The sequence below is a fragment of the Symsagittifera roscoffensis genome, chromosome 9 (assembly GCF_963678635.1).
Source record: "Symsagittifera roscoffensis chromosome 9, txSymRosc1.1, whole genome shotgun sequence".
In the NCBI taxonomy this organism is placed as follows: domain Eukaryota; kingdom Metazoa; phylum Xenacoelomorpha; order Acoela; family Convolutidae; genus Symsagittifera; species Symsagittifera roscoffensis.
Window position 1 is genome coordinate 24,809,590 of NC_087070.1, and position 144,179 is coordinate 24,953,768.

Below are 144,179 nucleotides of genomic sequence, written 5' to 3' on the forward strand. Positions count from 1 at the left end.
TTCTCTCAGTGTCGAAAAAAGCTGATCTGAATATTATCCATTTCGAGAATTACTTTTAGCGGGGGAGTTTATTGTTTTAATTTAATCCTTGTCTGATATACTACTCTAAGCTATCAATAAGTTTTCTCAAATCTTAAGTGTCAAACACTTTTCCAATCAAGCCTACTGCATGCCTCGTTTTTTTTTAAAAAAAAAAAACAATTTGTAAGTGTAAAAATTAATTCATAAAAATCCATTTTGTTTTCCGATGAATTCTGTGGTCGAACATTCTATACCCCTTGCACCGAAACTGACTTCTCTTTTTTGTTGTAAAATATTGAAAACAGCAGTCATTTTTGTTGCAAACTAATTAAAAGAGCTGTTAAATTATTTTTCTTTGAGATGAAGTTAAGACACCGCATATTTCAAATTTTACCTGATTTCAAAGAGTATTAGCTGTATTTGAAGACCTGCTCTTTTGGTTCTCGTTTATAACAAATTTGTTTCGAGTATTTTTCTAACTCTCATAAAAAGCATCAGTATTTGGAGAACTTGAGACTCATATCAACATGACAACAACTGAGTTGCCATTTGGTTGTTAATCATTTTTTGAGATTTTTCTCGGATATCTGTTAGGCGCTTGTCACGTGTCTGTTAACATGTTATGTTTGAGTTTCCGTATCAACTACTTAACAATGATTAATTTTTGGTTGACAGTTAGTCTGTTGTTTTTTCAACACTCGCCAAGTGTTTTAACAGAGTTTATTCGAGTTATTTAGTTTATTCGGGAATAAATGACTTGGACTTGTAATCGTGAACTAGAATTGTTCCCATAAACAACTTTTCCTACAGGCGACAGGTATCTGATGCGAATCCATGCCTGACGTTGTTTGCACATAAGGTCTGGGGTTCGATCCCCGGTGGAACAGTTTTTCTAATGTCTGTTTGAAGTTGAGCTTGCTGTATTCTGGAACCCCAATACTTTTCAGGTCCCTATCACTTGATCTAGAGGTAAAGCACGCGCCTTTGGAACGCAAAGTTTAGGGTTTGTGTCCCGACCGGACCTTGGTTTTTTCGATGTGTGGAAATTATATATATATTTTTGGAAAGCGTCGGACAATCGTTTATGCTCTATCGTCGGACTATCGTTTATGCTCTATCGTCGGACTATCGTTTATGCTCTATCGTCGGACTATCGTTTATGCTCTATCGTCGGACTATCGTTTATGCTCTATCGTCGGACTATCGTTTATGCTCTATCGTCGGACTATCGTTTATGCTCTATCGTCGGACTATCGTTTATGCTCTTTCGTCGGACTATCGTTTATGCTCTATCGTCGGACTATCGTTTATGCTCTATCGTCGGACTATCGTTTATGCTCTATCGTCGGACTATCGTTTATGCTCTATCGTCGGACTATCGTTTATGCTCTATCGTCGGACTATCGTTTATGCTCTATCGTCGGACTATCGTTTATGCTCTATCGTCGGACTATCGTTTATGCTCTATCGTCGGACTATCGTTTATGCTCTATCGTCGGACTATCGTTTATGCTCTATCGTCGGACTATCGTTTATGCTCTATCATCGGACTATCGTTTATGCTCTATCGTCGGACTATCGTTTATGCTCTATCGTCGGACTATCGTTTATGCTCTATCGTCGGACTATCGTTTATGCTCTATCGTCGGACTATCGTTTATGCTCTATCGTCGGACTATCGTTTATGCTCTATCGTCGGACTATCGTTTATGCTCTATCGTCGGACTATCGTTTATGCTCTATCGTCGGACTATCGTTTATGCTCTATCGTCGGGCTATCGTTTATGCTCTATCGTCGGACTATCGTTTATGCTCTATCGTCGGACTATCGTTTATGCTCTATCGTCGGACTATCGTTTATGCTCTATCGTCGGACTATCGTTTATGCTCTATCGTCGGACTATCGTTTATGCTCTATCGTCGGACTATCGTTTATGCTCTATCGTCGGACTATCGTTTATGCTCTATCGTCGGACTATCGTTTATGCTCTATCGTCGGACTATCGTTTATGCTCTATCGTCGGACTATCGTTTATGCTCTATCGTCGGACTATCGTTTATGCTCTATCGTCGGACTATCGTTTATGCTCTATCGTCGGACTATCGTTTATGCTCTATCGTCGGACTATCGTTTATGCTCTATCGTCGGACTATCGTTTATGCTCTATCGTCGGACTATCGCTTATGCTCTATCGTCGGACTATCGTTTTTGCTCTATCTTCGGACTATCGTTTATTCTCTATCGTCGGACTATCGTTTATGCTCTATCGTCGGACTATCGTTTATGCTCTATCGTCGGACTATCGTTTATGCTCTGTCGTCGAACTATCGTTTATGCTCTATCGTCGGACTATCGTTTATGCTCTATCGTCGGACTATCGTTTATGCTCTATCGTCGGAATATCGTTTATGCTCTATCGTCGGACTATCGTTTATGCTCTATCGTCGGACTATCGTTTATGCTCTATCGTCGGACTATCGTTTATGCTCTATCGTCGGACTATCGTTTATGCTCTATCGTCGGACTATCGTTTATGCTCTATCGTCGGACTATCGTTTATGCTCTTTCGTCGGACTATCGTTTATGCTCTATCGTCGGACTATCGTTTATGCTCTATCGTCGGACTATCGTTTATGCTCTATCGTCGGACTATCGTTTATGCTCTATCGTCGGACTATCGTTTATGCTCTATCGTCGGACTATCCTTTATGCTCTATCGTCGGACCATCGTTCATGCTCTATCGTCGGACTATCGTTCATGCTCTATCGTCCGACTATCGCTCATGCTCTATCGTCGGACTATCGTTTATGCTCTATCGTCGGACTATCGTTTATGCTCTTTCGTCGGACTATCGTTTATGCTCTATCGTCGGACTATCGTTTATGCTCTATCGTCGGACTATCGTTTATGCTCTATCGTCGGACTATCGTTTATGCTCTATCGTCGGACTATCGTTTATGCTCTGTCGTCGGACTATCGTTTATGCTCTATCGTCGGACTATCGTTTATGCTCTATCGTCGGACTATCGTTTATGCTCTATCGTCGGACTATCGTTTATGCTCTATCGTCGGACTATCGTTTATGCTCTATCGTCGGACTATCGTTTATGCTCTATCGTCGGACTATCGTTTATGCTCTATCGTCGGACTATCGTTTATGCTCTATCGTCGGACTATCGTTTATGCTCTATCGTCGGACTATCGTTTATGCTCTATCGTCGGACTATCGTTTATGCTCTATCGTCGGACTATCGTTTATGCTCTATCGTCGGACTTTCGTTTATGCTCTATCGTCGGACTATCGTTTATGCTCTATCGTTGGACTATCGTTTATGCTCTATCGTCGGACTATCGTTTATGCTCTATCGTCGGACTATCGTTTATGCTCTATCGCCGGACTATCGTTTATGCTCTATCGCCGGACTATCGTTTGGGCTCTATCGTCGGACTATCGTTCATGCTCTATCGTCGGACTATCGTTTATGCTCTATCGTCGGACTATCGTTTATGCTCTATCGTCGGACTATCGTTTATGCTCTATCGTCGGACTATCGTTTATGCTCTATCGTCGGACTATCGTTTATGCTCTATCGTCGGACTATCGTTTATGCTCTATCGTCGGACTATCGTTTATGCTCTATCGTCGGACTATCGTTTATGCTCTATCGTCGGACTATCGTTTATGCTCTATCGTCGGACTTTCGTTTATGCTCTATCGTCGGACTATCGTTTATGCTCTATCATTGGACTATCGTTTATGCTCTATCGTCGGACTATCGTTTATGCTCTATCGTCGGACTATCGTTTATGCTCTATCGCCGGACTATCGTTTATGCTCTATCGCCGGACTATCGTTTATGCTCTATCGTCGGACTATCGTTCATGCTCTATCGTCGGACTATCGCTCATGCGCTATCGTCGGACTATCGTTTATGCTCTATCGTCGGACTATCGTTTATGCTCTATCGTCGGGTTATCGTTTATGCTCTATCGTCGGACTATCGTTTATGCTCTATCGTCGGACTATCGTTTATGCTCTCTCGTCGGACTATCGTTTATGCTCTATCGTCGGACTATCGTTTATGCTCTATCGTCGGACTATCGTTTATGCTCTATCGTCGGACTATCGTTTATGCTCTATCGTCGGACTATCGTTTATGCTCTATCGTCGGACTATCGTTTATGCTCTATCGTCGGACTATCGTTTATGCTCTATCGTCGGACTATCGTTTATGCTCTATCGACATTGTACCTCATTTTGCGTTGTTTAAAATGCAACAAAATTTAATCGAAATGCAACGAAATTTTCTATGAAATCATTTTGTTTTTGGATCAACTGGCGTCTGCCCAAGTTGCATCCGTGTCATTTTCTGTCTGCTAATTTACAATGCTCTCTTTGTGTTGTAGCGCAAGTGTTGCGCAGCTCCGCTTCGCCTCTGTGTCAAAACTGAAAACGTCATCATTCGTTTGTAAAATTAGAGTTTAAACAATCATTTTGCTGAAAATGGTTACCTGTTAAAAATGCCTGGAGCTGGTGTATATATCCAAATCGATTTGTCAAATTTGCTGAAACTTACGACTCTTCGCTCATCGCGTATGCGCGACGAATAAAAAACGTGCAAAATTGAAGGTTCATGGGTGGAACCCGGGCTGATGGCGTTAACATGTGCTGTTAACATTTAAAGAACCCGAAGAAGAGAATTTACACCATATCTCAAATAGAACTACAAGAGAAAAGTAGCATAGAACCGTATATGGTTGGCACTAGATTCAAGGACAGTGCATGTCTATTTTTAACGAGAGGGAGCGGTACTAAAGGAGGCAATGTGTCAGATTCCTTTAATAATCTACGAGCTGTCACTCGTACCTTTTCTTTTAATTTCATAGCTTGTCTTTTAAAATGATTGATACTTGTATAAACAGAATAAATTTGAAACCAATTTTCAGTCAAAGATTGAATCATTAAAATGCATTTTCTGAAATAATGCATTGAACAGAAGAGGCAAACATAAAAATTTTTGTCACATTGATGATGCACCATGCCCATGATCAATACTTTATTCAACAGTTTGGTCATTCCGATGTCAGATAATTTGAAATCAATTGCATCGTATGAGAGTCAAGATACAATTAATTAACAACTTTTGAACTTAAATAAACCTTCGAGAGATGTATATTATTTTTTTGAGGAAATTCGGTCCCATTTATAAAATTCAAGATTTTTTTTGAAAAATGACTATCATTTGAGTCCATTTCTTTAATCGATTTCAATCTGAAGTTAGAGAAGTCTGCGTTCAGCAATACTCCAGCAATGATTGAGTTCGATCACAGCAGTGTTCCACCTAATAAGTTGTTTTTGTGTGTTTTAGACCAGACGTGTTGAGCAACGTAATCTCATTTCAACATTTTGGCCACTCTTTCCTCCCCAATGCCCTCAGGACTCTTTTCCGCAAAATTGAAGCCCCCACAATAAGGGGTGACTTTTTAGAGACATTGCTCAACTGCTTCGCCCACAGATTCACAGAGTGCAACCCGGACCAACACCTCTCGTCTGGTCAGTAGTTGTTTTCTTTGAACAAATGTATTGTCAAGTAGGCATCACAAAGAAACAAAATGAGTTTATCAATATCAAAAATATTCTCTCTATTCAAGTATCAATAGATTGATGCACCGTCTTGTAAAGTTCGAAGATGAATAGCACAAAAAATGTGTGATAGAAGAATTCCTTCCTTTACACTACATTTTTTTGCGATTCAAGCAATAAAATTTTGGGATCAAGTCAACATATCCTCCCTTCAATAGTCCTAGTTAGCTTCCTCCTCCTTCCTCCTCGCCAATAGACCAAGTTCGGGGGGGGGGGGGGGGGGTGTTACTTGGTTCAAATTACAAATTTGGAATTGCGTAAAGGAAGGAAGTAGTTTCAAACTTCGTAAAAGAAGTTTTAAATAGGAATCTCTACGACAGCATCTTTCAAATTATGGTTGTAGTTCAATCGAGTGTGCAGTAACGATCATTTGTGTGTGTGTATTTGTAGATGAGGTGTACGTGTTGTGTTTTTCTCTCATCCTCCTCTCAGTGGACATGCACAGTCCGCATGTGAAGACGAAAATGTCCAAGAGAGAGTTCATTCGCAATGTCAGAGGCGCCATCACTGCCATGCACACCAACCCCGATCAACAGGCCAGTGTAGTCAAGTGCAGCGATATTAAAATTAAAAAAGCATAGATAGAATCAAATTAACATCCATCGCTCCCCTAAATAGACCAGGGCAAGAACTTCCGCCTGCCGTTTAATTTGGATTATCAAGAGTAATGAGCGTAGTAAAACTTCTTATATAGGTCTTGCTGATTTTTTTAAATTTTTTTATAGGAAAAAGTCTTAAAATATTGATGGACTTAGGTATAATGCACTTTTTGAGCTCATTTGAAATCCATCTGCTGAAAGTGAGGTGAATAGCACTCTCCAAATACAAACTTCGAAATGGCGCAAAAAAAACCTGAACAATTTCTAGTTTCGAAAATGAAATTTTATTTATAGATTTCAAGCGGAATAAAAACTTTACCTGTTGATCCAGTTTTCTCAAGTTGGGTTAATGTTATCAAAAAAGCGCCAATCATAATATATTCTAGAAACTCAAAAAGCTGAAAGGGCATCTATTTTTTTCTTTGAAATTCGAAATTTGAGATTTTTTCAACAGTCAGTTTTTTTTCTGTTTACTTGGGTTCATCACGCTATGTTGTTCTTTTTTGCGCTCAATTGAAATTCATCTGCTGAAAGTGACGTGAAAAGCACTCTCCAAATCCAAATCATAAATTATTCTAAAAACTCAAAGAGCTGAAAGGGCATTTATTTTTTTTTCTTTGAAATTCGAAAGTTGAGATTTTTTCAACAAAGTCAGAGTTTTTTTTCTGTTTACTTGGGTTCATCACGCTATGTTGTTCTTTTTTGCGCTCAATTGAAATTCATCTGCTGAAAGTGACGTGAAAAGCACTCTCCAAATCCAAATCATAAATTATTCTAGAAACTCAAAGAGCTGAAAGGGCATTTATTTTTTTTTCTTTGAAATTCGAAAGTTGAGATTTTTTCAACAAAGTCAGAGTTTTTTTTTCTGTTTACTTGGGTTCATCACGCTATGTTGTTCTTTTTTGCGTGCGTTTACAATACTAGATTCTGATTGTTGGAAACTTTCAAGTTACAAATTTTAGCTGAGATCCGCCTCTATAAACCGCCAATGGGGAAAGGGAGGAGAATTTAAGCTGTTAATCGATCCCATTTGTTTTCAGTTTATACAAACGTATGCATAAAACTGGGAATTGTAAATCACTTACCGTGGATGAGCCTGTAAAAAAAATTGACCATCAATTTCGATTGTAATATTCTTTTTAAGAGTCGGTGAACGTGGTGATGATTTTGAGTGAAAGGCCGTGATGTTTTTCACGCTCAAATTTAATTTTTTTTTTTCGGTTTGTTGTTTGATTTTGTTCCATGCGTTCCATGATAGCTCGGAACGGAAATCTGAACTTTTTCATGTTATTTGTGTTTTTTAGGCCAACACACAGCAGCTGTATGACTACGACGAGATGGTGGGACACATGTACGACAACATATACCTCATAGGTCACGTGGCCAATGCCGCCGCATCCACCTCTTCTTCTACATCTGCAGGCAGACATAATAACACCAACAGTTACAGCACAAGAGACGCAGGTAGAAATGCCACGAGAGCTACTAACCACAATAGGCGCAATCACATACTCAACAACAACAATACTAATAGAGCTCCTCTGTTCGTCAGATGAAACTAGATGTGACTGCTCTCTTTGGAAAAACGCAAAATACCAATCATACTTGATACTTATTTGAAGCAAACAATCGATTCAAACTTATTTTATCTGATTTCAACTCAAACACAGAAGCGGCCCTATTGACTTGAGTACTACAATCTTGCGACCAAAAGAGTTAATCGCACTTTCACTTCGGTCGAACTGTTAGTATTGAAACCGACTGAAACTAGTGACACTTCAGCAGCAACTTCAAATTTCCCCTTCTACCTACCAACTCAGCTAATAAATGGCCTTCTCTTCATTTTATTACATTAGTTAGCATACACATCTCAAAAACTCTAATCTGTACATAATTATAACTTATAGAAAGCTATGACCTTACTCAAAATTTAATATACCAATCCAGAATTGAATTCTATTGAATTAAGTTTTCATTTTTTTTACAAAGCCGAGATTATAGAGGCTAGGTTATTCATTAAAATCTTAAAATGTTTTTTTTTTCATGTTCTGACCTCAACAAACATGACAACATTTACTCTTAAATAGAACACGAGTAAATAAATTAGCTCGTTTCAATCTTACTCACATAATTCATTGCTCAAATCGCACTTTTTCTGCAAATTAATATCTGAAGTTTTTTGGTAAAATTTTTTTTGTTACATTTTGAATCTCACGTTTGCTATTGCTTGCGAAGTGCAGCTTCTTTTTTGTTCAATTTAGTTCAATATTGAATGAAGCGGTTACGATCGATGTGAACGTTTTAATTACGGAGTGGAGTTTCTTTTTTACAAGCAAAACTGGCGTATTTTGTGGAAAAAACGTGTTTTTTATTTCGTTATTCACGAAAAAGTCGAATTATTTACATTCAAGCTCGATTTTTGCGGTTTGACTTTTTAAAGTTCATTTCAATTAATTTGCAAAAAGTAAGGCAAACTACACTCCAGTGACAAGAGTGCAAAAAAGCGTATCACTTAAGTTTCGAAAGAAGATTTTGATTTTTTCCATGCGGAATAAAGGAATTATAGTATATTCGCTAATAGTCAATGAACGCAGTGAAGAACTTTATATTGGTCCTGATAATTGTTTCTCGGGGATGCTCTACTATCTGCTGAATTTCATTCATACATATTAATGCATTTACCAATGCACTTAGGTATTACTAATGCATTTAGGTATATAATCCACTTTTTGAAATCAATTCAAGTTCATTTGCTCCGAACGGTAGTCAAATTGCGCTTCCAATTACGAAAGCGGAAAGGTCACGAAAAACGTGAAAGAATGCTACCTTTGAGATCCCCAGCGGAATAAAAGTTTCAAGTATTGGCCCATTTTTGTTTTCAAATTGAGTTAATTTAATCAAAAATTTGTCAATAAGAATTTGTTCTTGAAGTTTAGAAATCTTAAAGGTTATATAATTCCTAGTTTGAAATTCGAAAGTTGAAGCGTTTTCAACAAACAAGTATTTTTTTTGTTTCCTTGCGTTTATTGAACCCTTCAAATGTCTGTTGGCTATGTTTTCTAATTGCGTTAGTTTAGTGAGAAAAGTGTCAATCGTGATATTTTTTGAAAAAAAAGTGTTTTTTTTGTGATGATTTTTCGGTTACATGACAAAAGATCCCTTACCTTAAGATCCCAAACGAGAAGATCCCAGTCAATAAGATACCATTCCAAAAGATACCTCGTTCTAAAATCGCCCACGACATAAGATACCATAATAAAATAACAAAGAACCTGAGAATTGAAAATAAAGCGGTTAATCGATCAAAGCAAAAACAAAGCGTCGGTTAAAATCAAAGCAACGGCAAAAATTTTGCTGCACAAATTTCGAACATGAATGACCTTGCTAATCACTTGGCCTTTAAAATGAAACTCAAACTTCAAAACAGCTTAGACTATAATTGAACTTGAAAAGGATTTCCAATTAATCAAAACCAACTTTGCTAAAAATGGCCTGATTTTCCAGACAATTCAAGTCGGTACAAAATTGAAATTGAGTTTTTGCAAAATTCTAAAGCTTTCAAATCATTTTCATTGCGAATCACTTGCCGTTCTATTTGATAAAAAATATCAATTCTCAATTTTGATCAACTTTTTTTAGCTAGGTGCAATACTCAAAGGGCCGTCAGGCCCCTACCCCCAACCTAGCCTCCCGTCAATAAGAGCAATTGCTCTGGGATCAAATTGCTAGAGACAGCATTTTTGAATGCGAGTCGTAGTATTGCGTTTCGGCGTTCTCCGGGAGGGTGCAAGGAGACGTCTATAAAAAAGTTGATCAAACAATTTTAAATTTAGGAAAAATTAGGCAAAAACTATAACAAAATTTAATAGGTTAAATGGGCAAGTGAACGGATATAAGACAATAAGTTAGAGTCTGTGTATGAACTTGTTATCTGTTGAACTTATAAGCCTCAATAAATTGAAAACAAATATGAAGTGAATCCATTCTTTTAAGAATGCAGTTCGACAAAACAGCCACCATAATAGTTTGATTTTTTTGTAAAATAGTTCAATCACTTTTGTGGGTTTCCTTGCTTTGGTTGACACTTTTCCAACTGTCTGTTGACTATGTTCATTGATTTGTTAAACAGTTTTTTTTTGCAGAGAAAAGAAGGTATTCTGTGTGTTCCAAAACAGAGCCTTGTTTCTGATGTTTTTGGTTGGCAAATTTATAGTTTGATATCTTCATCATCAAACAATTTCTAAATCGATTTTTAAAATTTAAATCCGATTTTTTCAAAAACTGCCGAGTATCTTAGAAAAATCAAAACAAGAGGTAGAAAATGTATTGAATCGATGGGTTTTATGGAAACAGTTGATCAACTTTAAGTTTTGGTTTAGAACTTTCATACAGAAGACCAGTTCTTCAAAATTGGTGGGAAAAACTTGGCGTATAATTGGCGGGAAAACACGCCACTAACCGAGAAAATTTGGTTTTTACCACCTTTAATTTAAATCGAACAAAACCTCGGAATAAAATCAAGATTTAAATCAATGATTTAAATCAGTTGAATTAAATCAACCAACCCTGCTTGCAGCAGAACGTTCATTGTAAATCAGCATAACTAAAGCAAATTCAGACACATTCAAGTCCCACTCAGTTCTACGAGTCTTAAAAGCGAAACGCAATTGCCGAAAAAACGGCAAAAAAAAAAACGTTTTTTTTTTTTCAAAAACATTTTTATTATTTGATGTATTGAAGGGATTCTACAATTTCCAATTGAAAGTTTAAACTTTCATCAGAGAATTGATCCGAGGCCTAAATGCGAAACTAGTCTGAAATGCAGAACTGTCTTCAACTAGTCATCAACCGAAAGCAGGGGCGGATCTAGGATTTTTGAGGGGGTTGTTTTAAAAAAAAGTTTTGTCGACCTTTTTTAGGTCGAGCAAATTGTTTTTCTGAGCTCTCCCAAATCACAATAAAGATCTTATTTTGATTAGTTTTTTCCGCGGCGATTGCTAATTTTCGAAAAAAAAATTCTTAAATTTGTATCGAAGGGGAGATAGGCAGATACGTCCTAATTTTTGTAATAGTTAGGAATTAGAAAAGGTCCATTTTTTGAAGTTCCTGAGGAGGAGAGCGTCGCCTTCACCTCTAACTCCACTACTGACCGAAACTATTCAAATCGAGATAAGTTTATGAAAGTAAGCTGCCTTCAATTTTCCAAGGAGTAATAAAATCGTACTTTTTTTCAACGTTGAAAAAAATTTCCACTTACTTGCCTGTCTATTTATTAGGCTGTCTGATCACAGCTGTGTAAATTATGTGCATATTTCAATTGTGTCAGCTAAGCAAGGAATCGGAACATAGAATTAATGCAAGACTGCGTGATGTAGTCATACTTTGGAAACCTTTGTGCGAACGCCTCTTATTGGCTTGCTTTTTCCTTGCATTGCCTTTCTGTTTTATTCTCCACGCTCAGCAAGCCAGTTTTTACCTTTTCAGCGTGCATAAAGGATTCTCTTTAAGTTGTAAACTCAAACTCTCTTAATTGGAATAGAAACTTTATGCAAAAAATGGATAATAATTGTTTCCAAATAAACGTTGATCGACAATTTTGTTGAAAATTATTTGCAAAAATGTTCTAGTAAGAGCATTTTTATGGTTACAAAAATAATTCGAAAATCATTAATTGAAAAAATTATCAATTGAAATGAAATTAATGCCGACTCTGGGATATTGGCTCAAGCCAAGGCACAGCATAAGGTAATTTTTTCTGCATAACTGGCTACGTCTCAATTTTTTGAAAAGAAAATACTTCTGGACTTGAGAAGAAAATATTGACCGTTTCTTGGAACGTTATGATTTTTTTTGAAAATTACCCTGCCAAATCGGACTCTAAGAGTTCAATCGGGGGCGTTCAACAGTGCCGAAGTACAACAGTGCCGAAAAAGGTGGGAAAATTTCAGAATAATTTACACGCATTTTCTAAAGAGCGGGAAATTACTGGCGCTAATTATCAAAGAAAATCACTCCAATTTTGGCGCCAATATGTCTGCAACTGCAAAGTAAACAATTATTTTGGCGCCAAAACGTTTAAGCTGCAATTTTTCTTGCTCAAAATCTTAAAGTTTTACTTAAGATTGTTAATGATCGCTGTTTAATTTTTGATTGCCGCACTTAATATGTTGAAATTTGTTCAAATTTTCGGCACTGTTGAACAAAGTTTTCATTTTCGGCACTGTTGAACAAAGTTTTCATTTTGGGCACTGTTGTACTTCGGCGTTGTTGTACTGCCCCGTTAAATCGAAAGAACAAATTATTTAAATTTTTGCTGACAGGCGGTTTTGTCATTATCTTTGAAGAAAAATGTTTTGGTCTTGTAAAATGTCAAAATTTTGAAGTTTCGCTCGTTTTTTGGGAACTAGGTCTTTTTTCGAAAATCACCTTGCGAAATTTGAGATAAACGGTTCAATCAAAAGAGCCAGTGGTAACAATTTTCTCTGCATAAGCGGTTTTGCCCTAATTTTTTTTGGAAAAGCAATTTTGAATCAGAAAAGCCCTCTGTTGAAATAATCCTGTTTTTTCGGAAACTTTTTGGATTATCTCGAAAACTACGAACCAAATTTGAGGTAAACGACTCAATCGAAAGACCAATTTGCAGGCGTATCACCTTTTGATTTATGAAATCCGCTATGTACTTCGGGAAACATCCATTATTTGGTAATTTGACCCTTTGTTTGGACTTCATTCAATTTCCTATAAACAGCCATGCCAATTCTGAAAATACGAAATTAGTTCAGAAATCAAATGAGATATGATAAGGATCTCTCTTGCAAAAGCGTTTATTACGTAGGGATGCAAATTTTTAAAAATATTGCATCAAGTTATGAGATTTTTTTGAAAATTGCGCACTACCTTTTGCATCAGTACAAGATTATTTCTAGTTTGAGCATTGCACTGATGCAAAAGGTAATGCACAATTGTCAAAAAAATATCAAACTTGTAACTCCAGCTTTATATTGAGACCCTTGTTAGTTTTTTTGCAATTGCAGCAAATCTGAACTTCTTGTTGCATAAAAATCAAAATAATCTTTTTTTCTTAAAATCGATTGATTATCAAAAATTAAGCGCCTCCTACAAAAAGCAGAAAATTAAAGATGCAAACAATTTTCAAAAGTTAGCAGTGTACAAATCTTTTTTGTTCTGACCAGGGTGACCACTTGGTCATTATTTTAGTGACCAGTCACTATTGGTCACTATTTTTTCAATGGTCACTAAAAGTCACTATTTACAACGGTTTTTGGTGACAGACCCTCGAATTTTTCTAAAGGAGCCTTGGGCACCAATATATACTAACGTTGAGGGGAAGCGCGCACCGAAAAAACGCAATATTTTTCAAAATTTTTCAAAAAGTGCCTAAAAAATTTTCAGCCTGTTTATTCAAAATTATGCCTGAAAATTTTGGCCAAAACAGGGACTTTTTAGTCCTTTGGCAGAGCTTGAAAAATTAATTTGGCCGACCTAAAAAAAAGGTCGACAAAAACTTCGAAAATTGTCATTGTGACTATTTTTCTCTCAAAAAAGTGGTCACCCTGGTTCTGACCATTTGAAAAATGGGGAGGAAATTTGAATCCGTGTTTGTTTTAAATTGTTTCGAAAAATCAGGTGCCAAAATAACCATCGAAGTGAGTTGAGTGGTGTAGCATATTAAAGCAATTTCAGTCGTGATTCGAATTTTCAAAAAAACTCCCCAGTGTCCAGAAAAACAGGTTCGAATTTTTTAATTTTTCGTCTAATTTCGAGCGATTAGAGCGGGCGAACAGGCTTTTAATAGCTTAAAAGCTTACAATAGCTTAATTTAGACGATAAAAATTTAGTTTACTTGAGTAAAATTAGTTTGTTTTTGAGATTTTTAGCGACTTTTTGGAATCAAAAGTTAAAAAAAACTGGAAACAAATTTTTTGCTTGTTTATTTTTGTTTCTGTAGTCGTTTTTCAAAATTATTTTCCAATTTGCTTATTTTACTATGGCTTTCGAATATGCCCAAGCGCTATTTTTTGGTTCAGATCTTTTTATCGCACTAATCAGAAAAAAAAACGACACTAATTTGGAAAAAAATTTTGTTGTATTCTTTAAGACCATCGTCGGAACATTCTGTGCTACTTGCACAGTATGCGACTATCCTTGTTGAATATTGTTGGCAATTTAAATTTTTTGAAGACAGCGGGCATAATCAGGGAGTATGTTGACGTGATAGCCGAAAGTATCCAAGAAAAATGCAAATTTTTATCCTTTTTTTTGGAAAATTCTTTAATGAACTGTTTTTCTGAGAAATTGTAATGAAATATGATCGTTTTGCGACACAAACGTACTGCTACTGAAACATTTCTCATTATAAGTTATAAATCACCAAAGTTATTTCAGAGTTTTTTGATAATTGAGTTGTTATATGTAGACTACTATGCTGACTCAATTGTTCACAGAAGAATATTTGATTATGTCAACTGGATGAACTTCTGTTTGCGGCTTTATTCTGACTGAGACTTCATCAAATTGATTAAACCTGCTGAAAATCTTGATTGTTTGCTTACAAATGCAATAATACCAAACGAAACTTTCTCGTCAAGAGAACAAGCTTGTACTGAACGACTTGCATAGAAGTGAAATCTCAGCTTGGATCGGATTTCTGAACTACTGGTGAGACTTAATTTAGACCTTATATTTCATTTGTGAATCGTTTCTGCAATATTCAGCCTGAATTATCTCGACACCGAGGAAATTATTCAAAAATGATCAAAATGTTATATTTCTGCCCAAAGATTTTGAGGCTGAACCTTGTATTGGGTTGTTTCATTTCATCGCAAATGAACGTACCATAAATAAACTTCAATTTTGGCAGGGCGATATAACGCATCATCTCATTTCAGTCCTTTTCATCCAGTATCAATGAAACACTCCGAAAATTTTCATTGGTGTCGAAAAAATCAATATGCATTTTTTTTACATTGTTTGGTCTCGTTGCTAAAGTGACTAAAATGTTATTGTTTTGCTTCATTTTAAAGTTAAAATCAATTTGAAAAAAATTAACTGCTACTTAAACCTACTCAAATAGGAAAAAAATGTTTTGACAAAGGTAACTGGTCGGAACCTTCTGTACTTCTTGAAAGGCAACCGTCTGTTCTCGATTTCATGAAATCTTAGCTTGAGATATTTATAAAGGCAGCTTATCGTTGCGGTCGGGTGTGATGAATGAGCGTACTGGAAGTGGCGGGAGAGATGTCTCCTCCGAGTCCATTCTGGACAGGATGCGATCGGCTGTGTCGGTGGAGCTATACATGATTCTCATGTGCCTTGCCTCCAACATGAACTACCCGTCACAGCAAGTAACTATTCTTTTTAAATATATGAAACAACGTGGAGTGAGAGAGAGAGAGAATGATAGTAAAGTGGCAAAACATGCACCGGTACTCGTGTAGAAGTAAGTGTGCTCCCGTCGCTTTTGATGAGTCCCATTCAAAAGCTCATCTAGAAGTGTGGTCCCGCCAGACAACTTAAAATTTACTTGAAGTACTTCAAGTGGATGAAAACAAAAGGAAATCTGGAAAACGTTTCTTCATTAGATTTGCTCCGAAATTTTCTTTTAAACGGAATTATCAAAAATATCAAGAAATGAAAAACTTAGAAAATACGAGGTTTTTAACGGGAACATTCTTTGAAACGATTACCCATACACCAAATCGAAACCTTAAGCAAAAATTAGTTGCCAAAATAAGTTATACCAGGTTTTTGAGTGTAAATTATCAAGAGCAAACGTTTTTTTTCTCGAAAATATTACGAAGCACGTCTTGAAGACGCTCACGGCCTGTTTAGAAACACCCCCACCCACCACGTGCAAAAAAGCCAGAAAACTTCTACTTTTTCAGGGTCTCATCTACGAGCGAGTGTGTCGAGACCAATACCCTTGGGTGTACAATATTTCGCACAAGTGTGATAACCTCACCTCTCACCAGGACTCGGAAGTGAAGAAAATGGTGTCCTACTGGAACCTCATCCTCAATGTGCTCTTCTACTCGCCCCAGTTGGTCACCCTTGTTCTCTGTGGCAACCTAGGCTGGTCTTTTCTGTTAGAAGCTCTTGAGAGACTTCAAAAAGGCTCCTACAAAAACTTAGGATGAATACAAAATTGATGCAAATCACTGATTTTTTGGGCGGCTAAGGCTTCGATTTACTGAGGGTTTCATCCAGATACTGCTCATGATTATAATTAAAAATGACAGTTTTTTTTTCAAATTTAGCAATTAGTGCAAGTTTCCAGTGGTACTGTTAAACCCAGTTGCAATACAGTCTTCATCTAACTCGCAAAAAAATGCATTAAAATTAAAAATGCATTAAAAAAATGCATTAAAATGGGAAATTTCTTTGTAGCATTGAAAATTGCATGGCATCTGTTCTCTGATTTACTTGTAGTTTGTGTTTGATGCCTATTTGGTGTCCGTGGCTGAGTGGTTAGTTTGTGAGATTCTCAATCTCTAGGTCGCAGGTTTGAGGCTTATTTCTTATTTTCCTTTTTGTACTTTATAGAGCTGCTTTTTGTCGTGTTCTCACAAGTGTTTACGAAGCGAAGCTTGGCCTCTGTGTATAAAGTTATTACGAAAAAAAATTCAAGGAAAAAAGCAACCATAATGAATTGAACTGAACAATTTTTTGAACGAATCATTTTCAATTTGAGAGATAGCGGTGCATTCAAGAGGAAACAAAATGTTTTTTTTTTTCAGTCTCAATAACTTCATTTTACGATTGTACAAAGTTGTAAAAGTTCATTTTAGTAATTGATCAATTATGCACAGGAATCAAGATAATATATCAATGATGCAAATTGATTGAATGTACATTGCAAACAACTTATTGTTACGATTTTGAAGAAATAAGGAATATATATGCTCGGGGTTTTTTTTCCAGACCAAATTCACAAAACTCTGTGCTCCTTTGGGGGAGCGATCCCTTGATCCGCATGGGCCCAGCCGGGTGTGCACACCACTACACGCGGAGAATTGTCCCGCACTACAAAATCGTTCCAAATTGAATTGAGGCAATAAGCTAATTGGTTTTTTTAATTTAAGGATGTGCCTCGATACGAGCACTCTTGTTATATTATCATTGATGATTTTTTTCTACAAAATTTTATGTTTGCTTAAATTTTGCGTTAAGTTACGATGTCCCTTTTGACTCCGAAACTGCTTATTTCATTACATAGTTTTATGGAAAGTTTATTCTGCATTTGCATGAACTCTGTCGAGTTAATTAATGCGCATCCGTTGCTGCCTCCTACTTTTCAATTAAGCAAAAGAAAATGTCTAATTGTATGATCAGCATTGTTGTTATGGTAAACTGTGGGCATACAATGCAGCAGATGGGGGTTCGAATCATGAAGTTACTCTCACGCAGAAGTCTTGCAGCATGTCGATGTTTTTTTTACACAAACAAAGCTTGAATTATAGTAACAGATCTGAGCGAAGCATTTTCAATTTGAGAGATAGCGGTGCATTCAGATCTGAACGAAGCATTTTCAATTTGAGAGATACCGGTGCATTCAAGAGGAAACAAAATGTTTTTTTTTTCAGTCTCAATATTGTTTAAAACTTCTAAACAGCTTTTGTGCTATGAATTCAAAGCGGCTTTGAATATCAAATTCAAGTTCCAAGTTGCAAGTTTGTTAACTTCATTTTACGATTGTACAAAGTTGTAAAAGTTCATTTTAGTAATTGATCAATTATGCGCAGGAATCAAGATAATATATCAATGATGCAAATTGATTGAATGTACATTGAAAACAACTTATTGTTACGATTTTGAAGAAATAAGGAATATATATGCTCGGGGTTTTTTTTCCAGACCAAATTCACAAAACTCTGTGCTCCTTTGGGAGAGCAATCTCTTGATCCGCATGGGCCCAGCCGGGTGTGCACACTACTACACGCGGAGAATTGTCCCGCACTACAAAATCGTTCCAAATTGAATTGAGGCAATAAGCTAATTGGTTTTTTTAATTTAAGGATGTGCCTCGATACGAGCACTCTTGTTATATTATCATTGATGATTTTTTTCTACAAAATTTTATGTTTGCTTAAATTTTGCGTTAAGTTACGATATCCCTTTTGACTCCGAAACTGCTTATTTCATTACATAGTTTTATGGAACGTTTATGCTGCATTTGCATGAACTCTGTCGAGTTAATTAATGCGCATCCGTTGCTGCCTCCTACTTTTCAATTAAGCAAAAGAAAATGTCTAATTGTATGATCAGCATTGTTGTTATGGTAAACTGTGGGCATACAATGCAGCAGATGGGGGTTCGAATCATGAAGTTACTCTCACGCAGAAGTCTTGCAGCATGTCGATGTTTTTTTTTACACAAACAAAGCTTGAATTATAGTAACAGATCTGAGCGAAGCATTTTCAATTTGAGAGATAGCGGTGCATTCAGATCTGAACGCAGCATTTTCAATTTGAGAGATAGCGGTGCATTCAAGAGGAAACAAAATGTTTTTTTTTTCAGTCTCAATATTCTTTAAAAATTCTAAACAGCTTTTGTGCTATGAATTCAAAGCGGCTTTGAATATCAAATTCAAGTTCCAAGTTGCAAGTTTGTTAACTTCATTTTACGATTGTACAAACTTGTTAAAGTTCATTTTAGTAATTGATCAATTATGCGCAGGAATCAAGATAATATATCAATGATGCAAATTGATTGAATGTACATTGCAAACAACTTATTGTTACGATTTTGAAGAAATAAAGAATATATATACTCGGGGTTTTTTTTCCAGACCAAATTCACAAAACTCTGTGCTCCTTTGGGGGAGCAATCCCTTGATCCGCATGGGCCCAGCCGGGTGTGCACACCACTACACGCGGAGAATTGTCCCGCACTACAAAATCGTTCCAAATTGAATTGAGGCAATAAGCTAATTGGTTTTTTTAATTTAAGGATGTGCCTCGATACGAGCACTCTTGTTATATTATCATTGATGATTTTTTTCTACAAAATTTTATGTTTGCTTAAATTTTGCATTAAGTTACGATGTCCCTTTTGACTCCGAAACTGCTTATTTCATTACATAATTTTATGGAAAGTTTATGCTGCATTTGCATGAACTCTGTCGAGTTAATTAATGCGCATCCGTTGCTGCCTCCTACTTTTCAATTAAGCAAAAGAAAATGTCTAATTGTATGATCAGCATTGTTGTTATGGTAAACTGTGGGCATACAATGCAGCAGATGGGGGTTCGAATCATGAAGTTACTCTCACGCAGAAGTCTTGCAGCATGTCGATGTTTTTTTTACACAAACAAAGCTTGAATTATAGTAACAGATCTGAGCGAAGCATTTTCAATTTGAGAGATAGCGGTGCATTCAGATCTGAACGAAGCATTTTCAATTTGAGAGATAGCGGTGCATGCAAGAGGAAACAAAATGTTTTTTTTTCAGTCTCAATATTGTTTAAAACTTCTAAACAGCTTTTGTGCTATGAATTCAAAGCGGCTTTGAATATCAAATTCAAGTTCCAAGTTGCAAGTTTGTTAACTTCATTTTACGATTGTACAAAGTTGTAAAATTTCATTTTAGTAATTGATCAATTATGCGCAGGAATCAAGATAATATATCAATGATGCAAATTGATTGAATGTACATTGCAAACAACTTATTGTTACGATTTTGAAGAAATAAGGAATATATATGCTCGGGGTTTTTTTCCAGACCAAATTCACAAAACTCTGTGCTCCTTTGGGGGAGCGATCCCTTGATCCGCATGGGCCCAGCCAGGTGTGCACACCACTACACGCGGAGAATTGTCCCGCACTACAAAATCGTTCCAAATTGAATTGAGGCAATAAGCTAATTGGTTTTTTTAATTTAAGGATGTGCCTCGATACGAGCACTCTTGTTATATTATCATTGATGATTTTTTTCTACAAAATTTTATGTTTGCTTAAATTTTGCATTAAGTTACGATGTCCCTTTTGACTCCGAAACTGCTTATTTCATTACATAGTTTTATGGAAAGTTTATGCTGCATTTGCATGAACTCTGTCGAGTTAATTAATGCGCATCCGTTGCTGCCTCCTACTTTTCAATTAAGCAAAAGAAAATGTCTAATTGTATGATCAGCATTGTTGTTATGGTAAACTGTGGGCATACAATGCAGCAGATGGGGGTTCGAATCATGAAGTTACTCTCACGCAGAAGTCTTGCAGCATGTCGATGTTTTTTTTACACAAACAAAGCTTGAATTATAGTAACAGATCTGTTTTCATTTTTAGTCACATATTTTGTCGCAGATTTTTGTTCAAAATTGTTTTTGCGTTATTCAAACAACTTAGGATATTCACTCAACTGTACGGAGTTCGATCCCCCGCTTTCCCGACTTCTTCAGCAGCTGATTTTTGTTGACTAATTTTTGTGGCTTAGAGCTCCATTTGCCGTGCTTTTGCTAGTGTTTGCAAATTGCAGCGTCGCTTTTTATTAAATCTTTTTGTGCACCAACTTTGAAGCGTATGACAGAAAAGATCACTTGGTAATCTAGGCAGTCGTCTCAATCTCAAAGGCCTCCTGCCTATCCCTCCTCTGTTCTGTCTGCTCGCTACGATTGTCTATCTCCTCTTTGCTCTGTTCGACACTTGGCCTATTTGGCCCCTCATGATTGGCAATCTACTACAGGCTAGTTTATAGTTTACGTTTTACATATATAAAGCATGAATGTTTAACTGCAAAAATGTCTATGAGCCGCAAAAAGATGAAAAGTATTCAAACACAAATGAGAGGATTCAGAAACTTTGATTCATTATTCATAGAAACCGAGAGGACTGCAATCTCAGGTAACGATGGTGAATGAATTCAAATTTTAGTTCCTGTTGCTGACGATGATCATAGGATAATCTGATGTTCATAATCTCAGCTCATTCAGTTTTATATATTTATGATGATGATCATGGTTAAATAATTCATCTTTTTGCTTTCAGGGCATGGGCGGAGGTTACTTGTGCAGTTTCGCCCTCGGGTACAGTTACTTGGCCCTCAAGTCTTCACAGGCTGGAAGAACAGCCAACATCTCTAAAGGAGAAGCATGCGGCAGTTTGGGCTTGCTCCTCGGACTTGTAGGCTGTGGACCGATAATCGATAATTTCGGTTTCTCCTATGTCTGGATTATCAACGCAGCCTTATACTTTTTCTGTATAATTTATGCAATCGTATGGGTACCATCGTTGACAAATGTGACTCTTCTGAGGGAATCTGCAACGTACACCAGGCTTCAAGAGAGTCCAGAACTTGCAACGTGTTGCAGCGGAACTTGTAATCTCAATTCAAACTGTAGAAGTCTGCAGCTGTGTTTTGGGCCTACAAGAGACCCGACCAAAGCCATCATTGTCGTGCTTCTCGGTTTGATCGTCGTTCTGTGCGACCTCTCGGGAGTAGCTGAGGCTTCTGTATCCTACCTGTACACGAAGAGTGACCCGATTAACCTGAGCCAATCAGATTACAGTTACTTCATGGGAGCCAAGACACTGGCGGGGTGTGTCGGCTCTTTGATCATTCTGCCTCTAAGCTCATCGTACCTACCCTTTTCTGATTTGTTTTACGCTATAGTTGGAATGTGTTTGCGCGCAGCCATGGAACTGTACACAGGTTGGTGAACATTTACAATGGTATAATACGTAATTTTTCTATATTAGGATAGTTATATGTGCAGAACTGCGGTTTTGCAAGATTATCTTTGTTTCAAAACCTAATTGTCTCCATATAACTTTTTTACACTTTGATTTTAATGCAATTTGTGGCATTGGATGAAATATACATTTCATATCTAAACAAAACAGAATTACCAAACGCCATGAACTATCTCTAAATATTGAGCTATCCAGAAATAAATTTGATAATGATTTAAGAAGAAGTTTGTAGTCTGAATATCTGCTTTCGGAGAGTTTCAAATATCGGTTAACGAAACAAGACTGCTCGTATATCAAATATGCAAATATATGTGACCTATAAACATGAACATATGATAACTAATTACGGTTACTTAACATTAAGTAGACAGCCGCGTAATTATACTCGTCAATGGGTAGTCAAATTCTATTTTAACCAATCAGAATCGAGACCAGAAAGCAAAGGACCAAAAAAAAATAATAATTGACGATTGTTTGTTTTCGATTTTTGCTTGCTCTTCTTTATTCTGATTGGTTAATATAGAATTTTTCTACTTACCGACGAGTATGAATACGCAGTTGTCTACTTACAGACCGCACTCTAAATATACTTTTTGTTATAACATCTCATACCAACAGGTTTCTGCCGCACTCAGTTCATGCTGTTCTTCGTACCCTTGTTCGCTCTATTGGCCAGTATGGTGGCACCCAGCTGTCGATCAGTAATTAGTAAGACTGTGGCCCCCCACCAAGTCAGCTCCGTCTTCTCTCTCCTCGCACTCGCTGAGTGCATCATAAATATAGGACAGTGATGGGCATTTAAAAAGCAGAAGTTCAAAATACTAAGTAATGAATTATAAAGCGAATGGGGAACTAATCAAATTGAAATTCTTTTTGATGGATAACGTTTGAAGAGCTTTAAAAAAAACCTCAGATTTTGAATTGAATATCACCAATTTTGGATATTAAGAATATTGGTTAAAATAACTTCTCTCTTTTTTCCAACTATTTTAGATTTTTTTTATTACAATGTTGAAAAATTGCTTAATACGTGATTTAAACTGCACGCTGCCATATTTCATATGCTCATTGAACTTGTTTCTTAGCCAGATTGTTTTTTACACTTGCCATAAGCAAGGGTATTGCAATCAGGTACTAGAATTTTTTCCCGTGAATAATTTTGATCACAGAATTGTATAAATTTAAAATGGTAAATGGTAGGTTCAATTCGTAATGAATTCAAAATTATTTGCGTGTTCTGCACACTGACTCCGGAGGTAACGAATACGCTTAAGACAGCAAAGGTCTTGGGTTCAAATCTGACATAAACTGTTTTTTTTTCAAACGGGAAATATTCTTTCATTGTCCTTTTCATTATTTTCGCGCAAAATTTTTGCGCAAAATCTTTATTCTGTCCAATTGGTTTCGGCTTTATTTTTCATCTGTTCTTTACATGATTTTGTGTCGTTTTGACGGAAAAAAAATTATCAAGCTTTTTTCTGAATTGCACAAAATGCAAAACATCTTAAAATCGAAATTATAGTTCAAAGTTTTTCATGGTAACCATTTGGTTTTCGGTTCTACGGGTATTTACCTAAGTTTTGTCTGTCCTCTTGCCGCTCGATAAAAGATCTTGGATTTTTATTAAACGCCGTCAGTTAAGTTTCTGGACGAGTGTTCCGCGAATAGAGCATCATTCCCGACAAAATCGTGTAGTTTTAGTTGTGGTTTTTTCTTTTGTTGTGGCTATCCTTTTCTCTTCTGCCTGCAATAAAATTAAAATTCTTTCCGCTATCCAGAGCATCTGACGTAGATGTAGAAACCCTGCTCGAGATGCGAAAAGCTTGTAGTTCGAACCTGGCTCGGTTGGGACCTGTTTTTTTGCAAACTTGATTTTTTCTACTTTTTCGGTCTATTGTCTTTGTTTTTTGTCTCCATAGTTCTCGTGGTCCCATACTCTTTTTGAAGGATCAGCTTTCTTTGAAAATTCTAATGCCATTTCTAAATCCCCATTGGCAGGGGTAATTGAGTTATACGTTTTTTTTGTGGATTTTTTGTTTTATTTTGAAAATTTTTAATGAATAATCTGCATAGTCCCATCATATTGCATCGCGAGAAGAGCGAAACAAGTTTCCTATGAGTTTGAGCTTTTTGAGAGGGTAATTTGATATTCAGTGAAATTTTGAAAACAATTTTTTAAAATTCGATGGATGTCTTCTAATAAGTTATCGTCTTTGTTACCGCTTCGTAAGTTTTGTTTGTTTGTAAGTTTTGTATGCTTGTGCTGTATCGCAAGTGGTGCGAAGCTCTGCTTCGCCTCTGTGACCAAGTTAGGTTATAAAGAATTTAATTGCAAAATAATAAGTAATCTTCGATTGAAATCAATGTAATGCCCATCTCTGCAACCAGTAGGAGGTGGTTCTTTCTTCAGTGCAATCTACCCCAGCACTATCGAGTGGTTCAGTGGCTTCTCTTACATCATACTAGCCGCACTGCTCCTCATTGGCTTGCTTGTCCTCATCGGACTAAAACTGAAGTTCACAACTCACCAATTCGGATCAGACTCTTCTGGCGATTGGTCGCTTGACTCTTCGTCCCTTGAAATTGATGATGTACATGCACATGATATTATAACTTGAATTCATATATTAATTCGCAGTTTTTTCAATTCGGAAGCTTGGTTTTTGGTGGTACGTCGAGTTTGACTTAGCAAATCGGCTGAATTGAAATTTTCCGAAAACAGTTCAAGATAGTGGAAAAATATTTAATACTCCTATTATAAGTTATGCCTGAACGTCTACCAAACTGTTAGAATAATAAAATTTGTTCTAATGTGTAAACTGAGGCGCAAATTTAAGACTTCGGGCAATTTTTTAAAACTTTTAAGATGGTTGACCGACAAAATATCGCATAGCCGTCAAAATGTTTACTTCCATTTTTCTAAGGGAAGCCTAATTACGCTTTCAATGAAGAAAATTGGAAATTTCGAGAAAAATACAGCTGAGGATATTGGGTGAAAATTTATTCCCAGTAAAAGAGGAGGATCTAGGATTATTTCATGTCTGTCCTACCCATCACTGTCTCGTTTACTTGGTAGTTCGTTTTCATTTTATTCTGGCACGCCACATTTTCATCTAACCATCAATAATTTATCTTTTGTTCAAAGAAACATTCGGCTACGTGAAACTACAGTTTCAAAAAAAAATTGCCTATGAAAAAGTCTAATCAACAATTTCATCAAATTCTTCAAACGCTTTTTACACTTACACAATCAGAGTGTAGTGTGATAGTACGACGCAACTTTTTTGGCTTTTTTCACCCCTCCCTCCACATTTTAAGTTTTCTATTTTTTTTCATGTCGTTTTACGCGTTATAACGGCTAAATGCGTGATATTGCGATGTAATGTATGAAGAGCAAATTTGTTCACAATTGTTGATTTGTTCTTTATGCAAAATTTTCTTGCCTTATGACAACGGTAATTTAGTTTTAAAAATTTGAAATTCGAATGTGAGAGAAGTGGAAAAGAGCTCTTTTTTTCAACCTATGTCACGGATAAAAGTGCTTCATTAAATTGGTTTTAGGAAACGGTTACTTTTAGGCTACTTTTGTTGCCTTGGTCTCAGTAGGCAGCATTAGCAGTATAGTGCCGCGTGCTTTGACATTCGATTTTTAATGTGTTAACACAGTTGATGATTTTTAAATTCATGAATTGAAAAGAAAAAGAAGATATTTGCTTCACACTACAGTACAAAAATAAAATCTTCTTTTCAGATATTATACAACACAGTATATTTCGCGAGTTTTTTGAAATGCATAATTGATACAAATTTTGGCTTAGCACACCGATTTATTGCATCCAAAGTATTGTGTTTTTTGTTGTTCCGACTTTCGTAACAATAGTAACAGAATATTTGTGCTCGGGTGGGTTTATTTTTTCTTCAGACAAATTTCGACTTTTTAATTAGCCATTTTTGACGGAATTTTTTTCTTATCATTTAGAAGCTATTGTCCTGAGCTTAAGTTTGAAAATAAATTTCACCTGTGATCATTTTTTGTAAAGTTATGGGGCTTAAAGATTGCCATTTTGGCCAGTTTGGGACAATTAACGCGCGATATGTTTCGCGCTATTAACGCGTAAGCAGATATTTAATCCATCATAGATATCGTTCCAAATTGGTTCAACGAAGCTTATATGCCCTAATTGATTTGTTAAAAGGAGCAAAATCTATCACCTTGTTCTTAATATGGCGTGTGGGGGATGATTTTCACAAAAAAAATCTCAATTTGAAAAAATAAATTAGTTTTATTTAATTACATTTAATTTTTTCATGTTACTACTGCTCCATAGACCTTAAAAGGCAGTCGGAACTGTCAGGGCTGCGCCCAAATTCGAGCAGTCATGTTTAATTAAATTCCAATGTTAACCTGAAAAAATTGTGTTTTTATGCATTTCATAGCTGCAAGATCTCTTACCGCTTTCACGTTTGTGGTTGCAAAGCTACAGCTTCGTCCTTGTGTTTACAATTGTTGAATTCATTGCAAACTAAACGTATCGATGTCAGCCACAAATGTTAGAATGTGTATGGAAAGAGCGCATAAAAAAAGTTTTGCTAGTAGTATGTGAAAATGGTTCTTTATTGATAGCATCATCCGGGTGCTGCATTCTAAAAGCACGCACAAAATAGATTCACATAATGATTCAAGCACGATTAAGAATTACAATGACAAAACATTCTGAATAGCGGTCAACTCTGGTTCAAGTTAAAAGAACTATTAGTCCTACCTGAATGTGAGAGAAGCGGAGCGCAATTGAGCTAGCTTTCGCTTCTTACCAATGCCGTTGGAGCTAATAGAGTTAACCCACATTACTACTTTCAAAAGTTTAGCCAATATTCATTTTAACTTCCAGTTAGCTGACTGTTCGCTATTTCAAAATTGGGTTGCTCGAAGAGCCCTGCTTTCTCGACTTGCTGCTCAAAGTAACGTTTTGTTGGATTTTTTAAAGCCTTCACTCTACGATATCCGTCAAAAATGTCAATCATTCATTTTTAACATTCTAGAGAAAATCAGACCAAAAATTGCCTATGATGTTTTGGGAAAGCTTTAGAGTAAAAAAATCAAAACAGTTTTACTTGGCTTCTCTATTCAAAAATCATCATGAGGCAATTATTTTGAGATTTTGTAAATTTCAACGATTGAATGTGAGGCAACTATTGAATATGAGGCAACTATCGAGTATGAGGCAACTATTGAGTATGAGGCCATTATTTTGGTGCTCATGAAAGTTTCGATGATTGGTCTTGTTCATTTCCATATCAATGTTTTCAGCCTCAAAATCAACAGATTGATTAGTTTTGAACAAATTTTGTACTTGTAAAAAATGGAAAAAAAATTTGGAAAGAGTTATTTTTTAGTTTAACATTTAACTATAAATTGATCATAATAATATACTAAGCAATTAAGTTTAAAAAATTTGTTGGCTTTGATTCAGCTTTGTTTTGTTTTGTGATAAAAATTAGAAGTTCAATCTTTTAGGGTGTATAACTGGGTAAAAAACCTTTTTAAAATAATTTTTCACTTGCATTGTTAGCTAAAAATTCATTGGAGTACAATTAAAATTGAAATTGAAAAAAAAATTGAGGACTACCTTGTGAACTTTGGAAAGTAGCATGTCAAATATACAAAACTATTGCATTGAAACAAAACAAGCTCATATATCACTGTAGAGTCAGCCTGGAGTCTAAACTTAGTATGAAACAATAGCAACTTCATCATTTTTTAGATAGTTTCCACACTCACCCTTGAGTTTGTTATAACCACTTTTTACAATTGATTGTTTTTTGACACTCACTTTGAGTTAGTTTTTACCGTACCGCTATTTACAATTGACTGTTTTTTTTAAATCAAATTCAAAAAATTTGTTTCGATGAGTTCTTTTTTTTTTCATTTTTGCATCGAAGCTGACTTTAAATTGCTTTTGAAAAAAAATTGAATGTAAATTGTACCAAAATGACAATAGCTAATAATCCAATGAACTAATGCTAATCATGTTGTTAATTTTATTTGTAACGTTTGGCATATTCCTGTTTAGCACGCTATCTTTTTTACATTTTGGGTACCTCTTATCATAAGTGATTTTATACTGGAGAGCAATTTAAGTTTAAATGGTCGTTTTTTTTAGTATACCGGTTTCAAAATTATCAACATATCGTGGAACAAATGTTTCAAATATGTCTCAAATTCAATCTAAAATTTTTCAGCTTAGAAATGAACTGAAAGAAAAACAACTCGCCATCAAAATATAACGCCATCAAAATATCATAATCTGGCTGTTAATTTTAAACTTTCTCAAATTAAATTAAAAAATTTTTCAAAATATTATCTCAAAATAGCTCATCTACGAGCAGAAAAATGTCAAATATTATTTGATTTCCGCATTGGAAAGTTTCCAATCAATTCTCTCGCATATAAAACGCAATTGTAAAACACTTGACTTTTAATTATAAATACTCGATTTTATTAATTAACCCATCAGTTACTTTTTTTTAATTAACCGTTTTGATAGCTACCAAAAACAATTTTTAATGCGGAGTTTGGAACATACTATCTACAATTTATAGAAAAATTACATACACTTTTCATACAGATTTTATACAAAAGTTAAACAATTTGTATGCAAACTTTTTTCCAAACATATACAGATTAATTTCAGATTATTACAGACAGAAAACTTTTTACAAAAATTTTACAAATAGGCTGTACACAAGTTTTTTTTGCAAATCAAAAACATTTTATAAACCAATCATATGCTTTTGTTTCATCTTTCTCAATTTATTTTAAAAATAAAAGCCTATTTGAGCAAAATTTTTATTGCATGCTTTTAGGGGACTTAAAATCGGTCCCATGCAAAGTTTATCCAACAATATTTATATTTGAGAATGTAGTTTCTTTAGATATTATAAATGATTATTCTGAACTGTAAAAAAATTTCCAATTATTCAGTTCAATCAATCTACAATCAATTTTTCCTTGTAGGAAATTGGTTTAAAATTCGATTATAATTGACTCCAATCTCAGTTTTGTTTATTTGGGTAAGGTTAATTTTGTTCACTGCTTGAAACAGTCCGCTCTGCATTTTTCAAAAAATTGATCCTTGTTTTGTGATAAAAAATAGAAATTCAAATTTTTAGGGGTTATGACTGAAAAAAATTTGTTGAACAAATAGTTTTTAATTTGCATTGTAAGCTATAACTTTATGAGAATGCAATAAGGTTTAATTTAAAAAAAACATTGTGGGCTGTTTTGTGAACTTTGAAAATTATCATGTCAAATATACAAATGTCCTGCATTGAAATAAAACTGAAACCCATATATCATGTAAACTTAGCCTGAAATTAAAATTTTTGAATGAAACATTAGCAACAACATCATTTGTCAGTTAGATGACTCAGATGACTGTTCGATTTGTCATAATTGGTTTGCTCAAATGTGCTACTTTGAAGAGCATGCAGAGTTTATACAGCTCAACTCATTTCTGAGAAAGTAATATTTTTTTAGACAAAATAATTGATTATTCTGAACAGTGAAAAATCTCCAAATTTTCAGTTTTAGTGTCTAAAGGGGTTACATACAATCAATTTTAACGAGTAGGAGATCAGTTTAAAATCAATTATATTTGCTTCTGATCTTAGTTTTGCAAATATGGATAAATTTGTTCACTGCTTGAAATAGTTCGTTCATACGCATTTGCTTTAATTTTTTTGCTGATATCAATTTACAATCAGATTAAAAGTTTCTGTTGATGGTTCGTAATTAATTATTACAAGTTGAAGTCAGAAAAAATGGGTTTTAAATCAAATAAAACGCAGGCGCTGAATATAATTGAATCGTCTACCGGGTTTGCTGTCATGAAAAAACTATTTATACATACACCTCCCCTGGTAATTTTGTTATATTTAACCTAGAAACCTGTCACTGTCTCAATGATAAAGCAACGCTACTTTAAAATGGCGAAAACCATTGTTTCAATGTGAAGCTGTCGTGTAGAAAAATTATCTTTTTTTGACTGGGATTTTAATCTTCTTGAATAACTAACTTATTACAACTGAGTTTAAAATTTTAGCGATAAGAAAAAATGACAAGTTAATTTACCGTATATAAAAACAAATTCGAAAAAAAAAATAGAATTAACTAATAAATTAATCAGGCTTCTCAAAGTAACTATAAATGATTCAATATTCTCATGATCAACAAAACAAATTAATATTGAAATTTTTTTGAAGAAATCCAAATGTACGGCCAAATTTGCGTTCTGAGTTTTTAAAATATCCAGATTTTTTTTGCCGTTTATATTTAGAGAAGTTTTTGTTCTGCAAAAAAAAGACCTGAATCGAATGTCTGCAAATGTTTATCTACAAGCAGAACTGTTAAATATTATTGTTCCGATTTTCGATACGAAAGTAACGGAATATTTGTGCTCGGGTGGGTTTTTTTTTTCTTCAGACAAATTTCGACTTTTTAACTAGCCAACTTTGACGGAACTTTTTTATATCATTCAAAAATTATTGTTGTCCTGAGCTTAAATTTGAAAAGATATTTCACCTGTTATCATTTTTCGTAAAGTTATGGGGGTTTAAAGATTGCCATTTTGGCCAATTTGGGACAATTAACGCGCGATATATTTCGCGCCAATAACGCGTAAGCGGAAAGTTAATCCGTCTTAGAAATTGTTCCAAATTGGTTGAAAGAAGCTTATTCGCCATAATTGATTTGTTACAAGAAGCGAAATTTATCCTTTTGTACTTTATATGGCGTGTGGGGGGATGATTTTCATAAAAAATTTCAAATTAAAAAAAAAATGTTTCCTTTAGTTTTAATATATATTTAATTTTTTTATAGGTTATTACTGCTCCATAAACATTAAAAGGCAATCAGAACATTCAGGGCTTCGCCCTGATACGAGCAGTCTTGTTAGGTTTGTTTACTGTCAAGTTTATTTAAATGCTATCACAAATTACTTTTCAATTTCATCCTAAGGAAAAACTAAAGTTTATCCACATGTTCTTTGTCAAAAGAAAACAAAAAAAGATTTCTGGGTTCTTTTCAAAAATTGGACATTAAAACTATCTTGATGAAAATTGATCGAAAAATGAAACAGCAAAAAATTTTAAAAATTGGATTATTAACTGCCTTAAAACATTCTCAATACTTGCAGTCAGTGAATTTTTAAAATGCGCAAATACACTGCATAACCAAGCTAGCAGTCAATGATGAATCGCGTATAAAATTGCAAAAATATTAAATATTTGCGCCACACAAACGGTAACCAAGATAAAAATGTAAGCTAAGCGCAGTTGACAATTTGGTCGTAAATATAGTCGAGCTCTACGTCAATCACAGCCACAACTTAGCTTGCGTAGAATCCATACGCTCAGCTTTTTTGGTCGAGACAGACAAAACAGTCAAAAAGAATTAATGGTCTAATAAATCATGCAAAAGTGATTTTGCGCATATTGAAGAACAAGAGTGCTCGTATCAGGGCTAAATCTTGATTGTTCCGACTGGCTATTAGTTGGTACGAATGATTTTTTGGTTAAGTGAATTATTGACAACCTGCAAATTTCAAGGCGATAATATCAAATTTTAAAGGGGGTGGAGATAAATAACAAGGTACATAATTCTTCGTATTTGCTTAACCGTTAAATTCTTTTTGGGGGGGGGGGGGATATTCGTCACAAGGTACCATTGGGAGAAATATTTAGCAAGATCCGGATAACTTGCCAAGCATAAATAATTTCCGTATTGAAACAATTTATCAAAATATTAGTCAAACCTTCCGCACTTTAGTCTGGTTCAAACCTACTTGCTTGTCAATTCAAAAAAATTCCGGAGCAATACTCATACGCAGTCAGCGGCTTTTCTAAGACCAAGTTAATATCCGCCCCACTCAAAGCCGTTTGGGGGAAGGATGTTAATTTGGTTCTACGTTAAAATTTTCAACAATCAGAATCGAGCATTTTTTAGCTGTCATAAATTGCTCAAAGCAGCCTGTTTGTGGTCACGAGAACTATTGAGTTTTTACGCTTGCGATTAGCAAATGTTATCAAACCGGAATATATACTTTTTTTTGGGTTATGAACTAATTTTATACAGTCACTTGAATTTGGATCATATGAAATAAAAAGTCAGACGTTAATTTGTGCAAGTAACAAAAAGGTCGCTTACCTTCCTATGAATACAAAGTCAATGATTCTAATCCGGCACAGTTTTTTTGTTAGCGGACCAAATTGCCTAAATTTGGGGAGTTTTTTACTCAAATTTAAAAAACTCAGTGTTTTGCCCTTCTGGGCAATTAATTGGGTTCTGGGAAGCTTTGATTATTTTTTTAATTTTTTTTTTTCATGATGTTCATTGCCCTCGCAAAAAGCTAGGATATTGCAATCAGATACTAGATAAATATCTTTGTTCACAGGACTCATCTCATCTGGACTCATCTCTAGTGGCTTATTGTATTTCTTCTTACGGAAAAAAAAACACTTTTTACGTTCCTCTCCTCACTTTTTGAGTTGGTTGCTTTTTTACCAATCGGTTTGTTGAAGTTTATTTTTTTTTCGGATGAATAGGTTACGGCTTCTTTTATATCGGCTTACTAGCCTTTTTTTGCGTTGAAATTTTTGAAAGTTGTTTTCATTATAAATTCATGGAGTGTTCTCTACATTTAGTGCAGTGGTAACACCCATTCTTGAGACGACAAATCCCAAAAATTCGATTTTGTTCGGGACTTGTTGTTTGTCGAAACTGAAATTTTTCAAACATTCTAGAATTTCGTGTCTGCTAATTTTTGTCGGCTTAGATACCGCAGAAAAGTTCGGTTTCTTTTTTGGATTTTGAAAGCTCTTTGTAAAATTTTTAAAGGTGCAGGTAATTTTGTTTCAGGTATTTTTTTCTTTTTTTTGAAATTTAAATAACTTTTTTGTCAAATTTTTTTTTCAATTGCTGAAAATCACTGTTATAATTTTTTGTATCACAATTGATGCGAAGCTCCGCTTTGCTTCTGTGTAAAAATCGCAAAGATAGGTTTGCTTCATGCAGACGTTTTTGCCCAACAGAAACCCTCAAATGCGTCTCTTACTCGATTAATTGATCCAGCCGAGTTAATAATTGCGAAAAATACATTTTTACTTTTGGCTCAATCTGAGCCGCTAATTGTTGGATTTAACCAGCTTTTATCTCGGCGACCTCGTAAAAAGGTCAAGTCTTTTTGCAATCTACTCATCATATTAAAACTTGGGTCGAGACAGTCAATAATTATGTCAAGCACTTTGTCGTGGGAATACTTTTCTGTTAATTTGAAATTTTGACAATTTTTTTCTATTTTATGATTAATTTTGGGGTCTTGTCTTTTATACGGTCCAAAACTGATATTTTTGATGTTTCTCAAAATTAGATCACATAATTGAATCATAATGCTGGAAACTAGTGTATTCTAGGTGACGTGGATGGATGCTACTAGAATAATCCGTATAGCATCAATGATAAGTTTGTAGTTCAAATGATTAAGGAAAATGTACCTCAAATGTTTGTCGACATCAAAATTTGAAATTCAAATTAAAATAATTCCAGCTTCTTTTTAAACTCAGTTTTTTGTTGACGCAATTTTTTGAATGAATGGTAGCTGACTGCATGCTCTTGAACCATACAGAGAACCAACTGACATCTCACATTACAAGTCTGAAAATGTGAAGATGGACGGAATAGCTGCTGCTTCCGTTATCCGCTCTTCGCCTCTTCATCCTTGTAGTATCTGACCTTAAAGTAAACAACTTCAGTCTTAAACGATTCGCTAGTTTCTATTTGCAAAATTACAGTTCACCATTGACAGAATCACTGTGTTAATGTAATGTTATTGTGTTAATTTACTGTATAATGGATCAGCTCAATTGGTCTTGTCATGTTACCTTGTTTGGGGTCGCATTAAATGTCGTGAAAGTGAACACCACCCACTACTAATAGGCCAAATAAAGACAAACCATTATTAAAAGTAGCTGCAGTTGACTTTACAATTGAATTCTATATTGGCCAGGCACAACTAATCAAAAAATGAATTTCCAAATCCCAGCAATAACTTAATTTTGAGAGTCGAACCACATCAAATACTGATAAACCTCAGAATGGATTGCCGCTTCTCATCGCCACAATTGGATTCGGCTAAGTTTGACGTAGGCTTGATGAACGAGTTTGACGCAATTGAACGAGAGATGACAGAATTACTCAATTCTCTCGAGTACAACGATAAAAAGAGTGAAGAAAAACGGCCACCTGTGAGAAGCAGCTCAATTGGACGAATGAACTATCTCAATCCTTGCCAGCAACAGCTGAATTCTGGACCTAAAAAGGTCCAGCAAGAAGTTCCTAGAAGAAGACTGATTGAGAAAGGCAACCCTTCTCGATATAGGTCCATGGGTGATAATCATTCGTGGAATAATTACTACAACTACATCGACCAGGATGGAAAGAGCGAGAGGTCAAGTGAGTTACGGTGAGCGAATGGTTGTTTAGGGCTGTTTTTTGTATTAACTCGACTTGAAATTGACCACAGTAAAATTTTGACGGCACCCTCCCGTTACGAGGTCCGCGACTTATTCCCAGACTTTAAAAGTCACACTGCATCTCATTCCGCGACTAAAAACTTGTAATAGACACAAAATTGTAAACGAAATCCGAAGTGCGAAATCTTCAAAATAAGAAAAGGGGCGACGTCTCATATAATATAAACATCATAATAAATAATTTTCCAGTACATAGGCAAAAAGGATATGAACCTTTCTGAAAAAATTAGCTCAGAAGTGAGAGGGTCGGCCCTTTCCCCTCGACACGATTCTGCGAACAGTTTTTAAGCTCTATCTAAATTACCGTGATTAAGCATTTCTGAATTTAATGGATAAAATGTTCTTTTTATGAAACAATACACCGAGTTTCCGGAATTTAGGTTAGAAAAAGACAACAGAAGTCATCAAGAGGAATCGATCGAGGAGTTAGATGAGTTCAGAAGAAGACTTCAGTTGTTCGGATTGGATGAAATGCGGACCAATCAGAGCGGAGGGGAAAACACAATCAGCACGCTATGTCCGTCAGACAGTCGCCCACTGGAAAGTAGAAGTGTCGGCTCACTTTCAGTGTCGGCGGCAGACACCTTCGGCTTAGAAGAACATGATGAGAACGTAGGAGGTCACTTTACAAGGAATGGCGAAAGAGGAGTAATGATTCAAGGTCACCGAGAAATTCAGCGGGGAAAGACGACAACAGTTAAAGACAGGAAGCGCATGAACAAAAAAAGTAGAGAGAAAAGGTAGTGTTTCTGTTCAAAACAACTTTTTCAGATTACAATACCTGAATCTAAAAAAAAGATAAACACCAAATTACTCAAGAAAGCTCTCGACTTTTACAGAGTTCAATATCATATATATAAACCAAATGCTCTAAGTTCTCAAACCAGTTAGTTTCTTTTCAAGGATTTTTTGAACTTACGCTATGCTCGAGTTTAAGCGAAATAAGTTTTATCGTCGAAAAATACAGTACGAATGATTGACATGTTTTAACTGCACCTTTCTAAGGAAATCAAATGGCAATTCAAGTCTACAAAAATAGCCAAACGTTTTTGTTTTATCAAGGAAATTCAAAGAAAAGTTGAAAACTATTTTTGTGCCTCCCCCCCATTGTTTTTGTTCCAACTTTCGAAGAAAAAATGGAAAACTTTTGCTCTGTGTGTTTTTTATTCAGAGAAATTTCAAATTTTTAACAACCCGCTACGTTTTTTCATCTCAGAGATATCGACGCCCTGGGCTCAATAAATTGATATTTTACCTATGATTGTTTTTGGTAAAATTACGTTGGTTTGAAAGTTGCCAATTTGGCTATTTTGGGACAAGTAACGCCCGATACATTTATTCCGTGAGCGGCAATGTATTTCGGCTCAGAAATGTTCCAGTTTCAATTTAGGCAAGCTATATGAAGCTTAAAGGTTGTTGACGCTAAACAGCAACTAAATCACCTGTACTTAACATAATGTGAGGCTGGAATATTTGAAAAAATCTGAAAATTTTTTTTTTTGAAATTACTTGGTCCTTGGAATTAAGGGGCTGTTGAATTTTTAACAAATTTCAGCTAGCTAGCTATTCTAAATACTAGCTCGTACTTCTTTGTCATTAGATATTGCTATCAATATGACAAAACTTTCTCAAAATTTTGTGAAAATAGGCACAAACGTGCCAGATTTTCCATAGAATCTACATACAACAAAAACCTCGCGTTTGCTTAAATAACAATAAATCCTGAATTGAAAAACGGCAAGCTAAAATGATTATTTGATATTTGTTTAAGTTGTCATTAATTTTTAAATCGAAACCTAATTTATCGAAACCTAATATGCAGATGACGGCTGAAAAACATGATGAGCTCGAAAACTATTTTCTTTGAAAATAGTTTTTGAGCTCATGAAAATTGTTTCAGTATTGTCGAGTAACCATCGAGTATTATCGAAAAGTAATCTGGGCGTAATTTGCCTCTCAGTTAAGGAAATGCTTGAGCCACCAACAAATCATACGTCGCGAAAACACCGTCAATCTGTTCCAGCGAAAATGGCTCTTTGAGCTAGTATAAAGTTTTTAAGACGAGTAAGTTTTTTCAAAAAATTCACAAAATCAATGGCTTCTAGATAATACTGAAACACAATTCATGAGCTCAAAACTTTTTTCAAAGATAATAGTTTTTAAGGTCATCATGTTTTTCAGATGTTTTTAGAACAATGTTCGCAATATCAGGGACCTTAAACGGTCAAAAAAACTGTTGTTATAGGACAATTAGAATATTTGTATAGCGTTTCTTGAGTGATTGGTTTCTCAAATGGATGAAAAATTGATTTCAGACGTCAACACGAGCGGTTTTAGATTGAATTACTTCGTTCAATTCGTTGCATTTACTGTAAATCACAAAAAAAGAATAAATTAACAACCAGCCCCTTTTCATCCAAGGCCTCTCTTTGTTCAAAAATCATTACCAAGTACCTTGATAAAATGATAGTTATTGTTAGATTTTTCGAGTTCTGTTTTTGCAATGACATGTAGTTGAATGATAATGCTGTACTTGGGCAGCAACTGGTTACGTGTTTGTGTGCTCCTTTTCAGTTTGTCAGACACACTTTTTTCAAAGTTAAAGTTTTATGATTAATAAATTTATAAATCATCATATGAATTTACTGCAATCCAGCCTGACTTGACATGGCTAGCTAATTGACAGAAAACCATTGTCTTTTTTTTGTATTCGGGTACTTGTTCATGTAGCTTTACCAAATATATATTTTTTGTTTTCGGGTGTATACTTTGTCTTTTTAATCTTCAAGTTTTGAGATAACACGTTCCATTTTTTTGCCCAAATTCTAGCAATCTTTTTTTTGACAAATGATTTTTTAGTAGTTATATTTAATCTTTACAAGCAAAATGATGTAAAGAACAAATCTAAAGGACCAAAATTGTTTTTAAATAGAATATCACATCTAGCAAACTTTTTTGGCGTGAAAATTTTTTCATCACTCGGTTTATTTGATGATTTAGACTATCAATCAATGTTTTTCAGCTGTCATCTGCGGAGAAAAACGCCGTCAAAAAAAAGCTTGGTCAAAAATTAGGTTTTGAATTAAGAAAATTGAGTCATTAATGGCAACTTAAACCGCAAGATAATTATTATCTAAATTTTGCAAACAATTTTGCTCAGATCCTAATCTATTTCGTTTAAAAATACAGTTTACTGTTTATTGAATCGCCAAGTCGATTACTGTCTGTTATCAGGGGCGGATTTAGGTGGGGGGGGGGGGGGCTGACGCCCCCTCCCCTCAGTGATTCGACCCCCTGCCGACGCAAAAGGTCCCCCCTTGGTTTTTTTAAGAAATCCATTTTTTGGCAGATAGACCCTAAAATTTTTCTAAAGGCGCATTTTGCGCCAATATATACTCATTTTGAGTGGAAGCGCTCGCCAAGAAAAACCGCAATTATTTTGTCAAATTTTTTTTTAAAAACCGCCCCCCCTCCTCGCTCGAGAACATCCTAGATCCGCCCCTGTCTGTTATTGTTAATTTCATTCAAAGTTATATCCATCCCCATTTTGAGCTATACAATGAGTCATAGGCCTGACCAGTTTTTTTTTAGCTTGTGTCTCCTACAACGCCCATGTAAAAGAAGTTCCTTTTTTAAAAAAATTTTCTTAAACAACTGGCTTTGCAATTTTGGTAAAAATAAAGTTTTCGAATACAAGCAAAGGTTTTTATACGTAAATTGAGCATTTAGGCTAAATTGTTTTTCATCTGAATGAATACCTTGTCAATAGGCAACCATAACTGCTATTACTGCTATTCGGTCAATTTTGTCAATTTCACCACGTAACTGCAATAAATGCTATTTCTGCTATGTATAAGGTCAATTTTTGGACTTTCTCAGGAATTTTCTACCTAATACTTAAATTTCTGAGAAATGAAAGTTCACATTTGATGCTTTTCAAATATTTCAAGGCACTTAGCACAGTGGTAAGGCGTTCACTTTGAAATCGTCAGATCGTGTATTCGATCCTATGCCATGGCAATGATAGTGTGTGAGGACAAGCTCTCACCTGACCTCCAGCTTCAGGTCTACCACAACCTGACCAAAATTTGGCTGCAATAGTGGTACCACGTAAAAATTCTAGATGCAAAAAAAACGGCCTTGAGTCGTAAAAAAACAGCTTTGCTCAGCAAAATAACAATGTCTGGAATGTGGGGAGATAATACAAATGGACTATCCTCGACAGGACTGTTAAGTCCTACTGATAGCTCCTCTGCGATCTACCCGCAGTAACTACAATTATTTATTATTATTATTATTTCTGAGAAATACGTGTGCCAGTAAGCAACGTATTTGACCATTTACGATTGCGACATGCCTCGTGCGAAGCTTCTTTGATAATCGGAAATCTTAATACTCCCGATGTGAATTATGGGGGATGGGTATTAAATTCTCGTTGAACTCGATATTTCTACATGAATGTTTTTTGGTCATATTTTGAAGTCAATTTAAGGCAATTTTAAGGTCAATTCGATAGCGCTATAACTGACGTTTTAAAGTCAATTTTTGTGGTTGCCCTGCTTATCAAATCAATTAATGCATGCCAAAAGGCGCACCATGCTTATCGTCTCCTCCAGTACAATAACCTCATCGGCTTGATTTTCGGTTTTGGGATGCACCACTGATTGAGTTCTGTTTAGATCCAGTGAGCTGTCTCTGAGTGAGCAATGGGCTTCGTTGGACAGATCAGGACCCAAGGGGCTCGCTGAAGGCGCAGACGCGTCTATGTGCAGGAATGTTCAAAGAGTTTTAAAAATTAAAATAAAAGTCTAGTTTCAAAAGTAGATTCAACTTTTTCAGTCACCACAAAAATAATTTGAGTTCATTTCCTCAGTCATTTTGATTTCTTATGTCTCGAGCTTGATCGTATAAACTTCCTGAAATTAAGAAGATGGAATATGATATAGTTCAATCAATTATATTACAAGTCTTTTAGCAGTTTTTAGAAGTCTCCCTTTTGTGTTCGATAACTTTTTAAATTTTTTGAACTTAACTACGTTAAATTTGATTTCACCTGATCAATACTATTAACTTTTTGAGCATATCTGTGTGTGTGAATGCAGTAGTGTCGTGAGTGGCGTGGAATCTGACACAGCTTCGATAGCCTCCCTTCCTTTCTTCACATTCTCGGACAGTGTCTCCCAACTGGATGTCCCCATACTCCTGTCACACCAGTCACATCATAGTTGCTACCTTTGTGATAGATGGGTCCATAAAGCTCCCGTAATCACTAATGAACTAAACACATGCCTAACATTTTGTTAATTAAGAACTGATTTTTTTTCCTGGAGATTAAGACCATTTATCCACTGTTGTGCCCCTGTTTAAGAACTACATGCAATTTTTTGGTTATTTTTCTGGGCTGGATAATGTTGCCTCACCCTCAAGCAACGAGCGCGGATCATGGTGGGCCTCGAACAACCGACTTTTCGATTTCGAACCACTTCACCACCGCTCCCCTTTGAGATTGCTCGAATTTTCCATTTTTTGCCATGAACTATTTCGACGTAGCAGTTTAGCTCGAACTTTTTGCCCAGGTTTGTTTTGTACAGACGTTTGTTTGTTTGACACCTGTCTATCACAATGGTCCAATTAGACAGTGGTTCCCAACTGAATAGCAGAGACCACGACAACAGCACCTCCACCTCTTTTTCTTCCCTCTCGTCGGCTGATAATATGTCTCATCATCGCCGGTATAGAGAATTGCAAAAAAGTTGAACTAAAAATTATAAATCCACTATAGAAATTGATCTATTTCAGAACCCTTTTGCCAATTAACGCTTATTTTACAGAAAAAATGTATAATTTAAAGTTTAGTGAAACTTCAAAAATGCATGCAAAATTATGTTGAATATTGGGAGCTCGCTTTTTCAACTTAATTTGCCAGGTCTAAGCGTATGCCATTTTTTATTTATCTTATATCATGCATAAGACGTGTATTCAATTCGTTAGTCGAACGCCTCTAAGGGAAAAGTGCTGGAAAATTATATAAAAAATGGTTACGCAAAAATGTTGTTTATGTTTAATGTTTTTGAAAGCCCTTGAACGTAAAGTTTTGCCTCTTAACTAAACATTTATCAATATTACTCTGAACATTTTCTGTCTCTATTTTCTAGGGGATGATCCATTGAAGTAAATAACCTAGAAGATCATGCCTTGAATATCAATTACTATCTGTTATTACAGGAAGTCGATACAGCTCCAGATCCCAGCTGCCCCCCTCGCCAGTCATGTCAACTGGGAACAGCAGAAGGCCAAGAGGGGCTCGATCGGAGTCCCATCTCCTCTCTTCCTCCCCCATCCCTTCGCGGGGATCAAATCCCGGACACTGGTTCATTGGGAACAAGGGAAGTACGGTTAGGAGGGCGAATAGAGGAGGGGGACAAATGGGGGATGAGGAAAGAGAGAGTTTAAGGAGTAGGTGTATCAGCAGCGCCTCGGTCGCCGGGGGACTTGATGATCAGTATCCATACTGGGGGGTGTCAACCCCTATCCCCGGGAGAAGTAATAGCAGAAGCAGCAGTAGACATAGATCACGTGACAGCTGTGTGGTGTGCAAACAGCCGACAAGCGAGACAGTGGATGAGGATACTACACGATCAGGGGACTCCTGGTCGCAATTGTCGCGACAGTGTCTGGATCAGAGAAGAGAAAGAGAGAGAAAGTGGGTGCATGCTGACTGTATGGACAGTGTGTGCCCTGTTTGTCACCAGGTAAACACAATCAGGTATTTAAAAAAAACAGAGAAAAGAAGTTGTGTTCTTTAAACTTTTTTTGTGAACCGCAATACTCAATCAAAAAAAGGATGATAGCTTAACTTAAAAAAAGCAAAAAATCATTTCCGAATTTTTGGCCGTCTTCGTGTTGGTTTTTCAACAGCAAGAATAAAATAATAACTGCTTAAACACCGATAAAGTTAGAACAAAAATATTTTTTTAGCACGCTCAATTTTTAAAAACATGGTTCTTATTAATATTCCGAGATTATTTTGAAAAAGTAAATCACGACTGGAAAAATTTTAAGGCGATGCTGCAAAATAAGTTCCTCTGAGAGCGTTGTGATATCTCAAGTTGCATTAGCTTTTTGAGAGCCAACGCCAAACAAAAGTTCCGTCCCATTTCTAGACGTTGAAAAACAAAGTACCTAAGCTTTTTGTTGTTTTTGCTCAATTTAAATTTTGTTCCGAACTGTTGCCCTTTCACTCTCGAAAAAGCGGAAGAAACTACGTTGTAATATATGCTTTTGTCAGCAAAAATTAAAAATTACAAAACATCATAAACCACAAATACATGACAGGATCAGAAGTAACAGTCTAATTTTTAAAATTAATTATTATCAGAATGAGCAATCAAAACAAGATGGAAAATATCTGGCAGACTGAGCTCTTTATTTGTTTCTACTGCTATTTGAACCTTGCTGAGGTTCATTGACAAAAATGTTTGATGGAAAAGTTATTTTAGTTTGCTTCATTTAGATTACTGTGGTCGAAACTTTCAGTGCTACCCGCAGCTGTAATCGATTATAACTGATAAAATTGGTGATAAATGTTGCCATTATAATCCATTAAAAATACACTTTGGGATTACGCAATCATTTATAATCCAATATAATTAATTATTTTTGGAGAAATTAAATTGATTATACTCCATTTTTAATCCATTACACTCTCTATATTTTTTTTTCGAAATTTTCTGCAAAATTTGTAGCTTTTTCTGCATTACTGACAGTTTAGAAAACTACTCGGTTTCTAATGCTTCTCAGATTTACTTCTTTTAGCGTTCTTCTAAAATTTTACATCCATGTCAACCACGCCCAAGTTTACACCCATACCCCCACATTGATACGCACACCTACCCTCACAAACCCCGCCGCGCCTACCCCAGAGAGGTGTTAAAAGGTGTGTGGGGGTAGGGGTGGGAGAAAGAGAATTTAACTTTTTTCTTTAAACAAATGTCGAACACAATTTAGAGATTGCAACTTTCAAGTTTTGTCATTTTATTTTCAACATTTGAGAAAATCCAGTCTTTTACTTATAAAAATCTATTATGATTCTTTAATAATCTATTATATTCCATTAAAATTGATTATAATTGATTAAAATTATCGCTGTTTTACTTTTTTACAATCGATTAATATTCAATTATAATCGATTCGTGAGATTTTTAAGGAAACAGACCGTAAAATCCATGATACTTGATTATGATCAGGCGGGTACTGATGACAGTAGCCAGCTTACTTTCAGTTACACACAAAATTGAACAAACCTATTTTTTCTGAATCTCTAACTTTCTGGAAACTCAATTTGATCTTATCTCAAAATAAGGCTTCAAAAAAGTATTTGGGTTTTTTGATTTTTCGATGTGCAAAAATGTGGCAGTTCATTTCATTCTTTTTTCATACTTGTGTTTTTTTGCCTCTGTCTGACTGACCACAAAGGGGGGAAATTTTTCATTTAAATGTTTTTATCTTCAAAACATAATATAAATCTCAAATAATATTATAAATCATAAAAACATTATATCTCAAATCAATCTATAATTATCAACTGATTTTGAGTGCTGTGTAAAAAATAATAATAAGTCTGAGAGTCAATTTGAGAGCTAGTGGCTGATCTAATCACAAAAGGTTCCAATGAAACAATGTTCTCTTCGTCAATAAAATATCATTTCTTAAAGAGGGTTCGAAACATTATTGATTAAATTATAGACCTACATCGTTTTTAGTTAGCAACATTTTATTTTACCAAAACAGTTCAGCTAACCCTGCAAAATGTCAACTGTTGATGCCAATGCTGAATTAATTGAAACAGGAAAAGAAAATTTGAATATGAAAACGTTTTTGAACCTACCGAAAGTCCTCAATGAAGTTTCACGCATAATTAAACTAGAAACAAAACTGCTCGTATCAGGGCAAATCCCTGAATGTTCCGACTGCCTTTTAAGGTCTATTGAGCAGTAATAACATGAAACAAATCAAATGTTAAAAAATATATTTTTTTTTAAATTGAGATTTTTGTGAAAATCATCCCCCCACACGCCATATAAAATACACAGTGATAAATTTCACTCTTAGTGGCAAATCAATTATGGCAAATAAGCTTCCGTTATCCGAATTAGAACTATTTCTAAGATGGATTGATTCTACGCCTACGCGTTAATAGCACGAAATATATCGCTGGTTATTTGTCTCAAACTGGCCAAAAAGGCAATCCTTAAACCCCCATAACTTTACAAAAAAAGATCACAAGTGAAATATCTTTTCAAATTTAAGCTCAGTACAACAATATATTTTGAATGATGTAAAAAATTTTGTCAAAAATGGCTAGTTAAAAAGTCGAAATTTTTCGGATGAAAAAAACCCACCCCGAGCACAAATATTCCTTTACTTTCGTTACGAAAGTCGGAACAAAAAGCTAGGAACATTATACAAGAGAACTAATATAACATCTGCTGAAATCATGCTTTTCAAATCGCTCGTACAATTTGTGTTACTGGAGACAATCTTCCATAATTCAAACAAAACTGCTCGTATCAAGGCGAAGCCCTGAATGTTCCGACTGCAATTTAAGGTTTATGGAGCAGTAATAACATTAAAAAAATTCAATTAAATAAAGCAAAATGAAAATAAAATTTTAAAATTTGAAGTTTTTTATGAAAATCATCCCCCCACACGCCATATAAAGTACAAAAGGATAACTTTCGCTCCTTGTAACAAACCAATTAGGGCAAATAAGCTTTTTTTAACCAATTTGGAACGATTTCTAGGACGGATTAACTCTCCGCTTACGCGTTAATAGCGCGAAATATACCGCGCGTTAATTGTCCCGAATTGGCGAAAATGGCAATCTTTAAACCCCCATAACTATACGAAAAATGATCACAGGTGAAATATCTTTTCAAATTTGAGCTCAGGACAACAATACCTTTCGAATGATATAAAAGATTCCGTCAAAAATGGCTAGTTAAAAAGTCGAAATTTGTCTGAAGAAAAAAAAACCCACCCCGAGAACAAATATTCCGTTACTTTCGTATCGAAAGTCGGAACAATAATAGGCTGAGAGCTCCTTAGGACCTTGTGTTTGAACCGATATTTTTCAACTTATACTTAAATGATTTGCCAAATAGTTGCTCAAACAGTAAAGTTGTAACGCTTGCAGATGACACCAATATTAATAAACTTTACGAGAAGATATGAACAGCCAATTGAAAGCAGTCTGGAAGCTGCTTGATGAAAAATACCTAACTTCGAATGAATAAAAAATCAAAATATTTTTTTTCAAAAATTGTCGAACTTTTTTGTTATGCGCAATGAATTTTTTGTTATGCGCTAAAATACGTTTAAACAAAACGTATGCGCTAAAATACGATTTTCGGAACGGCAACAAAAACAGATCTAAATTAAATTGAATGGATTCATTGCAGAACAAAATCATTAGATCAATGTTATCCAAAAAACATTTGACAATGTAGGAGACCTACAAGTTCGGTGTAAACTGTTTAAGGTGAAAAAAATGCTTTGTCGGAAATTAACTTAACGAACTAAAAATGTACCCAAACTACTAGCAAGAAAACACTCGGTGGTAAAGTGTAAAATGACATAACAGATACTTAAAAAAAATTAACATTAAATGATGATTTAAAATGTAGTGGGAAACAGAGAACATAAAAATTTTAGTTTAAACCACAAAAAATTATGCCCACAAAAAACTTTTCAAAAAATAATCAGAGAACTTTTCAGTAATTTATTACATTTAGATAATTCTATAGTGAAAAGCAACATTTTACTCAAATCCACAAAATTGAAAACAAATATTTGCTCAGGTTTGAGGATTTTTATAAGTTAGATATTAGGAATTACTAGAATCCTTGAGATAAGACTGGAAATAAATGGAAAAACTGGGAAAATTGCAAAAAAAAAATTACAAAATCTGACAATTTTTTATCTTCCGGTTTTTTAAGTTTTTTTTGCGTCAAGTTCAGCTCATGAGTATAGTTTTTTTATTTTTTTTTCTCTTTTTATTAGTTTGACTAGTGCGTTTTTTAGGATGTATTTGAAACGGAAAATCTGATGAATGGTTTAAGAGACATCACTCGACAGTTTGAAATGCCTTTTGATATTCTTTCGTGTGAACTCAACAAATTGTGGTAAAATATCCAGAGAATCAATTGAAGATGAAATACTTTTTTGTTATGAAAATTGCAGACAACGTCTCATTCGTCTTCAAACTTTCCGCTACAAACACTTTCAAATCGGAACACTGTGTGCTATTTAGACAACGCCGCAATTTGATGTATGTGTTGAATTTCGTTGTAGGCTGTGTTCTGGATGGAGGAAGTGAGTGTGGAGGGCCAGAGCTACCACAGACAGTGTGCCAAGTGCGCATTCTGTCACAAGCCACTCTCAACACACTCGGCGCACACAATCACCCAAGCAACGTACTATTCTGAAACAGGTGCTTACAGCCGATAGTGCAGTTGTCCGACCAAAACAAAGAACCTTTAGTCAGCAAGTCGAATTAATTATAGCATGGTTCCAAGCCTGAAATCAAAATTGGAAAATTGGCGACAATTTCAGATGTTGGTGCTTCGATCGTTTTACAATCACTGCCCGTTGCCTCAAGGGTGATGGCAGCAAGCTGTCTTTTAAAAATTTGCAAAAAACTGCATGCGTATATTATTCTTATCATGGCCTCGAGTTGATGAAAAATGCTAGCCATACAATTTTCCACTATGTCTATTACCGTGTAAACATCCAAAAAACCAAAAAGCTTTGCAAACATCCGAAAAAAGCTTTACTAGGGCAGACAAGCAATAATTTTTAAAAATTAGGGTAAAGATCTTATTTTTACCGTTCGTTTAACAGATGCTGTAATGACTGCATGAAGGCGGATCGCCGCGGTCGCACCAGCGTGTTGCAAGCTTGCCAACAGAGGGTAGGACTCAATATGAAAATTGGAGCCGGTTTTGTCGCAAATGGGCGACGCTCATTTAGCGCACCCACCGGCGACCTTAAACCGAGAGTTTGCCTCGGATAATTGAACTACGTCTTTTTTGAAAGTCTAACGTCATCACAATTATTATATAAGTTCGATGTTTGACATATCGGATGTTTGCCCTAGACAATCAGCCTAAAGTTTTTTAGACCAATAAACCAAACTCAACTCGGGTGGACGATCTTCACATAAAAAGGAGGAAAGATGTAAATTAATTTAAACGTTACTATTCGATGAGGATGAATTTCTCATTTAATATTTTTCTAGCAAATAGCGATAGAAGCCAAAGAGCAGACAGGTATAGAAGAAGAGAAGAGGAAGGAAGACGTCGCCAAGTATTGGTGTGTGCGGCGTGTCTGCGGAAGAAACAAGCACAGGATAACATGCAGGCACCATCCACCACAGCCATCAGTCAAAGGTAATCTGTTACAATTAGACAGTTAAGATGTTTTGCAAATTATCCAGTTTTGCTGAGCTTTATATGTGCTCATTGGAGTTATCAGATCAAAAACTATATTGAATTAAAACATTTAAAACATTAAAACATTTAAAAACTGATAATTTTCACGACTGTTTAGCTGGCATAGGTGAATTGAGGGATATGGCATGAGTAGGCTCAAAAATGTAACTTAGCTGAGTTCATTTAATTTTCTCCATATTTGCAGGAATACACAATTGAGGACAGGGAGCGAAATCGGTTTCAGAGGAAAAATCTGGGAAGGAGAGGAAAACTTAAAGAATAACTTCAAAAGCTACAAATCGTCACAAAAACACTCAGGTAAAGCTAGATTTTCAAAAAAACTCGAAAAATATAACGACCATTTTAAGGTCAACCAAACTATGATGCTCCCAGCTCCATAGATAATATCAAAATCAACTGAAGAATTTTTTTAGAGCGTGTCCAAAAGAGCTGGCCCGAATTTGCGAAATCTGCCCTTAAAATTAAAACTTAATGTTTTGATGCACGTTTTGTGGTTATCGTGAACTAGGCTCCGACATTACTTCAAGTGTCTATATCTGATGGAAACAGTATACGATTTCTTTAAATGTTTTTATTCTGATTTATGTAACTCGATCAGAAATTTTTATCAATCGAGTGGCTACACATCTTGCTATGCGCGCATATCGCTAGTTTCACTTTTTTTTCTGCTTGAAGTGTTTCAAAACAAGCTATTATGTCTAAAAGTTTCCACCCAATCATTTGTCAGTTGGTAAACTTAAATTAGTTTGCTATTCTGACTTTCGAAGAAATTTTTGGAATATTTGTGCTCGAGCTGTTTTTTTTCTGCAGACTTCGGTTTTTTAAGTAGCCATTTTTGACAGTATTATTCAAAACAATTCTAGACGTATTGTTGCCCTGAACCCAATTATTATTCAAATTTTCATCTGTGGTTATTTTTTGAATAGTTATGCGGGTCTAACGATCATTTAACGCGCGATACGTTTCGCGCCAAGGTTTTGCGCCAAAAAAGAACAATTAACGCGCCAAACTGGGACAATTAACGCGCGATAGGTTTTGCTCAATTAACACGTTAGCGGAGGTTAAATCCACGCAATAATCGTTCCACATTGGTTAAAGCAAGCTATTTTGGCATAAATGCTACGTTACTAGGATTGAATTATATCATTTTGTACTTTATATGGCGTCAAGGAGGGTTACTTAAAAAAAGTGTTTCGGACATTTGATTGGCCCTGATACGAGCAGTTTTGTTTTTGTTTCCTTTACGTTGCCACTAGACTAGATTGGAAATAATTGGCTGTGATTTTGTTTGTTCCGGAGAGGGAGGAAAAATGGGGAGGAACTTTGTATTCGGGTGCATTTTAGTTTTTCTGTTTATTTTTTTTTGTTTTCCACGCAAAATCAGCTACCACAAAAAATTATAGATGAGAGTTGAGTGAAATGTCATATTGAAGTTATTCCAGTCGTAATTCAGCCTTTTCATTTGCGTAAAAATTTCCAAAACAATTTCCCAGTGTCGAGAAAAACCGGTTTGAACTATTTGATTTTTTGTCTTAATTCGAGCTTATAAAGGAAGCGAGCAGGCTTGCAACAGCCTAATTATGCATAATTTAAGCCCTAAAAAAATAGTTTCAAGCAATTTAGTTTGTTTTTGGAATTTCTTAGCTCAACAACTTTTTCACAAAAAAGTTTATATTTTCTGCAAAAACTTTTTAACAAAAAAGTTTATATTTTCTGCAAAAAACTTTGAAACAAAAAATTGATTTTTTAAATTTTTTTTTGGTTTTGTAGTCCAATATCTGCATTTTTTCCATTTTGCTATATTACTATGGCTGTCGAAAATGCCTAAATGTAGTTTTACGTCAGATTCTTTTATCACACCACACAGAAAAAACTACGATAATCTTTAAAAAAAATTGTAGTTTTTTAAAGACTCTAATCGGAGCATTCTGTGCTACGTGCTCAATAACCGGCTATCCTTGTTCTACTAACTTTTAAAATTTAATTCTAATGGTCAAATGCAATTCCGTACCGAAGGTTTGATTCAAATGGAAGTGATACTTACAAAATTATATCACTTATTAAAGTAAACATCCAACTTTGATAGAAAAAGTCTGAACGACAAATTGGTTCAGCTCAAAATCGATGAAAACTCTTGAGTACCTGCCATTATCTACCAACCAAGATAATCTCACGCTTTGAAACCTTCTACATAGGTCCATCTGAAACATCAGTAACATCTGGCAACAGAGCAAAAGGAGATCTCCTAGTGAATTGGCAGCCGCACAGGGGACACAGATACAGTACAGACACGCCCCCTAGTAGACGGTCACTGGGTAGTGTGTACCAAGCAGATGTCTTACCCCCACCATCCAAGAAAACCACCAACATTCCACTAAACGGTTAATTGCCTCGTTATAGGGAAATTTTTTTGTTGAACGGTCCAAAAGTAAAAAGAAATGGGTTGCTAACAACCTGTTGTTGATAAACCACAAGGACATTTCTTTCGGTTACGAGTTGATTCAATCAATCAAGTTCAGGGGTTTTAGCAGGGGCGGAGTAAAAATTTTTTTGAGGGTTTTGAATTTACAAAAAACTCAAGCGGATAATATTTACTTTCAGAGGTCCCCCAAAACACTAAAAAAAACTATTTTTCCACAAAAATTTTGCCCCGCAGGAGAGATTTTAGAAACATAGTCAAGAAATGCACTTTGTTGGCCTTTTTTGAAGAAAATGAACAGCACTTTTTTGGTTTTTTGGCGCGCACTCCTCCCTCAAAATTAGCATGTTATCGCCGTGGGCACTTGTAGAAAAAATCTAAGGCTAGTCGGTGAGAGAATATATGAAAATTGGGCCAAAGTGGATCCTTTTTGGCGGCGAAGGGGTACGAATGTCTGACGGGGATATGGCGTCGACCCGCATCCTCTCCCTTAAATCAGGTACTTCTCAGACTGACTTAAAGATCAATTATACAGGCCGTATAACAGAACAGACATCGTGAACAATACATAGCGAACAAAACATGTGTAAATGTACCCAATTGAGAGGAAGGCACATCATATGAAGTGTGCGCCAAGTTAAAATCCCCCGGGTTTTGCACAAAGATTCTACTAACCTAAGCTACTTAACAGTTACCCCCTTTCTTGAAAGGGGGTAATTTTTAAGTAGATTAATTTAGTCGAAACTTCGACCAATCAAAAGTCGAATAATAAATAGATTCGAATAAAAACTAGAACGCTCTAGTGCTAATTTACTGCTTTTACTTATAGAGGTGGTAATTCTTAAATAGATACCAAAGGGGGCGATTGTTAACTAAATCCCCCCCCCCCCCCAAAAAAAAGAGCTTAGGGGGAGGATGTTAAATTGGTTTTAAATTGGAACTTGCAGCCAATCAGAATCGAACAATTTACACCACGCAGCACTTGACAAATTAATCCAAAATTCATTGCTGCGATGGAAGATCTGGTTTTCGCATCTGGTGTGGGTGTCAACCAATAAACCTTCTAAAAGCGTTCTTAGTTTTTGTAACCACGCAAATGGTTAATTGTCACCTCGAAAAAATTTGACAGCATTTAAAATTGTAGTTTTCTGTTTTTTATTTTAGATATGAAATCAAAATGATTGTTTAAGGCACGACAGGAGATCAAAAAGAGAGTTTGAGGAGAGATCGGGGCAGTGCAGCCGGTGAATCAATGCGGAGACGTCGTAGCAACACAACGGGACCAGAAGAGTGCATTTGTGCCATGTGTGGGGGTGTGATTGGCTGGGATGAGTCACGTGATGTTGTTGAGGACAGACGAGCTCAATGCCAGACTAGTGAAATACCAGACCAAACTCAAGGTCAGACTTGAGCAATAGAAACCTAATTAAAGGTCAACTGGTATAAAACTCAATGCACTCAGACAAGGTCAACTGGTCTGCTGGTATTTGATAAACTAATTAATTAACTGGTAATTAATTAACTGGTACTATTTGATGCTCAGTTTGTCGTGTCATTTTATAAACACAATCTCAATTCATTCTTCAACAATCAGTATCTCTTCTCTCTCCTCAGTTGAAATCTCAGATAACTCTCAAACCTCTATCCCCTAGTCCTACTTGCTCTAACTCTGAATCTTAACAGGTTATGGGCCCAGATTTCTAAACTTTTTGATTTAATAATTATTTGATTTCTGTCAGAGTTTTTTTTTAGCTTTTATCTAGCCTTTAGCAAAGCAGAGATGGACTTGAAACTGGCTGGATTCAGTGGAAAGTCTGAAGATTTTCCAGCTTGGTCGACGAAGTTTGTGGCACTGATGCATACCAAAGGCCTGTTCAGGACTGTGATGGGCAATGACGATCTACCAGAAGCTGAACCTACGCTACCTGAGAATCCGAATGCTGACCAGATGACGGCGTACAACACCAAGATGCAGGAGCGAGCTGTGCTGATCCAGCAGAGGAAGGACAACCGAAACACAGTGTGGTCACATCTAGCTCTGGTCCTGAACAACACCACACTGATGTACATCAAGAACGACTGCGTGGCTGCGGATGGCTATGGCGATGGGACGAAGGCCTGGAGACTGCTGCAAGAGAAGTTTTGCAGTGTGGAGAGGCCTACAGTGGTCAGTCTAGTAGGCCAGCTTGCGAAGCTGCGCCTAGGATCAGAGGAGGATCTCGATGACTACTTCGTTCGAAGTCAAGAGCTGATGACGCGGCTGAGTGAAGCTGGGGAAGCAATTACGGACACACTCTTCAATGCGCTCGTGATCAACGGACTGCCTGACAGCTTTGAGCATTTCGTGGTGCAGGAGAGCTTCCAGCCGGCCAAGACTTTTACAGAGCTGAGAACGAGGTTGAGGAACTATGATGACTCGAGACGAGCTCGATGTGGAGAGAAGACTGGGAATGGACACATAGCTATGCAAGCTGTGAGGAAGAAGAAAGGAGCGTCGGGTGGTGGCTGTTTTGTGTGCGGTCAGAAGGGTCATTTGGCAAGAGATTGCAGATCCAGAAGTGACAGTGGTCAATCTGGTGCTCGAGGCAGTGGCTCGAATGAAGCAAGTGGTCCAACTTCAAGGAAGCAAGGGTGCTTCAAGTGTGGACAACAAGGACACTTTGCAAGGGACTGCAAGCAGGCAAAGACAGGGTTCTTCAGTTGTTGTGCAACAACCTCAATGAAGGGAGATGATCTCATTGTGGATACGGGATGCACCGATCATGTAGTGCGCGACAAGGCTGTCTTCTCAAGCTTTGAGAAATGGGATGAGGGGACAACAGTTGAGAATCCGAACGGTACAATATCAAAGATTGAGGGCATAGGCTCGGTGGAAGTGGACATACGAGACTGTCAAGATGTGACGAGGAGCTACACTTTCCACAATGTGCTGTTTGTGCCGAGCTACAACGTGAATCTGATGAGTGTGAGCTCAGCAATAGCTAGAGGGTCTAGTTTCAGCTTTACATCAGACTCTTCTCATCTTGTGGCACCGGATGGTCGACGGCTACCAGTGAAGCAGCGCGGCAAGCTTTTCTTCCTGGAGTGCAAGTTCAAGAGGAACGCGATGACTCTAGCTACGAAAGCGAAGATGGAGACAAGTAGTGCAATGCTGTGGCACCGAAGGCTGGGGCATCTCAACAAGCATGATCTAATATCAGTTGTTGATGTCGGCGAGCTAGGGTTCTGCGAAGTGTGCACAGCTTCGAAGATGCACGAAGTAGCAATGCCAAAGAAGACAGAGAACAGGGCAACTGCAGTGGGGCAGCGGGTCTTCAGCGACATCCAGGGACCATTTGAAGTTGCGAGCATGCATGGAGCGCGCTATGCCGTGAGCTTCATTGATGACTTCAGCCATCTGGCAGTGGTCAAGTACCTGGTTAAGAAGAGCGATACTCTTTCGAAGTTCAAAGACTTTGTAGCTGAGCACGGAACACCGAAGTGCTTGAGAACTGACAACGGAGGTGAGTATTCGTCGAATGCTTTTCGGATGTTCTGTAGAGAAATGCAGGTGAAACAGGAGTTTACAGTACCTAATACTCCGCAACAGAATGGCGTGGCAGAGAGGTACAACAGGGTGATAACTGAGATGACTCGATGTCTACTGGCCGATGCAAAGCTCTCAAAGATGTTCTGGGTACGAGCAATGTCAACGGCAGTCAGGGTTCGCAACTTGTGTCCTACATCCAGCAATGAGCATCGCATTTCATCAATGGAGATGCATTATGGGAAGCCATCGAAAGTCAACTACCTGCGAGTGTTCGGATGCCTGGCGTACTACCTGGACAGAGGAAACCGGCGGAAACTGGATCCGAAAGGCAAGAAGAGCAAGTTCATTGGTTATGACGAGGAGAGCAAAGCCTACTTGCTGATGGACCTGGAGACAAAGCGAGTGGTACGAGCAAGAAGCGTGACGTTCAATGAAGACATCATTCCAGACGACTTTCTGGTAGACAGTGAGCAGTCACAAACACTGGGTCTATCAATCGAGGGATGCATTGATGTAGAGGAAACTAGCACGAAGGCCATCACTGAGTCTACCAATAAAGCGAATGATAGTGGAGCAGCAGCTTCAGTGGGGGTTACGGAAGATGACCCAGTCGAGACTGAAGAATTGGAACCACCTTCCACAGAGCCTCCAGAGCAGAGGCCAACAGAGATTCCAGAGCAGCGGTCAACTAGAACGCGGAACCCTCCCATCCGATACGGACTGGCTTACACTCATGCTTCAGTGATAGCACAAGAGCCAAGAAGCTACTTGGAAGCAGTATCTGGACCAGAAAGGGAGCAGTGGCTAGCAGCTATGGCTTTGGAGGTGCAGTCACTGAAGGCAATGGGCACCTGGACACTTGTTGATAGACCAAATTCTCGCAAGGTCATTCCTGGACGCTGGGTGCTTGCTGTGAAGAGAGGTGCAATGGGACAAGTGGAGCGGTTTAAAGCCAGATACGTGGTGAAGGGTTTTATGCAAGTGGAAGGACTGGACTTCAATGAGACCTTTGCGCCAACCTGTAAACCAGAAACAAAGAGAATACTACTGGCTTTGGGAGCGCAAGATGATCTTGTACTTCATCAGATGGACGTGAAGTCAGCCTTCCTCAACTCGCCGTTAACAGAAACTGTGTATATGGAACAGCCCGAGGGGTTCAGCAGCGGGGACAACCAAGTGTGTTTGCTACAACGCAGTATCTATGGGCTGAAGCAGGCAGGAAGGGACTGGTACCAGACGCTGAGCACGTTTCTTCTGGAGACTGGTTTCACTCGAAGCACCAATGACTTCTGTTTGTTCACGATGAGGGGAATGGATGATGCTATGATCTATGTTCTAGTATGGGTGGATGATATCATCATTGGCTGCAAACTGCAAGCAGAAGTTGACAGGGTGAGGGACCGATTCACTGACCGATTCAAGATGGATGATCGCGGTCCATTAGCCTGGTTTTTGAAAATGCAGGTCAAACGGGCACCTGGTTCTGTCACTGTGAATCAGTCTCGCTACATTGAAGACTGCTTGGAGCGCTTTGGGTTGGCTGACTGCAAACCAGTAGGGACACCAGCTGATATCAGCACTCAGTTGACGAAGAAGGACTGCCCTGGAGCGGGCTCAGAAGAAGCAGTGGCAATGCAGCGTGAGGACTACAGAGGCATAGTGGGCTCGTTATTGTACATAGCCAAGCAAACGAGGCCAGACATCCTAGCTACTGTGACTCAACTTTCACGGTTTCTGGAGAATCCTGGGAGAACACACTGGGTGGCTGCTAAGAGAGTACTGCGATACCTGAAAGGAACCAAAGATCTGGAGCTGTGCTACATCAAAGATCCTGATGGGTTCAACCTTTATGGTTCAGCAGATGCTGACTGGGCTGGTGACGTTGATGACAGAAGGTCAACAACAGGCTACAGTTTTCATGTGCAGCGGTCAGGAGCAGCAATCAGCTGGAGTACCAAGAAGCAACCTACTGCAGCAATATCTACCAGCGAAGCTGAGTATCAAGCAATGGCAGCGGCTGTTCAGGAAGGCCTCTACTTACGATCCCTACTCAATGAGATGGATATGACGTGTGATGGTCCAACTGTGATCAACGAGGACAACCAGAGCTGCATCAAGATGTGCAAAAATCCCGTAATGCAGAAGCGTACAAAGCACATTGATGTCAAGTATCACTTTGTCCGAGAGCGGGTCGAGGATGGAACATTTGCGCTCGAGTACTGTCCAACCGAAAACATGGAGGCTGACTTGTTGACGAAATCCCTGAGCAAGGCAAAGGTGGATCAACATCGTCGAACGCTGATGGGTTGCAGCCTGACATTGGACAAAGCCAATTCAGCCTGAGTGGGGGTGTTGAGGACAGACGAGCTCAATGCCAGACTAGTGAAATACCAGACCAAACTCAAGGTCAGACTTGAGCAATAGAAACCTAATTAAAGGTCAACTGGTATAAAACTCAATGCACTCAGACAAGGTCAACTGGTCTGCTGGTATTTGATAAACTAATTAATTAACTGGTAATTAATTAACTGGTACTATTTGATGCTCAGTTTGTCGTGTCATTTTATAAACACAATCTCAATTCATTCTTCAACAATCAGTATCTCTTCTCTCTCCTCAGTTGAAATCTCAGATAACTCTCAAACCTCTATCCCCTAGTCCTACTTGCTCTAACTCTGAATCTTAACAGATGTGCTTAGGGGGAGAGAAGTCGCCCACTGGAAATGTCTCAAACACATTTGTCCAGTGTTAGTCACCATGCTTTAATTGCTGTTTTCTGGAAATTTGCAGTGAAGATTTTTCAAGTCTTTGTTTTTGATTTTATGTTAATACCAATCAGAGACCAGATATTGAAAGTGATGCGAGTTTCATTGTTTTTAATACCTAGGGTCTTCCACCTTGAAGCAGTAATAGATCACGGCGAACATGAATTTGGTGGCCGAATTACTGGTTTTTCATGAGGACCAACTAAGCCATAAAAGGCTCATTTTTTAACCACATTTCAGTATTTTTTTAAATTGTTTTTCTATCATAAAGACCACGTGAACATGATTAGCTAAATCACTGAGGGTGGTTTGAGGATTATTGAACAGTTTCGTCTAATTGAACAAGTGCTTCTTTTTCAGGTGTGTAGAAACTGTGCACGAGTTTGATGGTTGGCGCTCACATGGGCGAATGTATCACAGAGCCTGCTTCAAGTGTACAACTTGCGGTTCCCCCATCGCAAAGGGGAGTGAGACGGTTAAGAGGAGCAGAGAGGGGGAGAGGCGATTGTTCCACCAGTTGTGTGTCACCACAGCCGTTCTTAGAAACTGGACCGGATGAAGCAGTATAGTAGTAACTCAAGTGACTCTGAACCAGTCTATACCAATTGAATGAAAATGAAATAGAATATCCTACTCTTTTCCCTCAGAAATAAATCATCTTTCCCGGGGCAGTTACATCAGAAGAAAAAGTTTTAGGTCGGCCAAATTTTTTAGGTCGGCCAAAATGAATTTTTCAAACATTCTCATTCACAGAACATGGGTATTTTTTTCCATTTTCAAAAAATTTAAAGTTATGAAATTTATCTCTAAAACACGTTTAAATTACGTAAACTTTCCACCCCGAAAAGCTCAAATCATAGCGTTTGATGTTAATTGAAAGTCGAAACGGTTGAAACATACCTCGCGTGGGTCGAGCAAAATCGAGCACAGTTTTTTTCGTCGAGACAATCGAAAAACATCTTGATTGAGTTGAGCACGGCCGAGCACATCTTTTTCGGTCGGCATTCGAAATATAACATTTATTGGTAGAGATTGTCAAAACTTAAAGTGAGAACTTCGACCCGGGTTACAGCGTCTGCTTTAGAGTTTTGTAAAGAAAAACTAATTTTCTCAATACAAAAGGAAATTATAATACCTTTACCGAATCGGGAGGTTTTAAGTTTCATAGTCTATATGCATTTGAGAAAACTGAAGAAAATGTAGAAGTTTTTTTTGCAAACTATCGAGTAGTTTATTGAACTCGTTTTGTAATTGATAAATAAATCTGGCTTTTGTTTTTCTCAATTTCCAATCAAGTGATGCGTGGATATTTGTCATCACCCACAAATATCTGAACAGATTCAGTTATCAAAATTACTACTTTTTTCCTAAAAGGCAAGAAACAAAAGATAGTCACAGAAACGAGTTAATGTGACTTTTTTGAACTAAAGCATTCCAACCGGCATGGTTCTCTGTATTTTGTATGTTATTTAAAAAATGCTTTAGAAAAGAATGTTTCACTTAGGCGGTCCAGGAACAACGAATCTATGATTTGCTTGAGCGACTCACGGTTTGTGATAAAGTTTTTAGTTTGAATTTTTTTGCAGTTCAACCACATTGAACTTTCAAAGCCTTCTCAGTACACATCATAAGCACCACTTTTCCTGAAAAGTATCCTGCGGCGCATGCAGTTTTCTAAACAAGAAGCCAACATCGCGCTCTCTCTTAATCGGCCTTATTTTTTGCAAAGTATTATGGTGCTGGCTCGTTGCTACTAATTGAGACAATAATTCCTAGCTAAAACAAAACTTAAACTGATAGTTTGTTTTAAAAAAAAAATTCAAAAAGCATCGTCTTAAAAATGTATATTAAATAAACAAATATTAATTACGTTTGGGCTAGTCGACATACTTTCTAATCGAATTTGAATATATTTATTCAAATCGAGCTTAAAATTGAGCAGTCCTCATGACCATTATTTTAACACTCGTATATACGGCGGAAAGATCCACACATTGAAGTTTTATGGATAAAAATTTATTATAATGTCATGAAAATATGGGTGTTAAAATTCCGCCGTATATGTGGGTGTTAAAATAATGGTCATGAAAATTTACTAGTTATTTTTGCAAATTATCGAGTAGTTTATTAAACTCGTTTTGTATTTGAGACTCAAATTTGGGTTTTGTTTTTCTCAATTTCCAATCAAGTTATGCGTGGATATTTGTCATCACCCACAAATATCTGAACAGATTCAGTTATCAAAATTACTACTTTTTTCCTAAAAGGCAAGAAACAAAAGATAGTCACAGAAACGAGTTAATGTGACTTTTTTGAACTAAAGCATTCCAACCGGCATGGTTATCTGTATTTTGTATGTTATTTAAAAAAATGCTTTAGAAAAGAATGGTTCACTTAGGCGTTCTAGGAACAACGAATCTATGATTTGCTTGAGCGACTCACGTTTTGTGATAAAGTTTTTAGTTTGAATTTTTTTCGCAGTTCAACCACAGTGAACTTTCAAAGCCTTCTCAGTACAGATCATAAGCACCGTTTTTCCTGAAAAGTTTCCTGCGGCGCATGCAGTTTTCTAAACAAGAAGCCAACATCGCGCTCTCTCTTAATCGGCCTTACTTTTTGCAAACTATCATGGTGCTGGCTCGTTGCTACTAATTGAGACAATAATTCCTAGCTAAAACAAATCTTAAACTGATAGTTTGTTTTTAAAAAAAATTCAAAAAGCATCGTCTTAAAAATGTATTTTAAATAAACATATATTAATTACGTTTGGGCTAGTCGACTTAGTTTCTAATCGAATTTGAATATATTTATTCAAATCAAGCTTAAAATTGAGCATTCCTCAAAACCATTATTTTAACACTCACATATACGGCGGAAAGATCCACACATTGAAGTTTTATGGATAAAAACTTATTATAATGTCATGAAAATATGGGTGTTAAAATAGTAGTCATGAAAAATTAGTAGTTACTTTTGCAAATAATCGAGTAGTTAATTGAACTCGTTTTTTAGACTCAAATTTTGGTTGTGTTTTTCTCAAACTCTGATCCAGTGATGCGTGGATATTTGTAAGCCCCCATGAAAATTTGTGCAGATTTAATTATAAAAATTGCGTTTTCTCCCTAACGGAAAAGAAACAAAAGATGGTCACAGAAACGAATTTAATTTAACTTTTTTTGAAATACATTCCAACCGCTATGGCTTCTGTATTTTTCGTGTTTCTTAAATATATATTTGAGAAAACGAATGGTTCACTTTGGGTGGTCCAGGAACAGTGAATCTATGATTTGCTTGAAAGACGGACGGTTTTGTGAAAAAGCTTTTTGTTTGATTTTTTTTGTAGTTCGATCACACTGAATTTTAAAAAGGTGTTCAAAATGATTTCGTTTTATAAATGCATACCTAATAAACCATTTTAATTACGATTGGTCGATAAATTTTCTAATCGAATTTGAAAAAGCTTATGCAAATTAAGCTTCTGAAACTTAATTTTGAGCAGTCGCCAAGACCATTTAATTAACAAAGATCCCCGTATTGAATTTTTTTGGATATATATGGATAAATTGATTATAATGTCATTTTGTGGCCAATCTCCACTTAATTAAAAAAAATAATTATAATCAGTTGAAGTTGGATCACTTGCCACTCTCATTGAAACGTAAAATCCATTTTATTTTGATAACAGTCAAAATTATTAAAATGTTTTTGAGAAAATAATTCTACTTTTTAAAATTAAGTCTGATTTTTTCAAACATTATTGGTTAGTTTTGTTAACAAATTCTGGGTTATTTAAAGCATAATTTACGTTCTTTAGAAAAAAGTTGATCTTACTATACGTTATTTTTTTTATATACGTTATATTTGTTCCTTTTTTCACTTTTTTTTTACTTTTTCTTCAATTTCCTAATTTTTTTGCCCTCTATCTAGCTGTTTTAATTACGTTACGATCTAAGAGTACCTTTTTTAGGGTTGACCATCAAAATGCAATGTCGGTCAGCCCGCTCTAAAAACCGGGTAAAAGAAACCATTTTGGTTGGTTTGTTCGAAAAGCTTTCTCTGTACTCTTACAGAAATGTCTAAGTACATCTCTGAGCCACCCAAAATGCAGAAGAAAAATTAACCAGAGTAAAAAAAATGCAGAGTAAATTAACCCTAGCAGGGAGCGTAACTTAATACTGTTTGTTTTTGTTGAGTTGTTGGAAAACAGCTGTTGGAAAATTCACAAACGAATCTAACAAAACTTCTTCTATATACTTTCAAGGGTGGTTTGTAAACGTGCAAAAAACTGGTTTCTCTATGGCGTTAAGAAATTGCTGCTTTTTTATAATCTTATTACAAAAGCACATGCATTTTTCTGTTTTCAATAAAAAAAGTGTCAAGGGTCAAGGACTTAATCCAAAACTGTTGCTGACTACCTGGCAATTGAGTCTTAGAATGATTTCGTTGGTTAGCATAGTACGAAAAGGGCTAAACTGTGTTTGTATCCCGAGTCGAGGGTTTATGTTTTGACTTTCAAAGTCGAGCACAATTTCAGTGCTTGACCGAAAAAGAATAGTCACTTAATAGAAACTTACCTCGGGCTCAGTCAAAACTAACCTCCAGCGGTCAGAAACTAACGGTCGAAATTTGACCGAGAACGTTCAAAACATACGGTGATCTGGGTATCCAGAGTTGTTTCATGACAATTTATCCCTTACCTTTTTATCCCAGGCGAAGCTATCCCAGTCAAAAATATCCCAGAAATAAAAATAGCCCAGGACGATGTAGCCTACGCTAATTAAAATATCCCATCTGAGGAATCGAAAAAATTAAAATATCGCAAAAGAATAACCAAACGAAATGAAACCAAGATGCCGAAATTGAACTAATCTCATGGCTGTGCTCGTGATTGAACGAAATAATGGTTTCGTCGCAAGTTATTAGGGTCATTGGGCATTTATGTGAACGCCATTTTACACAACGCCATATTACCATATGAGTTTTACCGTAGATAAATTCTGTCATATTGGTGTTCATTGGATTGGTGCTATGTGTTTAATGATATGTCTTTGCATTGTGTTTCATTATCAAAATTTTCTCAATTATGACTCCATTAACAGGTTGAAAAATAATATTTAAGCCTTAGAAAAGAGTCTTTTACCAATAGCACTATCTCTATATGGCGTCTCGAAATAATTGACGTGGGCTATTTTGGTATGGGCTATTGTGTCCATTGGGATATATTGGTATGGGATATTTTGTAATGGGATACTTTCGTATGGGATACTTTGTCCTGTCACCGACTTTCGCTGCTTTCTGACTGACCAAATTTGTAAGTAGTTTTGGCCCGAGTTTTGTTCCGGTCGTCGCGAGATTTAATAAGTTTCTTCAAGTAGAATCAGTATGCATGTTGATTATTCATTTCAATCAATCGAGATTCAAATTGCTCAGGTCACCTAATTTCAGACACAAAGTGAGCCTGTTTTTTTCAAGCTGCCGCAGTTTGGGGTCAATTTGATGAATTCATTGTGTGTTATTTTTCTAAACATTAGCATGAAAATGTTTAGAAAAAAAACACATAAAACGTTTATCAAAATGACTCTAAACTGCGGAAGCTTGAAGAGAAGCACAAATTTTTGTCTAAAAATAGTTGACCTGAGCAATTGAATAGAGCTTCTGGTACTTGATTGGTTGAAAAGAACAATCAATACATTTACTGATTCTGCTAAAAAAAAATCATATTATATCTCGCTGAGCACGGAACAAAGCTCATAAAAACACAGAACGCCATAGCGGTTCCATTGTTTAATTTCAAACAGAAAAATTACATTAAAACTCATTTCTGTGACTAGCTGTTGTTTCTTGTCTACTAGGAAATAAATCACGACCTTAATAATGAAATCTGAACTAATATTCAGTTGGATAAGCAATATCTATGCATTACTTAATTACAATTTGAGAAGACATAAAAAACCAGATCAATTTCTCAAATACAAAATGAATTCAGTTAACTGCAGAACTCGCTTTTTTCAATGTCATTGCAAATTAAGCACGGAACAAATTAAAACTTGGAAATATACATCCAATAAAATGGTTATTGCACACATGTTACATAAATGTTATTATTTGTCCTTTAATAGGTCTATTTGAAATTCCTGAATAATTACCATCCTGTCTGCGCTTGTCAGGAGGGTCAGGTTGCTTTTTTGTCGAATTTCAAAATACGTACAGATCTTAGAACGTATACCTTGCAAACATCGACCCAAAATTGCAAACCAAAGTTGCGCAAATCACTTTGGTAGCGCAAAATCGCTACATCTTGTTTTTGAGTTGCGCGAAATCGCAAAAAAAAATGTTTAGTCGGGCAAAGTCGCGCAAATATTTCGGTAGGCATGGTCGCAACATACCCGATTTGGGTCGCAATGGTCGCAGCATACCCATTTTGAGTCGCAATGGTCGCAACATAAGTCCCCGATCTCGAGCCGGGTATCTTTCATCATAAAAGCGATTGATTTATGGCAATAAGGACGGTTTTTCATACAACTGCCGAGTTAACGAAAGTTGTAGTTTAAGAGAAGGATCCTGACAGTAGTTTAAAATTTTCAGATGGAACTTCTGCTCAATTTTATTTACGGTGGCACAGATAATTACATCAACTCATCAACAGATTTCAATTTGAGGAGAATTTTTTTGAATTGAGCTTAACATTCTCCTTACTGCTAGTTGCTGCCTTACTGCTAGTTTCTCATCGCAAAGTGACCCTCGGTTTCAATTGATGATATTTTCAGTTGATCCTCCAGGAGCTCTTAAGCATTAGTTTCAGCTAAAAATTTGTTTTAGCCCGGAAGCGATTTCATGAAAAAAGTAGGAATACTTGCACATGTAAAGGTAAATGTTTGGAGCAGAGCGCATGAAAAAAGTATCAGTGTCGTCAACCTGTGAAACCATAAGTACAGTAAAGATTTTGTTGATGTCAGATACTTTCGGGAATTGGATTTACTATAGTTCCGATAAGGATGACAAATATTAAATGTTCTCTCTTTGCGAAAGATTTCTTATTAATTTTGCTTAAAGCTTCGAATAGCATTGCAGTTAATGATTGTTTGCATTTGTTTTTTGAGTTTATTTTTTCATAAGAAATCAGATAGTTAGATAATCTTTTGAGAAGTATTTTTGATTTTGAGAACATTTGACTATTTTATAGCAATAAACTTCAAAAAAAATGTCGCAGAGATCTGATTGTATTTCTTTAACTATTTAGAATAATTTTTCTGACTTTTTATATTTTCCTCATTTTAAAACTCAGATACGGATTTTTTTATGCACTCAAATACGGCAATTTTTTTTCGCGTTCCTTCTCACAGAAATTAAAATTTCTTCGTTGGAGCTGAGTATAGACTATCCTTAATTTTCAATCCCCTAGTCTGTTAGATTTACAGAAGAGCCACGATTGTGCCAAGATTTGTTCCGATAATGCTGAAATATAATATATTTGCTCATTGCAAAGTTTCTCATTAATTACTGCCGAGCTGAATCCTGAACTGAACTTAGTTATTTTAATCTACGAAAGTAACAAACTAAGTTCTAATATAGACTCTGTTTATGTTCAGCTTTGATGGCTACCAGCTAGTGACTTAGTATCACGAGGACAGAACCCCATGCTTTTCGGAACGTTATGTCGCCTGAGTTGAACGTTAAACAACGGTTTCTATGCCATCATCTTATATATTAAATGAAGGTCTTAGTGCGCTATGGACGCAACGTTTTAACTTTTCTATCGAGCACAACGTTTAAGAATCATTCAAAGCAACCATCAGAGAAAGATGAACTCGATCCAACTTCAAGGCTAGACAGTAATTGCCTACTTTTGTCCAAAATTTTGCGTTAACAGATTCTTTTCAGTCTGAAACGAATAAACTGAAAACAGCAACCTTCATGCTGAAAATTTTTTTTCGAAAACGGATTCGGTCCATGAAATAAATATTTCAAAGTTTCATAGCTTTATCATTCAAAAGTTATTATCTATAAATCTATCTTAGAAGTCGGTCCACAAAATAAGTTTCAAAGTTTCATAGCTTGAATAGCTTGCTTAGAAAACTTTAAGCTTTTCGCAAACTGATTCGGCTTATAGATAACTTGAATTATATCAAAGTTTCTAGCTAAAAAAGCTTGCTTAGAAGAACTTAATTGTTTCACGAACTTATTCAGTCTATGAACTAAATTGAAATATTTCAAAGTTTCGTAGCTTGAAAAGCTTGCTTAGAAAAACTTAAAACTTCGCAAACCGATTTAGTCTACTTAAAAACTTGAAAACGTTTAAAGTTTTATAGATTGCGTACAGTTTGCTCTATGAAATAACTTGAAATTTTGCAATGTTAAATCACTCAATTAGCTCCCTAGGAAAAAATTTTTCCTGATGGCGAACTGATTCGCTTAAAGAATTAAGTTGAAATTTTTGAAACTTTTATTGCTTGAATAGCTTGCATAAGAAAATTCTAATTTTTCTCAAAACGGTTTTTGAAGTAATTGGAAAATTCACCGCTTGAATGGCTTCACTTGACACTTAAATTGTTTGCCATATAATTCCTTTTAAGAAATAAATCAAGATATTTCAAATTTTCATAGCTTGAATAGCTTGCTTACGAAAGCCTTTAAATTTTTGAGAACCGTTTGCTCTTGTTTGAAAGAACTTTAAATATTTCAAAAAATCATCAATTGAATAATCTGGCTACAATAACATGATTTTTTTCGATCCGATTTTCTTTTTGAGGTGTTTAAGAGGTTCATTGCTTGTTCACTAGTGCAACAAGTTCACTAGGAAAAACTTTTTCTGTTCGCAAACTGAGTCGCTTAAAGAAATAAATTGAAATTTTTCAAATTTTTGTTGCTTGAATAGTTTGCAGGGGAAAACTTTAATTTTTCTCAAAACGGTTTGCATGAGAATTAACTTAAAAAATTTTAAATTTCTTAGCTTGAAAATCTTGCCTAAGAACAACTTATTTTTTTTTTCGCGGAACGATTGACTCTATAAAATAAGTTGAAATATTTTTTTAAAATTTCGTAGCTTTAAAAGCTTGCTTAGAAAAACTTAAATCTTCGCAAACCGATTTAGTCTACACAAAAACTTGAAAAATTTCAAAGTTTCATAGTTTGAATAGCTTGCTTAGAAAACATAAAATTTTGGTAAAACGATTCGTTCTACAAAGCGCTTGGATTTTTTTCAAAGTTCGTGGCTTGATTAGCTCGCGCAGAAAATTTTATTTTCGCAAGACGTTTCCTAATAAATAACTTAAAAATATTTAAATTTTTAATAGCTACAATAGCTTGATCAAGTGAATTTTGATTTTTTTCGAACTGATTCGCTCTATTAGCCCGCTCCATTAGCTCGCTTAAGAAAAAACTTAAATTTTCGCAAAATGTTTTGATCTAAGCAACTCGAAATTTTTTAATTGATTCTAGCTTCAATAACTTGCGTCACTAAAACGTGAGTGTTTTTGAGTAATCTACCTACAAAAAACGTAAGTTTTTGCGGACCGATTTGTTCTATGAGACGTTACGGAGTTTCATTTCTTGAATGACTTCAACGGAAACTTAAAATGTTCACCATCTGATTCTCTTCATTAAATAACGGGAACTTTTTCAGCTTTATAGCTTGAATAGCTTGATTTTAAGAAACGCAAACTCTTTGCGTACAGTTTGCTCTATGAAATAACTTGAAATTTTTCAATGTTAAATCACTCAACTAGCTCTCTAGGAAAAAATTTCTACTGATGGCGAACTGATTCGCTTAAAGAATTAAGTTGAAATTTTTGAAACTTTTATTGCTTGAATAGCTTGCATAAGAAAATTCTAATTTTTCTCAAAACGGTTTTTGAAGTAATTGGAAAATTCACCGCTTGAATGGCTTCACTTGACACTTAAATTGTTTGCCATATAATTCATTTTAAGAAATAAATCAAGATATTTCAAATTTTCATAGCTTGAATAGCTTGCTTACGAAAAACTTTAATTTTTTGAGAACCGTTTGCTTTTGTTTGAAAGAACTTTAAATATTTCAAAATTTCATCAATTGAATAATCTGGCTACAAAAACATGATTTTTTTTCGATCCGATTTGCTTTTTGAGGTGTTTAAGAGGTTCATTGCTTGTTCACTAGTTCAACAAGTTCACTAGGAAAAACTTTTTCTGTTCGCAAACTGATTCGCTTAAAGAAATAATTTGAACTTGAATAGCTTGCAGGGGAAAATTTTAATTTTTCTTAAAACGGTTTGCATGAGAATTACCTTAAAAAATTTTAAATTTCTTAGCATGAAAATCTTGCCTAAGAACAACTTATTTTTTTCGCGGAACGATTGACTCTATAAAATAAGTTGAAATTTTTCAAATTTTCATCGCTTGAATGGCTTCAAAAAAAAACCTCAAAATTTTTGTCATCCGATTCGCTGCATGAAATAACTTGAATTAATTTCATGAAATAAATAACCTGAAATTGTTCAAATTTTGTTGCTTGAGTAGCTTAATTAGAATAACAACTAACTTTTTGCCAGCCGATTGATTATCGGAGACGGTCTTAAAGGTAAACATTAGATGCAAGCTGGCTCGACCTTAGCCGATTCTAAACTGAACCTGTTACACCCCCTGAAATTAGGTTACACCCCCTGAAACGTATGTTACGACATCTTGAATAAAGTTTTGGGAAGTTTGACAAAAAGATCATTGCTCCTTGATCAAAAAACACTTCTTTTATCGTCTATAACCAATTAATAATTATGAAAAATGTGTTGTTAGGCATGCGTTGTGATTAAAATTTCAAAAGTTGGTCAGTTTGCTGGATGATTTAATGAATGCATAAATTGTTCAAGCAAACTGGCAGAATGATCTAGTTCTCATCGTTGGCATGCTCACTGGCACTATTTCTTTTAGCCCCCAATTGCTTGGATATGATATACATGAGAGTTTTCGACCGGGAGCACTGCTATTTTCATATCAAATGTTTTTTTTAACGAATTGCCCAGATTAATGTCGCTACGCAAACTGAGTCTATAAGCAGCCTCAACAAAATTCCAGTAATTTATCGCAAAATGGTGAAGCTAGAAGTTTACCCACATCATCAGCTAATCAGTAGAAAAAATCACTTTACCTACTCATCAATTTTAACCAAAGCAGGAAGAACCGATTTATTGACCACTTAATTTACCTAAAAAGTTGAATTGATGTTCAAGCTATTGGGTTCCATTAATTCTCTACTAGACGCACGCAAACTATACCTTTTATTGCTTACAAAATTTTCAGTATATTAATTTAAATTTTACAATAAAATGTTTGATAAACTATAAATTTTGAACTGTCAATATGCTTGCGGTAGTTTCTATAATTAACAAAACTGCTCGTATCAGGTCGAAGCCCTGCATGTTCCGACTGCCTTTTAAGGTTTATGGGGCAGTAATAACATTAAAAAGTTAAATGTAATTAAAAAAATGAAAAAAAAAAATTCTAAAATTTGAAATTTTTAATGAACATCATCCCCCCACACGCCATATAAAGTACAAAACGATAGATTTTGCTCCTTGTAACAAATCAATTATGGCAAATAAGCTCTTTCAACCAAATGGAACGATTTCTAAGACGGATTAAGTCTCCGCTTACGCGTCAAAATGGCAATCTTTAAACCCCCATAACCTTACGAAAATGATCACAGGTGAAATATCTTTTCAAATTTGAGCTCCGGACAACAATGCCTTTCGAATGATATTTAAAAAATTTCCGTCAAAAATGGCTATTTAAAAAGTCGAAATTTGTCTGAAGGAAAAAAAACCCACCCGAGCACAAATATTCCGTTACTTTCGTATCGAAAGTCGGAACAATAACAAAAAGTTCGAGCTGACTAAATTAGTTAAAAGAGCAATTGACCATTTTAAAAAAAGTATGCATACAATTCTAGGTTATCAGACTAAACTTGTGCCTCACTCAAGCTTGTCTGAAAAAAGCTATTGCTTATTTACATAAATCTGTATGTCCGAACTTTTTGCAAATCTCTATATTAAGACTAATATCTGAAAGAAATTTTTAAAATGTGGTTCAGAGCTGAAAGCGGGTAGATCCCAGGCGGGTTTGAACTTACGTTAGTTTGAGCTTGTTTAATTTTTTGAAGACTTTATCCATGATGCTAAAACGTAAAAGGGATGGATGATTATCAGGCAAATTGAAATCAGGCAAGCTAATTAGTCATAAGAATTCCTTTTACGACTTGTTCATTTTGAGGTCGTGTAAGGAAGTGTTATGACCAATCAGCTTGCCGGGCATCAATTTCGAAAACTTTGGGTGCGGGATAATAATTTAATTTACGCTTTTCAGCATCAAGGATAAAAACTTAAAAATATTGCACAGGCAAATTTTGGAAGTTTAAAGCAAATTTTGGATAGTGCGTTGCATACCTGGCCGGGAACACACCGTTTTCACTTATGATTCACATTTCCAAACTCTATTTCAGATATTGATCTGAATAAAACCACCCCGTGTATATTTACTGCTTCTTCGAAAATAGGAACAATGAATTTTTTAAAGGTTTATTCAAAAATAAACAGTGTCCCTGGTTGTAACCGGAAGCAAACATCCCTATCAGGTAGTGTAAGTTTGGAGTATCTGCCGGTATATTGTCCCCGACGATGTTTTTGAATGTTTTTCAGTTGCAAATTTACATTTGAGTACAAAATAGTAGCCATCATGTTTTATGAGTGTTGTTATTTTGTTCTCAAACACAACTTTTTAATTCGGAAACATTATTTCATAATCCTTCGGAGAAAATATATAGGCAGGTTTCCCTAAATAATTTTTTCTAATAGTACTAGCTTATTATTTCTCTTCCTGGTTAGTTTTTCATGCTGCAGAAAATCTTTTAGAAAAACCCGAAATCGAAAAGTTAGAAAAAAACAAATGTTTGAGAAGTATGACCTTTTTTGAAACCCTGTAGCTGCCGAAACTACAAACGATGCTTGAAATTGATTTTGGGATTTGCTATTTACAAAATAAACAACGAGAAACAACATCATTTTGGAGGCCAGGGTCAAAACAATGTACACAGTTTGAAAACACGGTCAGGTGACAAAATAAAATTGACTTTGGAATAGAGCAAACGAACAGCGAACATAAAGCAAAGGAAACGAACAAAACTTTTGTCCAAGATGATCAAGACAGGGACAGGTGGTTCGCGTCTTACAGGTAGGACTCATGGTGCTAGCAAAAATTATTATAAATGCTAAAAAGTTTACAAACTTATAACTTTAATTTACAAATAAGTTTATAAATAAATATAAATCTAGAATTTCGCCGTATGCAACAGCATTTAAACGTTACAGAACCTTTTTCAAACAATTTTTTTGAAGTCTGTTCATATAACGACGGACCTTTAGCCACTGTTTCGTTTTTGACTACAATTTTATCAGTCTTTATTGAAGTTTTCAGAAAAAAGTTTCAAGAACAAAACAATTTCAAGTTTTCAAAATCTAATTTCGATTTTTTTTAATTTGCCGAAATAACTCTCATCGGCGCACAGCAACCGAATATTCTGGTTCAAGTATGTATTTCTCAGATCTGCACTCACATTAATTCGATTTGTCTTTAAAGCTAGCCCGGCTGTTCTGCTGCTTTTGGGTGTGGCGTGTGCGATAGTGTCGGCCAGGGTGGGTAAATCTAACCCTGCCCCTTCCTATGCTTCCTATGAGGAAAGTATAGAGGCGCAGTGTGGGTCTGATGTGCCTGGGGGCGTGGCTCTTCTGAGAAGGGGCGTGGATATTACCGCAGTTGATATACTTAATCTACACATGGACACTGACGCCGGATTCAAAGGTCACATAAGTTCACATCATCTAGAAATTATTACATAATCGGTTTTCACGCCAAAATCACCAAATAAATGTGGCAAAAACCTAGGAAAAAAACGTTAAAGAAATGTGAAAGTACCAACAAGATCAACTGGTAGCTCCAGTCCGCCAAATTCAGTTGGTAGTCCATTTTCCTCTGATCTATTTTATTTTTCGTCCAATAAGATTTGATAAACAGAGGTTCAATCAGATGATTTACTTATCATCATTTATGTGCAAGGGAATTCACCTCTATATCTATCCTGAGGGTTCTCGTAAGATAGTTTTTATCTGCGCTGGTAAAAAATGATTGATCTGACCAATGACTGGTATCGGTTTAACTCAACAGGAGGTGTTTTCAAATGTTTTGGGTCCACTCAATTGCGACCGCAATGATTTGTAGCTGATTTTGTGATGCAAGCTATCTACATAGTTCCTTTTCCCTCTAGGCCCCATAGTGGACTACACGTGCAAGGAGGGCAAGAAGTGGCGGAGTCCCCACAGTGGGAAGCTGTATGAAGTGCCGGACCAGGTGTGGGGGTTGCCGATTGCAGAACCCACCGGATGGATCAACACAGACACTCACACCTTCTCAAATTACGAACATGCAAAACAGGTCAGTTAAACCAAAAGTTCTATTCGTGGTTTTATGTTCACACTTTCATATAGTCCCAATCAATATAGATTGGGGCCCAAAACTCATAGCCCCAACGCGGGTGAAAATATTAAATAAAGTCTGAAGGAGGGATTGTTCCGAGAGGGAAGAGGTCCTTCTCGTAAAAAGAATTGCATCTCGCTAAGTATTTCCTACGTGGTGCGTTGTTAAAAATTCCTTCCCCGATGAAGGGTTAATTCTATGCTTATATGCACAAGTGAATTTCCCTAAAATATAATGTTCCTGTTTTGGTCTCTGTTTTCCATGGGGTGCTGGCTGAGCTCAATTTTTAGGAACATGATCCGAATGAGCCCAAGTTTCAGCATGTGGAACTTAATTAGCTCGAATTTTATCATATGGGGCTCATAAAATGGTATAATGGTCAAAGTGTTATCAGTATGGGGCTGAATGAGCTCAAAATTGGAAAAGGGGTTGATTGAGCCCATTTTTTTAACCATTAGGAGCTAAATACAGTGCTGATTTAAATTAACCGGACAAAACGCGTTAAACTTGAAATTTAAAACCCGTTTTTCTCAAATTGGGTTGAAATTAGGTGAAAACTTATGAAGACAACTATTGCTTAAAACTTTAGCAGAATTAATATGGTGTAATTTGTTTTGCGAAATTCGGGCCCGAAATTTTAACCCAAAAATGGGTCGTTTTGGCTTTTCATAGTTAATCAAAAATTACGTCGAAGATACCCAGTCGATCACAGACATAATTATATCATAGTGAGCCCCTTACTTGGCCCAACAAACTTTATGAAGGGTATTTTCTCCAAAAAAAATGCAAAATGTTTCAAAATTGTTTCAAAATAAAAAGTTGGTATTTTATATAGTAAAACGGCCTTTTTTGTCTATCAAACAAAAATAAATTATTTTATACAACTTTTTGGAGAAAATACCCTTCATAAAGTTTGTTGGGCTACGTAAGGGGCTCACTATGATATTATTATGTCTGTGATCGACTGGGTATTTTCGGCGTAATTTTTGATTAACTAAGAAAAGCCAAAATGACCCATTTTTGGGGTAAATTTTTCGGGCTTGAATTTCGCAAAACAATTTACACCATATTAATTCTGCTAAAGTTTTAAGCAAGTGTTGTCTTCATAAGTTTTTACCTAAACTCAACCCAATTTGAGAAAAACGGGTTTTAAATTTCAAGTTTAACGCGTTTTGTCCGGTTAATTTAAATCAGCACTGTAGCTCCAATTTGCTAGAAAAACGGGCTGAATCAGCCGAAATTGTAACAAAAGTAGATGAATGATGCCAATTTTTTGAAAATTGGGCCCAATTAGTTTCCTAATTTTGGTTTATATAGACTAAACAAGGCTGATCGTATATCAGGGCAATGCCATGAATGTTCCGACTGCCTATTAAATGGTCTCGAATAGTTCTTTTTTACTGGCAAACTACGAATTTTAGATTGATAATTTCAAACTTTGAGTGTTAAATTTTGAGTCGTGTATGGAATTAACAAGACCAATTAGCTTGTGTCAACTCAATTTGGAGCGATTATGAATGCGGACAATTTAATGCATAAAAATTTGCGTATTGAAACTGCCAAAGTGTTATTCGAGCAGCAAAGCCATCCGCTTTTTAGTCTAGTGCAATCATACTTGCTTGGTATTCCAAAGATTTCCGGATCGATGCCCATACGCTTTCAACTATTGTACAACCGATCTGAACAAAAAACCACCCTAGGCATATATCTTCCTCACTTTTTCGAAAGTTGGAACAATAAATAGTAACTCTAAGCATTGGTAGAACGAAGATAACATAGAGGTCTTCGATACTAAGTGAAAGGGTCCGAGTCTATCGGGGAATCGTTTTTGGACAGTGGCAGAATTAACCCAAGTTTTGGTCCCCGATTTGCCATGGAAGGAGATAAATGATCTCAATTAACTAAACTTGGGGCTCAAAATGTGCTTCAGTGCGTCTATTTTTCCATTGGGCTCTTTTGGCTCTTTTGAAACACAAAAAATTCGTTTCTGCCGCAAGTTTTTTTGCGCTGTAAACGTTTAAGATAACGTGACAAAGAGGTTATTTTAAACAAACTTTTTAGAAGCAATATGGGTGAAAAAGGTGTCAGCATTGCGCACGCATGATTTAGCGATAAATTAAAAATGATTTTATCGAAACTTCGTCTTTTGTGAAGCAAAGTAAATAAACCCATGGCTAAGCAAAAGCGGTCTTTTCAACTCACTCCACATTTTAAGTTGTCTTTTCAAATTGTCTTACTTGTTATTACGGTTAAAACGTGATGCCACAAAGTAATGCATGGAGAAGAAATAATTTATTGCATTATGACAAAGTTAAATAAATTTTTTAAACTTGAGATTCAAATGTGGAGCGGAAAGTGGAAAAGACCCGTCAAAAAATAAGGTTCCTTATAAAATCAAGTTCGATAAAGTTGCTCTCAAATTATTAAAATGCTCAGCCCGAGTTTCGCTCCGAATTTTACTGCACTAGATTTTTGCTCCGGGATTTTTGAGCTCAAAACTGAAACAATTTCTTACCGTTGATCATTTTCATTGAGTTGTGGTAGTTCAAAAGTTACTATTTTGGGATGTTACTTAAGTCTTTTTTTTCTAACATGTAGCCGAAGCCGCGAATCAATCTATCTCTGAAGTGATTCCAATTTGAAACAACTATGCTTGAAACGCTAAATGCCCTGACGGATTGGTTTTTGATGACCACAAAACAATTTTTGTCAAAAAACTTGATTAAAAGTTCAAAAAAATAAATGTTTTCTCTTTTTTCCTCATTTTATCCCCTAAAACATAAAGTAAAGTACAAATTCATATATTTTGCGACTTGGAACAAGTTGCCTCATTTCAACTTAAAATTTTTCCTTTCGCCCGCCGCTTACGCTCAAATAGAACAAATTATGCTGCATGTTGATTATCCCAAATTAGCCTGTATAATAAAATAGTAATGGCAAATAAGGTTTTCGCAATCCACAGAAGATCAATGAAAAGCTATCAATCCTGTCTCAACAGTCAGTTTGTATTTTTGTTCTTTCATTTCAGAGTGAATTATTTTGTTGAGAGACGCATTTTTGAGGCTCAAGGCCGTTTTCTTGCATCCCAAACTTCCATGTGTTAACACTATTGCATCCAAAATTGGTTAAAATGTTGTAAGCTTAAAGATAGGTGTCTGGTGAGCTATCGTCACTATCTTTGCCATGACAGGAGATCAATTAAACAGTAATATGATAAGTGGTTCTAACTTTTTAAACGCCCATTAAATTTACAATAATGATCGCAGGTCTTTTTCTGTTTCAAGCTCAAGGTGTTTCTCCGACTGTCTGTTCGTATCAGGGCAAAACCCGGAAAATTTCGACTGCCTTTTAAGGTTTATGGAGCAGAAAGAACATTAAAAAAAATTAAATGAAATAAAACAAAATGAAATTTTTTTTTCTTAAATTCGAAATTTTTTAAATTTTTTAATGAAAATCACCCTCCCACACGCCATATAAAGTACAAAAGGATAGATTTCGCTCCTTGTAACAAATCAATTATGGTAAATAAGCTTCTTTTAGCCTATTCGGAACGATTTCTAAGACGGATTAACTCTCCGCTTACGCGTTAAGAGATCGAAATATATCGCGCGTTAATTGTCCCAAATTGGCCAAAATGGCAATCTTTAAACCCCCGTAACTTTACAAAAAATAATCACTTGTGAAATATCTTTCCAATTTTGAGCTCAGGACAACAATACTTTTTGAATAATATTTTAAAAATTCCGTCAAAAATGGCCAGTTAAAAAGTCGAAATTTGTCTGAAGAAAAAAAACCACCCCGAGCACAAATATTCCGTTACTTTCGTATCGAAAGTCGGAACAATAATGTAAAAATTGGCTGTTCAAAAGTCGAAAAAATAGAAGAGAGCTTCCTTCAGTTAAGAATAATTAATTTTAGCTTTAACTTTTTTTCTTTTCAAAAATTACTTTGAAGAGATTAAGAGAAGGATACTGAAGAGAAGGATACTTTGAAGAGCAGTAATAACATTCCGAGCTTTCTATTTAGCTGTGTGATCATCTGGTCAATACTTGAAACTGTTATCGTCTTTGGACCTTTTCTCTCAAAATGTGTTTCAAAACAAAAATGCTATCGAAGAGAATAAAATATACAATTTTCTCACAATTGAGCTTTTAATGCAAGTTTTTCAATTCTTCAAAAACCAAAAATCTATTTAAATAATAAGCAAAATAATTATCTTGAAAAACTTTGATTTAATACTTCTTTCATAGTTTAACAGTGGTCGGACATTTCAGTTCCTGGCACGTCGATTTGGTCTTCTATCTGACGAGGCGGGCGAAGAAGGAGGGTCTGAGGCCAAGGAGGGGTTGACAGGGAGTGGTATGTTCTCCCGCAGCAAGAGTGTCATCACAATTGGTGACCATGTCATGGACCACTCCTCAGTCGTGACCTCAGTGTCCTCTTTTCTGTCCCCCACTCGTATATACTTGACCCCTTCTACTTCTGGCGACAGTCTTAAGCTGGGTAGAAATGTGGGGAGGGCTCTGGCTGCTCTTCCGGACACTTATGAGAAAAACAAAGGTGAGAACCGTTTGAAAATCATAATCAGCTGTTCCCAGTCTGAAACAAAACTAAACGACTATTTGAAATAACCTATAACTTTTCTAGTCTTAATCATCCTTTTTTCTTACCAAATTAAATTTTTCCGATGAGAACGTACTCACAGGAGAAATTGTTAAAACTGTGAATATTCAGTCGTTTAACAAATCCTAGCTTTCTGTCCCTTTATTTAAGAATGTTTTTCAGCATGTAATCTCACAGAGTTTTTTTGTGAGCTCGTAAATACATGACGTAAGTTTTTGTTTTCAGAGGGATATGCCCAATTCATCCGCACTTTCGGCACCCACCACCTCACCTCGGCCAAAGTGGGACCCTATATGCAACTGATCCTCTACACCCTGAGGGAGTACTTCGACCAGGAGGGCCCCGAGGAAGTGGGCAGACAAGCCAGAGCATCCTTTTATCAGGCCTCATTTTCACCCCCTTTCACCCCTCTCTATTTCTATATCTGCCGCCGTTCGGTTGTTGTCATCAAGTTTGGTGGTTAACTTGGTCAAAAACTTAAAAGCAATCCTTTGAAAGTTGGGTTTGCATCATATTTTTAAACGCTTGTTTTTCTTTGAACTTCAAATTGAATCTTATTTGCAATTCTAGTTTTTCTGAAAATGGTTTCAAGGTTAAAATATTGCATGGGTACGTCGTCCCCAAAAAAGAGATTGGTTACAGTTTTAAGACCCTGGCTACTTTATAAAAGACAAGGCTGTGGGGAGAGTGTTGCGGGAGAAGATACGAAGGTGGGGAGGGGGTAAAAATGAAAGCCTTCCGTGTAGTGGTTCAGTGCACATACGAGGAGGAACCGCACTCAGCAGACGGACAGCGAGGGGGGAAGAGAAGGGCAAGGAGAGGAATTTGTAGCAGAAATGGACGAGGAGTTTGTTAAGAGCACCACAACCAAGGTACCGCCTGAGAGCTCTTATGCTGAAAACAACGAGGTCTTTAAAACAATCAGATAACAGATAGGAGGCGATCATGTTGTATAGTGGATCACTTCATGACTCATCGAAAGTGGTTGAAATCAAACGTTTAAATCGAAAAGTTTACATAATTTAAATGAAGTGTAAGCCAATATATAGAAATGATTAAGCATTAACTGAGGATGGTAGGTTTAAAAATTTTTGTTGGTCACATGAGTGTAATTGCATCTGTTTGCCGTTTACTTCACGTGTATTACCACTAGGACTTCATCTACGGAGGACAGCCCTCAGTGTTTCTGGAGGGGGGTCTGTTCGAATGGCTGCACACTGCATTGGACTCGCCCGCCCTCATATCAGCCCAGCTGGCCCCCCTCTACACTTTGATTAGGGGGGACCCCAAAAGACAACAGGCACTGAAGACAGCAACTCAGGTCAGCGGGGGAGGGGGCATCAACATTCCATTGATGTGCACAAATAAGTTTCAGAAACTGTCAATAATCTTGGGGTCCAGAAATGAAAACGAAATCTGTTATGCAGGAAGTTCTCGCATTTACTGCTATTGGCAATTTAATACATAAAATAAGTAAACTCAAGAAAATTCTTTGAGGCCAACAGTTATAAACAGAACCTAAACTCGAAAGTTGTTAGAGTTCAAATATAATTGTGCTTTAATTAGCAGCAGTAGCGGATTTAGGGGTTGGGGTGGGCTCCTTTTTTCAAGGATTCGGCCCCCTGACGACCCACACGGTCCCACATTTGTACTATTTTGAGATATCCATTTTTGGCCGACTGAACGTAACTGATCCTTCGGCGCTAATACATACTAACTTTGAGGGGGAGCGCGCACCAAAAATAAACTCAACTTTTTGGTAAAAGTTTTCCAAAGTGTCCATTTTTTTTTCCTGTTTTTGGCACGCCTTTTTTGGCATAATTTTGGCACGCCTTTTTTGGCCTGTTTTGGCACGCTTTTTTTGCTTCATCCCTCGATAAAATCTTAGATCAGCCCCTGATTAGCAGACTTTAACTTTTTCCCATGATAGGAAATTTTTTCAAATTTTTTCGGTTGCGTCGCAAACATTTTCATAGTGTCGCTTTCACGGAGAATTTCAAAATGAACCGAATTCATTTGTTGTTAATATTAAATATTTGTGCAGGTTCATCTAGACGGAGCCTACTTGGGGGAGGCAGAGAGAATTTTGGGCGGCGGCATTGAGTTCTACTCGAAGGGGGAGGGGGGACGAGTGAAACAACTCACCAGTCTACAGGCATGGGTAAGTTGTAGAAACGAATTACACGACTTCAGTTATGAATCGATGTATTCAATACTACCAAAGCGTATATTCTGGTACATATTTTGAACGAAAAACTACTTATCCGGCAACTCTTCTGAAATTTAAAAAAGGGAATTTTTTCAATTCTCTACCCCTCTGCCATTTCAAACTGTTTTCTTTTCATAATTATTTTAGCTAAGATTATGGCTAAATAGATGATGTTATGTTCAGTATTTATTGAAAAAAGGTTTTCACAGTTTTAATGCAACACGAGAACTCTAAAATAGTGTTTCAACTCGAAATTGTGGGACGGTAGAAACGGTTTTTAATTGTGGCAGGTTCGCAAGGAGAGCAGAAAGTCGTTCCCCAGCCACGCGGAGGTGTCCACGATAGCCAAAAGAGTCCAGTCCACTCTCTCCCCTCCCGACTGGTGGACGAAGGGCGGAACCAAACTATGCTTCAAGTACTCTTCAGACCTACCGGGTAAAACTTCCAATTTCCTGTTTATCAGTTCAAATATTCGAAAACATCCAAAAACCTTTCAAGTTTCGTTGATAGAAATTTGGAACCATTCGTTTGGGTTTATTTTAGTCAAATTAGACTCTTGGTGTAAAACAGTTTTTTCGCACCCTCTTTTCAAATTTGATGTTTTTACTTCATAAAGAAAGCTAATTCTTCTGTAATTCTTTGCAATTTCAATTAAAACCAGATTTTTTTTCAAAAAAAATGTTATGAAATAAAGTTTTTAGGTAAATTTTGCTCTGGTCAATCGCCAACATGTGCTCCTGTGGGTGAGTTCACATCCATGTTCAAAGACTGGAGCAGGGGTGCAGGGGGATGCCGCTTGCAATGGGGGCTATTCACCGAATTACCCGAGGCCAATGAGTCGGATAAATGGTTCATGCAGACACAGTTTTGCTTCAAGGTAAGCTCGTTCCTTTTGATCCACAGGCTACTTCTTCCAAAGTGGAAAAGCCATGAAAGAAGCGTGTAGTTCATGATCTGTTGCGCAACAACATTTCTCAAATTAGAAGCTGAAAAATGGCCCATTGGTATTTTTGTTGTAGAAAAATAGACTAAAAGTGAAGAAAACTGCAGCTTAGAAGGCTGGATTGATGCTCTATAAAAGCTTAACCTAAGTCAATTTAAGTTATCTTTATAGGCAAGTCTTTATTAAGATTTTGAATTCAAGTCTCCTCAAAAAGCTCGGCTGGAACCTTAGTCTACTGTTCATTATTTCTGCAAGATTTGAGAAAAAAGATGTACATCTTGTTCCATTCTAGCACGTGCCGAATGGAGTTCAAGCCCAGTGCGGTGCTAAGGACGCCGGGGAGGAGTGTGTGCCCGTGAATGAGTACACTGAACCTTACCATGACCACACGGACAACAGGAGGGGTGGTTGTGAACTTGCCTGGTCTCTTTCCCACCCCTCCATTGAGGACACTCCCGCTTGGTTCGCCAACACCAAACTCTGCTATAGGTATGCTTTCTTCCAGCATAAACCCTTGACTGTCGTTTTGCGCATCCTTCCCCTTTACAAGGCCTTACAATTTCGTAGTTTAAGCAATGCAGACAGTTAGCTGCTGCTGAGATCACGAGAAGTGCTTGGTATTTTTTCAACTGTGGTGAAATCGATTGTCAAATGCAGACTGCCTATGAAGCTGATTACAATTGGAGAGTTTCAGCTAACTTGTGTGCATGATCCGCAACCGTGCGTATCTGAACATAGTCAAATGTTCAGATATTAAAAGCTTGTGCTATACAGTCAAAAATTTGTTTCCATTGTTCGATTTAATTGATAAGAGGACCCACCTTAACCCTCTTTTTCGACTAACCGACCCCCAATGAGAACTTTGACATGTTCTCTCAATGAATTATAGCAGTTGTTGACCTTTTTAGTATGCAAATTTGATATTTAAATATTGAAATTCCCCGTTAGATTGATTAAACCCAGCCTGGTTGTGTTTCTAGATTCCAGACGTTCCGCAAATTAGTCCATGGCCACATGTCACAGCTGAGTGAGCCGCAGTGTGGGGCCATTAATGAGTACTACCAAGGACGGGTGTACGAAGACAACACCATGTTCAGAGGAAGATTGAACTACAGGGAAAAGCACATTCAGTGGGCTGTCATCAACAAGTATTGATACGAGAGAGAGAGAGAGAAAACTGCAAGTTAAACGTTATTGTAGTCACATTTAATTTGATAATTTAAATTTGAGAAATGAATTTAAATTTTTTAAACAAAAGACAAAAAAACGATGCCATTACTGTGCAGTCCGCAACACAGCCGACAGACAGTTTATTATGTGTTGATGAACTCTCAATTTTCAACTTCCGATGATCGTAGGAGAACTTACATTACCTTAGAGTAGAGTTACCAGAAAAAAATTAAAAAGTTGTTGACATGTTTTTGATACCGTATCGTGTCGAGGAAGGGGCTGGGAGGGGAGGGGGGTTGGGTGTGGTTCAGCCCAAAGCCTTATTCCCTCAAATCTGTTTATCAAAAATTTAAAATTAAATCAGGCATCCATTTATGGTTGACTAACGCTTAAAGTTTTCTAAATTCACCTTTTGCGTCAATATGAACAAAATTTGAGGTAGGAATGCGCGCCGAAAAACGAGATTTTTGGTAAAATCTTTCCATAATTAACCAAAAACTGCGTTTTTGGACTGTTTTTTTTTTCTTGTTTGCGGCGCAGACAATTTCTGCAAAATAGGGTCTTTTACAGTTGTAAGTGAGCTCCGAAAAGCGAATGAGCCGACATTTAAAAAAAGGTCGACAACACACAAAAATTTATCGCACGCCAATTCGATAAAACTGAAAGTGATTGGACAACTGGATAAAAAATGCTTTAATCTGTTGCAAAACTCAAACGTTTAAAATTAAGTTGAGAAATGAATCAACCTGCAGTGGCAAAAATGAGTAAAAATATACATGTATATAAATCAATATGATAAGGGATTTTTAAAATTATATAAACCTTTATGTGTGACGTGCGCTAATCAATTATATACATTGATACATACACGCTAATCAATTTTAAAGCCTAATTAACCCTTTTTTCCATGTAAAATTTGCTTAAAATTTGCTTAAGAGATTATAATCGATGTTTCGGTACGCAGAAAAAAAAACAGATGTTTCGTCTATACAACTCAATTAAATTAAACAAATTTTCAACCACGCTAACCTATACCATAAGCCCTTGGTAAGTACAATGAAGTAAGTACTTAAGAATTACAACTAGCAGATCACGAGTACATAAAAGTAGCAAAAATAACTGTTTGCAGTAAATAGAGAAGGTTCAGAAGCTAAGTTTGCAGGAAAAGTTGTTCGAAAACAAAAAAAATCGAGTTTTACAACCGGAGACGAAGCGGAGTTCCAAACCAATTGCGATACTAAGTAAACATAGTAAAACAAGGTAGCCCACAGACAATCAAACTAAAGCCATCAAATCAGGGAAAACAATTTTTCAAAATTCAAAACCACATCTACAAAATTTCTTAATTTTTGTATCGAATCACGTTCCGTTTAAAGCGAGCACGTCCAACAGCACAACCGCTCATGAAATAAGTATTCACAAATCTTTATCAAGCAGCAAGTGAGCAGAGAGTACTTGGATAGTTGCCCATTACACCAAAAACATCAAAAATAAGTTGTTCATAAATTATAAGTTCTAAAATTTTAAATAACATTTTGAGTACCTAAATTCGGCTAGATAATTTAGATAGCAAAACCATTGGTAATTTAGGTTTGCATGCATGCAAATAAAAGAATTGAAACAAAAAAATAACCCAAATCTAAAGAAAAAAAATTGAACTCAACCAGTAATAGAACTTTTGGTCTCTTTAAACTAGAAAACAGTCAGCATATTGCCAAAAAGTCAAAATCGTTTATCTTGTCAAAAAAATCTTTTCAGAAAATCTGTGGTAGTAGTGTGTTGGCCACTAAGTGTTTGAAGACATAAAATTAAAAAGAATTGTCCTATAGTCATTTAATGTTGATCATTTGATCGCTATGAACTAGACACCTGTCAACCGTGTCTATTATGTTCATCAGCTTTGCGGTACTAAATTTAACTCACTCTTCGTTAACTATTGGTTAAAAGAAGTTGCTTACCATTGCTTCGTTAAAATTGCAAAAGTTGCTTCGTTAAAAGAAGTTGCTTCGTTAACATTGCAAAGAAGTTGCTTCGTGAAAATTGTGGTTGCTTAACATTTCTATGATTCCCATGCCCATTTATAAAAATAACTATTAATTTAACCTTATTATTAGTTCAGTTTTAAAATAGGAGTTAGGGAAAATCATAATCTCAATTGAGTCACGGGAAACTAAAGCTTGTCTTTTTCTATTTCTTTTGGGAAAAAATATTATAACAAAAAAAGTCTTGGCGAGACAATTGAATGTAGAAAGGGCAATTAAAAGAACTTATTAGACGGAACAAGGCCGACAGCCTTTGAGCAGACACCCGTTGAGCAGAAAAGAAACATTTAATTAGCCTCCAGCTTTTTATTAAGTATTAAGGTAGCTTCAAAACTAAGACAATATTGAGGATGACGTCTTAAAATAATTCAAAAATACAGATCAATTCTTCTCAACAAGGAGAGCAGTTTTCGAAGAATCATTTCAGATATATGAAATTGACTGGATTGTATGCTTGTCATTATGAAACTATTTTTTGTTTTTTGAATACAAAAGCAAATTGGAGCTTCGCAACTTTTGCAAAACAACGCGAACAAAGAGTTGCAACATTGTGGATAGAAAATGAGGCCCAAGTCACTCAGAAAACATTTTTATAAAGCAAAGCGAAGCTGCTTTCGCAAACACTAGCACACAAAAGCAGCTCAAGTGAAATTAGAAAAAGTAGAAATAAGCCTCGAATTAGTAAAAATTCAAGACATATTTAATCCTACGAACCGCGGACTTAGTGGTTAGAAATCTTTAGTCATTGACAACCGGTAAAGATTAGCCACCGATAAAGCCATAAACAGATGTTACCCGCACCGAGCGCCCATGGATTCTAATCGATTGAAACGGATTTCCGAGACAAAAATAATCCATTATAATCCCTTACAAATGTAAAATTCAGACCACAAAATTGATTATATTGCCATTATAGTCCATTAATTTTGTCACTGAAATCGATTATTTTTGAAATAAGAATCCGTTATAAGGACATCTATTTGAAAAAGAAAGAACTTGAATGGGTAGACAAAATTGAGAAACTTTCTTCTTTTGTGGCAAAAACAGAACCACAATGTGCTTTATCAGGACTGACTAAGTCCCTACAAGCGGAATGGAATTTTTCCCATCGTGTTTTGGGTGGTTCTAGTCAGCGTTTTTAACCACTAGAGAACCTTCTGATGAAGAAATTCTTACCTGCGATACTTGGAACTTCGTTGATTTCATCAATGGAGAGGCGTCTCTTTTGTTTGCCAGCAAAAAAGGGTGGACTTGGAGTGTCTAAGCCAACCAGTTTCGCTTTTGAGTCTTACAACACTTCACGGGAAGCAGTTACGGTTCTTTATGATGCTATTGTTGACCAGCACAGTTTTTCCCATGAAGACCACAGAAAGCAAATGTCTCGATCGCGGAAAAAACATCATCGAATAATGGAAGAAGAACATGAAGAGTTGTTGGGGGAGTTATTGAATGAGCTACCAGCAGACCAAGTTCGCGCAGTAAAAAGAATTAACGAAGGAAGCTTGTCTGCCTGGCTGACAGCGTTACCGATTGCTGCAGAAAACATTGATCTTTCGGAAGTGGAGTTTCGGGATGCCTTGAGTGTCCGGTAAAACAAAAACTTGAACGCTTCGCCAACTTTTTGTGATGGTTGCCAGTCACCATTCACCCTACGGCATGCGTTAGCGTGCAAAAAATGTGGTCTCTTAAATTTACGGCACAATGAGATTAGGGATGCTGTAGGCGACTTAGCTTCTTTAGTGTGGAAGGATGTACAGAGAGAGCCTGTTATTAGAGAATACAACCCACAAGATGAGACACCCGCATTAATTGCAGATTTGTTTTGTCCTGGAGTTTATGTTAGACAGGGAGGAGCGTCTTTTGATAATCGTGTCTCTGACACCGACGCCATCTCCTATCAGAACAGAAGCCCCATGAGTGTTTTGCACTCAGCAGAGGTTCAGAAAAAGACAAAATATTTAGACGCGTGTCAGGAAAGACATATGTCTTTCACTCCTCTTGTCGTGTCTGTTGATGGGATTCTTGCTCCAAAATTTGCAAGTTTCCTTCGGAGAAAAGAAGAAGCATTATCTACCAAGTGGGAAAAACCCTATAGTAAAACTATCAACTGGGTGAAGTGCCGGCTGTCTTTTGCCGTGCTCCGTGCTTCCAGTGTGTGCTTCCGAGGCACAAGGACCAAGTGGAGGAGTCTTGGCTCAGACCATGATTTTTGACCCTAGAGAAATATTTACGGATGTTCTACAATGAAGAGAAATTGGCTAGCTATGTGCAGACTCTGCTAGTAATGTAAAACGTGGACCTAAACGAAACAAAATGTTGAAAAAATGAACCAAATAGATAATTGACTGATTTGTATTTTTTATAAAAGAATCCATTATAATCCATTATAAATGAATATATTCGATTTCATTTTTAGAACTGATTAGATTATTTTTTGCGAAATTTTGCAAACTTTGCGAGAAACTTGCAGAATGAAGGCCATGTCTTTTGGTAAATGCCATGTCTCAACGTCATCCCCTCGCCCCTTTAAGTTTTTTAAATCCCCTCCCCCTAACTAAAGGTGGGGTAAACTGGGGGGGGGGGGATGTAAGCTGGGCGGAAGGTAAACTGAGTGTGGGAGGGGGGGGGGGTAAACTGGGTGGGGAAGGGGGTAAACAAAACGGGGGGGGGGGAAGTAAACTGGGTCGCTTAACTGGGGGGGGGGGGGTTATGAAACGTAATGCGTAGCAGCTGCACTAAAAAGAAAATGAGATAACATCGATCAAAAATTGTAAATTTCATGAATAACCCCTCGAAAAAATCCATTTTTATCGGTTATAATCGATTATAATGGATTTTATTGGCATAAAAATTATTAGGATTATAATCCATTATTAATGGTTTATAATCGATTATAATGGATTATATTGACAAAAAAAATACTAGGAATATAATCCATTTTCAATGGATTATAATCGATTATTTTGTCATTTTACAAATACTGACCATATTATGACAATATAATCGATTATGATCCATGGGCGCTCGGTGCGGGTGGTAAATTGATTGTAGTCAATGCTGTTAGTTTGCAGCCAGTTCCACTAAATGAGCACTTTTGTTTGTGAATTAATTTAGAAAAAAAGCCGCTTCGTAATATAACAAAAGCGTGTGCAAATAGACTATAACTGATCTAAAATCTATTTATTTTCTTAGTTATTATTCTCATAAGTTGTTTGTATCCATTTTTGTTCAATGTGAGGACTTTAGTTTGCTCTTCTAGTTTTAAGGCGAACATTATGCCTTTTTTTCAATATTTAATTAAAATTGTTTTTTGAACCTTAAAAAGACGTTAAAGAGCTCACTGACAAATTAAATTATAGCCAACTCACAGCTAAAAAAGAGTAATGAAAGCAACGAAACAGAAAAACACTGTCATGTTTATTGAAATATATCTCAAATTTCGAATTTAAAAGAAAACAGATGGCTGGCATTGAAGCTCTGCGACCTTTATTTCACTGACAAATCTGATAATTAAATTCCATTTTCGAAGCTAGACGATTTTCAAATTCCAAGGATAAAATAGATGGCCTTCAAGATTTTTGAAATTCTAGAAATTATGGTTGACATTTGATGGTTGACACTTTTTGGATAAAGTTAACCCAATTTCAGAAAACTGGATCAAAATGTAAAGTTTTTGCTTCGCTGGTAAATTCTCTGATAAATTCAAATTCCCCTCTCAAAATTAGTTTGCCTTCATTTTAACAAAAGAATTAACTTTTGGAGTTTGCCTTCCTTTTAACAAACAAAAGAAACTAAGAGGACTAGAAGTCAAACCGCGGAGAAGTAGTTTTGGGCCTGAACACATTTTGAAGACTTTTCCTGAAAAGCAAAAAATTCATCGTGACCTTTATAAGAGAGTGAACTACATTCATCGACTTTCAAATACACCCAGAGACACAGTTTTCTCCCCAATTTCATTGGTATTCAATAATACATTTCAAATAAATAACCAACAGGAAATTGGAAAACTGTTTTGAACTCAAGCAAGCAGAAAACCACGGATTTCTTTAAAATTTTTCTATACTTTTAATTTCAAGCAAAAACGTTTGCACTTAAATTTTTCAATTTTCTCCGGCTCGAAACCCAAAACACGACTGATAAAATTGTCCATAAAATAAATCAGTTCACCTCTAAAAACTATGGCTATGTCGAAGTACTCAAATCTTTCAATAACATGTGAGGTCTTGAAACGGTTGCATTTTTTCTTTTCAGAAACAAAAAGGACCTACTTTTATTCCAAATGTATCTCTACAATTTACATCTAAAGCCAAATTGCTGCCAGAAACAAGGGTGTTCTTACGTACAGGGGCGGATCTAGGATTTTGAGGAGGGGGGCGGGGGGGGGGGCGGATTTTCAAAAAAAAAATAAATTTGGTCAACTTTTTTTAGGTCGACCAAATTGATCTTCCGAGCTCTGCCAAAGCATTAAGAAGACCATGTTTTGGCCAAAATTTTTGCGCCGTACCGCAGGCAAAATTCTGACAAAACAGGCCATAAAAGGCGTTTTTAGGCCGTTTTTGGAAAACGTAGACCAAAAAATCGCGTTTTTTCGGCGCGCGCTCCACCCCTCAAAATTAGTATATTTTCGCCTGTAGAAATCCTTTTGGGACCATCGCCAGAAATGGATATCTCAAAAAAGTACAAGGGAGACCCTTCGGGTCGGCAGGGGCTCGAATCCCTGAGGGGCTTCTGGAATCCCTGAGGCATCCCCCCCCCCTAAATCCGCCCCGGCTTACGTACGTACATTAATAGTAAGAAACAGCGCGTTTAAGGGTAATTAGATTTTTTTGACACGCTTTTTACGTCCCCAAATGTGTAAAAATTTGATTCTTTTGATCCCTAAGCAGTTTTTATTTCATCCCGAACTGATTGAATTTCATTTTTGACCTAAAAAGACATTGCCATCAACACTTGACATTGAATAAGCAACAGCTAAAACTTATCAATACTTTGAATAATTCAAACTTCGGAATGATTGGTACAACCAAATGTATAATTAACTACAGAAAACAGGACTCAAAGAGTAGTACTTGTTTGTTCCCTTATACGTATTACATCTTTTTTCATGAAGAATTTTGACAGAACGTCAGGATAGTTTAGTGGTTCAGTACCAACCAAAGTGATTTATCTTTTTGCTTTATTCGGAATCTTGAAAACAGTTTGTTTGTCATGCATTTGTTTCAAAACATAAATTGGCACGCATTTGTTTCAAAGGTTTTGGGTAGTTTTTGATTTTGGTCAACAGGCTGGGGTCATGAGGCGACATTTCGTAACAAGCGACAATTCGTAACAATAAGTTAAGCGGAGATCACTGATTCACGCGCAATATTCCTCTCGTGCCGGATATAAGCGCAGCGGAGCTGAGCGGAGCGGAGCAAGCATATTGTATTTGCGAATGCCTTGTTACGAATTGCCGCTTGTTACGAATTGTCGCCTGTTGCGAATTGTCGCCCTACCGGCTAGGGTCACCACCAGGCTATTCCTGCTATAGGGTGGCATAATACAGTGAAATTGCAACATTGTTAAACATGCTCAAAAGGTAAATGACCCAAATATCTCAAATTAATCAAAGTTTCGATAGTTTTTCTGATAGTTGAACTTTAATGGCATGATAGTCCATTATAAGAAACAATGTTGGACAAACTGTATGATTTCAAGGTTTGAGATAGAAGGCAGCTTGCGCAAAAATTGAGTACGAAAAAAAAACAACTGAGCAACTTAGCAAATACCAAAAAAAAAACATTAAAAAAAGAAAATCGAAATCCTTAGATATATGGTTGATGAGTTGGCTTTATAGATATTCATTGGAAAGAGACTTGCTATAGCAAAGAGACTGATTTGGAAAAACAAAGACGTGTTAGCATTCACAATACACATTAGAATCTCATTTTCCGGCCATTCAAACATCAAGTTTTAACGTAACTGCTCGTATCAAGGCGACGCCCTGAATGTTCCGACGACTGCCCTTAAACGTCTATAGAGTAATGTTTAATTTACGTGAAAAAGGCTAAATTTTTCAATGAAAAGAAAAAAATAATCGAATAGTTTTGATTATCTATATCTATATACTAGATTTAAATGCGAATGACAGCTATCTGCCATGTTTAAGCTAAATAATTTTGCATGTTTAACTGAAGAGTTTTTTCATGTTTAAGCTATATCATATATTGCAATGCTTAAGAAATTTTTTCAATTAGTTTTCCGCAAGGTCATTAGTTTTCAGTAATTTTTTCTGTTTGTCTGTCTGTATAACTGCTTTTTTAATTAATATGATTATGCCTGTCTAGCCGTCTTCTAATTTTTAAACTTTCATCTATCTACTATATATTTAAGTGCGGGCTTCACTATCTCGCCACAATAAGGCTTTTTCAACGTATTACTTTTGCATCTTTAACAAAAGAATTTTTGCACGTTTTAGCTATATCGTATATTGCTATGGTTAAGGTTTTTTTTCAATTTTGCTGTTTAAATTCAGTGTTCATTGCATCAAGTTTGAAATTAGCAACCTAAGTGAGATGTTGTCAAAGTTTTCGCAGGTTTTACGATTCTGGCCTCCACATATGATTAACCAAATACTTTTAGTTTACGAAATAGGCAATTTTCGAAATTTTTCAAAATTTTCTAGAAAGTTTAATTTTAAAAAATTTGTCAATTTTTGAAATTCGCAGCCTGTAGTTGGGTGCTGTCAGAGTTTTCTTAAATGTTGCCAATCTTGCCTCCAAATCTCACTTCTAAAATCCTTGTAGTTTTCGAGATATGACGTTTCTTAGGATTTTTTCAAAAATTTTTCGAAAACTTTGAAAAATTCCAAATTGTGAGGGTGTTTTCAAGGGTTGCAATTTTTTCCTCTGATTATGGCTGCTCAAATCCTTGTAGTTTTCGAGATATGACGTTTTTTTAGGATTTAAAAAAAAATTTCAGAAAAATTAGATTAAAAAAATTTCACATATCTTGATATTCGCATCTCTCATATTCGCATGAGGCTCTGTCAAGGTACTCTCAGGATTTTGAAATTTTCCTCTAAATATGTCTGCTCAAAACCTTGTAGTTTTTAAGATATAACGTTTTTGATGATTTGTTTTTAAAAAAATTTCAAAAATTTAGATTTCAAAAAATTCCAAAACGCTGAAGATCTCAATCCTGTTTTTGCCTCAAAATATGCCTGCTCAAAACCTTGCAGTTTTTTAGATATAACGTTTTTAATGATTTTCTTCAAAAAATTTTCAAAAACTTAGATTTTAAAAAATTCCAAAACGCTGAAGATCTCAATCCTGTTTTTTGCATCTGTCATGATACTCTCAAGAGTTGCAATTTTTGCCTCAAAATATGCCTGCTCAAAACCTTGCAGTTTTTTAGATATGACATTTTTTGTGCTTCAAAAAATTTTCTTGAAAACTAAAATAATTTTTATTTTCAAAGTTTGAAATTCCTAACCTGTAGTTGGGGGCAGTCAGAGTAATCTTAGGAGTTGCAAATTCGGCCTCCAATTAAGAACGCCCAAATCTTTTTAGTTTATGAAATAAGACAACTTTCTTATTTTTTTGGAAATTTTCAGAAAACTCAAATTACAAAACAATTCACTTAAGTGAAACTCCCAACCCTGTAGCTGTGTGCTGTCAGAGTACTTTGCGAATATTGCCATCAAAAAAAACTGCTGAAATCTTGGTATTTTTCGAAATGTGACATCTGGTTCTCAATAAATACTTTTTTCAAAAGTTGCTAATCTTGCGTCCAAATGCGACTGCTCGATTGCTTTTAGTTTCCCATATGTGACCTTTCTTAGTTCATTTTAAATTTTTCGAAGAACTTATATAAAACTTCAAAAAATTCAGATCTTATTTCTAATATATGCGGTTTATTATGAGGACCGGAGGTGCGTTACACGCTAGCCTTTTTTTAAATCATCCCCTCTCACACGCTATTTAACGTACAAAGTCATACATTGAGCATACATAAACATATTAATCAGAGAAGACGAATTGTCACATTGTACAAATCTCAGTTTCCATTTCAGGTGATTTTTTAACCGACTTGAACGTTTTTTGGGATTTTGCTAACTATTCTCTCCCCCCCCCCCCCACCTATTTCGATTTTCAGAAATTCATCTATGGCGGCAACGCGCGAAAATGAAAACCCACTTGATTGTTGCCATTTTCGAAATGCACATTTTATACAGAAATGGTTGTCAAAATAATACACGAATAGGGGGGGGGGGTGGTAGCTATCAAGGTCCAAAGTGGGGGTGGGGGGGGGGAAGAATAGTAAAACTAAGTAAAACATTTTTGGGATCTTAAAAACTATTCCACCTATTTCGATTTTCAGAAATCCAACAAGGGCGGCCACATTTTTTTCAAAAGCTTAAAACAATTTTCAGAAAGCATATATATTTAAAAAAAATTTACGTGGGTATTATATAAACACTAAGTAATACAATACGAACGCGCGAAAATGAAAACCCACTTAATTGTTGACATTTTTGAAATGCATATTTTATACAGAAATGGTTGTCAAAAATAATACATGCAAAGGGGTTAGTTAACAAGGCCCAAAGGGGGGTGATATTTAAAAAGAGCCATTTTTGGTTTACTGATCTCTGGTTCACCAGTTTTCGATTTACTGACCTACCAAGGTCAATAAATTGTCATATTGTTTAAACCATTTTCAGTTTATCGCAAAAATGAAGCATCTCGAAAATCATTTTATCCTTGTTGAAAGGAGGCATAGACCAGAGATGGAGTGAGAGAACTAGAAAATCAATAGCCAACAGACAGTTGGAAAATTGTCAATGAACGCACATAAACAGAAAAAATTGTGGACTTCTTTTTTGAAACAATATCAATTTTCGAATTTCAAGAAAAACCGATGGCCTCAAAGCTCTGAATTTCTAGAACAAATTATGATTGACACTTTTTTGATGAAACTGACCCAATTTGAATACAGAAGCAAAGCAGCGCTTCGCAAACACTTGCGAGAACACGACCAAAAACAGCGCCATCAAGTGAAATAAAAAAAAAGTAGAAATGAGCCTCGAAATAGCAAAAACTCGGCTGCGTGTAGGATTCGAATCTGCGACCTACTGTAATCAAGAGTAAAAAAAATCGAGTTTTCATGATTGTTATCTTGTTCAACACAAATTAATTTTTCAGTTCAATTGATGAATTAAAAATGCATCAGGTGTGTTAGCTTATTACTATTCCAATGTCAAAGCACATGCTATCATAAAGCTGAAAAGGTGCCCCACCATTTTTGTGGTGCCGCACCAATATTTGCGACTTAGGTTGGAAAAAAAAGGTTCTTACTAATACACTAGCTTCGCAAGTGTAAAAGGAGGCGAAGCTGCCCTTCCCAAACATTTGCAAGAACACGACCAAAAAGCAGCTCCATCAAGTGAAATTAAAAAAAAATACAAAAAAGCCTCAAATTAGCAAAAACTTGGCTACCTGTAGAATTCGAATCTGCGACCTACTGTAATCAAGAGATTTTAAGTCTCACGCACTATCCAGTCAGCCACGCAAGCTTAACAACCGACAAATACTAGCCACAAATAAAGCAGCTGCATATGCTAATAAGTTGCCAATGCCATTCAGCAAAAGTGGCACCAAATACAAATAGACATAATTTTGCAAGTAAAAATTTGGAATATAGATAAACTGAAGGCATCCACACTAACTAAAAAATTGCGAGGATTATTGAATTAGAAAATTTCTTAAATCGAGTTTTCATTATTGTTATGTTGTTTGAAACAAATCACTTTTTTCGGTTCATTTGATAAATTAAAAATGAATGAACTGTGTTAACTTAATACTATTCGAATTTCAAAGCACGTGCTATCAAAAGCTGTAAAGGTGCCCCACAATTATTGGAGTGCCGCGCTAAAAAATGTGCCGCACCAATATTTGCGACCAAGTTTTGAAAAAAAAGAAGGCTCGTACTAATACACCCGCTTCGCAAGTGTAAAAAACTGGATCATTAGGTCAAAATTTTATTTCGCAGGGAAATCTGAAAATTGAATTACACTTTGGAAACTAGAGTTCGATCACTTTTTTGTGACCTTTACACTTTTGCTGTTCGATAGTGGAGTTTGGCTCCTTTTTATGAAAGGAAACAACTGAACTTCAAACCGCGAAAAAGTTAATTGAGCCAGAACAAATTTTAAGACATTACCTGAAAAAACCATCGCGACCAAAATAAAAGTCTGAACTATGTTCACCAACTCTTTAAAATATAGCCAACAAACAGTTTCAACAGAGTCAATGAATGAAACCAACCAGAAAAAAGACTGAATTGTTTTTTTTTTAATTTGAAATTCTAAGAAAAATAGATGCCCTTAAAGCCCATTGAATTTTAAAATTAAATTATGATTGGCAACTTTTTGATACAAATAACCCAAATTAAGAAAACTGGATCAAAACGAAAAAAAAAATTCTGTGGGAAATCTACAAAGTAAATTCCGCTTTCAAATCTAGAAATCGGTCACGTTTTTCGGAACCCTTACACTTTTGCTGTTTGATAGTGGAGTTTGCTTTCCTTTTTAACAAAGGAAATTAACTGAATTTTAAAAGAAAACAAAAGCCAAAAGGCGAAAAAATAAATTGTTGCCAAAGCAAATTTACAGACATTTTGGAAAAAACATCGCGACCTATATAATAGTCTCAACTAGGTTCGACTTTTAATTAAGCGTGAATAAATTAACGACTTTTTCCCAAGAAAAAAAAAACAAAAAAATCACCTGGACATATGTAAGAGTCTTCACTACGTTCATAAAAATCTATCGTTGTAAGTAACATTAGAACAAATCGCAATTTGGTTTACTTTCCTAGCGCTGAAAAAAAACCTTTAAAAAGCTAGGACCACAATTAGAAACATTTGACAAACACATCAAATACAGATTCGTCTTTTATTTTCGTTCGATATTGAAAATCAAAATTTCAGTTCCACACTGAATTCATCTATTGTGTATACGAATGCGCATTTTAACAGTCAATCCAACCAGACAAAAAACGTTTTCAAGACTGGCCCTATCACTAAAACCATACAGTCTATATTTTTTAACAAACTTATTGCACAGTTTTGTATTGTTGAAACAGTGCTGACTTCCAAGCTTATAAGCATATTCGAAAAAATCTTTTAACTCACGCGTTTTCTTTTTTATGGGCATTTTACGTTTTTGCTCTGAAAAATTGAATTGTAGATCGTTGTAGTATGTAAGTTTTTAAGTTCCGGTCTCGAAATTATTCAAAAATTGAACGACTCTGAAAAGAATCGTCTTAAGATCACATTTATTTTAGAAGTTTACACAAGACTGCTTTCTATTAGTTAAATTTTACAATATTCAAGTTTCGTTACACATTATATCACTCTAAACGCAACAAATTTGACAAAAAGAAACAAAAACAAAACCATATAGTATATATTTTATTTACAACTCACAAATATTCATCATTTATCCAGTAAGTCATTCCATAATTCATTTTGTAGCTCTTCAATTGTATATCAGTCATGGTTGTCATAGTTTGTTGATTTTTCGATATCATTTTTTGTTCATGCACCTAAATAACTTTTTGGAAAAGTAACTATACCGTTTAAGATAAAAATTTTGAGACAAACCAAAAACAATCATCACACTGTAATACTTTACCAACGTTTTTGGGCAAAAAATATTAAAAAAATATAATTTTGGAAAATTGAAATTGGTCAACAGCGTTCGTTTTGTTTAAAAAACAGGATTGCAAAAAAAACGATTGCAGAGTTAAATTTATGATCAAACCGACATCAGAGTTGTCGATCAATAAACATCACAAAGGGGAAGCTACTTTTCATTGTCGTCATTTTCTGGTTTCGTATTTGCAACATTCCTCAGTTCATTTGAGACGTCGAACCAAGGGAAACTAAACTACCTTTGCCATTCATAAATTGTAACAAAACACGCGCAGTGATGTGCTGTGATGATTGACCAGTTTAGTCGAGTGTCGTGGTCATATTATCTACAATCTGCGTGTAGTGTGGTCTGTACACTTCCCTATTGTATGAAGTCACTTTGAGGAAGTGGGACGTGAACAGAGTCAACTCTTTCTGCACTGGCACTAGGGCAGCCGGAACACTGGCTGGGTTGGAGTGGGTGGCAGAGTCCAGACATGTCTTCAGATATCGCTGCACTCTTCGCTCTACAACCAAAACAAGGTACCAGCTTAAGTCGAGGTAAAAACTTGAGTGCGGGTCGCCTGCTTAAATACGTTGAAACTAGAACACAGCCTCAGTGGTCACCTACCGACAAACTAATTGTTGGACTCTCCTCACATAACAAATTTCTGAAAAATTCACATTAATTTTTCTCGGAATTTGATTAATTCTGATAATCTTTGGAAAAATATACAGACTAATGTTATCTAAACATTTATCGCAACATGACTACTTAGTGATTATAGCAGATGGATATCTAATAAGATGATCATGGCAATTAATATGAATATTCTTTCCAATCAGAGCCTAATACAGGGCCGGCAAAGTCGAACTGAAATTCTTCCTTCTGGAAATTGGTTCACGAAAAAAATGAAGTTTTTCTTAGGCGAGATATTCAAGCTATGAAATGTTTCAAGTTAATTCGTAGACCGAATCGGTTCGCAAAAATTTGAATTTTTTGTAAGCAAGCTAATCAAGCTATGGAACTTTAAAATAATTCATGTTGTTTCATGAAGCGGATCGGCGCACCAAAAATTAAAAGTTAAATAATCGAGCTACGGAAGCTAAGAAACTTAATAACATTTCATTAAGTTTTTGAATAGACCGAACCGGTTTGCAAAAAGCTCAAGTTTTTCATAAACAAGCTATTCATGCGAAAAAACTTTTTCGAAAGCTCTTTCATACGAAAGCTCTTTCATATATAAAATCGACTGGCAAAAATATGAATTTTTCTAAGCAAGGTGATTGAACAAGAAAAATAATAGATTGCAAGTTATTTTATTGCAATAAAAAAGTTTTCCTAAGCATGGTTGTTGCTGATTCTTTTTAAACTAAAAATAATTATGAAACGCAAAGTTTTAGAGAAAAATTGGCAGGTACTATCTAGCCTTGAAATTGGATCGAGTTCACCTCGTTTAAAGTTTCAAAATTTTTCAAAAAAAATCTTTAAATATTCCAGCTGATCTTAAAATAATTTGACGCGTGAATTTGATTTTGACTGACAAATTCCAAATTATTCTAGATTCAGAAGATTTTCTTAAATGTTGAGCTCAACGATGGCTTTCAACCCTTGCGCACTAGAGCAGCTAAAACATGGCATTGACTTTTCATTCGTTTGATATTGAAGATTATTATAACTTCAGCCAGTCTGAAGACACTAGAAAAATTGTTTTCGAGCCGGATAGGTTCAAAAACTCTTTTCGTCTCTTTGTTCACGAGCACCTAAAATTTTCTATTTCAGCAGTCAGAAAAAGAACTGAGTTCAGAAACAGAAGACAAAAACCCATCATAGAGCGAATCAATTTTCGTATGCAAGCTATTCAAGCAATTAAACTCAGAAAAATTTCAAAATTTTTCATGGAGCGAATCCGTGGGAAAAAAATTAAAGTTTTTCCGAGTTAGCTATTGAAGCTCTGAAAGATCAAAATAATTCAAGTGCTTTCTTAGACTGAAACGTTTTGGAAAAGTTATTTATTCTAAGCGAGCTAATCGAGCGATGAACTTTGATATAACCTAAGAAGCTTCTTAGACCAAATAGTTTCGCGAAAAGATACAATTTTCCTATACAAGTTAACTAAGGAAGGGAGCTTTGAAGAACTTCAGGTCGTTGCATAGAACGAATCAATGGGGGAAAAGTTACAGTTTTTCTTAGTTAGCTACTTAAACGATGAAACTTTGAAATAATATAGTTCGCGTAAAAGTTTTTCCAAGCAAGCTATTCAAGCAATGGAACTTTGAAATGTAACAAATTTTCATAGAACATATCATGTTGCAAAACTTTTAGGATTTTCTAAGCAAGCTATTCAAGCTATAAGGTTTTGAAATGTTTCAAATTAATTCATGAACTGAGCCGGAAAAGCTTACGTTTTTCTCAGAAAGCTACTACAGCTTTTCACGTTAGTTCATGAAGCAAATCTTCATGAAGCAAAACTTCATGTTTCTTCATCAGCAAGCTATTCAATCTATGAAAGCTTCTAAGTTATTTCATAGATCAAATCGGTTTGCAAGCAATGAATCTTTGAATTATTTCAAGTTAATTCTTACTGAATCGGTTCGCGAAAAGTTCAAGGCTTTTAAGCAAGGTATTTCAGCTCTGAAATATTTCAAGTTATTTCATAAAATGTGCATCGGTTCGCAATAAGTTTTTCTAAACAAGGTATTCATGCGAAAAAACTTTTTCGAAAGCTCTTTCATACGAAAGCTCTTTCATATAGAAAATCGATTGGCAAAAATATGAATTCTTCTAAGCAAGGTGATTGAGCAAGAAAAATAATAGATTGCAAATTATTTTATTGCAAAAAAAAAGTTTTCCTAAGCATGGTTGTTGCTGATTCTTTTTAAACTAAAAATAATTATGAAACGCAAAGTTTTAGAGAAAAATTGGCAGGTACTGTCTAGCCTTGAAATTGGATCGAGTTCACCTCGTTTAAAGTTTCAAAATTTTTCAAAAAAAATCTTTAAATATTCCAGCTGATCTTAAAATAATTTGACGCGTGAATTTGATTTTGACTGACAAATTCCAAATTATTCTAGATTCAGAAGATTTTCTTAAATGTTGAGCTCAACGATGGCTTTCAAACCTTGCGCACTAGAGCAGCTAAAACATGGCATTGACTTTTCATTCGTTTGATATTGAAGATTATTATAACTTCAGCCAGTCTGAAGAAACTAGAAAAATTGTTTTCGAGCCGGATAGGTTCAAAAACTCTTTTCGTCTCTTTGTTCACGAGCACCTAAAATTTTCTATTTCAGCAGTCAGAAAAAGAACTGAGTTCAGAAACAGAAGACAAAAACCCATCATAGAGCGAATCAATTTTCGTATGCAAGCTATTCAAGCAATTAAACTCAGAAAAATTTCAAAATTTTTCATGGAGCGAATCCGTGGGAAAAAAATTAAAGTTTTTCCGAGTTAGCTATTGAAGCTCTGAAAGATCAAATAATTCAAGTGCTTTCTTAGACTGAAACGTTTTGGAAAGGTTATTTATTCTAAGCGAGCTAATCGAGCGATGAACTTTGATATAACCTAAGAAGCTTCTTAGACCAAATAGTTTCGCGAAAAGATTCAATTTTCCTATACAAGTTAACTAAGGAAGGGAGCTTTGAAGAACTTCAGGTCGTTGCATAGAACGAATCAATGGGGGAAAAGTTACAGTTTTTCTTAGTTAGCTACTTAAACGATGAAACTTTGAAATAATATAGTTCGCATAAAAGTTTTTCCAAGCAAGCTATTCAAGCAATGGAACTTTGAAATGTAACAAATTTTCATAGAACATATCATGTTGGAAAACTTTTAGGATTTTCTAAGCAAGCTATTCAAGCTATAAGGTTTTGAAATGTTTCAAATTAATTCATGAACTGAGCTGGAAAAGCTTACGTTTTTCTCAGAAAGCTACTACAGCTTTTCACGTTAGTTCATGAAGCAAATCTTCATGAAGCAAAACTTCATGTTTCTTCATCAGCAAGCTATTCAATCTATGAAAGCTTCTAAGTTATTTCATAGATCAAATCGGTTTGCAAGCAATGAATCTTTGAATTATTTCAAGTTAATTCTTACTGAATCGGTTCGCGAAAAGTTCAAGGCTTTCAAGCAAGGTATTTCAGCTCTGAAATATTTCAAGTTATTTCATAAAATGTGCATCGGTTCGCAATAAGTTTTTTCTAAACAAGGTATTCATGCGAAAAAACTTTTTCGAAAGCTCTTTCATACGAAAGCTCTTTCATATATAAAATCGACTGGCAAAAATATGAATTTTTCTAAGCAAGGTGTTTGAGCAAGAAAAATAATAGATTGCAAGTTAATTTATTGCAAAAAAAAGTTTTCCTAAGCATGGTTGTTGCTGATTCTTTTTAAACTAAAAATAATTATGAAACGCAAAGTTTTAGAGAAAAATTGGCAGGTACTGTCTAGCCTTGAAATTGGATCGAGTTCAACTCGTTTAAAGTTTCAAAATTTTTCAAAAAAAAAAATCTTTAAATATTCCAGCTGATCTTAAAATAATCTGACGCGTGAATTTGATTTTGACTGACAAATTCCAAATTATTCTAGATTCAGAAGATTTTCTTAAATGTTGAGCTCAACGATGGCTTTCAACCCGTGCGCACTAGAGCAGCTAAAACATGGCATTGGCTTTTCATTCGTTTGATATTGAAGATTATTATAACTTCAGCCAGTCTGAAGACACTAGAAAAATTGTTTTCGAGCCGGATAGGTTCAAAAATTCTTTTCGTCTCTTTGTTCACGAGCACCTAAAATTTTCTATTTCAGCAGTCAGAAAAAGAACCGAGTTCAGAAACAGAAGACAAAAACCCATCATAGAGCGAATCAATTTTCGTATGCAAGCTATTCGAGCAATTAAACTCAGAAAAATTTCAAAATTTTTCATGGAGCGAATCAGTGGGAAAAAAATTAAAGTTTTTCCGAGTTAGCTATTGAAGCTCTGAAAGATCAAAATAATTCAAGTGCTTTCTTAGAGTGAAATGTTTTGGAAAGGTTATTTATTCTAAGCGAGCTAATCGAGCGAGGAACTTTGATATAACCTAAGAAGCTTCTTAGACCAAATAGTTTCGCGAAAAGATACAATTTTCCTATACAAGTTAACTAAGGAAGGGAACTTTGAAGAACTTCAGGTCGTTGCATAGAACGAGTCAATGGGGGAAAAGTTACAGTTTTTCTTAGTTAGCTACTTAAACGATGAAACTTTGAAATAATATAGTTCGCGTAAAAGTTTTTCCAAGCAAGCTATTCAAGCAATGAAACTTTGAAATGTAACAAATTTTCATAGAACATATCATGTTGCAAAACTTTTAGGATTTTCTAAGCAAGCTATTCAAGCTATAAAGTTTTGAAATGTTTCAGATTAATTCATGAACTGAGCCGGAAAAGCTTACGTTTTTCTCAGAAAGCTACTACAGCTTTTCACGTTAGTTCATGAAGCAAATCTTCATGAAGCAAAACTTCATGTTTCTTCATCAGCAAGCTATTCAATCTATGCAAGCAATGAACCTTTGAATTATTTCAAGTTAATTCTTACTGAATCGGTTCGCGAAAAGTTCAAGGCTTTTAAGCAAGGTATTTCAGCTCTGAAATATTTCAAGTTATTTCATAAAATGTGCATCGGTTCGCAATAAGTTTTTCTAAACAAGGTATTCATGCGAAAAAACTTTTTCGAAAGCTCTTTCATACGAAAGCTCTTTCATATAGAAAATCGATTGGCAAAAATATGAATTTTTCTAAGCAAGGTGTTTGAGCAAGAAAAATAATAGATTGCAAGTTATTTTATTGCAAAAAAAAAGTTTTCCTAAGCATGGTTGTTGCTGATTCTTTTTAAACAAAAAATAATTATGAAACGCAAAGTTTTAGAGAAAAATTGGCAGGTACTGTCTAGCCTTGAAATTGGATCGAGTTCACCTCGTTTAAAATTTCAAAATTTTTCAAAAAAAAAAATCTTTAAATATTCCAGCTGATCTTAAAATAATCTGACGCGTGAATTTGATTTTGACTGACAAATTCCAAATTATTCTAGATTCAGAAGATTTTTTTAATTGTTGAGCTCAACGATGGCTTTCAACCCTTGCGCACTAGAGCAGCTAAAACATGACATTGACTTTTCATTCGTTTGATATTGAAGATTATTATAACTTCAGCCAGTCTGAAGACACTAGAAAAATTGTTTTCGAGCCGGATAGGTTCAAAAACTCTTTTCGTCTCTTTGTTCACGAGCACCTAAAATTTTCTATTTCAGCAGTCAGAAAAAGAACTGAGTTCAGAAACAGAAGACAAAAACCCATCATAGAGCGAATCAATTTTCGTATGCAAGCTATTCAAGCAATTAAACTCAGAAAAATTTCAAAATTTTTCATGGAGCGAATCCGTGGGAAAAAAATTAAAGTTTTTCCGAGTTAGCTATTGAAGCTCTGAAAGATCAAAATAATTCAAGTGCTTTCTTAGACTGAAACGTTTTGGAAAGGTTATTTATTCTAAGCGAGCTAATCGAGCGATGAACTTTGATATAACCTAAGAAGCTTCTTAGACCAAATAGTTTCGCGAAAAGATACAATTTTCCTATACAAGTTAACTAAGGAAGGGAGCTTTGAAGAACTTCAGGTCGTTGCATAGAACAAATCAATGGGGGAAAAGTTACAGTTTTTCTTAGTTAGCTACTTAAACGATGAAACTTTGAAATAATATAGTTCGCGTAAAAGTTTTTCCAAGCAAGCTATTCAAGCAATGGAACTTTGAAATGTAACAAATTTTCATAGAACATATCATGTTGCAAAACTTTTAGGATTTTCTAAGCAAGCTTTTCAAGCTATAAGGTTTTGAAATGTTTCAAATTAATTCATGAACTGAGCCGGAAAAGCTTACGTTTTTCTCAGAAAGCTACTACAGCTTTTCACGTTAGTTCATGAAGCAAATCTTCATGAAGCAAAACTTCATGTTTCTTCATCAGCAAGCTATTCAATCTATGAAAGCTTCTAGGTTATTTCATAGATCAAATCGGTTTGCAAGCAATGAATCTTTGAATTATTTCAAGTTAATTCTTACTGAATCGGTTCGCGAAAAGTTCAAGGCTTTTAAGCAAGGTATTTCAGCTCTGAAATATTTCAAGTTATTTCATAAAATGTGCATCGGTTCGCAATAAGTTTTTTCTAAACAAGGTATTCAGCTCTGAAACTTTGAATTATTGCAAATTATTGCATGGACCGCGAATCGTTTTGGTAAAAGTTAGTTTTTCTAAGCATGTTTGTTTTTAGTTGATTCGTTTCAGACTGAAACATTATCGTAAACGCAAAATTTTCTGGAATTTTTTGAAAATTGTTCTAGAATATTCCTGGATTTTAGAATATTCGATGGTTGCACTTAAATAGTATTAGACCCTCTGATTCAACTCTTCTCAAATATTGTGCTCGGTGGTATTTCTTAACGATTGCTTCTTAACACTACGAAAAACATGCCGTTCGATTAATATATAGACAGATACGCTTTACTTCAACCTATATATCTACCCGTTATCATGGTATCGTAAGAGGAGGATGGAAGGTAAATTCAGCTATCACCATTTAACACATCTCCATCAGTTAAAAATTCAAGTTTTGCTGTTAAGCTAATCATTCATCTTTCATGAGTATGCAGGCAACTTTGGGCCAAATTTGGTTAAAAAATAACGTTGATGCTCCTTTCGCAGTATCCACTTACGGAGAAGTTTCTTGACTGGGTGGTTGCTATCCGTCAATTGCATCAGTTGACTCCTCAGCTTCTCCTCTTTCTCTGCTGCTGCTGATGATCCACTTGATACTGTTGCTGTGCTAGCAGATGAAGCAGAAGGGTATGCACACTTCACAGTCTGGTCTACTATGCCGTCCAGCGCCTCTTCCTCTGGACTGGAAACACTAAAACACAAGCACACGTCTTGGACACTAACTTGAAGACTGAACTGGGGAATTATCCGTTATAGCTCCCATTTCATATCGCTTATGTTTTAGACGAGTTTAATCAAGTTAATCGAATTTCATGCAGGCAATGTAAAATAAATGAGATGCATTTCTTAGAAGGGCATCTAAAATACGAGCAATAACGAAACCAGCGGGCTCAACGGAAAAGTCTGTACACTCTGTATCGCTTTTCGAAACTATTGTTCAGAAATATTGACGGCCACACTCATTGCTACCGCAGAATACCTTGGTAGGAAAGTTTTTGTGTGGTTTTCAGAGACTTCATGAACCCAAAATTACATGTTCAGTAATTTTTGAATACCAGATGACGACAATTTAACGCAAATGACTTGCAGTATTATCTACGACACCAAACTCATAGTTACCACGGCGACTGGGACAGGATGTCCTTGATTTTACTCTTGATTCTATCCACGAGAGATTGAGCCTGAAGTGAGGAGGATGAAGTTGATAAAGAGGAGGAGTCGGGGCTATCTGAAGGAGTCGGGGGAGACACTACTGTCCCCAGCCCCACTGTGTTGAGGGTAATGAGCAGTACACATCCACTCAGCACCACTGTCTTGTACTCCCAAGCTAACTCCTTCACACGAACAACGTCCACAACACACGTCTATATACAAACAAACACATTAGCACAAACATGATGATAAACGTGATGATAATAATTGAATGCATTAACGTCCTTTAAGCTTAATAAATTTCACGCTGTTTTCCTCCGATCTTTCAAATAATGAGCTATGATTGGTTAACATTATTTCCGGGCATTCGGTTTCGGTCCTTCTCCCGTCAGGCACCCATCTCCCTAATTATACAGATATATCACGCTATTTGCGCAGAAACTGTTGCGCTACTGATTAAAATGTGTCCATGCAATATTATTCTGGGCTGGCAAATGTTCCTTGTCTTTTTTGTTAACCCAGTCTTTTAAAAGAACAGTATCGAGGTTGGCGAGCCAAAAACCCGGAGACTTCATAGCACTTCCTGATACATGACAAATGTTCCCTCACTCTCAAGCAACGACTGCTGATAATGGTGTGACCAGAAAATTTGACCTTTGTCTCGCCAGTGAGTTTTATTGCAGCAGACAACTGACAGACAAAAAACTCATGTACACTTTACTTTGATCAGCATGCATGTAATATAGGAACAATCTAGTAGTACCTCTGGAATGTTCTCGATCGGATGCCTCCAGTCCAGCAGTTCCATGAAGGCCTCATGTAAAATCTCCCTCCCAGTTGGTCCCCCACTCCCGCTGCTAGATGTTACTGCAGACTGAGGTTTGTCAGACAGAGAGGGGTCCTCTATGAGTCTTTGTCTGGCACGGCACAGCCACTCTTTCGTGCGATGTAGAGCATCAACCTTGTCTTCTGCTGAACAAAAGCAAGCTCTAATACAAACTCGATAGTAAATTGTGGCATCCCGAGGGATGGGGGATTTTCTATAAAGATGGATGCTTTAGTTTAACTACATTGCAAAGCCTTTCAAACATTCTAAAAATGACCATTTTCTGAGAAAGGCCCGTTAAAACAATTGTTAAAAGAAACGGAGAATCGAATTGATGGGCAAAGAAAGTTGTGGTAATCAATTGATGGAAAAGAAAATTGATGGAGATTAAGTAGCGTGAGAAGTTTTTCCTAACTAACTCTTGTGAGCCTGCAGTAGAGCGTCAAAGTGTCTCCTCTCCGTCTCCACCGAGTGCATCTGCAGGAGGGGTCTGCTCTGCTCTATCAAGTAGTTGGCCATGTCTAACTTCATCAGATCCAGCGTCTTCATCAATTCCCTATCAACAAAATACAATACTCACTATGAATCCTACACAATGAATCCTACGTGCCTTTTCATTTATTTCACTCATTATTTTGGACTGCCAGAGCGAGTCACATGTTTACGCAACTAGAATAAAATATAGTCAATCTCGAACCACCGCCGACCTCATAATTTAGATGGCCCTGATTCAAATCGATCTTGAACAGTGAGTAAATGTGATTGCAATTTGAAACTTCAGTTACAAACAATAGTAAAGACATTATCGAATAATTTGGACAAAAAGGCAACCTCAGCATGACAACAGTGTCCGTGGTGTTTCTCAATTGAGCTATCCTCGCATCTCTACAGGGGGCACACACTCTAGCCAGAGTGTCCAGAATGAGGGTGGAGTAGTGAGTGAGTTGGAAGGAGGCGGGGTCAGATTGCAGCTGCTGTCTGATTAGATCCAAGTCCAGTCTCTCTCTGAACTCAGCCGCGATTGAAGCACAGTTGTCAGTTTGTAGAAGACTGTCTAATACCGTCTATGAATACAAAACATCACATTGCAAAACGCTATTTATAGTAAAATCTGAACTTAAAAACTTCGTGGACTACCGTACAGAAAATAGTTTTCCCAATCTGAAGACTTCAGCGAAGATTGAATTGATGGCAGTTTTTGGAATTATCTCGGAGAAACAAATTTCACACACCAGCCTTATTTGACATTCCTTTTACATATTGCTTTTTTGGCTTATTGATGTTCCGACCAGTTCGCGGTGTGGGAAAAAATACGTCATACTTTGGGTTTTCCAAGCGATTTCATAGAGCGATCGCAGGTACCGAATGTAGTATCATTAAAAGCCCTTTTAGTCGTGATTCGCATTCCAAGAAAAAAAATTACTATTCAAGCTAACTTAGCGCTAGGCTGATTAGAGAAGGGTGCGGGCGTCTATTTAAGTATTATTTACTTTGGTTAAGCCATTTTGAGTTATTTTTGAAACTGAGTAACTGAAAACAAATCTCTCTCACTACTCGAGAAAAAGAACGAAAATGTACTCCACAAAAAAGTTCGGAATTTGAAAAACATTTACGTTTTACCTTTGCATAGCTACCGGTTACTCTAGTTGTAATTGCTGTTGCTTAATTTTAGAGTCCATACTTTGACTATACTAGCTGTTTTATATTAACTTGACTAATTTAAATACTTTTTTACTACACTTTTGTTTGACTGTTAGTATTGTAAGATCGCTTACCTCTTTGATATCTTGTAGTAGAGACAGCACCTGTTCGTAAACGGGCTCCTCTGATTCCAGGTCCTCCTTCAATAGATCCCAGAATGCCTTCTCCATCATGGCCTTGATCCTACCCTCCAGACTAAATCAAACCTTCAACATACTTTATAAGCAACGCTTTATACTTTTTATTATATGCAACGCTGAGATTTAAAATCTATCTTAAATTTGTGGGTCCCGATTTTCTAGACTTCGGCCAACTAACAGTGCAAAAAAGCAACTATCTCACATTTTTTTTTTGTTAATTTACTCATTTTTTGTCTGCCATCAGTTTTTTTGAAGACAAATGTTGTCGATTATGCCTAAAATACCTAATTTCTACGCATTTTTATAGTTCTCTAATCACAGCACGCACTAAAAACGACATTTATTAAAAAAAAACTTTTTCTGTATTATTTTTAGGTTATTGGTCGGAAAATTCTGTGCTATTTATTTACACAACAACCGGCTATCCTGTTTTTTAACTTTTTCCTTTTGACCTACTAAATATTTATTGAGATCTCATTGCATTGTATGCAAAGTGACTGAGGTCTTAACTGGGGGATTGGAGTTCATGAAAAGTATCCAGATTAGAGATAGAGTGGCCTGGCCATGCATTGCAATTCAATAGAGATGTAACTTGCCGTAATCTAAATAATTGATATCTTTGAACCAGGATACTTTGTATACAAAGGCAAAAAGGAATTAAACAAATTCCATTACAGAAGGAAAAATTAACCAAAATGGCGACGGGAACTAAAATTTCAGCTAAAAACTTCAACATAAAATGCCCAGAAGAAAGCATCAACAAAGCCCCGAATCTTGAAAATTGTTTCTGGAAATTCTGGAAAAAATTAAAAATTGCTTGAAAAAAAAACAGTAGAAGAAAGACAATAGGTATAGTTATATTTAGAGACAAAAATGACGGAGCGATGAACAAGCGAAATTTGAATAGGTGTCTGCTAAGCCTAGAATTTTCATTCCAGCAAAAATTTTGAGCGAAAAAATATTTTAGAAAGATTTTTTACATCTCGTACGCCGATACATGCAAAAATCCACTTTAACTGTCTTTACGACTTGGTTAGATTCACTTCGTTGCGTGCCAACCTTGTTACTTAAAAGAAATCGAGTTTGTGATTTGATCAACACTTGCTAATCGTAACTGTAAACAGGGGCAAAGATGCAATTAACAAACACTAAAAAAAAACAGCAAAAAGTAGCTCTAAAAAGGCAAAAAAAAAATGAAAAAAAGAACGAAAAAAGAGTAAGAATTAAGAAACAAAACTTATGCTATCAACTGGAACCGAACCTCCGATCTAAATAATAGGAGTCTCACGTCCTCGTTTTTGCGCCGCTAAAATTGCTATAGATGCTACTTAATTGCCAATGCTTCGAACCATAAGTGTAACCAAATTAGTAAATTTTCAAAACAAAAACATATTCTCAAATAACACTATGCTCATTAACTCGCTTGCGTAATTAATGTTGCCTAAGCAAATAAAAATGTCCCCTACTGAATATTATTTGAACTGACGCTTGACATATTTCAACGTTCAATCTGGAAAAGAAAAAATGTAGTATCCGCAAACAGAACAAAGAGTTCTTTTCGTAGTGCTTTGTATCTATCCGGAACCAAGACAAAAATGCGTGGAACATTATCACTTACAAAACATGGCCAACGCAAAGGTGAAGCTGCAATCAAAAATCAAAAACACAAGGAAAAAGGAGCTTTAAAAACACAAAACATAGCCAACAAACAGTTGAAATCGTGTTTACGAAACACTTTTCATAAACAGTTAACAAAAATAAATTCATAAATTCTCTCGTGGCTTGGTTGACAAAACAAAATGCGTGTAAAAATAATTACGCTAGAAAGGATTTGTAAATACATGGGCGAAGTTGATTTTGCAAACACAAGCAGTAAAAAGGAGATTTAAAGTCAACTGCTTAAGTCAAAACAAAGCCAACAAACTGTTGAAAGCGTGTTTACGAGCTTAAGGAAACCGAAAAAAGACGACACTATTTGAAACATTCTCGAAAAAAAAGATAGTCTCTCAAAGTCCGTCTGATTTCCAATAATCATTAGCATTAACACTTTTTCGATAAAGCTAACTCATCTTGAGAAAATTTTTGCTGATTGACTGATTTCGTTTCATACTCAATTCAATTGCATGAGTCAAATGGAAATAAAAAATGCTCGCCAAACAAAGTTCAAATGCGCGAAAAAATGTAATTTAATAATAAGTTAAGATTTTTTTTTTTAATTCTTAGAGCTCTCAGCTGAACAAAAACATTACCTAATGATCCAAACAATTTAAATCTTTTTTAAAATACGAATTAGATTTTGTAGCACAATTTGCACTTCTTCGAAGACCGTTTTTTGCCCTCAAATCGACAAATCCAAATGAACTGAATTCAAAGATAAAAGGAAGTCGGAAGCAATATTTTTAAATCAAGGATAAGTTTCCTAAAAAACAGAGACAACTGACTGTTGGAAAATAGTTATGAATGCATGTCCTGGTTTTTTTTCAAGAACCTTCAATTTTTGAAAATCGAAAAAAAAATAGATGGCCTTAAAGCTCTTTGAATTTGAAGAATTATTTATCATGGACACTTTTTCTTAAAATTAACCCAATTTGAGAAAACTGGATCAATAGGTAAAACTTTTAATTTGCTGGGAAATCTGATAATTTATTTCCATTTTCTAAATTAGAAGTCGGTTACGTTTTTCGTGGCCTTTACATTTTTGCTGTTCGATAGTGGAGTTTGCCTTCCTTTTAACAATATAAATGCACTGAAGTTAAAAAGAAATCACAAGTCAAACCGCGAAAAACCAAAATTGAGCATGACAAAATTTGAAGACTTTTTCCTGCAAAAAAAATCGGCAAGACCTATATAAGAGTACTCACTACATTCATTACTCTTAATCAAAAGTGAGCCTTAAAAGAAAAAAGCATTGAAAAAACCTCAATGACTTCTATGGAAAATTAAAACACCTGAGTAATTAACAAAAATATGAAAACTTCTTTTGAACCTAGTTCTTTACAGACATAACAATTTTAACATTTCTGAAAAACAGTTGAAATAGTATGTTGCTTTACTTTTTCAAAAAAAAGTCGGTTTTCTATATATAGAACGATTATTCAAAATGTCAAAGTCATGAAGAGTCTTGCACGGGTTTTCAATAAGTTTAGCATGTAAAGTTATTCTCTAGAGAGCTGAATACTTAAACACACGGCCAAAAAGCTATCTAAGTTCAAAAAGCCAAAAGCCGGGGAAAATATATAGAACTGAAAAGACGATCAATGGGATCGAGCTCAAAATCTTCCGCTTCGCAACCTAATACATTCAAATATATTTCTATTTTCACACATGCTTTAAAAACCAGTCCGCAATGAATGCAGCTTTGGTTGGAAAAAGTATAGTATCCCGATTTTAATAAACTTTCAAGAATAAAAATCTTTGATTTGGCGAAATTTTTTCTCAGAAACTTTGACCATACTATATGAAACAACATTTGACATTTTTCATTTAATTCTTGAAATTCTCACCATGTTTTGATAGAATGAATTCTTTCGACAAAATTTTCAAAAGATTTATAGGCTAAAATATTAAGAATCTGGAGCATATAAAATATTAAAAGATAGTCTCTATGAATTGTCAAATAAAAACAATTACACGAGTTAACTGGTTAGTTTTCGAGACAGGTCCGATCAATTAAAAGGTTTGATTGTCCAAACTCGGAAACTTCACTGGCATATTGAACATTCCCTGACATTCTTTTAGGAGATATCACTCGTAATCATATGATGAAAAATAGGTGCCGAGGAAAACTTCTCAGACCTGTCTGGGAGTGGCTGCCTGGGAGATAGTTTGAATGTGTTGTCTGTAGCAATATCATGCATCAGCTTATAATTAGCTGCAGTTTCCGCACTCTTCATCAGTTCTTCCAGACTCATGCCCCCTCCTGTGCCTCCAGAGGGGGAGGTACTGAGGGGAGACTGGCCAAAGCGAAGCGGAGACATCAACATAGGATTCACAGCACCACCTTAACACATCCATGATTCAAGGGTACGTAATTTTTAAAATTTAATTCAAATTTTAAAACAACTGCACATACAGATGACTCTTATAAAGTTCAACCTAAAGTTTAAAAAAATTACAGAAACACAGAGGTTCTTTGTCAATTTTGTCGATCAAAAAAAAACTTGAAAGTCATATTTGATAACCATTTTTACTTGCTCTTTTAAATTGTTCACTAAGTATTCATACACTAGCCATGCCTTAATTTTTACTCACCAGGTGAGCCTGCTGCCATTACCACAGGTGTAGGCTGATTGAGATTGTGTGGAGCAGATACAGTGGAGTCATTGGCTAATAGCTGTACCCTGGGTGACATTTTGAGGGGAGAGGCCGAGCTGTGCTGAGTGGGGTGGGAAGCTTGCGCCTCGTAGACAAGGGTTCCCGGGTCTCCTTTGCGCGGTGACTGCTTGACGTACCGCGGGGATCGACCTATCAATAGAAAAAAAGCAATTGCACCAACAACATTGCAGGGCATTACTTATGACAAATAACAAAAGGCAAATCCACAAATTACACAAAAACAGGCTACATTTATCTTGGCAAAAAAAATTCCGAAGTTTAACGCCAGTATTTATCACATAACCATTTCCCACACTCATTTATGTTAACTTCGTCAAGAAAGACATGAAAAAAAACCATGTTCATCCGAAGCTAGAATTTTGAAGTAAGCTTAAAGAAAAAAAAAAGAAATTACCTGCTACGAATATGGGCGCTCTGGGGCTGTCCCCTCCATCTTCCTGCAACTGAAACTGGTTGTCAGCTGCTGCTGCTGCTGCTGACATTCCCTTCTGTTTCATGCCCTCATCGTCGTCCTCCTCTTCTAGATCCATTCTCAGATTCAGAGAGTCCACCTAATTGAAGATTTGATTTAGATTTGTACTTTTTGCAGCTTTTGAGTAGAAAAAAATTAAGCTAAGTGTGGTCACAAAAATGTTGTAGCTAAACACCCGTTTTCTATGTAACCGACCTTTATATCATTGCAAGTTTAAAAACCCACCGAAGACATTCGAAGCAGATTTTTCCCGCTTTGAATTAGGAAAACAAGAGAAGAAAAACTGAGAAGATTTCAACCAACAAAACTTCAATGCTATCAAAACAGAAGCATCTACGAAGATATTTTTAAAAGCCAATTGTCACTTTTAACGCTTCCTCACAACATAAACATTGATTTTAACCACAATACGCTGAAACGAGTCAACACTGAAATATGGAGAGAGAGATTATGAATATGGAGAGGTGAAAAGAGAAACTTTTCAACATATTCAAACATAGTTTCAAGAAGACTTTACTGCAACGACTTCAAAAATTTATTGAAAAACCCTCTCAGTACTTTAAAAAAAGGATATACAACTTCGTTGATTTATTCCTAAGTACCTCCTGGAAAAAAACTATTTATTTTTTAACTTTCAAGCATCACAAAAAAATTACATCTCTCAAATGTTTGTCAATTTGCTTTTCTGTTTGCAGTCTTTGCCAACAAACAACCCTAGCGTATAGTTTTGGCCAAAAAAAGTTCCGTTAAAAGGTAAGCAAAAGCAAACTGAAAACACAACAGTCTAAAAAAGCCACCCGGGTTTTTTGGGAAGGTAACAAAAGAACTCCAAGCCGGCACCTCTGTCCCGTCAACTTGTGCTGATCATGGCTGGCATTGAGCCCAATCCAGGGCCAAAATGTGGTACAGGCGCTAAACCGTATAGGCGCTTGCAACTCGTATGGTGCCACACATAGGGTTGTAGTTGGACCCATATGAAGTGTAGTAGGTTGAAGAAGTCTAAAGACTGGAACAACGACTTCTATGTGCTAAGTGCACCACAAATGTACAACCTCCCCAACAACCTCAGCCGCCGCTTCAATCCACCCCACAACCGAGAAACACACACACACACACAGATACAACTTATAGTATGTTGATAATTTTTGATCTTATTTAATCGACAAAATTTTTTTGGAAGAATAACTTACCAAAATATTTTGAGCGTACAGTCAAAATCAATACTATTCCATTTTTACATGAAAAATGGAATTTTAAGAGCTCATGATTAGTTTTTCCAGCTCAAGCCTATCATGTGAAACGGTTTTTTTTTTCAATATTATCTGTTTGAGAACTAAAACTATTTTGCGTTTGCAAAAATAAATCACAAGTTTAACCAATTTCAAATTGGATTTTTTTTTTGAAATTGGAACTGAAATTGGAATACTATCCAAACGCCTAACCCTAGAACCAAAATATTTTTCTCAAAACTCTACAGAAATTTGAAATTCATTGAAATAGAGAGAATGATAGAAATGAAAAACATATGATTAATAAGATCTTGACTTGAAATTGACTTAAGATTGGATTTTTTTTCGGGAATCCCCAGACCTTGTGGATTTTGCGACAAATTTTTAGCCATGCTTGTTTTGGATTCCTCCAACAAATGCTTTTTGGTCGCTGAAATGGATTGCAACAAGTTTTGCTGGATTCCACAATTCGTCAGTGAATTCTGCTGCAAAACTGTCAGTGAATTCTGTGATTGAAGTTGTTAATGTTAAAAAACGCATGATACAGAGACAAATTGAAACCTCGGGTAAAAGGAAGAATTTAGCAAAAATAGTAGGAATTCATAGAAAAAACAACAAACTTGAAGACGAAAGCGGCGGAATCTACTGAAGAACTGTAAACTCTATAGACATTTGATCTCCAACTAATTTGCTTCAACGGCTAAAACGCAATGAATAACACCAAGATTGGAGTTGAAGTGCTGAAAAATTATTCTGAATTGAACTGACGAAAACCATTTGTTTTCTGATACAAAAAAGGTATCCCACGAGGAAACATTGAGGTATTGAAACAAAAACAGACTCTAACCCCTTTATTTTGCCATTTATCTTCTTTCAAAGTAAAACAAGACTGCTCGTATAAGGTCGAAGCCCTGAATGTTCCGACTGCCTTAAAAGGTTTATGGAGCAGTAATAACATCAAAAAAAATAAATGTAATAAAACAAAATGAAATAATTTTTTTTTCTAAAATTTGAAATTTTTTATGAAAATCATCCCCCCACACGCCATATAAAGTACAAAAATATAGATTTCGCTCCTTGTAACAAATCAATTATGGCAAATAAGCTTCTTTCAACCAATTTGGAACGATTTCTAAAACGGATTAACTCTCCGCTTACGCGTTAATAGCGCGAAATATATCGCGCGTTAATTGTCCCAAATTGGCCAAAATGGCAATCTTTAAACCCCCATAACTTTACGCAAAAGGATCACAGGTGAAATATCTTTTCAAATTTGAGCTCATGACAACAATACCTTTCGAATGATATAAAAAAAATTCCGGAAAAAATGGCTAATTAAAAAGTCGAAATTTGTCTGAAGAAAAAAAAACCCACCCCGAGCACAAATATTCCGTTACTTTCGTATCGAAAGTCGGAACAAAAAGATGCAAAAGGAGACCAATTCTTTAAGGAGATAACTTTTCAAAGAGTGCATGCTACAGAAATAAACATTTTAAAATTCTAAGAGTAATTGTTATGACTAAAACTCTGGAAAAAGACACTTGAATATCAACAATTTAAAATGAAAAATTCAATTTTTAAAAATCGAAAGCCTCAAAAAACCCTGCAGTTTTTAACAGAAAGTTTTCAAACCAAAATTAGCAGCAAGGGGGGCAACTAAAACTTACTTGCTTAAAGAAGAAAGAAAGTGCGAGAGAGGCAGAAACAAATAGAGAGAAAATAAATAAAGAAAGATATAAAAAAGAAAGAGAGAGAGGGAAAGAGAGAGAGCTTTTCATCCGCTGCCAAGAAGCACATCCCAGAGGGACGGCGAATAAACCGAGAAAGTTGTTCTGTTCAAAGGAATTTGAAGAAGCCAAGAAGAGATATAACAAGGCCAGGAAAAAAGTGGACAGTACAGGTAATGGAGAACACGTGGAAAACTCAAAGACCAACAAGAGGAAGATCATCGACAGAGAGAAAAAATATGGAACGATAAAAGCCATAGGATGACTGTCAACACTGACCTCTTCAACGCCCTCAAATGCTTCAGAGGAGAGGGACCGAAAGCCCGCAGCTCTCAATCGTATAGACGAGACCGGGAACCGGTTAAAGGACACAGTGTCCGACAAGAAGAAAGCCGACCTGTGTTGCTTACTATAAGCTGGAATCTATAGAGTTGACAGAAGGAAAGAAGATAAAACTGTCAACAGAGAAGCACAGAAAAACTCAAGAGTCAATGTTACTGGAACAAGACGAAAGCTTGTAGCGACTTCATACGTCGACAACTCAGGTCCGCCATCAAGAAATAGAAAAAGGGCAAAAGCCCGAGGCACGACGGAGTGAGCAACGAGATGCTGAAGCTACTCCCCCTCACGGCCATGCAGATGCTACTCGCTCTTGTCCTGGTCCTGGCACGAGGGGCACACGCCTTTTGCTTGGCGCACAGCGACCATCATACCGATCCACAAAGGGAAAGGCAAACCGGCCGACTTGTCAGAAAACTAACGCCCCGTTGTCCTCACCAGGGCCGTAGCTGACTAGGCCTGTGGTGTCTGGCTCAGTGAAGCCCAGCCCTCTCTTAGCGACGCCGTCGAAGCGCAACAGAACAAATGCGCCAGAGTCATTACAGGCTGTCTCGGAGTCACCAGAATGCCAGCCCTACTCGCCTGTTCTGACCTGTCTACGATGAGTAACGACAGCCAGGAAACAGCAGCATGTTCTAGGGAGAGGATGCTATGGCTACCCCATGGAACTCCAACCTGGCATACTGCACACAACGAGACCAGACCCTGTCTGAAGAGCAGAGCCCACGAAGCCTGGCGCCGGGGCCAAGACGAGAGCTCAGACTTACACCGCCAACGCCGCGGATCTTGGAGACGTCTGGTCCAGGAACTGGAGGCTGTCAAGGAACTCTACCTCCTGCAGTGCGACCTGCACAGTGTTAGTACTGCTTCCAACTACAATATCTCCTTCAGACTCGACCTCACAGAATACAGAATCGAAACAAAGACCCAAGAAGAGAGAAGAGGCATAACCGAAAAATTCCAAGACAAGCAGAAAGACGAGGCAACAAACAAAATACCACCGCCGGTGGAGATGCAGCCGTCGTGACCAGCCTGCTTTGGAATACCGTCCTCAAGACCGCCACTGGGAAGCTCTGTTCATCCTACCAAGCGGAAATGGCAGCCATCCTTCTATCACTAGAGTATGTGACCAGCCTCGACGCAGCCAATGAGACCATTGGAAAAATCCTCGCGGATTCTAAATCTTCTATGGAGAAACTAGTCACCGGTCCAGACGAACAATACAACTGGAATGTCAATCAGGAAGAACCTCAACAAGATCGAGAAAACAACTTTCATTTGGGTCCCCTCGCACTGCAGCATAGCTGGGAACGAGAGAGCAGACCAGGCGGCCAATGACGCAGCGACAATACCTCAGACAAATAGACCTGTCAGCGTGGACACCGCCAAGGCAGCAATCAGAAGGTAGAAGAGAGCGATGGAGAACTAAATCTAAGGCGACAACAAGAAGACCAACAAAGTGACCCCAACCACCTACGTCAGCAACCAAAGAGAACGAGTGACGACAAACCAGATCAGAACGGGCCACTCCTCCCTCTGCAACGCCACTCTAGCACGCATTGAAGCGAACGTGTCATCAAATTGCCCCGACTGCGGGGAAGCAGACACCGTCTGCCACGTTCTCCACGATTGTCAGAGAGGAGAGGAGATGAGAAGACTTAAAGAATTCGAAGACCACTTCACCCAGAAGCCCGGATACCTACAAAGACTACTAAGGCGGATGGGGAGAATGTATATCGACACCGTAGTGTCGGAACACGCGTCGTAAGAGAGACAGAGAAAATTTTTGGACGAGTACTTGAAAACATACTTCGTCACATCAAGAGTAAAGTTCTGGGCACCACTTAAAACTTAATCTGCACAAAACTCATAAAAATTTATTAATGAAGCAACCTATATGATTCGAACAATTCGATAAGGCAAATTTTTGTTTGTCGTTAAAAAATTCATATTAAGCTTTTTAAATTAAAAAGAAGTTCAAATAATTTGGCATACGACTGTACCGAATTATCTCGAAAAATTATTTTTTAAAAACTCGTTATTTGATGATTGCTTGTTTATCAAGAGAAATGAACGAAAGAGTATATGACATTGTCGTTTGTAGAACGGTAACTTTTATCAGCGAGAAGAGTGATCTTGAGAGCTTTATAGGAATGAAAATTGACACAGGCGCAACTGAGCTTCACACCACATGCTACGCAAAAAAGTAGGATGAGTGCACCATGACAATAAAATATGAGTAAACAGAACTTTGGTGCAATTGAAGAATGAAGTGAAAAACTAGAGAAAAAAAATGCTTTTTTGTGTGTTTGAAATTATTTAAGTTCTTCAAAGGGGTTCAAGTGGGTTTAAATTTGGCATTCAAAAAATGCTGTCAATGTCTTATTGATCTCAAACGTACCACCGGATATTTTAACACATGCAATACAAAACAAGAAAGAAGTTGAAAAAAAAATCAAAAACAATTTGAAGATGTCAAAAAAACTAGATCTATCAAAATAAATAAGTCTAGTTTTGAAACAAAAACATGCCAAGACAATAATGTGAAATTAGCATCGGAAAAAATGTAACAAGCGGTAAAAAAGCCGAAAACTCCTTAACAGAAACTTTCATCGACTTTCAAACACACAGTTCCCCATTTTCATTGGTGTTAAATTTTACATTTCAAATAAATAGCCAACAGAAAATTGGAAAACTGTATTGAACTCAAGCAAGCAGAAAACCACTGATTTTTAACTTTTACTTTTAATTCTTTACTTTTAATTTCAAGGAAAAACGTTTGTTTTTAAATTTTTCCATTTCCTCCGGCTCGAAACCCAAAACACGACTGATAAAAACGTCCATAAAATAAATCAGCTCACATTGTAAAACTATGGCTATGTCGAAATACTCAATTCTTTCAATTACATGTGAGGTCCTGAAACGGTTGCATTTTTTCTTTTCAGACACAAAAAGTACCTGCTTTGATTCCAAATATATCTCTACAATTTACAACTAATACCAAATTGCTGCCAGAAACGACGTCTCCTTACGTACTGGGGCGGATCTAGGATTTTCTCGAGGGAGGGGGCGGATTTTCGAAAAATTCAAATTTAGTCAACTTTTTTTAGTTCGACCAAATTGATCTTCCAAGCTCTGCCAAAGCATTAACAAGACCCTGTTGTGGCCACTGATTTTTAACTTTTACTTTTAACTTCAAGGAAAAACGTTTGTTTTTAAATTTTTCCATTTCCTCCGGCTCGAAACCCAAAACACGACTGATAAAAACGTCCATAAAATAAATCAGCTCACCTTGTAAAACTATGGCTATGTCGAAATACTCAATTCTTTCAATTACATGTGAGGTCTTGAAACGGTTGCATTTTTTCTTTTCAGACACATAAAGGACCTGCTTTGATTCCAAATATATCTCTACAATTTACAACTAATACCAAATTACTGCCAGAAACGACGTCTCCTTACGTACTGGGGTGGATCTAGGATTTTCTCGAGGGAGGGGGTGGATTTTCAAAAAATTCAAATTTAGTCAACTTTTTTTAGTTCGACCAAATTGATCTTCCAAGCTCTGCCAAAGCATTAACAAGACCCTGTTGTGGCCAAAATTTCTGCGCCGTACCACAGGCAAAAAATTTTAACAAAACAGGCGTATTTAGGCTGTTTTTGGAAAACTTAGACAAAAAAAAATCGCGTTAAAGACTATTAACTAACTGTTTAACTGATTTAGCTTAAATATGGAGTTGCTATAGGTGCTATGTATAGTTAGTGTCATTTATGAGTTGTTTCGAAGGGGGAATGTGGTGTAGAGGTCGTAGTATAATTAGGTATGTTATTATATAATATCATATGATCATCAAGGTCAAAGTTATAGTGAATGTCGTTTGTTCACACAGCCAGTGTGTTAGCCAATGAGATTGAATTTAAGTTGATTCTTTTACGTAGTTATTACGTTACCGTTTACGAAGTAGTGCATAGGCATACTTCTACACTGGCCATTCAAACATCAAGTTTAAACATAACTGCTCGTATCAGTGCGACGCCCTGAATTTTCCAACGACTGCCCTTTGATTTACATGAAAAAGGCTAACAAATGAAAAAAATAATTGAATATTTTTGATTATCTTTTTAAAAAATCATCCTCTCTCACACGCTATTTAATGTACAAGTCATATACTGAGCATGTATAAACATAATAATTCGAGAAGACGAATTGTCATTTTGTACAAATCTCAAAAATTTTCAGAAATTCAACTATGGCGGCAAGGCGCGAAAATGAAAACCCACTTAATTGTTGACATTTTTGAAATGCATATTTTATACAGAAATGGTTGTAAAAATAATACATGCAAAGGGGGAAATAGTTAACAAGGCCCAAAGGGGGGTGATATTTAAAAAGATCCCATTTTTGGTTTACTGATCTTTGGTTCACCAGTTTTCGATTTACTGACCTACCAAGGTCAATAAATTGTCATATTGTTTCAATCAATTTCAGTTTATCGCAAAAATGAAGCATCTCGTCCTTAGCCACCTGATTTATTGTTTAGTCAACCTTTAAATGATTAACTCAACAGTTAAACCAAGTTAATTTTGATCGTCGTAAAATCATCTCATCCTTGTTTAAAGGGGAAATGGATCAGAGATGGAGTGAGGGAACTAGAAAATCAATAACCAACAGACAGTTGGAAAAGTGTCAGTGACCGCAAGAAAACAGAAAAAATTGCGGACTTATTTTTTGAAACAGAAACTCAATTTTCGAATTTCGAAGAAAAAATCGATAAATCGATGGCCTCAAAGCTCTGAATTTCTAGAACAATTTATGATTGACACTTTGTTGATGAACCTAACCCAATTTGAAGACAGAAACGAGGCTGCGCTTGGCAAACTATTGCGAGGACACGACGAAAAACAGCTCTATCAAGTGAAATAAAAAAAAGTAGAAATAAGCCTCGAATTAACAAAAACTCGGCTGCGTGTAGGATTCCAAGCTCCGCCCTACAGCAATCAAGAGAATTTGAGTCTCAAGAACTATCCACTCAGCAACGTAAGCTTAACATCCGACAAACACTAATCACGAATAAAACAGCTGCACATGCTAATAAATTGCCAACTCGATGCAGCAAAAGTAGCACTAAATACAAAAAGATACAATTTTGCATCTAAAAAATCACAAATCATAAAGCCACATTATGTATAAATTGTGCATTTCAAAAATTGCGAGATATATTGACTTCTGAATCTAGAATTTCTGAAATCTAGTTTTTATGATTGTTATGTTGTTTGAAACAAATAGCTTGTTTCGGTTCATTTGACGAATTAAAAATGCATCAACTGTGTAAACTTATTACTATTTTAATGTCAAAGCAAATGATATGAATAAGCATTAAAGGTGCCCCGAAAAATGGCACCAATATTTGCGACTTAGGTAGGAAAAAAAATAGTACTAATACACTTTGCTTCGCAAGTGAAATCAACACTCTATAATTATACATACAATGGTCTGAGATCTAGATATAGCATGAGTAGTAAATAGTACCAGTAACTAAATTTGAATTTTCATGAAATCGAGCATGTAAGCAACCTAGTAGCATCATCAGTGAGTCAACTGATTTTATTAAACTAGTTGTTAAACCGAAACAAGTCTATATTGCGACTTGATAACACCTGCTAATCGCAAGCGTCAATATATAGAAATATGAATCATTTTAAAAATTCCGATATACCGTGGGAAACATTCAAAAAGACATAAGAGAACCGATAAGTACGTCTCTAAGCGAAAGCAAAAAGCCACCAATGAAGACCTTAGTACAATAGCTAGCAAAAAGCAGGCAAAATAGAAAAAATGCAGCAAGAAAAATAAATGATTTTTAAGCTATTTATCTATGTCAAATAAGTGTAATAAAGGTTTTCTCTAAGTTACTTTCGTTGAAAGCTACAGCGAAAAACATTTAAAAGTTGAAAAAATTGTGATACATTTCTACAGGGAGCTGAAAACAGTTTCGTCCACAGAAGAGATATGAACCTTTTAAAAATGTCAGCAATTCAAACGCGAACTAGGCTAGAAACTTAAACAAAAGGAGAAATGCCTCGGAATATTATTTTAAACTCAGTTTTAATTCAGTCGCGTTAGCTTGGTATAGTAGACTTCAGCGTTGTAACTTCAAGAGCCGATCCAAAATACAAGCTCGTAGTAAAAAGTTGAGAGGAAAAGAGTGTCACTAACATTTTTACAGACAGCGGAAATTCCCTGCTGACCTTTTTTTCTTTGAAAAACAACTTTTTTGCGAGACTTTCCAATAGAAACGACTGATTTTGAAATGAGGGGCATCAGTGATTTTTGACTACCGGACTGGAAGTGATCTTACCGGCATCAAGCAGAAAGATCGCTTCACTGTACAAGATCGCTTTTGTACAAATTAGATGAACAATTCCTTCAACATTGGATTCCAGTTATTTTCCAGGTGATTCGCCATACATATAATGGACCCAATTTACTACTGGAGATTTCAACATATTTCATCAATTCCTATTTGTCTTCATCGCCAAGCTTGTGTAAGTAAGGCCATGTTTTTTGTATTCGTTTTTGCTCTTACATCCTTTTATGGACATCTTTTAGCCATGCTTTTGTTTCACTAAAGACTACTTCAAACTTTTTGCAAGAAATCACATTCTTTTCAATAAATTTTCTCTGCAAAAGTTTTTTGAAAAGAATGTGACAGCTTCAACAATTGAGGCGAAGCTGTAGTTCGCAAAACTAAAACGACAAAAATTAGCTCTAGAAAAGAAGGCAAAAATAAGCCTGGAAAACTAACACTTCACAATGAGCCGGAATTGAACGCCGAACTGGAGAGTTAATCTCACATCCTCGCATCTATGGCATGTACACTTGCATATATCAAAACAGTAACCATCAAAAACGAAAAAAAAAGACATGCTAAAAATTGCCAATCCTATTGCTAATGCAGCCAAAGTGCTACCAAAAAAAGCGCGGTTGAATGCCAGTTTGATTGGAAAAAATTCGTAAAATAACAAAATGATCGTGTATGCAAATATGCATTGATGTTGAAGGATAAGTGAAACTCTCTAAACATAGCCAAATGACAGTTGAAAGAGTAAATAAACACAAAGAAACAGAAAAAAAAACTGACTTGTTTTTTTGAAAAAACTGAAAGTAAAAAATAAAAAATACTTAACAGCTCTTTGAATTTCAAAAACATTTCTGGTTGACTGACAGTTTTTCGATGAAGTCAGCTCAATTTGAGAAAAAACTGAAAGTAAAAAATAAAAAAGACTTAACAGCTCTTTGAATTTCAAAAACATTTCTGGTTGACTGACAGTTTTTCGATTAAGTCAGCTCAATTTGGTCTTCATACGTAACCTTGTAAAATCACTAATACACCATAAAATTTATGATCATGCAAAGCGAGGTGGGGTAAAAGGAAAAAGAGCCGAGTTTTTTTCCTTTTAACAAAGAAAATGAACTGAAATTTAAAAGAAATCAAAAAGGAACTGCGACAAAAATGTTTCAAAATACGGAAGAGCTCAAAAATGACTGTATTTAAAGCGTATTTAAATATTAAATGAATCTTGAATTCTAACCTTATTTGATTCTGACGATTCTCCTCTGTTCCCATTCGCGCATTCACTTTTATCACTTTGATCCATATTTGTCGTGTTTTCCGGCGGTATGCTTATCAGACACTGGAATGTGGGAAACTACGAATCAATTTGTCAAATCACTGACTGGCTACGTCATTATGCCAAACAAACCACATATCCTCTGAAAGTAGTGCCATCTGATTAACCAAAACGAAAACAGGAGCAGCCGCTTTCTACGCAGCTAGCGCCAAAGGTTCTAATCACAAGGCTATTGTTTTGCTTCATACTTGCCAGATTTCTTTTGAGAAAACTTCCAACTAAATCATTTTTACCTAATTCATTCACCCTAGATTTCCCATTTACTATGAAAACGCCAATTTTTCTGTATACTTTGCGACAAGACGCAGCCAACAGACAATTGGAAGTGTAAATGGGAAGGAAGTGAAAAAAAAATACAACTTCACAAAAATTACATCCCCTAAACTGATACAATAGCAAAATTATCTAACTGCCAATTTTTGATAACCTTAACCCAATATAATTGATTATACTGAAAAAATATTATTATAAATCCTATTGCTTTTACCAACAATTAATCATTCATGGAATTAAAAACGAAGAGCTAAATTTTGCGGAGAGCTTAACTTAAGCTCCGGCCGCAAAATGTGTTTTCAAAAATGTTGTCGACTTTTTTCGGGCTTTTTTTGGTCAAATTTGACCAAAAAATTGCATTTTTTGGCGCGCGCTCCCCTTCAAAATTCTTATGGGGTCTTTAGAAAAGTTTTAATGTTGGTCCGTCTAAAATGAATGTCATAAAATATTACCAAAGGGGGACCCTTTGGCTGCTGAGGGGATCGAATCCCTGAGGGGACGAGAGGCGTCCGCCCTTCCCCCCCTAAATCCGCCCCGCCCAAATGTTTTATCATTAATGAAAGTGAAAACTTGTTGTCAATTCAAAAAACGTTTCCCAAAATATTACATCGGATTTCTTCTTTTTCCAACTTCCAATTGAAGGGAGGGAGCTTTGAATTTGTGTTCTTTCTAATCACGTAAAATCGTATAACGCAACAAAAATTGAATAGGTATAAGTATAATCGTTTAAGTAAAGGTCGTTTTCAAAATTGTTTAACTATTGGCTGTGAAAATTTTCCTGATTAAAAAAATAAGGTTACCAAAAGTTTTATTAATACCAGTTCCTTTTTCAAAACCCAAACTATTTTAAATTATTTTGGTTAGCTGGTCGAAACTTAAATCCATCTCTTCATTCCTCGCAACAGCAACGAAAAATAGCAGCACTCAACTAGCGACTTAATTTTAAATGAAGCAGCTTGAATTTTACAAAATTAAAAAAATCTCGGATTTCCGAGCCTCATTTATGTGAGAGAACGATTGCAATCAGTTCAAAAGAGTTGAAATGAACTTCGTAGTTTTCGAAAAAAAAAATCGTTTCACATATGTGATATTCGTTGTTCGAGTGCTGCTGAATAGCCAATTCATCAGCAGATACCGTGTAGAAAAAGTTTAAGTATAGAGATCATTGGAAAAACATTTGCTAATAGAAAGTTGGAAAAGCGTCATTGAACTATTTTAAAAAATGAAAAAATCTAATTGCCTTCTTTATGAACATTTTTAAAGTTTCGAAGAAAATACAATACGCTGTAACTCTTTGAATTTCAGAATCGTTATGAATAGACACTTTTTTCAAAAATCTAACACAATTTTAAAAAAAAACTGGTTCAATAGGTTTTCCTTGGGAAATTTGAAAACAAAAATCCAATTTTGAAACTAATATCTTCGCAGTACTTTTCGCATTTTTCGCACCATTTATGTTTTTTCGACAAAAATTAAACAGAAGGTCGGAAAATTATGAAGATAGCCAGCAGAAATTTGGACGATTCGATGAACACAAGTAAACAGAAAAGAAATATGGACTAATTTTTTCGAATTTCAAGGAAAAAAATTGATGGATTGAAGCTTTTTACATTTCTAGAACAAATTGTTATCCGAAATTTTTTGATCAAACAGCCCCAATTTGTGAAACTTTAATTTGCTGAGAAATCTGAAAATTAAATTCCACTTTCGAGACTAGAATTCGATCACGTTTATCGTGAACTTTAGGCTTTCAATTTTCGATTGTGGAGTTTGTATTCGAGAAAAAAAACGGAAAAAAAAATTCGCGACCTCTATAAGGGTCTAGGCTATGTTCATGGACTCTTAAAAGAACAAAGATTTACACAGAGGCGAAATTTCGCTTCGAAAACACTAGCAAAAACATGCCAAAAAGGCAGATCTATAGTGCTATAAAAAGTAGAAATAAGCCTCGAATTGGCAAAAAGTTCGGCTACGTCTGAGATTCCAACCTACGACCTATAGATTAACAGTCTCACATCCTAACAACTCAGCCACGGAAGCTTAATTGCGAACAGCTAATCATGAGTCACAAATAAAGCAGAGAACAGATGCTATGCAATTTCCAATGCTACAGTGAAATTTCCAAAAGAGTGAATACTTTTTATGAACACTTTTATTTGCGAGTTAGATTGAAAAAGATGGTTCTTAATAATACACTAAGCTGAAGCTAGTGTAGTTAATTATGAAAAGTCATCAACAATCAAGAGCCATCGTTTGCTCCACATGGCATTGCAAAAGCAAAAATCGAGCTGCACTTGGTAAATAAACTCCAACTGCAAGAACATTGGCGACACAAACTTAAGAGAAAAAGCCAAAAGGAGCTCTAAAAACTCAAGAAAAAACAGTAATTATCATTGAAAACAAACCTTATAAAAAGCTTTTCATGACTGTAGGATTCGAACCAAGCGCCTCCAATTAGAAACATATCATTTTATTACAACAAACTTGAGCGTATTTACGCGAACTCTCAACGCAAACTACGGTCCATGGTAATTACTACTCAAAGAAAGCGTGTACAGCTCAGGCTAATTTAGTAACGCAGGGAAGATATAATTTAACATAAAACAATAATGCTATTCGATCAACTACTTCGGTTGAAAAAGCGGACCCATATTATAATACCAGCTGAACTTGTCAAATAGGGTAAAAGATAAAGTATTTTTAGTTTACACAGACGCGAAGCCGCACTTCGCAAACAAACGAAAAACTAAAACAAGTATCTTCAAAACATCAAAAAAAACGCAAAAAAGCAAAAGCATTAATGAATTTCAAAAAACTTCTTTCCGGGAATCAAATCTGAATCCTCAGACATCCAAATAATCAAGACGAGAAACTTACAGAACTGTGCCACAGACGCTTGCAGAAATGAAACACTAGCTACTCATAAAATGTAGAATACATGCCAAAACGGGCATTTATATTTCGAGTTGGGTTGGAAAAAGGATCTTCGTAATATAACGGTACGATCGCTAGCTGTCTTGTGCAACCATCAAGAACACCAAATCGATGTCACTATAATTGGAACGGCAGAAATCCTCGTCGACGGCAACAATCGCTGACAAATTTTGGCTCCGACATATTTTTGGTCGGAATAATTTAGCTCACTCACTTTCCCGTCATAGGCTAAATTTGAAAATGTTTTTACAGAATTTTGGATTTCGTACATAACAAAAAAATCAAATAGTAGCTTTTTGAGGATTTATTGATATGAAATTCCCATGGGAATATACCAGAATAAATATAAACAGTTGAAAAAGAGTGAATGAACGCAAGGAACAAAATAATTGTTTTTTTTTAAAGTGAACTTTCGAATTTCACAGAAAATTTTTTATGACATTAAAGCTCTTTGAACTTATGATTGACATTTTTGTGATAAACTTAATACAATTTGATCAATTTTTTTTCCGCCGAGAAATCTGAAAATTCAAAATCTACTTTTGAAGGTAGAATTCGTTCACGTTCTTAGGGGCCTTTAATCTTTTGCTGTTCGATAGAGTAAAACTTTTCCCTGAAAAAAAATCACCAAGACCGTACATTGACCCTTTATACATAGACCGTACATATACGTACATTGGCTCTTTAAAATTCAACTCTATAATATGCGATTATCAGTGGCATTTTTTCCTAAGTTTTCCATATCCTCAGTCAGAAACCGCTCATGTTTGTATTTCGACTAGTCTCCTTTCTCGTCAGGTGCTGAGAAAAAAATTAAATAGTCCGCAAAATTATATACAAAAATAAATTTCATAAACGATTCAATAAACTAAATTCGACAAACACTCTTTGGAAAGAAAATAGTTGAATTGTTATAATGCAAGGTCGCTCTCTAGTTCTACTGATTCGGAAAGAAGTCCACGTGATTAATCTAGTTTCAAAATGTTTACATAGCAATGCATTTCCACGACTATCGGAGAAACTCATTTTAAATGATTTGTAGATCAATTCTGAATCAGTAGCTATTTAGTTAAAGGAGGCACAAATATCATGGTTTATCGGTTCAACAGCAATACCGCTTTATCTGACAGATTCAAAGGAAATTTGACGTGCAACTGGGGGAGCTGGGAATTGTCGGTTCAATATGTTTTCTAAATCACAAAATTGGGTTACGGTGTTTAGTCTAGAATATAAGTTATTAGGGGTGATACTCTCTACTTTAGTGTTTTTTTAATCTATTATAGACATGAAAATACATGTGCATTAAAATACCTGTGAATGAAAGTACCTATGCCGTTTTGGCGATGTGCTTAAAAAGACAATTAATGGTGTCGTGGGAAAGGGGGAGGGGCGAGGGGGGTTTGCGAGGTAAATTGTAGACCCGGATGTTATATTTGGGGGGGGGGGGGGGGGGGGGTGGTTGCAAAATCACATTTCAATGGCCCAGCGGCAGTCTCCGAGATAAGTGAAACCAACAACCATGGTATGCAATCATCTCAATCACGATAGACAATTGTTCACCGAACAACCTGGCAGTTTTCACTTGATAGAGACAGAGTCAAAAAAAGAAACTGTCAGAGAATCGAGTTTCAAATTATATCATATACTTTCTGACTAAAATATATTTACAGCACGAAGTTTGAGGTTGAACAACCAAACAAATACAAATGGTCCAAAAAATTTGGTCCATTTTAATTTCAGTTAATTAATTTGGTAGTGTAAGATTGGCAAATTGCATTAACACTCAAGTGCATTAAAACTCAAAATTGTTAGCATAAAACATAGTATAGCGGCACACCATCACATCAGCTTTAATTTGATATGATCAAATGTTATAGTTGAAAGTAATAAGATATGTTAAAGAGTTTAAGGGCATATTTGATTGAATCAAAATTACATAGTCATTAAAAACACATCGCAGAATCGCCAATGCAACAAAAAACTCTTTGAACGCACGTTTTTAACTCACACATTCTATAGTTAGTAACAAATTTTTTGTCCAAAAAGTTTTTAAAAAGAATCACAGTAACGTTTTATCAAGGTCCGCCAAAAAAGTTCGTATGATTCAAAAAGATGATTGATAACAACGGCATAAGCCAACGCTAACTTCAAAGAAGAAAATTGTAACTTTTACGAATAACGGTTGATGTCTTTTTTTCTTTGGTTGGATAAAAAAAATTTGCTAGTCACTACTATCGTCAATATATTCATTTTGGCACATGATATTCGAACGCACATAACTTTACTTTTGCTGTTGTTGTCTCTGATAGCTTGATAGGAACAAAAGAAGCACGCCTTATGAAACAGCTGAAGATAGCCTAAAAAGGGCCAAACGAATGAATCAAAGACTATGTGCTGAAAACTGTTGACTATACTTGGGAGCTTATAATTATTGACAATTTAACTCTTTCTGCAATGCACCGTAAGAAACCTACAATCATCTTCATGATATTGGAGTATTGTGAGGTGAAATTTTCGCAAATTCAGGTATACGTAGTGCGTGCAGATCGATGTTTACTCAGATATTACTAAATCAGAATCCAGATATTACCATATATTTTCATCTCATCAAAAATTCTTTAAAAATACTTGTCGCTTTCACTAATGTATTTAATACTTTTGTTGTTTCGTGAACGAGATCCACATTTTTGATAGCCCGAGGCCCAGCAATGCATCTGCACTGTAGGTTTAGAGTGAACAGAACAATATTTTGAGATGTTTCGATTGGATGTTGTTATTGCTGGATAATCGAGCTATGTTGTATGTTTCCTTGTTGCTGACTGTATATTTGCGGGTTTGTGCAGAAATGACGATGAGGTGGGGTGTTAGTCCTAGTCCAACAAGCATGGCAGTACATCTTGACCGATGAGGATGGCGAACACAAGGAACACTATGTAGAGTACCATCATGAGAATGCCCATGCCTAGATTGAGTTTCCACTGCATCACCAGGATACAGATGAAGACTGCTATCAACATGGCGAACAGCATCAGAATGTAGCAGATCAGCCCAGTTGAGTCCACTGTCACCTAAATCAACACAAAGTGACTCATTGAGGAGGCACCCAGCAGCGGATTTGATTGGGGCGGACGCCCCCACCCCTCAGCAAATCGACACCCTGCCAACCCAAAGGGTCCCCCTTTGTACTACAAGAAAAAACTTTCGGCAAATAATTTAAACGAACCAATTCTTTTTTTTGCTAATTAGTACTCAGTATGTCCACCTTTTGCTTGAATACGTAATCTTATACGTCTTTGCATTGAAAAATAAGTTTCCAGTAAACTTTGAGGTGCATTTATCCAAACATCAACAATAGAATAGGCCACTTCCCTAAGATTTTGCGGATTTTTCGCCCTAATTTTTTCGCTTCAAATAATCCTAAAGATGCTCGATTGGGTGCAAATCCGGACTGTTTGCTGGAAAAGGAATTTTTGTACTATTGTTTCCCTGAAAAACCGCGTAACAAGGTGGATGGTATGAGGTCTTGCATTGTCTCGTTGAAAAACCACAAAATCTTAAAAGGACGTTTAAAGGAATTGTTGAACTTCCGGAATAAGAATGTCATCGCGGTATTTCTGTGCATTTAAAGTTCCTTCAATGAGTTTTGGTCGAGTTTTGCTTTGAGCTGAGATTCCACCCCAGATATTCGAACTATTTTCTGACCATCTTTAGTACTCAAAAACACTTTTTGGGTTCAGACGTGATCCTTTTACTCTACACAAAAACTCCTCAATCGTCCGAGAAAAGTACTCTGGCCCAATCTTGTCTTCTCCAACTCAAAGCACATCGTTCCCATTCAATCTTGCTTTTTTATGGTGCTGTAGAAACACCATTCCACGATACTGTCGACAACAAAGTAAACCGTAGCCTTTGAGAACTCGTCTTACTGTTGCTTAGCCCATTCGCTTTTTTTGCAATTTGGAACGATTTTTTTTTTCGAAAATCTTGAACAATTTTTTTTGTTTCGATCGAATAGACATTTCCTTCATTGCCTGGCCTTGGCCTATCATTAACCGAATTAGTCGAATTGTAACGAAAAAATAACCTGGATAAAGTTGATCTGTGAGATAAAGTTGATGTGACATCCAAAAAAAAATGGATAACTCATTGCAAGACAAAAACCTTTCGATCGTCGGACTTCAAAGCAAACCTACATTTGTCCAAGAAAAGTACTCTGACCCAAGCTTGTCTTCTCCAACTCGAAGCACTTCTTGCTCATTCTAATCTAGCTCTTTTATGGCGCTGTAGGATATATTGTAATTTCGAACTGATTTTTTTTCCAAAATCTCAAAAAAAAATTCGTTTCGATCTAACAGACAACTTTTTATTTCCTGGCCTGGGCTTACATTCATCATCATCATCAAAACAAATTTGCTCTAAGCATTCCACTGGCTTGATTTCTGTGAGAAAAATTCAATGGTGGCATTTTTAAATTGAACGTACAAATTTTTCTATGAACTCTCTCAGAAAAATGTAATCACCATTTTGACATCCGTTTTACAGTTTTTATAAAAAAATTTTCAGGTTTCTCATTGTTGAAAAGAAAAAGAAAATATCAAGCTGAATTATTCTGATGATGCGTTTTCAATGTCGCCCAGTATATATAAGAGAACTCACTACGTTCATTACTCTTAAACATAGCCAAGAAATAACTGGAAGCGTCAATGAACTCTGTCAATGTAACAGAAAAGATTATTGACTTTTTCGCAACTTCCCGAGATTTAAAGAGAAAAATAAGCACCTTGAAGTTCTTTAAATTTCAAGGGTATTTTAATAAAAGAAAATTATCATAAAAGTAGCACAGTTGATCAATGGATCAATGGGCCAGTCATTCATATGTTTTGCCTTCCTCCTGACTTAACTTTAACTTCTACACAGATTCATTCACTACACAATAGAATAAAATGATTTTTTTTCCGAAAGATAGAAGAGAAAATATAGATGTGCAAAAAAGGAAGTGTGAAATTTGCGAAAAAAGCGGATACATCTATTTATAAATTCGGTTCATTAACCTCAGGTAAATGTTTTGCTATTTATTTACGGTTATCAATATTTTGGTCTTGTTTTTTTTTTCAACTGCACCTGAGGCAGATTGTTTTTAATCTGAAAACTCAAAAGTTAAAATTTAGTCGTAATTTGTATTTAAATTATTTAAGTTTGAGGTAAATTTATCAAAGTCTGAGACAGCTCAGTAGCCAAAGCAACATTGACGACAGACGTCGCGTTGTTGTCTTGGCTAGTCAAAAATGCTTAAATTATATTTCCATTCAATTTATTATCTCAATTGTCAGTTTATAGTAATCTAGAACTCCTAAGCTGGCCGAGAAAGTCAGACGCAATGGAAAAGAGGCTTATAATTTTATTTTCAGCGTCTTTGAATGGCTTAGTTCAAAACAATACTTTGGAGCAAAATTAGTATATTGTTATAAGGATGACCAATTTAGGAACAATTCACCAAAAACGCATTGTATGAAATACTCCAATTAGGGTTTCTCGAGGGGATGGATTTACGAAAACTTGATAAATTTTTTTTAGGTTGGGACCATTGATTTTCTAAGTTCAGCCGGAACATTACAAAAATCTGCGCGGTATTTTTTTTTCTTGAAAAAACGGGCCAAAAATTTCGTTTTTGAACGTTTCCTAAACTTTTGGAACGTTTCTTCGACAAGGGCTTCCCACTCAAATTTACTTTATATTGTTGCCCAAGGCACTTCAGAAAAATTGTAGGTTAGGTTTCATCGGCCGGAAATGGGTGTCTTGAAATGGAAATAAAGATCCGCGATTGCTGTGCAACTAGCACATAATGTTCCGACCACAAAGATTGAAGAAAAGAAAATAAAAACAGAAATTTTAGGAAAAAAATACGAATATTTTTTTCATTTTATTCTCAATATAGCGCTAAAAAGTCTATAGCTTTTTTTGAACGACTGAGGACAATTGAATCTCGTAAAAATCTGCTAAATAAAATAACAGCTAAATTAATATAAAAATTTCAAAATAATTAAATTGATAATTCAATTTTCATCATATCATACGTAAATGATGTGTCAATCATTCTGAAACTCGACGCAATCAATTTTTCTGGACACAAATATGCTATTTAAAAAATAAAATTAGTGGTTTCTGTGATTAGTACAGGATCTAAGATAGGCTATCAAGCCTGTCTAAGGATAGTTCCCTTTCTGTTATCTTCCTAGTTTCCAGACTGAGTGATTTTGTAGAGCGAAGCTTTTTCTTTGCGACTCAAGGCCGTTCTGTTGCGTGTAGACCTTTCACGTGGTACTACTCTTGCAACCGAAGGAAATAAACTGAGCTTAAAACACACAGACGAAGAGGAGCTTCGCGTCACTAGCGATACCACAAAAATATCAATACCAGCTAGCATACAGAAAAAAGCCACTTAATAAAAACAGATTGAAGAAACTTCGAAAAAACCACAACTTGAAACATTTCAAATTGTTGTTTGAAATGATGTTTTATTTGAAATGGAAAATTTCTATTTTTTTTAAACTTAATCTTCCCGTACGAAAAAAACCAGGTCCTGGTCAGCTTCGAACCCACCACTTTTTTCGAACCCACCACTTCGAACCCACCTCCGGTGCTTCAAATTTTCAACAACTCAAAAAACTATTCTTTGAGTGTACTCTGACAGCACCCAATAACAAGGTTTGTAATTAAAAAAAATTGCAACGTTTTTTATTCAAGTTTTTTACACAAATTTTGAAGAACCATAAAAGTTTGTGACCATAAAATTTTGAAGTTTTATTTAAGTTCTTCGAAAAAATTTAAAAAAAACTAAGAAACTTCACATCTGGGAAACTGAAAGCAGTTGAGCAGTCGCATTTGGACGCAAAATTTGCAACTCCTTAGAGTACCCTTACAGTACCCAACTACAACGTTGGGAAATTCAAATTTTGAGAAACTTCATCAGTTTTCTAAAAGAAAGTTTTCTAAAAGAAGTATTTTTTTCGAAAACTACCAAAATTTGAGCAGTATTTTTCGATGGAAATATTCGCAATCTTTGAAAGTACACAACTACAATTTAACGGCTGGGAATTTCAATTTAACGAATTACTTTGTAATTTGAGTTTTCTGCAAACTTCCATAAAAAAATCACGAAAATCGTCTTATCTCTTTAACAAAAAAAATTCGGGCATTCTTAATTGGAGGCCGAACTTGCAACCCCTGAGATTACTCTGACAGTCCCCCAACTACAAGCTAGAAATCTCCAACTTTGAAAAAAAATCAATTTAATTTTCATGAAATTTTTTTTTAAATCACAAAAAATATCAAAAAATCTGGAAAACTGCAAGAATTTGAGCAGTCCTTTTCAGAGGCAAGTTTCGCAACCCCCTGAGAGTACCCTCAAAGATTCCAATAACAGGATTGAGATATTCAAAGTTTTGGAGTTTCTCAACTAAGTTTCTTTGAAAACTTCGGAGAAAATCATAAAAAACGTCATATTTCGAAAACTACAAGGATTTGAGTAGTCATCTTTGGCAGCGAAATTCGCAACTCCTGAGAATACCCTGACAGAGCCTCAGTGCAGAGATGGTAATTTCAAGTTTTGTGAAATTTTTTTAATCAAAGTTTTCTGAAAAATTTTGAAAAAAATCCAAAAAAAAAACGTCATAGCTCGAAAACTACAAGGATTTGAGCAGCCATAATCAAAGGCAAAATTCGCAACCCGTGCGAGTACCCTCACAATTTCCAACAAAAGGATTGAGATCTTCAACATTTTGGAAATTTTTAAAATCTAAATTTTTAAAAAAATTTTGAAAAAATCATAAAAAACGTCATATCTCGAAAACTACAAGGATTTGAGAAGTGAGAATTGGAGGAAAGATTCGCAACCCCTGAGAGTATCCTGACAGCACCAAACTACAGGGTGACAATTTGAAAAATTGAGAAATTTTTTGAAACTAAATTTTCTAGAAAATTTTTGAAAAACCACGAAAATTGCCTATCTCGCTTACCAAAAGGATTTGGTTATTCATATATGGAGGCCAGAATCGCAAAACCTGGGAAAACTCTGACAATATCCTACTACTGGGTTGCTATTTTTAAACTTGATGAAATAAACACTGAAATCAACCTGGAAAATTGAAAAAAAACCTTTACCATTGCAATATACGATATAGCTTAAAAGTGAAAAAAATTCATTTGTTAAACATGCAAAAATAATACATTGAAAAAGCTTAAACTTGGCGAGATAGTAAAGCCCGCATTTAAATATGTAATAAAAGATAATAGATAGATAATAGATGAAAGTTAAATAATTAGTCGACGGGTAGACAGACATAATCAAATTAATTAAAAAAGCAGGTATAAAGACAACTTAATTTGGCCTCGAAAAAAAATACTGAAAAATTGATGACCTTGCGAAAAACTAATTGCACAATTTTTTAAAGCATTGCAATATATGATATAGCTTAAACATGAAAAAATTCTTTCGATAAACAAGCAAAAACATTACGCTTAAACATGGGAGATAGCTGTCACTCGCATTTAAATATAGTATAGATATAGATAGATATAGATAGCTAGATGACCATATATACCACGTGAGTCTGTTACACAAATTGTTAACCCGAAAAAAGACTTTATTTAGATTTGATAAGACTTGCTAATCGCAAGCGTAGAGACATCAAAAGTCAATCCGTGAAAAGTCAAACTTGACCATGAAAGGATTTTAAAGACTTTTTGAAAAAAAATGAAAAAAAAAAATCATCAAGACCATAAGTGACAATCATTTCGTTCTTTTACGCTGAAAAAGCCACAGAAAATAATGGCGTAATGTACCTTGATGGATGTTTCGATGGCGAGGTAGATCATCCAGGGAATTGGGAGTCCAACGCAGATGTCGAAGAGGTTGCTTCCAATCGAGCTGCTCAGAGCCATGTCTCCGAATCCTTTGGAGGCCACCAGGTAGGAAGTGATCAGATCAGGGATACTGGTGCCAGCTGCCAGCAGAGTCAGACCCATTATGCTGCTCTCTATGTCCAACAGAAAACCAATGCGCTCCACCCACCACACCTACACATGGACAAAACACAACATAAATAACTATAAGCTATTAGTGGAGCTTAAAAGAGGCTAGACCCTCCGTAACAGCTTCAGATTATGCCCGTCCCAAGCGCAACAACCAACTACTGGATAAAGAGGAGGATTTCTTGACACCTGTCATAGATCTAGACCAAAAAAGTTTGCCGAGGCTGCAATACGTCGATGAGATGTTTTACAACATTTTATCGATAACCTAATGATGAGGCAGTTAGCAAATCAACCGGGATTCTATGAATATATTAGCGCCAAAAACTTCAAGCTTTTCGCAAAAAAACTGACTCAAACAAATTTGAGAAATTTGCCCTCCAGTGCAAAGAAGTTAAGGTTTTAAATGGCAGAGTCCTCATTGCAAACATGACGCAAATATGGCATTTTTGTTCAGACGAAAAAAAATACTGCCAATCACTTTGGTATTCAACTCAGATTTTCTCAAATGGGGGTTCATTTTTACATAGTATTTCCTTCTTTCTATAGAAAAGATTTAAGTTTAATTCAAAAATCCCGTCTACAGTTTCTGTCAAACAGCAATTCTTTGTTATTGTTCGTATTACAATAAAACAAAGAAATGAGCTTGCGAGGTTTCAGATTCCATCCGATTCCGCAAAAACAGACAGCCTAAAAATCTCAAAATGCGAATTGATCAGACTTGAAAAACTGCTTTGACGACCAGCGCTTTATATTGCAGCCTTCTTAATCGCATTACAAACGTCAAAAGAAAAATTCATATTTTATAATTTAGTTAATCCTAGAAATTTGGCTGCCATAACAGCAATTTTCTATGACACAAATCATAGTACTGCTCCAAATACTAAATCTAATTTATTATTTGGTATTAGCATTTCTTATATAAGGAACGCAATCGTTTTTACAACATTTTTTGTTGTTTCCGTAACTATGATTACGACGACGCACGACGACGTAGAAAAAGTAAGAACTCGTACAAAAAAAACTAGTATCAGGAAAAACTTTTCAGAATTATCGGACTTCATAAATGAACCGGCCATACTGTTGAAAAACCTCCCAGCACCCTATATATGTCGCAAATTGAAGTTAATTTCCAGTGAAGTTTCGATATGTTTCACATTGCCTGAAAAAGGTTATTTTTTTAACTCATTTTAAACGATTCACAAAACTTAACGGGGTCTTTTCTGTAATACAATCTAAGAACAGGAAAACGTTTTCACCAGCTTTATTTCTAATTTTAAATTTTAGTCACTCCGCTTTCAGCAAAATTCTAATTTTCAAGATAATAATAACCTCAAAATTGACCAAAAATTCATAATTCTTGAACCAGAAAATGATCAATTACTGCTTTTATGATAATAAATGCTAATAACTGTTAAATGCGATTGTTTGAATAATTTAAGACAGTGAGAGGAATAACTTTAATTAAAAATAGCGCTTGCATAATCACTTTAGTTCGTTCTGATTTCTTCTTAGAGATCTTGGTAATATTCATCAGCCTTACCCGAGAGCAAATGCAAATTCAGAAAACTATATACCTTACAATTATTATAACTGCTTTGTCAATTTACATTAAGAAGAAGATAGGTGGCAGGTTTTGCAGTAATCATTGCACAAAAATGGCAAACATTTTTAACACAGATTATCCGTCTGTCTAATTGGTATTTGGAGTATGGATTAAGACTGAGGGTCCTAGACAGGTCGCAAGAAGGCTAAAGGTTGATTTAGCTGCCTATCATTCCAATAGTGCCTAAATGATTCTAAGGAGAATAAACCAGCCGAAGTATAAGCAGACACTAATGCGCAGAGTATATGAATCAGCTAAAAGTTCCGTCATTTGAATGAAACTAGCTTAATTTTCGTAATTGTTACATAATTTTTTATTTAACTATTATGTAACAGTTACTTACTTCGACTGGTTTAAATAACAGCGTTTCAATGTACCATGAAGTAAGAGTAGACACCGATCCATAGGATGCTCATGATGAAGGTGAGGAAGAAGAGTTGGCGGCCCCACCACCAGAACATACCATCTGCCTCCTTGTCAATCTCGCCATTATCATCAGGCACGCCCCTCCGACAGTCAGGAACAGTCACCAAGAGCAGCACCTGAATCATTAGTCACATAAACTACAGGATAAACCTGGCAAACTAGAGGAGTACTCAGTAGTTTTGGGTATTACGTCACAGAATGGTTCAATAACATGTTTCTATGCAACAGTTGTGTAACCATCCCTTTTTAATCGGCGCGTCCTGGACATTTTTGATGTTCGCCTCAAATTTAAAGTGCATTAATTTTGATCGAAAGTTTCACAGCATTATTTTTCTTCCAATGTAAAAAGCGTTAAGAAACTTTCCGACGTTAAACTCCTAGAAAAGCCTCATAGTTCAACGGAACTAAGCGTAGTTATGCTGAGAAATATCAAATTACAATCGATTCCATATCTTAAATACAATTTGACCAGTAATTACTAAAAATCTAGATAAAACTGGCTCAATGCTTACCTTCAGAGGCAAACTGATCACGTATAGCACTTTTCCATACCACTTCTTGTCACTGGGCCAGCTCAGATCCAGGGGTCCATCAGCCTCCTCGTCATCATCCTCCTCCTCCCCACCCCCTCCATTGTTCTCGTTCTCTTCCTTATCTTTAGCCTCAGGGGTGCTTCCCTTTTCCTCGTGCTCATCAGGGTGTTCCTCCTAATCCGAACAGAATTAGACTTTAAAATGAGATTTCACCAAGAAACTTTGGACTAAGTATAAAACGCACATTTTAATTTGGCAAAAATTTAACACAGGCGAAGTTGCACTTCGCATACAAAAGCAAAAACAAGACCGCAATCCAATTACAACTTGACTTAATTCCCGCAATATTGTTTATTGATGTATTTATATAATGCTGGTATGGGCCCTATCCAGCTTGTGCACGACCGTACCTAACCGGAAGGGTTTCTTTATAATTTATTTTTTATTACGACGCATTAGCAGTACCAGTCAATTTGAAAAAAAAAGAAATTTACCAACTAACATGCCTCAATTTAAGAGCGGACGCATTTTAACTAGTATAGTAAGTTGATTAAAAACATCGGACCCGGCCCGGGTTCGAAACCTCTTAATTTTTCGTGGGTCTCCTTCCCTACCTCTACGCTACAGATCCATGATACCTTGAAGCTAAAAGTCTATTTGAAATATAATAGTCTGTGTTAATATCCTTAGCATTGGCTGTACTTAATAGCTGGTTATTGATCAAAATGAACACATTTTGTCGCAACAATATTTGCGTCGCAACAATATTTGCGTCGCAACAATATTTGCGACTTAGGCTGGAAAAAAAGAGAGTTCATACTATAACACAAGCTTTGCTTGTGTAATAAGATGAGTTGAATCTATCTTATTGTCGCTAAATTAAAACAAGGATAGAGGGTTACTGTGCAAGTAGCACAGAATGTTCCGACCATAGTCTTTAGAAAACGACGGTTAAGAAAGTTTTTTTTCTAATTGGTGTAGTTTTATCTGCTTGGTGCGATAAAAGGATCTGACTTAAAAATATAGTTAGGCATTTTAGACAGTCAAAGTAATTAGGAAAAATTTTGACTTTTTTGGCTCTCAAAATCAAGCTACAAAACTAGTTTTGCTTGCTTAAATTAGTTTTTAAGGTCTTAAACTAGGCATAATGCAGCTGTTGTAAGCCTGCTCGCATGCTTTATTCACTCGGACCAAGACGAAAAATCAAAATCAAGGTTTTTCTCAACACTGAACATTTTTTGGAAAATTTTTAACGTGGTTGGAATCACGACTGCAAGGGCTTTAATATGATATATGACTCAAACACTCAACACATTCCGATGATTAGTTGTGGTACCTGATTTTGCGTGGAAAACAAACAAAAAATACCAAAACATTCCCGAACACAAAATTCCTCTCCATTTTCAATGGTCGGAACAATAATTTTTCAATTTCATTTAGACCAAATTGCAATTTTTCATCAAATAAATCCAATCAACATTGAGGTCTGAAATACCTCAAAATATAAGAGAAAAGTATTATGCTTGGCTTCAAGTGACACGGTTGAAATGAAAGCCAACAACTACACGCAGTAGGTCAATATCGTAAATAGCGGGGAGTACACCAACCTTTGAATGAGTTTTATGGAAAGGGTTTTTCTTCTCGTGCCCAGCTGTCTCCAGATCGCCTTCCTGGTGCTCCTGAGCTGGAGTCATGGCTGAATCTTTAGGCTGGATCTTGCTCTTCCACTTAGCCACTTTGGCAATAATGAACTCCTGGAAGCGTTCGTTGATTATCATGAACATGCAGTAGAAGACATACCAGACGAACAGGATCACTGCTTCGTATAAGTAGATTTTAGAGTCTGAGAAGAAGCCGATTAGGAGGGCCAGTCCGATTGAGTAGAAAGTGACGTCTCTCGTGAACGGATACCTAAAAAAGTCTATGAATATGGAATTCGGACATGTGATCTAAGAGCAGTTACTTCTATCGGTTTATTTAGTTAACACAAAAGCAAACCAAAAAAACTAGAAAAAAATTGCAAAAAGGAGCTCCGAAATGACGCAGAATTGAAGCAGCGAACATTAACTTTTTGAACTGAACATCTTATCAAAAATAAGCTTTGCAACGACTGTTACAAGTGGACAGTAAAGAAATCATCGTCTTAGCCACGTGCATTATAATACCGATGATAAATTCATCATGTTGTAAAATTGAGATGGACATAAGTGACATGAAGTACTGTTCAGTGTACCATGTGAGTTCGAGACTAGTTTTGTCCGTTGGGCCGAAGTAGGTTCCAAAAGCGCAGATAGCGATCACGAAGAGCACATTAAACACAGCAGATCCTACTATGGTTCCAATGCCTACGTCCACTGAGCCGGAGAACATGATGCCACAGAGGGATGTGAACAACTCCGGGGCACTGCCTCCTGCGGCCATGAATGTAGCACCCGCCACATCTTCCGGAAGATTAGTTTTCTCAATGATAACCTGTAAGAAAAACAGATTGTCAAAACTTCATTGAAACAAGCACAATCGATCGCAGTACAACAAACAGAATGCTCCGACCACATTTGATAAAAAATATATTTAAAAAAAAACGGTTTTTTTCTCTCTTTTTTTCTAGTTAGTGTTGCCTTTTCTGCGTGGCGGGACAGGCAAACTATACGAAAGCGTATTAGGTAACGAATTGGGCACAATCGACAACAGTTGTCTTCAAAAAAGAGTAACAAAAAAATGAAGTTTGAAAACAAAATCTTATTTTTTTCTTTTTTTTTGCACAATGCTTGGGTGAAGATTCTACAGAAGCAGGGGCGGATCTAAGATTTTCTCGAGAGGGGGGGGGGGCGGATTTTCGAAAAAACAGTCAAAAAAGCCGTTTTTGGGCACTTTTTGAAAAATTTTGACAAAAAAATTGCGTTTTTTTGGCGCGCTCCCCCTCAAAGTTAGTACATATTGGCGCCAAAGGCGCCTTTAGAAAAATTTTAGGGTCGGTCCGCCAAAAATGGATTTCTGAAAAAGTATCAAAGGGGGGACCCTTTGGGTCGGCAGGGGGTCCAAGGGGGTACAGAAGGGCAATCTTTGGAGATTGGTGGGCTTATTGACGAGCTCATTTGGCAGCAACAATCCGCGAAAAAAAAACTTATTTAAACATTCCCGAGTGGCATTCATATAAGTTTAATCTATTCACATGTTTGTATGTTTGTTTGACTAACTTTTACGCTCTACCATAAAAACTTTTTGGAAATCAGAACTGAAACACCAAATACTCTTCTGTAAAAAAGAAACAATACTGAAATGCTGCGGTAGCAGCCATCTATATACTTAATGTCTTCATTTCGATGCTATACCCCATTGATTTCCAAGTCTCATTAAGACTGGCGAAAGAAAACTTAAAATAAAGATAAAGCCAAATAATTCCACACAGGTGCGACATTTATAGTACAAAAATTAATTTTGAAAATGCGAGCGCTTGACTGAAAGTTTAGTTTTTCTGTTTAATATATTTTAAACATGTTCCAAAATTCGTCTATTTTTGGAGCAATTTTGAGCGGAACAGTGTTTTAAGTATTTGTTTGTGGAATCCATAACAGCTAAGAAGATCAAAGAAAAGTAGCAATGATGTGGATTCCGCAAAAAATCTGATGTTGGCCTGTTGTGGAACCCGCATACAATGCACAGAATGCACAGTTTGGCCTCGTAATGAAGCTGTTAAATTTTTATCGCCTGCTAAAAAATTATTTTTGCAGACATACATGTTGAGGGAAGATGAATTAAATAAACAATAGATAACAATAGTCCAAGGCTTGACCACTGTGGATTAGAACTAGCAATCGCATTCCACCCTGAACTCACCCCCATTAACTTCTACACGCTGTGTACAATTTCAGGATCAAAACCTGTGATGTAATTGCCTGGTGAAAGGGTCAAATGCGTAAAAAACAGCAAATGAAATGGAAATGTTCTGTACTTGCCTCCAGACTGGGTACGAAGAAGTCATCGCAGATGATGGCCAGACCAAGGAACATGTAGAGAGCACCCAAAAGGTACAGAGGCACGAAGCCCCTCTGGCCACATGTAGACAACCAGCCCTCGTCTGAATTTCCCTTGCCCAAGTAGAACATCTCAGGTGGGTATGTCACTCTAAAAAACAAAACAAACGCATAAAAGTGCATCAATAACTTAACAAATCCATTCATACTCCATTAAACCTTTTTAAAAAATTATTCCACCGCATTAGAACTTTTCAAACAAAAACGTTGAAAACTTAACACAATGGTAAGAAAATGATTCTGAGTTTTCAACACTCCAAATGAAGTTTTCTTCATGTTTGTTATACAAAGGTTATATTGAGAAGAAACATAGTGATTGAAAAACAAAATAATACTGAAAATGTTTTCAATTGAAAAAAAAAAAACTTTATTGATTTTAGAAATGAGCATCAATTGTGAACACACTCTTAAATAAAATTTTCATAATTAGGGGCTGAGTCTTCGACTTGCCATTCAAGCGGACAATCATCTGAACAAACTGTCACAGCAGTCTTGAAGCAATATGGCATCAGCAAAAACTTTAGAATAAGAAAGCTTAAACTAATTTCGATTAAATATAGTCAATATTGCTTTGTTCTGGAGTAGAAAACGAAAATCACCAAAGCAGCGAAAGGTAACAAAAACACGAGAAACACAAGAAAAAATTATTGGCACTTTTTCTCTCCACCATATGTAAAATTTTACAAGAAAAATGTTTGTTCGCATTGCCCGATTGGAATCATACGGACCAAAAACGCCACGACAAACATATTTGGTCTTCATGCGTAAACTTATAAAACCCCTTATTGTACAAAAAACTTTTACGCTAATGCACGGTGAGGGGAGGGAAAAGCGCCGAAAGGTTGAGCAAAAACATATTTTGATCAGATAGCAAAAGCAGAAACGACAGAACATAAGAAAAACAAAAGAAAATTGTTTTTCTTGGTGGCTCAAAATAAAATAAAAACTAGTTAAAGACGAACATTGGTTCATTTTGAACCCAATAACGCACAACTAGCATCTACGGTGTTTTAAAATTCGTTAAGAAATCTCAAAAGTGGCAAGTAGCAAAGAATGTTCGAACCACTATTTGTGCAAACAATTAAAAAAATGTTTTTTTTTTCATTTTATTTTCAAATTAGTGTCAATTTTTGTGCGTTGTGTGATGATAAAACTATACAAGCGCATATGAAGTGGGATAACTGGTCATAATTCACCAAATTTGTCTTAGAAAAATGAAGAGAGAACAAAAAAATTGATGTTTTTTTTCTAATTTTTAGTAGAATTATTTTTATATTTCTCAGATTTTTATGCCAAGTAAGCTCTAGGAAAGCTACCATATCTAGTTTTCCCACAGCAAAAATTAATTTTTCAGTACTTGAATGGAGTTTTTTTCAAGACCTACTTACTCGCAATAATACTAAAAAAATACTAAAAGTCGAAATCGAAATACGAAAACTAAAAATCGAAATAATACTAAAAATCAAAACCCTCAAAACAGTTTTTCTCGACACTGGCACATATTTTTAACACAGAGGCGAAAATGCACTTCGCAAAACCAGCGAGAGAAGGACAAAAAATAGCTCTAAAAGTTTCAAGAAGTAAAAAAAGGAAAAAAGAGACCCTCTGTGCAGGAATCGAACTCCCGGCCTGCAGATTAAAAATCACGCGTCCTAGCATCTGCCACATGGTCGCTTAACATTAATTAAACTTCAAACGACCAGCTAAACCTGGAAGTACCTGTTCGATAATATTTTTAAAACACTTACAGCTGCAAAAACTAATTCGTACATTTCGAAGTGCCAAAACTGGACATTTACGAAGTCCATAGCTGATTCCTACCAATAAAATCAAGGAAACCACGCTTTTGCTGGACCAATTACATATTCATTTGATTATTTTTCCAGGAGTTTTTGTGAAATTCATAAAAAACCAAAAATGGTTCAAGCAGTGAAACATTTTCGTAGCGGATTTCCTCTCAAAATTGGGAAAATTCGTTCATACACAGAATACCTTTACAGTTTTTTCTTTCGATTAAGTCCTCAGATTGGTTGATCTAACCGTGGCTTTCAAAAAATACATCAACGAAAAAAAAAATCAAGAAACGAAATTTTGCTACGGCCAAAACTGCTTATCTATAAATACCAGGGCATAGCCTCTATGAAGAGACAGTTCCTAGCCCACGTTCTTTCGATTGAACTTTTAATCTTAGCTTTGGCACTGTAGTTTTCAAGAAAACTCAGAAATTTTCCTAAAAACTGTCAACATTTCGAAAGATAAGCTTTTCCTTTATTCAAAATTTTATTCTCACAAGACTAGGGTTCAATTTCTACGAAGAGCGAATAACTTGCACCATTTCTTTAGATTCAAGCCTTTCTCTCAGATTTGGTAGGGTAGTTTCTGAGAAAATTTTCTGAAAAACAAGCTAAGATTTGAAAGTTCTACATTTTTAGGGGACAACTTTGAAATTTAAGGTTAGAGATTTAATCGACAAAACAGATTTTTTTAATTTTTGCTGCTAACTAGTTTCGTCCTAATTTTTAAAAATTAAGACGAAAATAGTAGGCAGCAAAAACTCAAAATATCTATTCTGTCGATTTAATCTTGAACCTTAGATTTCAAAACTTGGACATTTTCTAAGGCCAAAACTATTTCAATTAGAAAACTAATTAAATAACCAAAATTTAAAAATTGGTCAGCAATCAAGAAAAAGAGGTCGGCAAACAGCTAAATACATTGGAAGAAAACATGAGAAAATTGCCGAAAAACAAAGTCGGAAAAAATCAATGAACAAGAATGTGTAAAAACAGACTCCTTTTAAACTTTCGGTGTGATAAATATTAAGTTTCATGAATCTTTTCTGATGGACGCTTTCTTCATAAAACTTTTCCAATAAGAAAAAACTGGGTCAGTAGCTAGGCATGTTCGATATTGATAGTATGACAACTGTTTACTTTAAAAAATAAATGAAAAATTCAATTGAAAAAAAAAATTGTGCAGTGATTAATTTCTTCACTCACACGAATGTGCAAAAAAATTACTGGAGTACAAATAGGTTTGCGAAGCTGAAATAAACTCTTATCCTACTATCAGGCGCAGAATCCAGGATTTTCAACTAACATAAGTCTGCACGGTCGTTTTATTCACTTCGAAATTAGAATTGAAATAAAAAAAAACTTAAATCGTTTTTTTTTTCGACTCAGAAAATATTTAGGTTTTCAGAATGTCGTTCTATTAAAAGCCCTCAAAATATTATATTACTCGACCCAGTCCAATGCTTGTATCTAGAAGCTAATTTTGCGTGGAGAAACTTTAACTTTCAAATATCAGCGAAAATTTGAAAAACCAAAACTTTAAAAAAATTCAAAATTACGCTTTTACTGTGTTACTTTTTTTTTACTATGTTCATTGAATCTTAATAAAAATGAAGATATACTTATCGAGCGGTCGAAAGGTCAATAATTCAAAGTATGTAGTGGATTCCTAGAAAAATTTGCTATAGCAGTGAGTACTCTTTCAGCTGTTCTTTCTATTGAACCCTTAACCTCAGATTTGGTACGAAAGCTATCGAGAAATGCAAAGTACTTCCAAATGAATAACGTTTTGCTACATTCAACATTCTTTTTCAACAATAATTAGGGCGTAGCCCCTAAGAAGATAAATTTCCTCGAATTTATTCTTGTTTTTCTTTGAACCCTTAATCTTAGATGTGGAACTGTAGCTTAAAAAATCTGATATTTTCCAAAAACATTCAATGAACTCTTCTTTAATTTAAAATAGCTTTAAAAAGATAAGGTTCAGTTTTTACAGAGATAAAATTACTTTTCTACATTTTCTAGAAAACCTACGTTTAAATCATTCTTAATGCTTGTTGATGCTTTTGTTTTGTTTCAGTTTGTACATGCGTTTGTCGGTGAGTTAATTCAATTTTTTTTTACCTCTGTAGTATTTTAAAAATTCAGAAGTTTACCAGGAGGTATTTGCACATGCCGGCGTTCAACAAACCACCGGCATTGACAAGTTCCATACGTACGAGACGTGGAAAACCGAATAAAGATGTGGGAGACATTGCCAGATTTGCCAGCGAATAAGAGAGCTCTTTCTATTGCTCTAACGCTATCTGCAAGAGCACGAGAAGCTATTATGACATCTGATGTTGATCGATTCAGTACAAACGATGGTGTTAAATTACTTTTAGAAGACAAGTTATTCAAGAAAGATTTTGTAGATTTGGCAAAATCAGTGTAATCCGAGTTCAACAACTATACCAGAAGTAAAGCAGTCAGCATGAATGATTACGTAATTGATTTTGAACAGAAATATAATCAAGCGGAGAAGCATAAGAGGGAGTTACCAGATGCTGCTTTGGCCTTTAAAAGACTCGACAATGCTTTGTTGGATGATAACCACAAGCAGATGGCGCTATCTGCTTGCAAAGACCAAACTTTTGAGTCCATTAAAAGCGCTTTGAATCGCCTCTTCAAACCGCTGAACCTCCTAGCGTTGCTGTTTCTGACGTGAAAGAAAAATTTTACATGCTGGGTTAAGTTCGAACAATCACTTCCGTGGACGAAGCTTGAGACCATGGAGTAGAGGCTTTCAGAGACCTAATAATCGGTCTCAGTACAAAAATTCTGAAGGGCGAAATCCTGTTATAAACGGACAAGTAACCAGATATAAAGTGTGCGACTCAACTAGGGGCCCAGCTGAAAGCTGGAGAGACCTGTTTGATTATTTTAATATTGATTATTTTAAAATTGTTTTAAAATTTCAGGTTTCTCAAGTCGATAGCGCCCTTCCTACGCGAAAAAAGTGAAAGAGAAGCTTATGCATTCATTGGTAACGCTTTGGTAAAAAGTTTTCATGAGGGAACTTTTCAAGTCCATAGGTGTTTCCCTAGACAATAGGGGCCCAGCTGGAAGCTGGAGAGACCTGTTTGGTTATTTCAGAAAAAACGTTATACAAATTTTTGATGAAATACAAAAAAACTCAACACAAAGCCAATAGCACCAAGCAAAAGCGAGAAAACGTACGCATAGCGGATTCCATTGTCTAAAAAATACACACAATAAGTATATTGAATCTTTGTTCCAATGCCAAAAAACTTTTTAAAAAACTTTTCCTAAGTGTACAGCTCTTCCCCGAGACAAATTAAGGACCAGCCGCTTGGTCAGGGGAGTTTTCTACAACCTGGTCTATCGATTAAATCCTTAATCCCAAATCTGGATGGGTAGTTTTTGAAGAAATCGAAAAAGTTTGAAAAAATGGCCTAAAAACCGAAAAATTGACTATTCCTAAGTGTATAGCTCTTCCCCTAGACAAATTAGGGACGAGCCGTTGGTGTAGGGGGGGTTCCTACAACCTGGTCTATCGATTAAACCCTTAATCCCAAATCTGGACGGGTAGTTTTTGAGGAAATCGGAAAGATTTGAAAAAAGGCCAAAAAAGTGACTTTTCCTAAGTCTATAGCTCTTCCCCTAGGCAAGTTAAGGACCAGCCGCTTGTGCGGGGGAGTTTCCTACAACCTGGTCTATCGATTAAACCCTTAATTCCAAATCTGGATGGG

The 144,179-nt window shown here is 35.9% G+C and overlaps 7 protein-coding genes across 9 annotated transcripts in view; 5 read left to right on the forward strand and 2 right to left on the reverse strand.

Moving 5' to 3' along the window:
- Positions 1-8,241, forward strand: part of LOC134854332 (F-box only protein 8-like) — a 17,016-nt gene extending 8,775 nt beyond the window's left edge. The window contains exons 5-7 of the mRNA XM_063870548.1: positions 5,393-5,577; positions 6,058-6,203; positions 7,571-8,241. Coding sequence (XP_063726618.1) covers positions 5,393-5,577; positions 6,058-6,203; positions 7,571-7,822 — 583 coding nt within the window. The 3' untranslated portion in view covers positions 7,823-8,241. The remainder of the gene's footprint in view (positions 1-5,392; positions 5,578-6,057; positions 6,204-7,570) is intronic.
- A 6,434-nt stretch (positions 8,242-14,675) lies between these two features.
- Positions 14,676-22,775, forward strand: LOC134854524 (uncharacterized). Its single transcript, XM_063870820.1, has 6 exons — positions 14,676-14,945; positions 15,468-15,631; positions 16,172-16,362; positions 20,836-20,965; positions 21,268-21,931; positions 22,591-22,775. Exons 2-6 carry the CDS (start codon positions 15,494-15,496, stop codon positions 22,761-22,763), a joined length of 1,296 nt encoding a protein of 431 aa, XP_063726890.1. The 5' UTR covers positions 14,676-14,945; positions 15,468-15,493; the 3' UTR covers positions 22,764-22,775.
- Positions 22,776-33,955: 11,180 nt separating this feature from the next.
- Positions 33,956-40,317, forward strand: LOC134854775 (uncharacterized). Its single transcript, XM_063871132.1, has 5 exons — positions 33,956-34,490; positions 34,941-35,300; positions 39,240-39,327; positions 39,658-39,784; positions 40,196-40,317. The coding sequence occupies exons 1-5, from the start codon at positions 34,123-34,125 to the stop codon at positions 40,315-40,317; spliced, it is 1,065 nt and encodes a 354-aa protein (XP_063727202.1). The 5' UTR covers positions 33,956-34,122.
- A 279-nt stretch (positions 40,318-40,596) lies between these two features.
- On the forward strand, positions 40,597-56,418 carry LOC134854066 (uncharacterized). Its single transcript, XM_063870140.1, has 8 exons — positions 40,597-41,312; positions 45,913-46,051; positions 46,859-47,009; positions 47,257-47,369; positions 49,268-49,453; positions 50,682-50,830; positions 55,709-55,767; positions 56,146-56,418. Exons 1-8 carry the CDS (start codon positions 40,830-40,832, stop codon positions 56,342-56,344), a joined length of 1,479 nt encoding a protein of 492 aa, XP_063726210.1. The 5' UTR covers positions 40,597-40,829; the 3' UTR covers positions 56,345-56,418.
- A 12,414-nt stretch (positions 56,419-68,832) lies between these two features.
- Positions 68,833-79,250, forward strand: LOC134854435 (perivitellin-2 67 kDa subunit-like). The gene is made up of 12 exons (XM_063870682.1): positions 68,833-68,982; positions 69,388-69,609; positions 70,073-70,239; positions 74,556-74,841; positions 75,130-75,287; positions 75,651-75,776; positions 76,058-76,225; positions 76,949-77,065; positions 77,404-77,548; positions 77,815-77,990; positions 78,349-78,545; positions 79,037-79,250. The coding sequence occupies exons 1-12, from the start codon at positions 68,946-68,948 to the stop codon at positions 79,209-79,211; spliced, it is 1,974 nt and encodes a 657-aa protein (XP_063726752.1). The 5' UTR covers positions 68,833-68,945; the 3' UTR covers positions 79,212-79,250.
- A 13,343-nt stretch (positions 79,251-92,593) lies between these two features.
- Positions 92,594-119,876, reverse strand: LOC134854652 (T-complex protein 11-like protein 2). Of its 2 annotated transcripts, none has more exons than XM_063871002.1 (11): positions 119,700-119,876; positions 108,734-108,890; positions 108,256-108,468; positions 107,800-108,004; positions 103,939-104,059; positions 102,995-103,227; positions 102,583-102,719; positions 102,101-102,306; positions 101,305-101,549; positions 100,683-100,876; positions 92,594-93,471 (listed from the first exon to the last, which is right to left on the reverse strand). In XM_063871002.1, the coding sequence occupies exons 1-11, from the start codon at positions 119,763-119,765 to the stop codon at positions 93,266-93,268; spliced, it is 1,983 nt and encodes a 660-aa protein (XP_063727072.1). In that variant the 5' UTR covers positions 119,766-119,876; the 3' UTR covers positions 92,594-93,265. The 2 variants fall into 2 exon arrangements, with proteins under 2 accessions (XP_063727072.1, XP_063727071.1); XM_063871001.1 differs by having other exon boundaries at positions 102,101-102,309.
- A 4,575-nt stretch (positions 119,877-124,451) lies between these two features.
- The window catches only part of LOC134853873 (sodium/potassium/calcium exchanger 2-like), a 37,661-nt gene continuing 17,933 nt past the window's right edge, over positions 124,452-144,179 (reverse strand). For both annotated transcript variants that reach the window (XM_063869826.1, XM_063869825.1), the window contains exons 3-9: positions 138,557-138,725; positions 136,834-137,072; positions 136,208-136,511; positions 134,580-134,774; positions 134,019-134,183; positions 131,847-132,080; positions 124,452-126,073 (exon numbers count right to left, since the gene is read on the reverse strand). In XM_063869826.1, coding sequence (XP_063725896.1) covers positions 125,876-126,073; positions 131,847-132,080; positions 134,019-134,183; positions 134,580-134,774; positions 136,208-136,511; positions 136,834-137,072; positions 138,557-138,725 — 1,504 coding nt within the window. In that variant the 3' untranslated portion in view covers positions 124,452-125,875. The remainder of the gene's footprint in view (positions 126,074-131,846; positions 132,081-134,018; positions 134,184-134,579; positions 134,775-136,207; positions 136,512-136,833; positions 137,073-138,556; positions 138,726-144,179) is intronic.

What these genes read in the sequence shown, in the direction of transcription:
- LOC134854524 (XM_063870820.1), top strand. Translation starts at nt 15,494, where the DNA reads ATGAATGAGCGTACTGGAAGTGGCGGGAGAGATGTCTCCTCCGAGTCC. An exon ending in TGATTGGCAATCTACTACAG is followed by an intron (nt 20,966 to 21,267) that starts GCTAGTTTATAG and finishes TTTTGCTTTCAG; the next exon opens with GGCATGGGCGGAGGTTACTT. An exon ending in AGCCATGGAACTGTACACAG is followed by an intron (nt 21,932 to 22,590) that starts GTTGGTGAACAT and finishes TCATACCAACAG; the next exon opens with GTTTCTGCCGCACTCAGTTC.
- LOC134854775 (XM_063871132.1), top strand. Translation starts at nt 34,123, where the DNA reads ATGGATTGCCGCTTCTCATCGCCACAATTGGATTCGGCTAAGTTTGAC. An exon ending in AAAAAAAGTAGAGAGAAAAG is followed by an intron (nt 35,301 to 39,239) that starts GTAGTGTTTCTG and finishes AGTTCTGTTTAG; the next exon opens with ATCCAGTGAGCTGTCTCTGA. An exon ending in AAGGCGCAGACGCGTCTATG is followed by an intron (nt 39,328 to 39,657) that starts TGCAGGAATGTT and finishes TGTGTGTGTGAA; the next exon opens with TGCAGTAGTGTCGTGAGTGG.
- LOC134854066 (XM_063870140.1), top strand. Translation starts at nt 40,830, where the DNA reads ATGTCAACTGGGAACAGCAGAAGGCCAAGAGGGGCTCGATCGGAGTCC. An exon ending in ATCGTCACAAAAACACTCAG is followed by an intron (nt 47,370 to 49,267) that starts GTAAAGCTAGAT and finishes CCTTCTACATAG; the next exon opens with GTCCATCTGAAACATCAGTA. An exon ending in CTCAAACACATTTGTCCAGT is followed by an intron (nt 55,768 to 56,145) that starts GTTAGTCACCAT and finishes CTTCTTTTTCAG; the next exon opens with GTGTGTAGAAACTGTGCACG.
- LOC134854435 (XM_063870682.1), top strand. Translation starts at nt 68,946, where the DNA reads ATGATCAAGACAGGGACAGGTGGTTCGCGTCTTACAG. An exon ending in AGGTGGTTCGCGTCTTACAG is followed by an intron (nt 68,983 to 69,387) that starts GTAGGACTCATG and finishes TTGTCTTTAAAG; the next exon opens with CTAGCCCGGCTGTTCTGCTG. An exon ending in CACTGACGCCGGATTCAAAG is followed by an intron (nt 69,610 to 70,072) that starts GTCACATAAGTT and finishes TTTTCCCTCTAG; the next exon opens with GCCCCATAGTGGACTACACG.
- LOC134854652 (XM_063871001.1), bottom strand. Translation starts at nt 119,765, where the DNA reads ATGGATCAAAGTGATAAAAGTGAATGCGCGAATGGGAACAGAGGAGAA. An exon ending in GACACTGTTGTCATGCTGAG is followed by an intron (nt 102,720 to 102,994) that starts GTTGCCTTTTTG and finishes TTTTGTTGATAG; the next exon opens with GGAATTGATGAAGACGCTGG. An exon ending in ATCCTGTCCCAGTCGCCGTG is followed by an intron (nt 100,877 to 101,304) that starts GTAACTATGAGT and finishes CTTGTGTTTTAG; the next exon opens with TGTTTCCAGTCCAGAGGAAG.